Below are 121,896 nucleotides of genomic sequence, written 5' to 3' on the forward strand. Positions count from 1 at the left end.
CAATCTTTCAACAACACAACCCAATGTCTCTGACGAAGTTGATCTAACGGCAAGCACAGAAGAATATAAGGAAAAATATGACATTACAGAGAAACACATTATTTCACTGGAAAGAGGAATTTCAGAAGAGGAAACAGTCTACATGCTCCCAGCTGTAAATGTACAGCCAGATGATCTGAGCAGGGCAGAGGAAGAGCAAGACCCAACAATAACTACATTTGATCAAGTTGACAGGGCAACTAATGGAAAAGATAGCAGCTCGGCTTCAGACCAAGTCATTCCTCAGTCTGAGCTAGAGCCCACGGACTTGTTATCATTCAGAGCGGTTGAAAATGTAGATGTGTGTGCTCAGGAGTTAGGAACGGCAGAAGATGAGGGAGGCGATCAACAAGAGACTGCAACAGTAGATGAGGAGATTGTAGACTCAGAAGGAGTCAAACAAACTGACAATGAAGAACAAGTGGAGGCCTTTCCATATTCTGGGCTATCTGATGTGGATGTGTCTGCTGCAGAGCTTGGAGCAACAGAAAAAACAAATGAAGGAGCCACTGCTGAAGATGACGATGACAGCTCAAACCCACAACCGGAGGAAACTGTTGTACAATCAACATTGTCTCAATCTGAAACTCCTGAGTGCAATCAGCATAAAGCAAAAGATGAGGTGGAAAAAGCAAAGGAGGAGGAAGCAACAGAGACTGAGGCTTCTCCTGAAGGAATAAAGGAAAGTTTATCTCATATTAGGGGTGGTTTAGACAGCAATACCATATCAAAGAAGGATTCATTGGTTGAGATCAGCTTTGAAGATGTTCCAGAGGAACAGCAGATTAAAAAGATTGATGAGAACCAGCCAGAGGAAGAGGGCTCAGTAGAGGTCTTACAGAGCAAGATACTAGAAATGCAACAACAGGAAAAGTCCAAAAAGGTTACTGTAGTGGCAACAGACCAAAATGTCTTGAGCACAGACGACCAAGATGAATCTGAAATGATGGGAGTTGAAAAAGCAGTTCATTCTGAAGGGAGGGAAATGGAAAGTCAGGACGAGGCATTTCATATAATGAAAGAGAAGGTGGACACAAATGATTATAATTTAAATAATAGTGATGATGATGATGAGAAGCGCAAAGGTGTTAAAACCAGCTCATCACATCAGCCCACCACCAAGGCAGACAAAGAGAACCCAGAGGATGAAGCTGATCAGGATGAACGTAATGAGAAGATAAGGGAAGACACATTTCACCAGGAGGAGGATTCGGAAGAAGAGGCAAAGTCAAACAACCCTGACTACAAAGAAGATGAGACAACAGACACGGTTGGAGGAGACAAAGAGGACATACATGCAGAAGGTTATAGTGAGGTGGAGGATCATTCAGCACCAGTCACCTGGTCAAATGTATCAACTGCTGCAACAGAGAGTGAAACTTTAGAGGCAAGTGCACACCATCTACAAGAGGAGAACGAGGAGGGTCAGAGAACACCTGTCGAGTCTCAGCCGGAGGACGAAGTGGTAGAAAAAGAGGTCACATCAAAGAAAAGGAGTTCAGAAGCAGAGGACCTTGGAGAAGAAGGAAAGATTGATTCTGAAATACAAAAGAAGAGTGATGCAATGTGTGAAGAGGGCAGCATCATCCCCACTGGAAGCACAGATTGGCCGGCTGCAAGTCACCGAGGAGAGGAAAGGCCACTCGAAAAGGATTCCACCGAGCCTGAAGGAAAGAGTGGCGAAAAGGTAAAGTCTGATGCTTCTTCTCAATACAGAAAATTTGCACCAGTGATGCATCATATTTCACACATTTGTATATGCCTTAACGTTACAGATGAACATTTTTGTAGTGAGAACATAGCCCCGATAGTTTACCATTCATGGCCGCAGCTTGTATGATTTTAATTTAATGGAGGCTGTTGAACTCACCACATCTCCTCCACTTGTATCAGTAGGCTGGGAATAAATGTTCATTCAGTTTCAGACTGCTCTCATTCCTGTCTCCGGTAGCCTGTACAACCCTTCAAGGATGAGTCTGATCAACAGTGGCCCTCAGTTTATTCCCTTGGACTCTCCAGGGGTAGGTGATTGAAAATATCCCAAAAATAGTTCATATTTTGCTCTGATAAACTTTGAATGTCATAGAGAGGGTCACAATCCAAATCTTTAAAAATGACATGCAGTGCAGAAAATGTAATTTCAGTGTCTAAATTCACCAAAAGCTGTGTCTGTGTTCACTTACGAGCGTGTTAGAGATGCTGTTTGAGGCCTTTGCTCTGCCGCATGCTCATAAAACTGTAATACTGTGGCTTTGTTAGTGCCAGATCCGCTCTCCTCTCGGGAGGCACTACAGCCTCCGCAGATTGAAACTGGATTCAGTAATCTATCATCATAAAAGACAGACTGGTCCATTTGTCTTGTGAATTAGGACCTTTAACAGTTTTACTGCTGTCACAGTTAGCCCTGTCTGATTTGTCTAGTCCAACTAGGCTCCAAACACACAGGGGGGGAGGGAGTGTAGGAAGGGGTACTGAGGATGTTCCCATGGTAACCCCTCACCATCCTGCTCTCTCTTAGTGTCGTCATGGAATTAATAGGATATGGTGATGCTGATAGTTGCTAGGCACCATCTGTGTCAGTAATCTACCTTTAATAGCAGTCGTTTAAATGAGTGATTAAGTACCACAGCACTTTCTGTATTTTTGCACACAGTACAGTGATATTTTGTATACTCTTTCTTCGTGGCAGAAGTTACTTCTACTGGAACAAAGCTACCACAAAACTGTACAATATATATATACAGTATATAGGCCATCTATCAGTGACCTAGCTGCAGTATGTCAGATATCTTGTCTTTTATTTTAATTGATATGCCTGGGTATAGGATGTTCCTATACTCTCAGCATAGGAGAATAAATAGTGTGTTAGATATATTAATTATTATATCCTGCCATGATTGATGACAGTAAATTGAATTACACAGTAGTTATCGTTCCCTCAAATTCACAGTGAATTGATCTATACAGCACAGCAGCTTTGGGAAATTAGGTGTGAGGATAATTTAACATATTGTATGACTGCTTAGTAAACCAGCAGGAGAGCGTTGTGTGTCCGATACATAACTCTCTCTCTCTCTCTCTCTCTCTCTCTCTCTCTCTCTTTCTCTCTCTCGCTCTCCGTCTTGTCTCTGAGGCTGGCAGAAGAGTGTGGGCGGCCATGCCAGCTGGGATCAGAGGGATGGAGAGGGTTGTTAACTCATTCTGCCTCTAATACATGTATAACACCTACTAGTGTAAAACAGCCCAAGATGCTTACACGGTTTTATTTTCACGCTATTAGTAGAATTTATAAGTCAGCAATCATTGTTTTGTGACCATCTGGCTTTTACATAGTATTTTTATGTTGGTCATCCGTTTTTATTTGTGGAGTTTGTTGTTGTAACACTGAAACTTGTGAATTTGTATGACGCTCAGTGCATGGTAGTCACCTAGTGGTTTCCCAATTTACATTTCACAGATTCATCATTTTCACTTCAAAACTTGAAATCATAAAACAGTCTTCATATTTAGCCTTCAGTGACTTTTCCTGCAGTCTTTCGGCTGTGCTCGGTGAATGTTTCCTCAGACACGGCAGGTCAGCAGCCTTAATGGGACAGAAAAGATGGAACACACACTGTCATGTTTGTAGGAGGTTTCTCTTTCCCTCCCTCCCTCTTTCTCTCTTCCTCTCTCTCTGACTGTATGTCTCTCTCTCACTCTGTGCATGAGCGGTTGTTACTGAACATACTGTGATTGTTAGTAAGAGCCAGTGAGGCATCTGTATTATACCGGAGACTCATTTAAAGAGAGCTTTGCTTGGTCCACATAGAAGCATACAAGTCGTACTAGGTCCGCTCACCTGAAGACTGAAATCATCTCTGAGAGTAAGACATGGACTGTCACAATGTAAGTAGAAGCTTCAGATTCACTTTTTGATGATTATTTTAATTTACATGTTTTAACCACTTATCAGTTTGGTTAATTGGGTATTGCAGTTTGTTAGTTATTGATCATATTTACAAGCGTTTGTTTGCCCTCAAATGGCAGACTGCCATGTGTGTTTTTTTTTCCTTACTTGAAATTATTTTTACCGTTTGAATAATTATGGCTTACACATGATAGGTTTTTCACAGATTAGACCACATAAAGTCTTTACACAGTTTTCAAACTTTTATTTGTTGAATATTCAAAATCAATTTGTGTCAGGACCCTAAGGACCCTGAGGAAATGAAAAATGATAAGACCCCTGACAAGGTGTGTAGCAAGCAAAATCCAGTGCAGTCTGCTGCTGCACAAAAACTGGATTCTGGCTGCTCAGTGAGCAGTCAGACAGCGAGGCTAATGAATGCTGGCTGAACAGGTGGGTGGTCACACTCCTACACTGAAGGGGTTTCACTGGAGATGTGATGCACTGCATAACCAAGGCAGTGGGATGACGGTAGGCTCGTTCAGTGGGTTGCCTTTGTGTGAGATGCCAATCTGTTTCTATAAGCAAAATATGGTGTGTAGCTGAAATGTGTTCACCATAAAATTCTAATTGATGTTTACATAATTTGTCGACAGCCATGGCGCTATTCTACTGACACTTTATGACAAGCCAGAATGTATCTTCCGCCCACCACACGTTTCCTTTGGGGCAGTAGATGCTGTAATTTCAGTGAATGAGCTGCTGCTGTTGACTTCAGGAGCATTTTCGCTGGCTCATTCTTTTTTTTTTGGCCCAGGTTGCAGTGAACGGAATTAGTTTACCCTCGAAATAAATACTTTTTAACATACGTCCAGTCTCTTTGAAATAAGAAGTATTATCATTAAATGTATTGTAAAAAAATTAAGCAATCATTTCCACCAGCCTTGTTTTTTACCCCAAAAAACACAACAACAACAACAAAAAATTGCTTTAGTCAGTTAGTGTAGTCAAAAATTATCAATGATTTTATAACCATTAACTGTCACTCAGTTTGGGAATCCTGTCTGCTCTTTCCCATGGTGAAAAGAGACAAAAACACAGCAGACGATGATGATTCATTACAAAACTCAAACATCAATGTATTATATGACAAGAGGAGAAGGGGGGAGAGAAAAGGAGGCAATGTAGGTTAGTGACCTCCTGAGAGCCTTGTTGAAGTCATGTAATAGGGAAAGCCACTTGGCAACAAGCACACATGCCTCACTGTCGAAAAAACTGTGTTGTCGTATATACAGTTATCAAAATATGGTATCACAATCTGTTGCGGGATAGATTCTTCCCCCAATGTTCCAGGAAAAAACAACAACCTCATCTGATCATGTAATATGCCACCCTCCTGTGACCGACTACTACTTTCTGGTCTTCTCGGCAGGAGGAGTGCAGCCGGCCCCAGGAGGAGGAGGACATCATGGACATTCCCCTGGATGACCCCGAGGCCAACAGGGCTGCTGCCAAGATACAGGCCGGTTTCCGTGGGCACATGACCCGTAAGAAGATGAAGCCGGAGGACAAAGCGGAAGGGGAGGAGGTGAGCAGCTCTGGGGATGTGCTCAACGGCAGCAGAGGGGACACAGGTCAGTGGTGTAGAACCAGGGGATCAGACTACCGGTAGGTCACATGAGGCCGTGGAAGAGACCATTATGGCTAGTCACTGTTAGGGTGATAACAGAGGCTCGCATCAAGAGCTGCAACTACAGTAGGTAAAGAAAGGTAAGTGAAGGAGAGCATAAGTTAAACAGACGTATAGGTAAAATAATTTAAGATCATATATAAGCAAAATAGGATTGCATAGTATGTTCTGCATGTTGTTGGTTGAGCGTTAGACCTCTTGAGGTGTCCCATTTTAAGATGTTAAGAGAAAGATGTTGTGACTAAAAGCTTTTCTCAGAGCCAAACGCATCATGCAAGAACATAAACTAATTAATCATCATACACACTGGAGAAGAAACCATTTAAAAGCCATACGTAATTAAACACAGCTATTAGAGCCCCTTATGGATTATCCCACGTGTGATTAATGCAATAGATTTCTGCGTGACTCATTTACTTACCACATAGGGTCGCCAACAGATGATTAAATCATTTAATTAATTATCCTGTTAGGGTTATTAATGGGTCCGCTTCTGCGTGTTCTGTTAAATCGCAAGAGAGAAAAGACGCTTGTCAGAGTTCAGTTGACCTGGAAAGTTCTCTCGATGGTAAAAATGTTTTCCTAGTTTGTATTTTATACAACTATGAACATGGTTTCAGATTTTTAGTTCCAAAAAATTATTTACTGTTTAACACAAGCAAAAGTTGCACTTCGATTAGCTTTTATATATATTTATTTTATTTTCTCATAGTATTAAACAGTATAACATTTTACTCAGAACTCCACATATTTACATCAGATATCCACTCAAATCAAATTTTTTTTTTTTTTTCTGAAACAAGTTCTCCAGGTAGAGAGAACTTTAGTTTCCCAGCCCTCAAAATTTCACCTTTTCCTCCAAGACAAAGCAGCATTTTCTTTGGAGATGTGGCTGACACAAGGGATGCTGTCAGTGAATCTCCCTAACCCCGTTTTTGGCTGCCTTGCATCCTTTGCAGGAGATGTATTTATAGCGCCAGGTGCATTAGGTACAGTATATGCTTCAGGGAGCCAAGCAAAATTAATGGACCTGTCGGACTGAAACCTTGCATTCCCTCCCATTGGAGGAGACCCCCTTTTCACAACAGAATTGTTTTTTGAGTCAAGTTCTGAGCGTTGCAAAATACGCATAAAACGTCAGTTTTATCTCCTTTGAGAATGAATTTTCCTGAAGTAGCAACTCGATATAAAGTTCTCTTCAAGTGTGTTTTTATAATAGATCCACCCACAACCTTACAGTTTGCGGTCGTGCACTAGAGTCTCTGAGCTTGACGACAAGAGCGTTTACAGAAACTGCTCTTTCCAAGCTACGCAGTGTTTGATTACGTCTTGCCTGTTTCTGTTTTTAGAGGCAGGAGGATCGGGGACAGTAGAGAGAGAAGACACAAATGTGCCAGAGCAATGACGCTGTCCTGACCTGGATGAAGAGAAAGAGGCGAAACAAGGGAGCGAGGGATGGCTGGCATAAGCTGGTTGAGCTGATGGCTTTTAGGCACACCTTTCTACCCCGGAAGTCATTTTCTTTTTCAAAACACATTAGCAGTAAAAAATGAACCCAACAGTTTTGAGGGTATGTGATGTGAATTTTGTGAACTTTAACACTCCCTCTCTGCTTCTTCAGCAGTCTCATCAGTACGGATGTCTTTGACCCAGAATTTGCAACTCACTGCATGTACTTGTGAAACTTCTGGTAGTGTGCTAGTTTTTAGATGATGATCTGTGAATGTGAAAATGAATGTCCTCTAAATGCTAAACAGGGCTTTTTCTTTTTTGATGGATCAGTTCATACCATATGTGTATAAACCTTGAATGCATCAGCATTAGACTTTGCATATTTAGCGGCTTAAGTTATTTGTTATTTTGCATTGTTTACGATGTGCTTGTATCGTGACTATCATTTACCTATTTGACTTGCTTACAAAAATTATTAAAACATCAAAAGAGAAAAGCTATGTATGTTCTATTTACTCTAAATTACGTAATTCAGGTTGCATTTGCCTCGGTTATCTTTTTCAAAATTTAAGATGGTTCTCTTTTCAACTTTTCAATCATTTTCTATAAATCTGATCTTCCAGAACAGTAAGCATGCAGTAATTACACTTTTTTTTTTTTTTCAGATGCATTTGGTACAGCTTTACCTTATGATACATTGCTTCATATGCTCTGTTGTTGTGTTGGTGGGTTTAAGTAGTTTGACATATGTTGAATCAGGTGTGTGAATTATATTATCAAAGTCTGCAGAGCCGTTGTTCTTTAAAACTAATTGAATCGTACCTTGCTGAACTTTGCTGTGGAGTCATGTCATTACACAAATAAATCCACCTTAATTATACAGTGAAATGTCTGTTTTTAACTTCATTAATTCAGGTCAATTCAGGTTTGTTATTGAACTATACCTTTTATGTAAAATGTCACCTCCATCTCTATTCTTCAACAGTAAAGTTGAGATTTGTGTATAGTGCAGCCACCAAAGCGTCTCACTGTTTTTTTTGTCACTGCAACATAAGCAGGGCTGCTAATTGGAGAGGGCAGTTTCCATGAAGCAGAAGCAATGTTTTGTCTCGTGTTTGGCTCTCTTGCACAAGGAATCTTGTGAAAAATTCACAACATAAAACTGTGTACTTCTCATTTTACTGCTGTTAATTACATAATACAAATGAATTGGGGTTTTACTCATAATAATACACAGGGTATTTAAATAATTAGATTGTTGTTGCAGAGTTTGGATGCAGAGTTGGGATGCTTTAAGATATCATCCTATCAACAAGTGCACTGTTCAAAACAGCCACACCACTGGAGTGATGTGTATTTGTGCAATACTTTTTGGTCTACCTTTATTGCAATAAGGGTGGTACAAATTGTTTCCTTCATTTGGTCAGGCAATCTTGTTCACTTGATGAAAAACAGACTAGAGCATCTTCAGTCTCCCAGTGCTCCCACTCAAACCACCTACACACATCTAAGCCACGTAGCACTCAGCAGAAACTCAAACTGCACATGTATTCTCACACAGGAATACACACAGCCCATGCCTTAGTGTGCAGATCCCACTCAAGTCACTCATTGGCTCTTTAGTGCGCACACACACACACACACACACACACACACACACACACACACACACAGGCGTTGTTGATTGTGTCAACGACAACTAGCATCTCTCAGTGGTTTTGCAAAGCCACTTCCTTCTCAGCCTGACATTCCTCCTCCGCCATGCTCTCATAAACATCCTCTAAGGGTTTTACACAGACTGGTTCTCTCTTTTCTCCTGCTCAGTCCCAGAGGTACCATGGCCACCATGTTCTCCTGTCTCTTCAAGGACTGGGGGTGAACAATCAATATTGTGCACACCTCCAAACATAGCACAACACCCACGTTGTGCTTCAAATTTAATTCTGAGAGTGAAGGCAAAGACAGTTTTCCAGAAAGAAATACATCCTGAAAACCCTGTCGGTCAGGGTGTTAATGGATCCTCATGCGAGGCATGTGAGAGAGTGTGAGTTTGTAAAGTCGCCTTAAACTTAATAATAATAATAATAGTTCTGTCCCATTTGCAGCTTGTTAAGCTGTAGATGGGCTATTTTAGGAGGAGATCATGTGAAAGATCTGCTTGGTTGGTGTGTGTGCTTCTCAGATAGCTTGTCAGAGAGAAAATATCTTTCTGGTCTCCTGGGTGATAATTAGAGATGAATAAGCCAGGGAAAACAGCAGGGGGCGCTGCTTTCCAATGGTTACGCCACTGTCACCCCCATTTTAGGATACATGCTGTCATTAATACCAAGTAGGTTACACAACTCAGCACTAATGAGAGGACTGTAATGAACAACAACTGATATATTACTATCAATTAGGAGTCACAGTCAAAAGATGTGATTTCATACTGCTTCACATTGTACATTCATTGGTACATTTTGTCAAATCTGCACGTCTGAGTCACGCAGAATGACATCAGTCCCGTTGGACTAAACGTGATGGTGAATGGTTTTTATCATTACACTCGCAACCAAACTGCCTGAGACACACAGGCCACTTCTGTGCTCCCGCTCTCTGTATTGTATGGAAAGAGTGCTCCTTGATTTAAAGTGTGTTAGAAGATGAGAGGAAGAGGGAGGTGCTGCTTTTTATCGAGGGCAGAGGTGAAGGGGAGAGGTTCGGCTTTGATGGCCCAGTACTCTGAAGTCTGAGGCCTGGGAGAGTGGTGGTGAACAGCATCTGTTCCCACATTCCTGGAGCTTTCTATCTATCATGCTTCCTCCTCTGCATAAAACATCCCTTTGTTGTCAAACAAAATACCAAAAAAAGAGAAAAACTCTAGACAAAAGACTACTTTCCTAAAGTGGGAGAGATGATTTGTTATGCAATTGAGTCAACAATGCATGCAAGCCTTAATAAAAAAAAACAAGACTGATGTGATATGTTCTACATAACATCATGTCTGATGTAATAAGACCAATATGTCCAGTTTACAATAAATAAGAAGATGGTAGATAAATCAAACTATTGTATCTTGACTCGTACTGAGATGTTGTCTTTTATTGTCATAAAGCACCGGATGCATTCCAATCCATAACTTTTATGTAAAAACATTAAAAAACAGCGTTTTTTTCTGAAAGCGTTGCCTCCTTCAGTTCACTGGCTAAATGTAGCACTTATACCACCTAGAGGACAAAGTAGGTACAAAATGTGTTTCCTTTATTTGTTGTTTTCAGTATGATGTAGCTCTCACCTCCAGGTATTGCCCCGTGGATCATACACCTGACAGCTCTGGAGCAATAGCACCAAACAGGCTTCGAGGCTGCATGTGCGTGCGTGTGGCTCAACTGCAGGGTTGGTTGGTTGCCCAGTGACAAATTGTGAGTTTATTGTGAGGCTCCAGTCCAGACAGGAGTTTGCACAATGTGACAAAAGTGGGCCAAAGAGGGGGGAAGTGAGTTGTTTTTCAAACTCAGACATTTCACAGTTTTAAGTGGGCTCCTCTTAGAGTTGAAGTACAGTAGTCCTCCCCAATAGGAATTCTTGGAAAGTAGCTGAACTCAATATTACATTCAACCTCTTAGTTACTGTGTAATAAAAAAAATAGCAATTATTTTGTTCCATAAAGCTTTAGAAAAAGAACAAAAAGATAAATAACTGCCTAAAAAAAGCAAACACTATTCCTTTTGAGCTCCTTTCTGAAAGGGCAACTTGCAGTAGAAGAGAGGGGTTCATCTACACTATGTCTCTGTCTCACACAAACACACACACACACACACACACACTCACACGCACACACAGTTGGCTGTTGTTGGCTGTGACTGGGGTGCTGTGAGGAGAGTGGGGCTCAGTGGGACCAGGCGGAGGCTGCAGTGTTGCAGGCAGGCAGGGCAGTGGAGAAAGTGTTGAGCCGCAGAGACGTGCCCAGGGTGGGTAAACCATGCTCACTAAGTGGGAGAAAGACTCTGCCCAGGACACAAGATGAAGGTGGAGAGGAAGACCTCCTCTACAGGCAACACTTTTCCTGACATTCCTCCTCTACTGACGCTCTTTGGCCTCCTCCTCCTTCTCTTCACAGGTAAGCTCAAACATTTGTTTGGCCGTCCAGAGATTAGAGGATACAAAAAATCCCTGATCCTCTGCTGTCTTTCAGATGACAACCCATCAAATGCATTTAAATCAAATTGTTATATTCTGAAAGAAAAATCGGACTGTGCCCAGTAATGATCATATAAATTAAAGTCTTTTAGAATTGTCCTATTTTACAGTCTTTGGTTACGTTCATTGTGTCACGTAAAAAAAAGAAGATCAAAAGTGAAGTTAATCCAGGTTAAATTCATCTACATTTTTTGTCTTGTCCTTGTGTGCCACGGATTGGCGACACAATGGATTTGTTCATGGGTGGTGCTCCTCTATTGGGCCCCATCCCGAGCTCAAAGGAGCTGGAGTGTCCATTGTAGGTGTGTAAGAAGGGGATGTGTAGGTTAAGTGTGATGATAAGTTTTGTGTAGAGCCGGTTATTAGTGCTTTTGAGTGTGAAAAGCTTTAGATGAGTCCATTTGAGTAGTAAAGCAATGGCAGAAGTTTAGCATGTGGTGATTTGGGGTATTTAAATGTGGTGATTTAATTTCATGACCGTACCATGTACCCAGTGTACCCAGTTTACCAGTTTACCCAACCAGGTCAGTTTTGGTAGAATCACTTGAACCAGTGTCTATCTCCAACTTCCCCAGTGACAAAGACTCACTCTCTTTCTCTCGCTTTCTCTCCCTCTCTCTCGCGCTCTCGCACTCTTTTCAAGGGAGGAAACTAGTTCCAACAATCATGCCCTTTGTCTTATCGCCTTGGCAACCCCTGTCAGGCGGACCAAATGGTTACCACGGCAATGAGGCGATGCCCTGCTAACTGCCTCACTGCAAAGAATCGTGAACAGTGCAGACTCTCTGTGTCCTCCCTCTCTCCTAGGTTGATCTTTCCATCACTGAGGCCTAACAGTGGGATGCCCCTCGCAGGCCCGCAGCCAATGTTTAGAGCTGCATGTGTCCGGCCACAGCTGAGTTATAGGAACCTCCACTGAGAACATAATAGCTTTGCAGTGTTCGGTTTCCAAGACAGGGCTCTTTTATAAAAGATGAAATGTGGCTCCCACTGTAACACCTTATCCCTGTTTCCCTATGGGAGGTGGAGAATAATTGGGGAACACAAATCAAAATTAGAGTATTAGTTGTTCACCACGAGAGGTCCTGAGGAATTCCTAGAGGGAGTTTCTGAGAAACAGATCAGTGATTAGTGAAAAGCAACGAGTATGCATCTGAGTTCAAGTCTCTAACCAAGAAGAAAGCATCCAACAAGTATTTTTTTGCAGTTATGTGAAAATGTAAAGTATATCTATGAAACAGTTGTTTCATTCAAATAGTTTGTAATGTAATGAACATTTCAAAGTCAGTAGCATGGTTAAAAAGTGGATTTTACATAGAAAGTGATGCTTAATATCAAGTTTTCAGCAGTGGTGGAAAAGTACTTGAAAAGCAAGGTTTTAGTGGACTGCTTCTATAACTATTCTATTTGTTTTATTTCAATGCACACTTAGGTTGAATGCTGGTGTTTATTCAAAATTAGATTAAGAAATTGAATGCTTACATTGGACCTCGGGGTGCAGAGCTTGCATCTTTGCATTGTGTCGTGAATTTGATGATTTTGTTAAAAAAATGACCAGTGAAGTAAATCAGCAAATAAGATTGATAATGGATGCATTAGCATGTAAGATGTATTTTGATGATAAAGCCAACACTGGAAATGAAGTGACTACAGAAATCAAAGAAAAAAGCACATGCTTTAATACATTCTGTAATACAAAAGTGGTGGAAGCTACTCGGCCTAAACATTAGGAGTTAAGTTCCTTAATGTTGTACTTACACCGTAAATGTATCCGCTCCATCGTATCCATGCTCCTTTGCTGCTCTGATTCATTTATGGCTGTTCTTATAGTAATGGTGGTAATTAGTGTTGCAGTAATTAATGTGTCCTCTGCTGTTTAACTTGAGTGATTTGCCTCATCTTTGCTCGCTGGTGGAGCATCAAGGGCTGCAAAGTGACTGTCCCCATGCAACCCCTTTTAGTTCCTCTAAGTTCAAGACCTCACTACTTTCTTTTTCCCTTCTTTTCCAGGTGAGGTGTCAGGGGTGAATGTGACCAGCCAAACCCAGGTGGTGAGGGGCACGGTGGGCAAAGAGGCCCTTTTGTCAGTCAGCTACTCCAGCAGCAGCTTGGACAAGCCTGTGATTAAGTGGCAGCTAAAGAGGGACAAAGAGAAACCCATCACTGTTGTGCAGTCCATAGGAACAGACATCATAGGGAACCTGAGGCCAGAGTACCGCAACCGTATCCTGGTGCTTGAGAATGGGTCACTGCTGCTTCACAACCTGCAGCTGTCAGACGAAGGGGCTTACGAAGTCGAGATCTCCATCACAGATGACACCTTCACTGGAGAGCGCTACATTGGGCTCACTGTGGATGGTATGCAGAGAGAGCTTCCTTTTAAAGAGCTGAGTTCACACAGAGTTATGAGCTGAAAGAAAATATCAATGCAAGTTGAAAATACGTTATCTAGCAGAGAGTGTAACTTACAGGAGTTTAGTTGTTCCAAACATACATACAGAGTGATTCACAGTGTTACTGGTGTTCTTTTTAAGATTCAACTCATCATGTTTGTGTTTAGCTAGACGTCAACCACTCTCTCATACAGTATCTTTGAATATTCAAGCGCCCCTGTGTATATGTCCTGTCATCCTCCTCAGTCGCCGTGTCCAAACCTTACATCCAGATGATGGCCTCATCTGTCCTGGAGTACAGCGAGCACTTTAACCTCCACTGTTCCCACGATAACGGCACAAAGCCCATCTACGGTTGGCTGAAGGGAGGCAAGGTGCTGACCAATGACACACGTCTGCAGCTTTCACATGACCAAAAGGTGCTGAGCATCTCACGCGTTGTGATGTCAGACGATGACATTTACGCCTGCACAGTGGAGAACCTCATCAGCAGCATGAAGAGCATGCCTGTCAAGCTCACTGTCTACAGTAGGTGGCATGTTACACCGGTAGGATCTCAAGTTTTGCAAGTTTACGTGAGAAATGAAGAGATGATGGTAAAGTGACATCAGATGGGTTTTCTAGTACAGGTGGAAAACATTATTCCAATTCTTTACTGTAATAACAAATCCTTAAAGATTCTGCTTTAAAAAGTATACTAGTACAGACATATTAACACAATACTTAAAGAGTCAAATTAGATGCAGAGTGACCTTGTTAGTGTTTTTAACATGATATTGGATTATTGTTACTCATGCAACAATGTGTAAGCAGCCTTTTAATGATGTAGCTGGTTTTTTAGCTGCCATTTTAATACAAAGTTGAATCCATAAGAATGCATCATATTTACTGTATGATAATATGTCTACGATACAAAAGGATTGTATGAAAAAGTAACTAAAGCTTACAGATAAATGTAGTGGAGTAACATTTGCAATACTAATATCAGTGAAAAATAGAAATACTCATGTTAAGTACTCATGCTAAGCATAGGCAGCACAGTACTTAAGTAAATGTAAACTTCCATTCCAGCAGTGGTTTCTAGCTCGAATAAATACCAACCTCCAGGAAATGAAAACACTGTATGTATTTAGCTCATTGTTCAACAACCATTCATTTTCAGTTGCTGGCAGAAGCAATTATCATCTCATGCTGACCCATACACATGCATGCCGGTCTCGCTAACAATGTTGTTTACAACAAGTGCAAATCCAGGCTGAGTGCAGCAGAGTTGGCAGCAGAGCGGCTGTTACTGAGGGCCAGCATAGGGCCACATGTCAGGCTGAGGGAGAGGGAGAGGCCGGCTAATCCAATGAATGGACAGTTATTTACGAGGAGGGAGCAGAAGAAGAAGGCAGGTGGGGAAAGCGCTTTGCCTCAGTGGATCTCAGTAATCCTGACTTCATTATTACTGTACTATGTGTTGCATGAAGAGACAGCAACAGGCCCTCACACTCATTTCTATTCCCTCTTCGTGCATAGCAGCACAGCATAAAGTCTCAAAGTGACTACTACCCTAATGTGCTACTTCACTGCCTCTTATTCATGCCAGCACCCTCTAACGACTTGGCAAGCAATGTAAAAAAGAAAAGTCAAATGCTTTGAATATTGCATATCTTGACTATATTTTATGCTTAGCTTATCTAAAAGAAAACACAATGTTCCAAATTAACAAATGTGTTTCCGTGAAGACCGAACTTCATGGGATCCGGCAAACTTTACTTTTCCACTGTTAAAGAGAAAATAGCATTAGGCTGACAGAGTAAGGTTAGTGGTTCAGTGAAAGCAACACTGCATTGTCCTGCTTTTATTGACACAAAGCTCTCCATCTTTCTTGCTTTCTTTCTTTCCTTCTTTGTGTCCTTGTCTACCTCTGTGTATCACTCTGGTTTAGGACGGAGCTCGCTATACATCATCCTGTCCACCGGGGGCATATTCCTCCTGATCACCCTGGTGACAGTGTGCGCTTGTTGGAAACCATCCAAGTGAGAGCTACTTTTTCTTCTCGGCCCTCTTTCCCCTCTTTTCTCTCTCTCCCCCTCTCTTTCTTCCTCTCTCGTTGGCTTTGCTATTGAACTTGAGGGTGTGCCTAGAATCTCAAGTGTAGCTCAACAGTTTCATTATACTCTGAACATTTTGTGAAAAAGTAATAAACACAGTGGCCTGTGGCTTGTAACTACCATTTAGCAGCAAGGATTGTTTGTGTGTTTTTCCTGCTGTAGAAAGAAGCATCGACCTGTCCCCCAAAGAGCTCCCATCTATTTGGAGCAGAGTGAAAATGGCCATGATGGTGAGCAACAATCACATTTAATCACCTTTACATGTATAAAACACCTTTGGATTTGTTATTAAATTGTAACTCACCTTGACCCAAGGATTTAACACATGAGAAAGTTAACTTGTTGGCGGAATGTCAATACTAAAATAATTAATAATGTTTTGCAGTTGATGTTGTTCCCAAACCAACTACACTTGGTCGAAGGAGTCCCATGCCTCTTTATGTTCTCAACGAAGATGTAAGTCACTCTTTTATTGAAAAACAGAATATGTTAAGCCATTGGCAGCCTTACAATGAAACAAGAGTCTACAGCCATGCTAGCAGCTCTGTGAGGCTGTACTTGTCCACAGTGGTTCTTTGAGCGATATGCCAAAAATGTCAACCAAGTCAGGAGATTAATTACCAAAGTCATTATGATTCATTCTCTGGGGGTCATAAATGTCTGTCTACAAAGTTGAATGGAAATTGATCAATTCGTTGATATTTCAGTCTGCATATATCGACCGACAGACCAGCATTGCCATCCATAGAGCTTCAGTTTGATTTACAAATTATGGCTTCATTAAAATGACAATCATAGATCACACCCCAGCTGATCAACATTCATCTTCTTTCAGGAGACTCTGGAGCGTTTGGAAGAATTTACTGGCAGTGCTGCCGTCCAATCAGAAATGAGTCTTCCTGCTTTGTATGCTCCAGTCCTTCCTAGTCCTTCCTCCTCCCTTAGAACTGAGCGGCCCGTCTGGTCTGCCCCACGCAGGTACCCCCGCAGCCCCTCTCCCCTGGCTCAGCCTCTTCCACAACCCCTTCCAGGCCCTCCGCTACGCCCTGTCCGCTCACCTGCTCACTCCCCTGGCTCATCTCCACGAAGTTTCAGCCCGATAAGAAAGGTCCGTCCGCCAGTAGGCATCCCGAGCAGCCACCTGCCTGTAGAGGTCGAGTGTCCGGAGTCTTTTGATCACACTCACTGCCCATCACAGCAGTGACAGCTGCTTTGATGCATGTTTTCATTCTGTGATATGTATTAAGTATTCGTGTAGTTTATTGATCCTCTGTCGCACCATGCCACGAGGATAATGGATGTGATGCACTAGGATAAGAGATGAGTTCACTTTCAGCTAATTCTTTGACTTCATATGCCATTATTTATCATCTATTTCGCTATGGCTATGCACAGTATTTCTGTAGTCTTTTGATGACATCCTGTCACATGAAAAAAGTATATTTTGTCCACCAGCATGTAGAATATCATGTATAGAATGCTCAGACAGTAAAAAATAAATCCAGATATGGTATATATTTTTTTTCCTAATGAATTTGAATTTTCATGGGAACTTTTGATAAGTACCTGTACATATGTAAGTTAATAGTTTTGGGTTGGGTGTTTTTCGAACAATTAAACTGCAAAGTGTATTCTTATTAAGGATTAGGTCATTGTATAACCTCAGGTAATAAAAACAGTTTAAATAGTTTGTAGATTGTTGTGAATTTTTTTAAACTCTCCACCACAACTCTGCTACAATACATACATTTTAGGCTATTAGACTTTTTGATTTCTACAGTATTATTTTATTGTGTGTTCGTCAGTTTTCCAATAATATCAGAACGTAGACATGCTTTACCTTCCTTTGTCTTTGTGAGGGAGCTGAATGTGATCGGCCGTTCGAGAATATACACGTCATTCCTTTCTAGTCCATTAGGTGTCGCCCACACATTGCTTTACATGCACAATTGAGGAACTGAATTATTGGTAAATATATTTTACTTTACCATTTGTAATATACAAAATGTAGCAGGTGACATATGGTATTTTGGAGTATATTGTGCATAATTTATGTTCATGCTTCTGATATGTTACCACTATTTTGTCCTTTTGATTCACCCTAAAAGACATCATTCATGAGCAACTGGTCGACTACAATAAAGTTCCTCTCGCTCTTCCAATACTTGACATTACAAGGTCAATGTGCGATAATGTATGCAATGTGTCTTAATAGTAATAATTAACTTTAAGAAAGGCTTTGGGTTTATGACATGTCGTCAGTAATACAGTAAATCTAGCTTACAGTAAATCTCAATGCAGGTTACGCAATCATGTAGCCTCCAATTGTTTTCCTATGAACAGACTCTTTTTGATTATGGGCAAACCATTCCTGGAAATAAACAAATGGCTTTACAGTATATGGCAACTGTATCCATACACAAAAGTAATGATAACATAATATGGGGTGTATTATTTTCTTTAGTATAGTGCATGTTTTTTCTTTTTTCCATTCCACAAAAACACACAGGGAACATGGAATAAATGGACCAAAAGGATGTGCTGAATGGTTATGAGGTTACAAGCTTGTGAAAGGGTGTAGAAACGTGCACAAACACACAGACACAGACACAGACACACACACACACACACACACACACACACACACACACACACACACACACACACACACACACACCTCCATCACTATTATCAGGATAATGTGTTCCTTTCAGAGGTCCAGCTGGACATCTTTTGTTATGAAGATCTGCATGATTTTATGAATTGCTTTTATCCTGAAATGTATCTTCCGTTAGTGAAGGTGTGATGAGTCTTATGATTACATAAGCAAATCAGATCCGCCTGTTTTGATCTGTGCTTTGCCATCTTTGTTCCATTTCAAACACAATTTATTCCCTTGCACACAGACTCATGAATAAGCATCACAGACACACACAAGCACAGATGAGCAAGCACACAAATGTGCATAATCATTCATGGCTGACAGTAAGTGGAAAATGAAATGCCCTTTTATTGAGCTTGGAAATTACTTTTCCTCTCTTTTGATGTCACATATCTATTAGTTATTTCCCATCATGTCCCATCTCTCCTCCAGCATGGCAGAGGAGCTTGTAAGCCCAGGCAGTAATTCGACTGTGGGGAGCAGGATCACACCTGCGAGCATGCAGTCCATTGTGCATGTCTCCGAGCATCTGCAAGTGTGTGGGGAGTAGGTATCCTCTGAGATGAACAGAGATTATGTTGATGCTCTCCATCTCTAATTAATTGCCTCCTCCTACTGTGTGGTCGAGCCTTGCTAATGTCCTTGTTCACACCAGCCTGTTGATGTGAAATCCTCAGTATTAGAAGGTTACTATTGTTGGAAAGCGATACCCTTTTTTGTGTCTAGGTCAGGACTTGCAGTAACAACAGGTAGTCCCATTGTAGAGCACAGGCTTTGATCTGTATTCTGGTCAATGGATAAAAAAGGAAAAAGGAGAAGAGAGTCCTACCAGCGTCTTCTCCAAGTTTCTAAACACTGTCACATTTTGCGCGAAATTCATATAACACCCAATATTTACTTGATATTGTCATCCGGTTTTCCAACATTAAAATTAATTACAACTTGTTTCTACTCTGAACATACCACTCATACTGTCTGTCTGGCATGCAGTGGAGAAAACTATCACAGTATGTGCATTTACTGCAGTACTGTGCTAAGTTTGTTCTTAACTTGAGTATTTGTTATTTCTGAGGCAACTATTGCACTTTATACTCTGGTGTATTTATTTCAGAGTTATCATCTTTGCTTGTGACTTTTCAGATTATAACTTTAAAATGTTAAAACATATGATAAGTATACAAAAAGCAATGCATTGTTAAACATTGAACCAGTGGTTCCCTTTTTATCTTAATACATGCATGCCGAAAAGATTAATATATTAACTTAATAAAAAGCAGAGTTTGGGCGCCTTACGTTGCTTCGTTCCCCTTTCAGGCAAAACAAGTAATTTACTCGCAGAGTTCTATCAACAGGATGGTTAGAAATAAGTAAAGTACACACATGTCATTTAAGTATGCTAGGTATTACCTTTTACAGTGTAGCCCTACCTCAACTAAAATGCCTCTTACACACTGATGCGTGAGTATTATCAGTAATACTAATAATAATTATATAATATCTGTTATCTGGGCCATTTTACTGCATAATAAGTGTTTTCCTTCTGATACTTTAGATGATACTCATGTATCATGTTTAGTATGATTTTGAATGCAGAAATTGTCCATGAATGTACTAATACTTTACTTATCTAAATACTTCTTCGACAACTGCTGTTGAGGGATCCCTTCATCCTGAAGTGTCTTCCTTGTAGACGTTTTCCATATCTAAATTGAGTGTCTAAAGATAGTGTCATGCCATGAAATTAAATTAAATGCAATAAGACAAGTCATCGTATCCTCCACTTGACCATTTAGAAATTGTTGCTAAAAATAAAATCTTCTCAAGTGTCTGACAAAACCATCTGCTGGACCTGGAGTGGACAACACGGGAGGGGATGAGTGGTCTGGGGAGTGTAACACACACACACACACACACACACACACACACACACACACACACACACACACACACACACACACACACACACAAATAAGTATCAAACTAGAAGGGCACTCAGAGAGCGTAGACCGCCACCCAGGCTCACCTTGACTCAGGCCACACCAAGTTCATGAAAATTGAGGCCATTATATTTTCATTAACCTGCGGACAAACCAACCAATCAAAGAACTGAACCAAAAACATACCGGTAACCTTCTTGGCAGAGGCAATGAACATAAAACACATTCACACATATACAATTCCACATTCATGAAAGTCAATGACTGAGAGAAAGAGCAACGCTTCACATGAAATTAGGACCCTTTGGTTAGAAGTGGCGTCTCCCTGATGAGAAATCATTTGCCATGTAGCGTTATGTGCTGAGTGCTCTAATCATGGCTTTGTGCGTTCATTGTGTGCCACTTAGTTTAGTAACAATGTGCTGTTTTCAAAAGAGAAACTACATAATATTATTATTTTGCCAGGTCAATCAGATAGCTGTCCATAATTTGATAAAGCCATCATACGTTTGTGTTTTTTTCCCGATGAGATACAGTGAATCATTTGGATACAAAGTGTGTGACTAGTGCAGGTAAAAGCCTGCATCACTTAAGACATTATGGGCTTTTTTCTCCATAGTAACTGTACCCTGGCAACCAGTTAGAGTGCCAGTTATACTCATAGTACTTCAGACCTCTCAGGCTCCCTCACTTCCTCGCCGTCTCCATCACTCACCTCCTCTCTCTCCTCCCCATAGCTCTCCCTTTGCATGTGTCATTTGTGTGTGTGTCATATGTGACTCAGCTGCATCCTCAGCACCTATAGGACCTTCAGTCTCCACGGGGGAAGCTGCATCGCTGACACTGTGAGTGCTGTTGTTTTTGTCAATTAATCTAACTGATATTTTAAAACTGTAAACTGTTTTATTGTTTTCTGTTGGAAGAAAAAAAAGTTTCACTATTGGATTGCATTGGGAAAACTGGCTGTAAATGATAGAGAATAAGCAATGCAAATGGTCAGTTTATGTATCATGTTTTATACATTTTCCCTGGTAATATTTTGTCTTTGCATTCTTCTATATTTTTTATTTTCCTTTGTATCTATTTTAAACTGGAGATTGGCAACAGCAAAATCTTGATTATTATGTTATTTAAAATGTGTTGACAGAAACCATGCATTAGTGTACACTCAGCTGTATCTACATGAAAGTACAAAACAAGAAATGTGCGTTCTCCATTTATTTGTTTTTCTATTGGCTCATCAGGTTTGATCAGGGCTTTGAGCCAGAATCTTTGCAGGTGTGTAAGAGAGGAGAGGGAGGTCAACATGGGCTCCAGCTCCTCCTCTTATGCCCCAAAAACCATTTACCTGGATGTGGATGGGAAAGTGCAAAAGGTGGGTCCAGTTCAGGTGGAAACGCTGTACTTCTAATATCTATTTTTACCTGTTTACTATAGATATAATGTGACTATACACATTTTGGAAATGTATTTGTCTGCTGTGTGAAATAGGCTGGTTTTTGACTAAAAGGTTAGGCTTCTTTTTTAGAGAAAACACTTTTTGCCAGCAAATAGTTTCATATATTATTTGCGATTGGAAATTAATGGAAATACATCAAGATTTAATAAGACTCTAAAATGTCACTGCAGACTATAAAGATTGCTCAAAACCTTTTCTACAGTTTACACATTCAAAATAATGATTGATGGCGTCTAACTAATGTCACTTAAATCAATGAATTAAAGATAGTGGAATTAATATGGATTATTTTGGCTATACAATCCAAAATATGTTTAAATTCATGCATTTGGAACCACTACGTTAATACATTTTAACTAAGACATAATTCATTCTAAAATGAGTTTCATTACAAAGTCAACCTTAATGATGGCAATTAAAAATGAATTTCTTGACGCACGTAGCAAGTATTCCCAGCGGCTAACTCTGTTTGAGGAGGAGATTAGTCGGTGATGCAGAGCAGGTAGCCTTCCAGGTGTTACTGACAGAAGCAAACACCTGTTGTTTACGGTTTACACAGCAGAATACATTTCTGACAGCTTTCAACTCTGTTGTATGATTTAAAGTATGGATTATCAATTTCTTTCCTTATTTTAATGAAAGCAGCAATTACACTAAGGGCTAGCATAAAAGAAAAATACATGTTTAATGCAATGTTTTACTTTGTAGTCATAAAACAGCAGAGCAAGAGCTTAGTGATCATCATGAGCAATGGTTTGAGGCTTGAGATGCAGAGATACATACATGCAACACATGCTGATCTGGTGATGTAGAGTGCTTCAAGTAGAGAGCTGGCGATGACACATGTCTGTTCAAGGGCCTGAGTGTTTGTCTGCTACACCTGCTTCCTTCAAGATGTAGGATCACAGTTGTTGCACAGGCTTTATGAACCCATGCAGTCTTTGCTATCAACCCTCGATATTTTAAAATGTTCTAATCCCTGTACATGTAATGTATGTCCTGTAAACTGGGCAGGTTAAAGGACAGGAATGGTGCTATCTTCAACAGCTCCATGAACACACACTCCAGCTGTCCTTTTCTTTCTCTGGATCTCCCTGGTGACTTGACCTTATTCAACCATACAACCAACAGACCCTTACTTTACGCTGTGATTCGGTTGTCTGAAAAAAGCATGAAACTTGATAACCTTCCCACCTTGTAGGAACACTGAGGCCTTATATGAAAACCACAGCCGCAGCTTGTGTGCAGGTGTGCCTTTGAGCATAGACACACTATGTTGGGTTTGTGCATGGCTGAAGGTTAGCTCTTCTAATATAATGTGACATTATAATAAGCAATACATACTACAAAGTTCATCCAATGCAACAGCCTTCTCCCATTATTTTGATTATGTATTGAAGTAAAGAAAAATAAAAAATGAATACAGTATATATATCTATCTATATGTATATATATATATATATATATATACAGTATATATATCTATCTATATGTATATATATATATATATATATATATATATATATATATATATATATATATATATATATATATATATATATATATTTATCTATCTATCTAAAATACCAAATGTGTTTACCTCTCAGGTGGTGTTCAGCGGGCACTGCAGCCCATGTGACATCAAGGAGCTTCTGTGGTCCTCATCTAACATTCCCAGGTTTGTTGTTTTGTTTGCGAAATTATTTATTCACATGTAGAGTCCCTATCTGTATCTCTGGACATACATGAAAACCTTAGATTTAGAAATTTAGAAAAATATCCCATGAATCTGCACAATAATGTCATCCAACACAGAACGATTATTATGCAGTAAAGCAGCCACTAACATACGAGCACCTGCATGTAACAGACAGACATGAGCATGCACATCAAAGCAGACAATAATAAATTATAAAAGCAAGATCATTATCATCATCTCATTCAGTTGTATGCCTTTATTGAGGAAAATACATGTTTTAATCCATAGCTTTTGTTCTCTACTCTACTATGTATGGAGGGGATTAGGCATTGACACAGTGAATACATTTAGTTTTGTATATTTTCTAATAACTTTCATATCATGAATGTGGATAATTTATATTCATCTCTAATGTGATATTTAGCATTCCCTTAAAAAAATAGACAACATTTTTACTCACTTTTTCTCTAATCCTCTCACCACAGGAACACTGCCATCATGATGATGGACCCAGATGGAGCCTTGGTCTCCATAGATCCCACCATGCCCACCAACTCTCCAAAGTAACATACCAGCATTATCATATTGTATTTGTACAGAAATCTCAAATTGATGTCATCTTTTTCTAAATCTCTGCCACAATTCAGGGGCCAACTATATTCACACAACAGCTAACTTGATAACCGTGTGCTAAAATTGCTCCATCAACTCTAAATCTTTGTAAAAGCAAAAAAATACAAAGAAATTGTCAAACTGATTTAAGAATAATAATTTCTCCTCTGATTTCCTCGCAGCTCTCTGTACAAAGTCATCCCTCTGTCTACTGGTCAAATTGGAGGTACAGCTGCGACAACTTTATTTTACTTTCACTCTCACTAACACATACATTCATGCATCAAAAACACATCCAATGTGAAAGTAATAATGAGCTTGAAAATATCAATCTTGACAACGTAGTTGCTTTCATGATGATTTATCAGAAGTGTATTTATGTCTGCAGATAAGGAGGACATGTTTCAGAACGTGTTGTCCCAGGTGGCTGATCAGTTCAGCAGGTAACGCCTCAGTTCTTCATGTTGTGTTGTGGCCGAAGCCTTCCCTTCCCCCCCTTCACACATATCTCAAACACATTTCATTCAAGTTTTATTTTGTCGTTGTTACCACTGAACCATGGGTGCAAAAAAAAAATTCAAAACCATTTTCTCTTCTTTGCCCTCACAGAGCCTTTCGCATTAACGAGTTGAAGACTGAGGTCACCAACAGGCTAGCAATGCTGGAGAAGAGAGTGGAACGTAAGTGGTACATTTTAGATTAAATGAAATAATCCCCCAGAAAATCCCCCTCTCATGCGATATTTCCTTGTCATCTTGTTTCAGTGGAGGGCTTGAAGGTGGTGGAGATTGAGAAGTGTAAAAATGATCTGAAAAAGCTACGAGATGAGATGGCTTCAAGAGGTGGTGGCAGGTGAAGTAGTAGGAAGTTAGACATTACATTTTACAGGTCTCAACAGAAACCAAATCCATCAAATCTATCTTTTTGGATTTCTTTCCTTTTAAATTCAGAGTAAACTGTCCATGCAAATACAACTTTGACGATGGGAAGAAGGTCACTCCGAGACGAGATGTCCCCAATTACCCAAAAGTATGTCCACTGGGATTATCACTTTAAGTACTATTATAAAAAGCTTCATGAATATGTACAGCCTCTTTTGAAGTTCTGATGGACTTTTTTTTCTGGCATATACAGTACACACTGTCTCAGGAGACTGTTGAGGCGCTCAAGAAGCCAACATTCGATGTCTGGCACTGGGAACATAACGAGGTTTGTTGACTCTGCCGCTTCATTACTCAATCAAACATTTCCATTGCATGTTAACCAAGTGACTGATGCTTAAATGTCTGTTCTCTTCCTTTGTGGCTGCAGATGCTAAGTTGTTTGGAGTACATGTACCATGACTTGGGACTGGTGAAGGAATTCAACATGAACCCCATCACACTCAAACGCTGGCTGGTACAGTTAGAGCAGTAAAGGACAACCAAGCACATGGATATACTGTATACTGCCATGCACATGGGGCAGATTTCAAACAAGTGTTTACTTAGAAGGCAGATGTGCTGCTAAGAGTATTATCAGTGTACTTACATAGATAACAAAATCACTTTTAAATCATACACGGCTGGAAATACTTTTGATTTGAGATTATGCAGTCAGTGGCTGAATAATGAATTATCTTGTCTTCCAGTTGGCAATCCAGGAGAACTACCGTTGTAATCCTTTCCACAACTTTCGTCATTGCTTTTGCGTTAGTCAGATGATGTATGGCATGATTAACCTCTGCAACCTACAGGTATGGTGCATGTTTGTGTGTGTTCATGATGCATTTAAGTTCTGAACAATTGAGCACCATTTTTACAAGTCATATTTACTTTGAATGAATTTCTAAAATGGCCATTTTGCCATTTTTATGACCATTTCAAATAACTTTCATTTACACTGTTGTCCAGGATAAGATGACTCTCACAGATATGGGTATTCTAATGACAGCTGCAGTGTGCCATGACCTGGACCACCCTGGCTACAACAACACGTAAGGCTCACTATTCTGTATGTAGGTGCGTTAACAGATATAGCACTGCAGATGCCCATTGACCCCATTATGTTTTGACATCCTCTGCACTGTTGTCAATGAACTGTGAAACTAGTTCGGCATGGAGAGAGTTCAGCTATGAAAACAGGCTGATTCAGATTAGAGGGTTGTTTTTGGTCCTGGTTTTGGGCAGGCGAGGACCTCTCTTATCAGGGAAGCTTCATTGAAATATACAATCAATCTATCCATTCACCCGTGTCATCCATCCATCAGGTACCAAATCAATGCCCGCACAGAGCTGGCAGTTCGTTACAACGACATATCTCCACTGGAGAACCATCACTGTGCAGTGGCCTTCCAGGTCCTCTCCCTTCCTGAGTGCAATATTTTTGCCAATGTGGATCCTGAGGCATTCAAACAGATCCGACAGGTGAGATGTAAATTCAAGACAAGCATGCTGAGCTTTATCTTAATCATACATGGTCTTCGCTCATATTAACATATTATTCTGAAGACAATTTTGACTTTAAATGTGAGCAAGTGTCACGCAAACTGACTTTTGGTTTTATATTTCAAGGCAATTATCACCCTCATTCTGGCCACCGACATGGCCAGACACGGGGAGATACTAGAATCCTTTAAGCAAAAAGTGGACAGCTTTGACTTCGCCAATGAAGAGCATGTGACATGTGTATGTATTCAAGATCACGTTGCATCACCACTTGACATCAGCTGTTTATTGCACTGTACCTGTAAGACGTCAACATAAGCTGTTGAGCGTGTTGTGGATTGTATTAGTGTAATTGGGAAAGTAGTCACAGAAACACAGTTGATGCAGTATGTGTCTTGATGGTGTGCAGGCTTCTTTATCCTGTGTTTTGTGTTGTGTGTATGTTTGTACATGTGTGTGTGTTTTCAGCTGAAGATGGTTTTGATTAAGTGCTGCGACATTTCCAACGAAGTGAGGCCAACTGAGGTAGCTGAGCCATGGGTAGACTGCTTATTGGAGGAGTACTTCATGCAGGTGACCTCAGCCAAAGCATTCTGAAATCCATTATCGAAATCAATCACGATGAAGGAAGATTATAGTTCATTGTGAGCAATAGCTAAATGACTATATTTTCACTGCTGTGCCTTCCAGAGTGACAGGGAGAAGACTGAGGGTCTCCCCGTGGCTCCCTTCATGGACAGAGATAAAGTCACCAAACCCACCGCTCAGATCGGATTCATCAAGTTTGTCCTTATCCCAATGTTTGAGACCGTCATGAAGGTAGGACAATGTGTGTGTGTACAGATGTGTTCCTTTACCAAGACACACACTGATTATTAATGAATGCTCTTACTGCGGCATCCAACAGCTTTTTCCTCAGATTGAGGAGATCATGGTTCAACCTTTGAGAGACTCGCGTGACCACTACGAGGAGCTGAAACAGATTGATGATGCCATGACAGAGGTAGAACCTATTATATTGTATTATATCTGTCTATCTATTAGCACAATCAATCTTTGTTCAAACCCACATATATTTTTGTTTTACTCTACTATTTTCAAAGTATGTCAAACCACATCACCTGTTGATAGCCACCTGTCACTCTGTAACAAAGAGTGAGTAAGTTGAAATATTAGTGTTTTTGTTAGGAAGAGAAAAATTATTGAAAGGAACAGTTTGATCTTTTTGATCTATTGAGATTAAATTAGAAGAATGGCGCCTCTCTGACAGCTGTTAACCAGCATCTGGTTAATTTAGCTTAGCAGAAAAATGGCCCTGTGAAGTGTTAACAAAATCCGCTAACCAGAACCTCTGAAGCTAACCTATTCACACATTACAGATGTACAAAAACACAATTTTATGGTGGGCTGTGTACCAGACTATTTCTTGGCTTTGACCAGTTGCAGGCAAGTCAAATCAAGTCAATTGTCTTTAAACATGCAGGGATCACAGGCAAAAGGGACGTTTCTGCACAGCCTCAAACATGTCGTTGTGCCTGTGTGGCATACCAAATAACATTGACGAGACTAATAAGTGTGCATAACAAAGTACACAGCTCGTTTTGCCTTAACGGTACTTACAGTAAGCAGAGTGTAAGCGGTTGAAACAATGGCGGAAATACCTGTTTCCTGCTGTGAGAGGAAGATATGGAGAGAACAAAATCCAATCCAATTATCTGTTATAAAGTTTGTGTTAAATGGGTGGGGTTACACACACATACATACACACACCTACACATCAAACTACTTGCTAACATAAAGGTGTGTCTTTTGTTCAATGAGGCACAGAAGAAAAAAACTGAAAATATGTCATTAGGCGGGAAGAAGAAGTAAGCTCTGCAATGAGTGAGTGCTGTGGTATCTGTGTAAGTAAAAGCAACTGACTCCTTGGTTGTGCTTTAGTGTTTAGTGTTAGTCTCATGAGTGCACTCTGTCTCTGCCTCTCTCTGGCATCTCTGCACAGCAACTCTCCTCTCTACAAAAGCCACACCTTTAGGAATGTGTAGCACTTTCATCACTATGGATTTGCCTTTTAATTTAGCATCAAAGTTCATATCAATTTACTCACAAAAGGAAAACCAAGGGGGCGATCCAATTTAGTCGGCTCAAGCTAAATTGGCTCAGCTAAATTGGCTCAGCTTGAGAAATTCTTAGACAGTGCTAGGGTCTTGGCTATATAGAAGCCAATCGGCTTTGCAAGAAAAGAGAGAGAAAGAAAAATTCAACAGCCTACAAGAAAGAAACATAAGCATATTTTTGATTCTCTTTTATTTCGGTAATATGTCAGAATATGACACCATTCATTTTGCTGTCGTCTCGGCTGGAAACATAGTGATGAAATTGGCACTCATTTGTATTTTTTTCTTTAACACCATGCTACCTTTTATATACAATGACAAGAAACAACATTTTCTGCTTATGAAATGAAACTACAACCCTCTTTTCTGTCATTTTACATTAACATTGTCCAGTTGTTGACACTAGATTCTGAGAGTAAGTTTTGACTTTTCTCAATTCTCACTCATAGCTCTAAGGCAAGTTCAGTTCAATAGACTTTATCTGTGGTGGACGTTTATTTTGGTCAGGCATGGTATGAGCTGATCTAGGTGCAGCTAGGTGTCTTCTCAACATAGATTCAATAGCGTCCCACTGCAGAGCTACAGATATGGGCACCTCCGTTGCTGGGAACCATCTCCATCACCAGAACCCACAGTGGAAAATCCCTAAATTACATTTCGTATTGTTTTATGGTGCTTATTGTTAATAAATAAAGTAACCTACTGAACCTAATATTCAACACATTGTATCATGGCCATACGGTGATGGAATGTGACATTTAATTAAGTACAATTTTGTCTTACTTATTTCCATGTTATGCAACTTTTACAACTACTACATTTCAGAGGTAAACATATGTATGTTTTACTCTACTTCCTTTATTTGACATATAAAGTTACTGGTTACTTTTTATATATAAAAAAAAACATATGTATCAGTAAAATCAGTAGCCTAGTATAGTAGAGTACAAAGTATCTCAAATACATTGATGAACTACAACATTAAAATGTTCTTATGTGTATTTGTTAGTCATTTAAACAAATAAATAATAATCTATATTAATATAACACTGTAAGGAGCCATTCTGCAGTACTTGTAATACTTTCAGTACATTTTGCTGATACTACTTATGTACTTTACTTAAGTAACGTTTCTTTTTTTAAACTGCAGTATTTCTACTTTTACTTAAGTAAAGGATCTGAGTACTTCTTTCGTCCATTGCATCGAGCCCATACCACACAACCTAGAGCATAACACTAAGGTAAAAGTGCTAATGTCGCTAGCAAACTAACGTTAACGTTGAGACAACAACAGGAAATTAATCGTAATGTTGCCTAATCATTTCAGCGTTTAGCGTTAACAGGGTTCTCTCAAGTGTCACGCATTGAGCGTGACACTTGAGAGCCCTGTTAACGTTAACGTTGGGGGAGGGGAGGGAGGATATGTCACTCTTACCTGCAGGGCTCTCAAGTTTTTAAGACAGGTAAGCGTGACATCTCTCTCTCTCTCTCTCCCCCCTTGAGAGCCCTGCGTTAAGGTTGTTGCAAGTTATTTGCAGCTTAATGTTGCATAACCTAACTGTACAGTTATTGCAACATAATAAATCTAGGGTTGCTAATCTTGAGAAACTAGCAAGAGTAAGCTGTATTTTTTAAATTATCCAACCGAAAAACCCTGCCCAGTGTTGCCAACTCGTCTCCAATGAAAGTAGCTAGCAGCACTAGCTCAAAAGTTGCGTAATCTAGTGAGAAAGTTACCAAGTCAGCAATACTGCCGCCCTCCAAATCCACTCTCCAAAAAGTATAATAATAGTATAAACAACTAGCATCGCTATTGTTAGTACTCACAGCTGTCAAGCTAGCTGCTTGTGGAAGATTTGAGACGTGCAATGAGTGCACAGGCAGAGTGCACGCAGGCAGGTGGTTAGAGAGGCAGGCAGAGAGGCAGGTGGAATGACAGACAGGCAGGTAGCCCGTCCAATCGTGTTTTTGAAGAAGAATACCAACCCTTGTATTAAGCTTGTATTGTTTACCTTGGTGTTATCGCTCAAAATTGTGTGGGTTATTCAAACTAATGAATGCATGCTGTCGCGTCTTGATGATCATCTCTGGCTGCACAATTTCAAACATCCTCCAAGCTCAGAACAGGAAGTGGTCTGACGGGGAGGTGGGCCCAAGCCTGGAGCTCTGCAGCTAGACCCTTTCTCCCTATAGTTTTAGTTTCATCTTAACATCCTGCTGTGTTTTTTTTTACCTCCTTATCTAAGTTCTCATTTCATTGCAGGGGTCTTCTTTTGTGATCAAACCCAGGAAAGACTTGTAAACTTGTAAAACATGGGATTGAGGCCTCGGAGAAGACATTCTGGTCTGCGTTGTGAAGATGACAGATGGATCAGGATCAGAATGGAGAGAAAAGAGATGGCTTGGCTACATACTGAACTAAATGTTGGCGTTGAGGTTGCATATCTTGAACTTTGACTTAGACTTTAGCACTGGATGTAACAGAGAGGGACCTCTCTGTATATGTATGGTTGTTATGTTCTCTCTACTCTTTTATATTTCATAATGTCAAAGAGTTTGATGGACCAATTTCTCCAAAAACAAACCTATTTAAATATTCATGACCACGCATTTTACAAATACAGACTTGACTGCAGAATTGGACTCATGGAGAATATTTTCCACAAGCAGTAATCGATCATTATTTCTTTTTCCAGTAGAAGAATAAAATGCACCACAGTAGGATGTTTTCACCTCAATGTAGCAATATATTTTTGATTGATATGGTGCACTGAGTGTTTTCCAAAGAAAGATGCAGCTTTACTTTTATGTCCACTCCCAATGAGCAATTCACCATCAAGTCGTTGTGTTCTCTTACCTTAATCAATGCTGTTATCAACACTGTTCAAGAAAATAAAGCCACACAAGGTCCAAGGTTTTACACACATGTCCTGTAAAAAAGTGTATGATATCTTGCAATAGATGTAAGACTGTGTTGTGCATGTCTGTATATCTGTCACACTCTGAGTCTTCAAAGATAACGGTTAGACAACACCCAAGTCAGAGGGTCTTCAAAGTGTCTCTATAGTAAATCAGTCACTTCATTTCATTCATAAGATAAAATATTTTACCATATATTTTACCAATATCAAACCAAGGTTTGTTCGAGAAAAACTTAAAAAAACAACCAATGAGCCTGATATGAACCTTACAATGATCACATAGAATGAAGCGAGGCATTGGTAAAAGTGACCTGCTGACTGCGTCCTTGTATCCACATGACTTGTTACATATTACGAGATAAACGGGAAAGCTCCTTCCTGCCCTTGGAAATAGTATGACAAAACTATCTCAACTAACTATCTCTGGCAGCCATATTACACTTGTCAACATCTCCATTACAAGTCCATTATGAAGACCATGTTATACACAGATCCAATCAGTCTTGAGTTGGGATTGTTTTTCATTTCACTGCAGATTGCTGACACATGCTGTTAATTCCATAACAAACCACAGCAAGTGCCTATTTAGATAATTGTGGTCACATTTCACTTGCGATTATTGGATTAATTTAATTATCATCTTCACCTAAAAACAATACTTATTTTGTTGTGTCGCATTACAATCAGACTATTTCTCCCTTTTGACCCCCACATGTAAGACTGCATGATCTTAACATAATTAATTGCTCGGCAGAGATTTCCGTTTCACACAGCTTCTCTGCTCATCATCCTGACTGAAATACAGTTTATTGCTGCTGCTGTTAGACTTGAAGGCTAGAAATGTGTTGAAATATGAGCAGTTATCCAATGTGTACCACCTAAAGGTGCCACTTACCTCAGCCCGAACCACGCCCCTCCCTCTCTCCACAGCTTCCCTTCGAGCAATATCGGATCTGGGTGGTTTTCCTCCAGCTACTCCACAGGGTTTTTATTACCGTGCATTTTTAGCAATTCATTGGCAATAGCTAAAGAGTGATTATTTCTTCACCTGTTGGCTTCACCCCACACACACTGAATACCACCTACATAGCTCTAATGACATCATTAATAATACAGAGTAAGGAATGAAACACCAAAGACTTTATTTGTGCTGCATATTTTTTTTTTAGGTTTGTTTGTGCATTCCAAAATCAAGTAGGAGTATTGATAAACTTCAATTTCACTCCTCTAGTCTGTGGTTTAGATTGATTAAACTCACTATTTATTTACATGTTGATGGTCCGATGGTTCTTTTGATTGAACATGACCTTTCGTGTGCATACTGCTGCAATCCCACTTGTAAGTTGATGATCTCAAAGCAATAAAAAAGAAAGAAAACAGTGGACCATATGTTTGTGTTGCTGTTGTAATGAGAGAAAACAAGTAAACATATTTGAGTGTGAGTATTGTTTGAATGAGTGTAATTGCGCATCACCTTCTCTACATAGCGTGACAGAGTGTATTGACATTTCCCTGCAGAAATGCTCTGATCAAACAACTTACTGTCTTATCACACAAGGGTACTGCACAGCACTCTGCTGCATGGGCAATGATTAAAGGACAAATTTAACAACGTTTCTTTGGGACAAGTTGAGACAATGTGCACTACTTTCATTATATTTGAGTGCAGAAAGCTTTTTTTTAACGCTTAATTTGATCTTCTTTCAAAGAGTGTGAAAAAAGGGTTCTCAGCATGCAGATTCTTTTTGCGAGTGCCCCCAACGCTCTTGATCTCTTCACATTTCAGTTCACCAAAAGATGAATGACTCAACTTGAGCATACACCCATCCTGCTAACTTGTCATCCAGTAGACTGTTAGATGTTTTCATCAGAGCACCGCTAATTAAAGCGACTGATATCTAAAACCCTTTTGTCATTCTTTTAGCCTAAAGGCTGGGTGTGACACCATGTTTAACTGCCACAATACTTCAATGGGCCCGTTTGTTGATGGAAAAGTGGGTACGGTGTCTATTACAAATGCACCTTGATGGTGGTTAAATGGGTGTTTAATTTTTCTTTCAGTGTGCTTGCACGATAGTGGACCATAGCATTCAAAGGAAGGCGAGGCAGATATTTTATCCGGGATTTGTGACATTATGAGCAGCAGATTTATCTACATGTTACAGTGACAGTAATTAAAACATTTAGACTTTTTATCACACACCAAAGTTTTAGCAAAACTAAAATGTATCATAATTCATATTTAAATCTTGTTACTAGCCTCAGGTCTAGTACTTCCTTAATCAGGATTTTGTTTTTACTAACTTTGAGCCTGGTCGTGTATTTTGATGCATGGTGAGGTTTGGTGCAGTCTGGGTGTTACTTTCCTCCCATTCATCTTAGCATTTAGGGTCTTTTTTGACCGTACCACTTGGGGGCAACAATGTTAGAAATGTTCAAATCCTACACATGGTGTCTTTAATTGTCAGTATTTGGTACATGTCCTTTATTCTCTTCTGGTGTCCCTGAGAGCATTGTTTATTTATTAATTTAGTTATTTAGCTCTTTATTTTCTACAATTTGCCTACGATTTAATTCAAAGTGGCATTAAGTGTGTTTGATTTAATGAATTATTAATACTGAAAATCTTTTACAAATCCTTCCACCCTTATGAAGTTATGAGCATTGTACAGCAAGGTGCCACCCGCAGCTTTAACTGACTACAATCCAGGATCACATGTCTAACAAATGCTGATTCTCAGGCAGGAGAACGTTTAAAATACTTTAAGAAGCTAACAGGTCATTTAAACCAATGTAAGTCCTTCCATATAGTTGTATTGCAGTTGATCAGGTGAGAAAAGGCAGGTGATAAAGAGGTATACAGGAATGTAAACCAAAATTGATAAAGCTTTCAGCTGGGAAAGCAACAGAGAGAAGAGAGAAACACATGTATGTTGTGTCTGCAGTGTTATTGCCTTGTAAATATGTTTTGGCCTGGCCACCGTAGTTATGTGTACAGTTCAGTAATAAGAATGGAAATGGATAGTGCTGATGAAATGCAATCCCTTTCTCTCATTTGTACCATTCAAAAGGAACATTGGAACCATGTCTGTAAAGCAACTGTACCTTCATGTGTGTTCTGCATTTTCTCATCAGAGTAAATAGATTTTCAAGTAAAGACTTTGAAACAAAACTAGGAAAATAACATTCTCTATTTATTTTGTTCTTCTTTTCTTTCCCAAGACTTTCCCAGGTCAGAGATGCTCTGTGGAGAATTCCTCCCAGCATGCTGTTTTAGGGGTTACGTTAACATGACGTGTGTGTGTGGCTTTTTAAAAATTTGCAGCTGGAAGCCGTGGATGATCTATGGCCTAGTTTCATGTGAAACTGGTTAAAATGCGGCACACATGCCGATGACTCAAGTCTGACTGTACCACCACCTAGCTGTTTTACTACCTCAATGTGCATTAATCTGTTCTTCATTATGGAGCTCCAGTTTTTCACAGGATTCTGAATGAACCGGATGTGTAAGCTGTAGGATTCTCATCCAAGTCTATGTAAACACATGCGACTCTTCGTTTATCGTTGGTCGGGCCACAGATTAGACAGTGGCGTTGGTCAGGGGAATGAGTCAGCCCCACCGGCTTTTCTTTGCTGAGCAGACAACAGCGAAGCCCAGACCTGTTTCATGTAAGCAAACACGCACACAGACAAAGCATGCTTGTGGGAGAAAGGCAGTTAAAATCATCAGGGATGTCACATCCGCCTGACTCCCACATTCACAAGAATGTCCAGCTCCTTGTTTGGCCTGTGAGGACTCAAGCTAGGTTTACTGAAGACAGTTACATCCCGAACAAGAATGACAAGAAGTCAAAGGTCAAAAGTGAGAGTTAACCCTAAATTCTTGTCCTGCATTTTGTGTCAGAGACTGCTTAGTGGCAGAGAAAAACAAAGAGCAGTGTCAGAAAATCACAGCACCAAAACAAAATAGTTGTTCTTATCATTCTCAAATAGAAAATACATCCACTTTAGTGACCGTCCCTTTAAGTGAGAAATACAAGGCTTCATACACTTTAAAGTAGTGTTTGTTTACAATTAGCATTTCTTACCTGAACAAACTGTGTGTATCCAGGTGCTGAAACGTCAATATGTTGAATGCATTTCTTACTTTTAGGTGACTGTTAGGTTTTACTATAAAACGAGTAAACATTGAAAGATCTGATTTCCAAGGAGCTGTACACACAAGCTAAGTATTCATTTCCTGCATATCGCTATTGATAGCTATTGTTTATCTGCTCTGGCGATACATGTCAGAGAATTGCTAAACCTGAGCCTGGATGCTCTATTTGTCTGTGAATTTCCGTAAATGTGTTGTTTTTGGTCAGTATTAATGCAAGAAGCTGAACTTTATACAGATTCTGTATTGGTTGCAACAAAGATCATTCATGGTTCATCAACAAAATAGACGTAAAATATCCGCTAAATTATATTTATTTTTCCGGAACGAAATCGGAACAAATGGTCAGGCACTGGTTTGAGAAGTATATATTAAAAGCATGCAAACAACACAGACGTGGCTGTTGGGAAATTTTCTTCCACTTTAACTTTGGACAAGTAAATATTGCACATACAATCCCTGTGGTTATTTCTTCATGCTTTAACATTTTGTATGTGTTGAAACAGTAACAATGATCTTATATTTACCATCTACAGTGTTTTTTTTGTTTTGTTTAATTACTCTCTGCACATGAAAGACACAACCTTAATTTCCCCCCTAATTTCCAATTTACAACCTTCCAAAAACAGACATTTTACTGGTTTGCTGTTTTCCAGAGGTGAGGCAGTTAAATTAGGAGTTCCCTGAGTCAAATACAGCACCAGCCAACCAGCAATGAATGATGTGGATTCAACAATATAATCAGATCAAGAAGCTTATAGTATGATAAATAATTACAACTTTGTTGAACAAATAATACAGTTATGTAGCTTTGTTTGGCAATGATTTGTATATTTGTTTATCAGATTTGTTTTGTTCCAGAAACATTTACTCAGTATGTCAAGTTACTCAGTGAGTCCAGTCCTGCAGCCGACAGTTGAAAATGCTAATCCCAGCAGATGACCGAGGTCTGCAGTTTGCTGAAGGAGAGGCCCGCACCAGTTTGTTTACAGCGTGATAATCAGAGGCAGGCATCTTGATTGTGTGCTGGCAGAACATCAGCGTCCGTGCCGTGACTGCCGGGCTACATGGCAATTACACTGGCCTCTTATCTGTATGGCTAGCAGGATAATGACAGATGGACATGTGGAGTACGAGAATTTTTTTTAAAGCCACAAGCAGAAAGTTACTTCCCTAAAGTCTTCCTTAAGTGAGCTCAGTCTGGGTAATAGCATGGGGCTGGAGTGGGACTCGTTTACGCTTTGCTTTAAGTGACAGTTTTAAATCCAATATTTATTTAACATTTTTTGGAGCTTTTTTTTTGCTGGGAAACATGTCTGCTGTGGCCAAAAGCATCTAAGGGGAACATTCTTACTTACACTCAGCAGCCTAATGCTCCTGTTCCTGGCATTACATTTTTCTCTCAGTTTATGTTCGATAGTTTCAAGCCCATGTTGTTATGTGATGGCAGTCAGAGTTGCCCTTTGCGCTTTGTTCACAACAGACTCAGAGTCACTCACAGTCCAGTATAGTTCAGTTCAGTCCTGCTGGTTAGCAGTGTTGGCTCAAACTGGCTCAAACTGGCTGCCTCACTCTTTTCCTCTTCCTGATTGGGATGAACCAATTCCCCTGAAATGTGGTCCTTTTTGCTACTCACCTCTCCACTGATATTTGTATTGAAGGAGATTGCCATGTGTCTCCTTTAATACACATGAAGCTACTTCTTCTCACCTGAGAGCATGGAGCTTCACCGGGGAATATGCAATGACGTAATGCATGCCCGGATAATATTCCAATGATGATATTATTTTTGTGGAAAAGGCCTTGAGCATGTAAGGGATACTGGCTTATTTAGGTGATATTGGTATGATAATTGTGTTGGATGTCGCCCTTCACTTATAGACAATCGTGGGAAAAGCCAACATGAAGTTTTTCCCACAAGAAATATGAACACATATTGTGTTGAATTGCTAAGGAAACTTTTTTTAGTGAGTCACGTTTGAATAACTCCCAGCCAACATTATTAAATGCCCCCCAAAGAGAATTAACAGTCATTTTTATAACTCCAGCAGGCCAAGAGTTGATTCATTAAATACTGAGGAGACCTGCCCTGTATTCTGAACAGATGTTTTCTGAGTCACATGCTTCCTCAAAACCAGTGGCGGGCTGTCAGGGGCTGCTAAACCTTCTCTGCTGGCCTAAACAGAATCACAAAGTTGTAGATAGCTATTTTATAATATTTTTTGGGGGTGCGCCCAGCTGTTAAACAGCTGATGAGACTATGACTCAGACTGCAGTGAAAGCGCAGTAGAAAATCCACGGCCCGCCACTGCTCAAAACCAAGAAATGAATCAACGCCATTTGATGAGGGAGAGTCGTACGGTATTCTTGGCCAAGTATCATCTACATTGAAACTCCACATTTGATCAATATTATGATTTATTCTTATTTCCAGTAACGGCTCCTGAAAATGGATGTATTCATGTTTGTAAAGGACACAAAGGGTAGCCACACACACACACACACACACACACACACACACACACACACACACACACACACACAGCTTGTGTTCTATAGTAACCGCAAATGTGCATACAATAGATGCTCAAAATGTTGTATATGAATTCTCACTGAAGAAAGCGTGAGATAGCTGCACCTCAGCTATTAGATCACAGCTTTGACCTCCCATTATGTGGAAAGATAAATGATATGTTCCAACGCCTATGTTTAAAGTGGGATTGTCTTTCATCTCGTGCTGGGACTCTGCCAGGAAAGACTCTCACTGTGGGGTTTAATGCTCCGAGGTATAAGCCCAAACGTGTTTATTTATTTTTACAATTCAAAAGAACCTTTTTTCCCCCCTTCTGTATCTCCCACTCATTCTCTCTCTCTCCCCCCCTACCCCTCTCTCTCTCTCTCTCTCTCTCTCTCTCTCTCTCTCTCTCTCTCCTTCTCTCTCTCTCTCTCTCTCTGTCATTAACTTAACAGGAATTCCCATAGAATTCTATCATAGTATAAATGATTGTGTGCGATGCGATGCTTTTTCTTGGAGAAGCATGGGTTAAAAGATCCCTGCTCTGTTGTTTCACCCTGTTTTTCCTTTGAACTGTTCCCCCGCTAGTGTTGACACAGGAACATATGGATGCTACTCTGGCAGTGAGTAATTGATGTACAATCAATGGACAGCATTCATATCTTTGTGTACCTGAGATTATGCCAAAAATAAAACAAAACAGATTCTTATCCATTACTTGAGTAAAAGTAGCAATGTGTAGTGTAAGTAAAAGCCTATTAGTATTATTAGCAAATTGTAATGTAACTGCAATGCAGAAAAATGCGAGTTGTACTACTATATATTATATAGGCTTTTTTACTGTTGAGGAGATTTATCTTTAACAGTGGATTATGTTTTATAAACGCATCACAAGTTACATGTATCATCTCAATCTGTCAAGCAGTAACTATCAATGTGGGGGAGTCAATGTGCTGTTGTGAATGACTCATTATTATTGTTATATATAGTATTATCTCTATCTATTTGTGTTATGCTTAGTGTAACTGGTGGACACTAAGCTGGTATGCACCGTGCTAGATGTTGTATATAAATCTCTCCTTGCCTCTAATCTCCCCACCATCATATCTAACTGTACTCTCTTTTCCTCCATGCGAGCCTGCGCTCCAAAAGGGTTCCTGTGGCCCCAGAGCCCCACATGTGAAAGGGGATACCTCCTGCTGTAATCAGCCGACAGCAGGGAGCTCAGAAAGCAACTGGCTGCTGCCCCAGCACACTGGAGGCCAAGCCGTGAGAGGGAGGAAAAGAAGATGTGTAAATATCATCAGAGAACGGGAAAGCAGCTTGATTTCAGCTCCCGCAGTCCTTATGTAAATACTGTACACATTTTTAAAGAGTGCACGCACACACACGCACACACACACACACACACACGCACACACACACACACACACACACACACACACACACACACACACACACACACACACACACACACAAACAAACACTTCTGGCATCTGGAGGTGAGATCAGTGAGATCAACAGAGCTTGGCTCTCCCCCACTGGCTGCCCTGTGCAGAGGTGAAACATCATCAGCTTGTTGGTTTTGGAAGCTTTCTGATTAACTCTGAATACTTTCATCAACCAAAATATTATGGAGGAAAAATATTGCGCATTTTCAGCGAGTATTAAGGGTATTACTGCTCCGCTGCATGTGATGGCGATCAACCCACAATGTAAATATTCTCTTTCTTTATCTGGTGTTTTTCGATCCCTGAAAGCAAATTGGTCCAGTTTGGGAATATGCTGCTAATCGATGCTACTTCGTTTATTCAAAATATGAGATGATGCAGAGTAGTCACGGCTTTTTGTTCAGACATTTCTGTTTTGGTGACTAGCTCTGTCTGGGTGGTTCACGCACACGATTTTAATAAATCTTCTAATTTGAATTTGCTTTCCAATTGTAAATGTTATATTCTTTAAATATTATATAATCCGACCATATTCTTATAGTATTAACTGATTAATTTGTGAATTTTACAAAGGCTACTGTTTTAAAGTAAATGGAGCCATATTACTCTTTAAGAAAATCTAAATGCATATTAAAATGTTTAAAAAAAAACATAAAATACTCTTTATCTACACTTGAAATGAAATCAATGCATTTCTTATAACAACACCTTTTTGCTTCCCAACTTTAAGAGAGGATGTCAAGATTACACATATTCAGATAACGACAGTTGTGCAGCTGTGTTGTTAGAATGAAAAAGCAAAAAAACATCAGAGAGTCTGCAGGAGACTCACCAAGCAAGACTGTAGTGTCTATTTCACAGGTTTTGCCTTAAGGAATGCAAACAGCTTCTTTTCAGCTCGAACACTTAAGAGAATATTCTAGACGAGCACTGCAAAACTGTGATAAAGAAGGAAGTCGCGTTAAAAGTGAAAGCAATATGATGACATTTAAATGATATTCTATTATCGCATAATGATACACATACATACAAATATAATCCCAAGAGTGTTTGTGTGATTTCCCCTTTTGCTTCTTCTTAACAAAAAGAAGCAGATACATCTCACTTTGGCCAACTGCTTTAAACAAGTCCAGTGAGGTAAAGGCCCTGACGTGGTTACTTCTCATTGTGTCCATAATTACTGTGGGACAACGCAATTGCTAGTTAATCATAAACACCCTCTGTACACTGTAGCTTGTGAGTGTCTCTGCTACCTGCGTGTGTCACTGCATGCAAACAGCCTCACAGAGCTACTGCACTTTGGACCCCTCTGTGTGGGAGGATACAGGAAGTCCACGGTGAAGCAACTGCAACAAGCAAGCACATGATTTTTAATGAAGCCCCAAAATTGTTGGATGGCGCAACATTTACATGTTGGCTAACAACAACTGGTCGTGATGTTCGATCCAATCAAACTGTTCTTGGCCCAAACTTCTTCTTCTTTTTAAGCGCTCTAACTGAGATGTAGCCTGAGACCCCGTCACAATGGGGTGTGTTTGCCTGACCTGCACTCCTCCAGTCTATCAGGGTCCAGGGCCCCAGTTTGGTTTGCCAGGCCCGGCTAACAATGTTTGCTCTGCTTTACAGCCTCTCTGTTTGCTTTCCCCTTCACTGGAGCATCCACCTCTCAGTCTCAGCAGCACTCAAGTCCTGCCACATTCAGGGGTCTCCAGCACGGGGCTCAGCCCACCCAGAATGCAGTGCGTCAAGCCGACAGAGATAACACAATTGTTCAGGAGGTTTAGCGCAGGGATGTCACCCTTTTTGCAAAACACACACAAACACAGTAGTCGTCTATCATTTGATGTTACGCCGAGATCTCCCCTCATATAGGCAGCTTTTGTCTGTTTGGCAGCTCTCACCTCTGCTTGACAAGCTTGACGTGCAGGATTTCACTTGAGGATATCATAAAATATAATAACATGCCAGGAGAATGAAGGCGTGACTATACTTTTCAGTTCGCTGGAACCTGTGAATCAACCATATAAAAAAGCTGTCAGGGAGAGTAGATGCATTGGAAAAACAACTGAAAAACAAAAACGTGAGTTCACAAAGAAAATTGTTCTTTATCTTCATTTTCGACTTTTGTTCTTAAAACTGGTTATTATTCTATGGAAGTTACAGATTATTATTAGACCCCCCCACCCCCTTATTAGCCTTTAGGCAGTACACTGTAGTCCTGATTTTACCAGTAAAAGTTTTAATTTCACACATCTGCCACAAAATAATGCTCGATGTGCAACAAAGATATGTTAGAATAATTTCAAAATGTTCCTTCATAAAATGACATAGTGAAACAAATGTATGGCATGCATTGCTTGAATTAATCATATTTATCTTCACGTCAACCGGCCTGTTAACTTGAGAAAATCTACTATATCTTTAACAACTATTTTTGTGTTTGTATTATTTGATTTGTGATGACCAGCTGCAGGTTATAGTTTTCCCAGTCTTTTATGTATCCTTACAGGACAAGATCAGTAGCCCCAAGCTATGATTTACAAATCCTCACAACACCTTTGTTGTAACTGTTGGGGGTATTATTAGTTCAGCCTGCTTGCTGCTGCGTGCAGGAGGATCACATGAGGCCTTTAGGGGGATGGGCAGAGTTTCCAGAGGGTGGTATATGGCTTTAAGAGTTTACTACCACCACTGCACTCACTCACTCACTTACTCACACAACACAAAGTTGGGAAGCCAGGCGAGCAGTGGGATACCGACGGAGAGGAAGTGACGGGACTGCATGAGTTGCAGAGTGAGAGAAAAAGGGAGACGGGGAATATCAACACAAAGCGGAATTGGGAGCAACGTGCGATCATCAGACTGTTGGCTGTGGAGCAGCAGCAGCAGCAGGGGGTGGCTGAAATGCGCATGATCTTAACAACGCCGGAGCGACAGACTTTCTTTCAGTGGAAGTGAACTCACGTTGAAGTGAAAAGCAGAGATTTAGAGTCCAGCTTGTTCTGTCTGATTTCCATGGCCGTGCGTGTGATTGTGGAAAGTGCTGGCACACCGGAGAGTGGACCATATGGAGGAGCGACCTGTGAACTAGAACCCCCACTTTGAATATGAAGGAAAAGACTTTACGACCAAATCCAAGATCACAGTAAGGGGGGATATGAACGCAGACCTTTTGGATTTCGCCTCGATTTTTTTCCCCTCTGTCGGCTTACATTTCGCGTCTTTTGGGCATGTTTGCGAGTTGCGTCTCTGCGGCTTCAGCTCGGATACTGACCCGTCTCTGCGCCCTGGTGCTGGTGGTCGCGCTGGGACTGGGCTCAGAGCTGCGGGTCCGGGTCCGGCTCGCGGACGGACTGGTGACCGAGGAGGTGTTGGAGGCGGACAATGAGAGAGACTCGATATCGCTCGAATTCAAGCAGGGAGACGGGACACTCATCACGTTTCTGGCGGACTTCAAACAGGTGAGAGGTGGTCCTGTTTACCTTCCATGCTCGCCGGTGTTGTCCCTTCGGAGGGCGTTTATCCGCTCATACTGACTCTCTGGTGATGTGAGATGTGATGCTGTTAGAACGTCTGTGAAGTATGAAAGTATGACGACACATTCAGCCTGAATTAAAACTGGTTTCCACTGGCGTGCCGACATGATATCTGGGGTCCATCAGTGCTCCTCGAGAGGTCCCCAGTGTTGGGTGTTCAATTATCTGACGGTAATGGCACATTTCAACAGTATAGACATGGTTAATCTAATGTTAAAAGTAATTCTTGCTCGTCCTTGAAATTAGGCAAAATCGAAACCTATTCGACCCTATTCCTTGTTTTGGGGGACTTTGGGACCTGGAGATCTCTCGGGGACTGTTATGGGTACCCATCCTTTACTTTTTGAACCAATGATTCAATTTAAATCATACAACAGTTTCACTTTATTGCGGCTTCAGAATCTGAAGGGGGTGTGTTTCACATGAACAGAAACCTGTGGTCTAGCATATCCAAGTCATGTCCCTCGGGGTGAGGGCTATAGTCCAAAAACAAAGTGTGATAGGCAGGCGTAGGCTACATAAAAGGTCACTTGATGACTTTCATCTTTTCTTTTTTGATTGTCTCATGAGATCCATATCCTATAAAGACTGAAATAAAGTAACCTAATGGTGGTCAAGTTAAAATGTTGTCTCCATCACAGGGTTAAAACAAGCTGAAGCTTAAATGAAAGCATCCCAAAAGCCTAACACCCCGTGTGGCAGACTTTGTACCTGGCACAAAAACCAAAGTGGAACTTAGCAGTAGTTTCATTCATCTTTTTCCATCTTAGCTTGAGTTTCACAGAGGTCAAGACAGCTGCTGCTCCTTAGATGTGGATGTTCACACACCCCGATGGCCTTTAAACCCCTGCTGCTGACGGCTCCAGCCCAGAGCTGATCATCAGTGGACATATTTAGGATTCTTCTCAAAGTAGACGAGCAGATCATGTGTCCCTCCCTGACCAGTTGTGATTTCTTTTTTTTTAAAGATGAAACTGTTTCACTTTGGACAATGACTACACAGGGACAGATACATGTCAGTCCCGGAAGAAAAACTACAACTGCATGAGTGCATGAAGTGGGTGGGGGAGCGCACGGAGCAAAGGCATGTGTCTGTGATGGTTGCTGTCACACAGAAGCTGACAGGCTGGCGAGATGTGAAGGGGGAGATTTACCAGGATTAAGTGGGCATGTCTGACCTTTTTGATCTGCACGTCTGGTTCACTAACCAAAACAGCTAATTTAGAGTTGAAAGAGAAGACACTCCAATATAAAGAGACATACCCTTATCTGTGGGCATGGAGCCTTCGCTCGTTTGTGAAGCTGCCCCGTGTTGCTGCGTCCCTTTGCGCATGCACACGTCCATGCATACGCACATATGTATGCACATATGGTTTTTGTTTATTTGAATAAAGTCAACAGAACCTCTAGAATACCCTTTTTTTTTCTCTCTCTCTGTTGTAAATTAGCCTCCTTCACCCCCCCTCTCCCTCTGTGTCTATGTCTCCCCGGCCCCCTCTGTCTCACTTCTTCCTGCTCTCTCCTCAAGTTCTCCTGCATGTGGTTTTCATTCAGCTCTTGTGCAGTATCTCCAAGATTTATGGAAAGTTGGAAGAGCTGTCACTTCCAGCTGCCATGAATATACAGTCCAGATTCAAGCATGTGGGACGAAGAGTGTTTTAACAGGGATGTGAAACACTGGAGATTTCTAATGAACACAGCAGCCAATGGTGGATGGGTACATCACAGGTTAAAGTATTATTCCAGTTACTCATTATTGAGGACGCTTTTCCCTCTTCTTTTTTTTTTACCATCCAATTATACATGATCGATTCATGCAGGGTAGAGGGGCATGTGATCTTTGCTCTCACCAGGAGTATTAAAAGGCCTCTATAAATGATCATCAGCCGTTGTGCTCTTTTCTGCTGGGTGAATACGTGGCAAAGATGTGACCGTAAATGCTCTAGCCATTAGACACTGGTGGAGTGGTCTGCTGGATGTGAGAAGGAAGTTTAGTCAACCTTATCCAAGCAATAAATCACTGTGAGAATCAGCTGTGCTGTGATTTCAGGAGGGTTACGTTTGCTCTGAAGGCATGAAGGCATGTAGACATATGGACAAGATAATGTGGTTTAACTCGCTCATGACACCTCTGTGTCATGCTAGTATATCTCTTCATGTAGATCATTTATGGTGTCTGGTACTTTTCTTTTTCTTTCTTTCTTTGCCCTGGAACTGAGCTCCCATGCTGTTCCAAATGATTATCACCAACTCTGTTGAGGGGCAAAAATGAAGTATCTTGTTTTACCAGTGTCAATTTCAATTGAAACACTGAAGAACTATGATTTTATATTATCATGTTTGTGAAAGAAAGGTGTCATGGTAGGGAATTGGTCATCCACTGTGTCATCTGTAATTGTAAAGGGTTGCTTAATGTTCTGGTTTTTTTTTAATTTTAATGCCATCTGGTATCACAGGAAAGTATTTACAGCCGAATCTACTCTAACAGTTTAGAATTGCAGCAATGTGTGTGTGCAGTTCAGTAATATCCTGATGACCTGCTCAAAGTTTGTGTAAAAATGTTTTTTTTAAACAAGACAAATCAGATTTGCTGTTGTAGCCTAAAATAGACTATTCCTTTTCCAGTCATTTGCAGATTTAGTACATCAATTTTCCTTCAACAATCACTGCAACAATTTATGGTCTTATGCAGTCTTAAGACCTTGAGCTGAACATAAACTATGTCTTGGAGTTAAATCCAAGGGAAATGTAGCACATATTTAGGTCTTTCCAGATGTAGAAAGTTTGTCAGAGAGGATAATCAGTTTGTACTCTGTCTCGCTTTCATGTCCAGCTAGCGGGTTTGATCAATGCAGGAATGTGAGTGACTCCACAGGCCTCTCGGCTGAGTTAACACTTGAAGAAGGTTTCATTTTGGTGATGCAGTGGTGCAAAGCCACGTGCATCTGTAGTTATATGCACCATGGCTCTATAATATAACATCTGTGACAACAGTTTGAACATTTATTTTTCTGTTTTGATTCATTTAGAGATTGAAGAAACATTTGGTCACACTAATGCAGAATAATGAGAAAAAGGCAGTTTTTTTAATTTGGAAAGCTTTCCACCCACACAAGTGTTTTCCAGATTGTGTTTTAACTGTCTGCTGTCCTCACAAAAAGGCCAAACTAGTGAGACGGTGTTTAAATATTGCCCTTTGGGGATGCATAAGCCACTTAAGCCAACTAAAGACTGAACATTTTTAAAAAGCGTCACTATCCATAACACAACAGAAAAGCATTTTTTAAGTAATCAACTTTTGAGAGTATTTTTCTGTGCTGGAAAGTCTTAAATGTATCAACATCAGTGTTCACGTGGCATGAGAGTGACCCATTGCTATGCTGATGGGTCACGGGAGCAGCAGATGTTGGAGGCCACTTGACACTATCTCACACTATGATGTTAAATGGGTCTGGATTTAGTAAACAATGGCGCTGTGGTGAGAATGAGCTTGCTAGCTGTTTTATTGATTCTCATTTCATTTCAGCCTTATAAACAGGATTGTGTTTCAGCCGGGGGCTTATTTACCCCACCAGTCAATTCACTCTAGTGTATATTGTGGTTGTCTTCAAAGCACAGAGGCTTTATGGATACGCCCAGCGTGCTTTAAGAATGAATTGGAGATTCTTCACACACCCTCATGTGCTATGTCAAACACGGGATTAAAAGAGTTGGGGGTGGGGAGGCAGGTTGGTTGGCCTTTCTTTGTGCCCTTCCTTTGGGATCTACAGTAGAGTATCCATGATGCATTTTGGCAGACGTCTGTTCTCTCACAGCCATATCACATACTGCATCACATGGTCAAATTGTTCTAATGGCTTTGGGCCGGGGCCTTTATTTTATTTGCTATTAGGCAAACTCTCCTGCGTGGGTGGCTTCCTGGCAATTCATGTAGCTCTTTCTTGTTCTTGGGGAAATACCGGTGTTTGCCAAATGAAGCAACTGACTGTTGTTTTCCCCTGATCCCTGTTCAGGTGCAAGTCGGTGCAGTGCAGTCACCCCATTTTATGACTGGCTTTCTTTTTCTTTTGGCTGCCACACCTTGCCTCTCGCTCAAACCCTGAAACACCATCCCACTTTGTCACTTGCACAAACTTGCAACGTCTGTTTTCACAGGCAAGTGTCACCTGTTCCGGAAAATGTTGTTGTTTCAGACGCTGCCGAGGACTCATCATAGGGGCACATGAGTTTTCCTCTGTAGTAATGTGAAAGGTCACAGAGTCAACTGAGTCCCAAACGCTCAGTGAAATCATCCACGTGAGAAATCGTCTCGCAATAGATGCTCAGATATTCCAGCTTTTGTTTACGTTGCACATTACCTTTTAGAAGAACTCTACTCCTCATTTTCACTTGTTATGCTATGGCTCCTTTCAGTGTGGGAAAGAGAAACTCCACAAACGAGTTACTGCCTCACCACTTCATCAGAGGTACTGTACCGCTCTTACATGTGTAGAAAGTGACTTCACTTTCGTGATATGTGCCTTGGAATTTGAGTACATGAAGATCCTGTTGGGTTACTCTGCGGGGAGAAACAAATGCACAGATTACATTGTATACCTGGAGGTGGGTTGGTTTTTATTGTACTCCGTTTCAGTTTCAGTTTGTTCCATTGTAAAGGGATTAAGTGTATGAACCCATACACTTAATCTTTCTCCTGGCCACCCTTTGTTCCCTCCAGGAAAAAAATCTTCCATCGCCTTGTTGTGGCCCTTCAAGGCACCATAAAGGCCCCTTTGGCCTCTCGTGGCCCCTCAGCCCCGGTTGATGTCTTTATCCTTTATCCTACTCCTGCCAGCAGGCCAGATGTTGGGCTGTATTGCTGCTGATAAAGAAAAGGCTTCCCGTTCCCACAGTCATGCAGGGAGAGAGGATACAGCAGAGCGAGTTGGACAGCCATGATCCAACTTTTCTATTTTAATCATTTCCAGAAATCAGGGATTATGGACTTCAGGGTGCTTTGATGGACCAAAAGACAGTAGTTGGGACTTGTATTGTGCATAGTTGTGATCATTTCAATATACCCCAAAGGTTTTAAGATTGTAGTTGGAAACAAAACCGGCAACAAAGGGTTGGGTTTACTCCACCTAAGCTTCTATTCTATCCCGAAATGTCCTTTTGTCAAATTCATGGCTGTGTCCTTTTGACTAGCTCAACCGGGTAAGTTTCAAACTAAATGTTTGACTTAACTTTCCAACCCTTGTGACAGTTCAGTCAGTTCCGGTGCTTAAGTTATATGGGTCCACACCTGGGGAGGTATTACATCATCCTTTCTCTTGTCAAATAAACTGCTCTGGTGTTACTTTTCCAGTCATAAAACACAGCTTGTGTTGTCAAAGTTCTGAGAAAGAGCCAGGGATGTCTAGAAAAGAAAGCGATGCTCGGTTTCCTGTTTTAAAGAAATCTTTGCAAGTCACATCTTCCAACTAGATCTGTAAAAATGATCTTTCCTGTGTTTTCTTTTACTCGGGTGCCAGGTCACACATTAAGTTGAAACTTTTTTGATGACAATTTTTGGTTTGTTTAGGGATAATTGTATATAAGGCTTTGAGGAAGACGATTATGAAAATATATGGCTTTAGAAAATGAGATATAGTTGAAATTATCCCATCATTTTTAGATGCCTCCTCATTAAATAGCTGTTTGTTTATCCTTTGCAACAGGATATGAAAGCTGTGGGACAACACTTCAAGGCCCGAATGGGGCTGTAGCCATCTTTATTGTGTATGCCTTATCTATCTGCCTCATTTCCTTCCCTGTTAGCACCCACTGTTTGTGCTCCTCATTTCCTGAGTGCAAAGTCTCCATGAACAGTTTGGGTGTCCGGATAATTGTATCCAGATTCTGTGTGAATGAATAGTTCCCTCATCGTGGTCTGCACATACTTTTCACTGGTTTGAAGACTTTTAAAGTCTGTATTGGAGACGGTTGGTGGAGTGTTTGTGTTTGCTTTTCTGAGTTCATGTGTTAACACTCAAAGTAAGTTACCATCCAATAGCCAAGGTGTTTTTATCGTCCATTCAGTTCCACTGTTTACTAATTGGTTCACTCTTGGGACAACCAGGTGTGACCGGCTCAAATGTGACTCCACATTCCTGCCTTTGGAGCCTGTGTAATTAGCTTCAACTGAAGCATTTCTTCGCGCACAGGCTTTTCTCCCGCTTCTTTTGTCTGTGTGAGTCTGTCTCCCCCTCCGTCTCCCACCATGATCTTTAATCCCTGCCTACACCTGTGCTTTTGGACTGGGCTGCCCTCATGAGCCAAGGCAAATATCGTCCCCATCACCAAACACAGTAAATCCGTGTGTTGTTTTTAAAAGGTAGTCTGGGCCATTTGGGCAGGTTAGGGGTCCTAAAAGTAAATGCAACCTCTCATCACCTATGGATCTACAAATAAAGGCCAAATGGATACAGTGTTGGTAGGAGAAGAAAACATTTTAGTGGTTCGTTTTGTGTGTGTTCCTGCTCCAACAGTTCGCTTGATAAAAAGCCTGTCTCAAATACCCACTCAAACCCAGTGCTCCCAAATGACTCATCAGAGCGTGGCTGACCAACAGCCCTCCACAGCCAGCCATCAGCCTTATCAACAGACAGGGTCTTAGAGGGGATTGAAATACAGGAAGGACCTCCTGCACAGGGGATAGCTACTGGCACACTGTTTGTTTTCGTGTGAGTGCTCATGTGTTTGTGTGTGTGTGTGTTGGAATGTCTATTCATGCATGCAAGTGGGAGTTGGCACCGTTACTATTAGTCCCAAAGTGAGATGTACATGTCTTGCAGTTGTTCTTTCAGTAGGACATTTGTTCTTAGCGCTTAATAGAAAATACCCTGATAATTCTTTCAGTTTAGGGCTTCACATCGTTCTCATTTTCACAGCCAGTAAACCAGGTGTGCCCTCTGTGAATGTGTAGCTGGGTTACGACCACGCTGATGGAGAATGCTCACTGTAAATGGCAGCCTTTGAGTGTTTGAATAGGCTTTTGTGCACCTCTTAAATAACCTGGCCCACCAAAGGTAACCACCAATGAAACAGCCCCCCACCTCTCTCCTGTTTAACAGGTCTCCGTGTTACCCACTAGTCAGCTTGCATGAATACAGACTTGTGTTTGGCTGTTGGCCAGTGGTAGTTTGTCTGCAAGTGGACTAAGTCCTGGGTGTCAAGGAGCAATGCTTAGGAATCTGTACTTGTGTGGATTATTTATAGCCGTGCTGACATTTACTCTGCTCTGGTAGGGGAAAAACTCAAGGCCTCGCTGTCCTTTTGATTATGGTATTACCCACCTTTTTCAAGGCAGGCAAAGGTCACTCTTTTAATTCTTAATGCTTGTACCTGGTGATTTTCTCTAAATGTTGGTCTGCAAGCCTTTAATTTCATGTAGGTCTGTGGAAATGCACTTTTATGGGGTGACGCATCTTCCTGATATAGGCTTCACTTCTTTAAGGAGTAGTTGGGAAGTCAAATGGCCTTACTCTTCATTTTCAAGCTCTAGCAGGCCCACTTGACTATAATGTTCTAAAGTTGAATTAGGGGTTTCCTCTTCAAATATATAACTAGCATTAACTTTATTTACAGTTTGGTAACCAGGGATTTTTTAACAGAAGTTGACACAATTGTTATATACACTACCGTTCAAAAGTTTGGGGTCACTTAGAAATGTCCTTATTTTTCAAAGAAAAGCACTGTTTTTTTTCAATGAAGATAACATTAAATTAATCAGAAATACACTATACATTGTTAATGTGGTTAATGACTATTCTAGGTGGAAATGTGGTTTTTAATGAAATATCCACATAGGTGTATAGAGGCCCATATCCAGCAACTATCACTCCAGTGTTCTAATGGGACATTGTGTTTGCTCATCGCCTTAGAAGGCTAATGGATGATTATTTGTGGGTTTGATTATATGCTCAAAATGGCCAGAAAAAGAGAACTTTCATGTGAAACTCGCCAGTCTATTCTTGTTCTTAGAAATGAAGGCTATTCTATGCGAGAAATTGCGAAGAAACTGAAAATTTGGGCTGCAGCAGGATATGTATATTTATAATTCATTAAATAAATATGATACAGGCAAGCTTTACGCTTGCCTGTATCATATTTGTCTCTGTCAAAGTTATTCCACACCAGTATCTTCCCCCATCAGTTTGAATAATTCCTTGGCTTACAAAAACAGCATCAACCCACAAGCTTGCAGCTTTTGATCACTTTGTTTTAGACTCACTCTGTGTTGGGATACGTAAAACCTCCTTTAATCACATCACTGGACATATCACTCTTTGTGCAGTATTTTTTTTTTAATTATCAAACTTTTGACTGTCTGTACAAACGAGTCCGTGTGTGCATGCGACGGTGCTGGTTTCAGGCAGGCACAAGTGAGGCTCGTCTTATCCAAACAAACAGTTGAATCCAGCAGCTTCTGTCTGCATGGAAATGTGGAGATGATGTCATTGTTATTACTCTATTTGCTTTTAGAAGACATGCTGATTATTATCTTAATGCCACATAAACCACCAGGATATCAACACCGGTTTGTTATTGCCATTTAAAGGCAACAATTACACTTAATCTCCCTTCACTGTTGGCTGGAGATTCATTTCATTGTGTCTTTTATTTTGTAATACATGTATATTAAAATGAATAGTGCGAGGGTTAGATGGGAAGATCCAAACCACAAATTGTTGTTTTTACAACACAGTTTTGTGAAGACTAAACAAGCAAGATGTTACGCCTCAATTAGTGAACTTTAGAGATGCAGGTAGGCGGATGTTGTTATCTTCAGAAAGAGCCAGGCCAGCTAAACTAAGCTAGGCTAATCTTTGCTGGCCGTAGCTACATATTTACCCAAGATGTCAAACAATATCATTAAGATGTTCTATTGTGTGCAGATGTCTTGACACAAAGTTGCATCAGAAAAATAAACCACAGTAAGCTGCTCTCCCCTCGCCCTTTCTGGCCTCAATCCAACTGCCGGGTCGGAGAAGTAGACAATCATTAATCTGGACACATAATGACACAAGAGGAGGAGGAGAGCTCAGCTTCTGCACTTTGCCCATGAGTAGGAAGGATCCAAAGAAGCAGAGTTTGTGGAACTACTCTGTAATTACCTACAGAGCCCTTGGGCAAATTTATGTGGCTGACACAAATGCCTTCCCTTCGTCTCCACACACACACACACACACACGCACACACACACACTGTCCCAGTGTAGCGCCATGCGTCTGCAATATGGGAGGTCCTGAAGTCGTGGCTTCTGCGTCTCCCTACACTTGAGGGGAAATGGCACTCTTGGTCGTCTCTCTGTCGGCTTTGTACTACCTCTTCCTTACATCTACTCTGTTCTTTTTGTTATAAGTCTGAGTACTGTATTATCATAGTATGACATTATCTGATATATTTAACGTCAACTTTCTGTGTTTAGTCCCTCGATACACTGATCAGCCCACGATTATTGTCGTATAAAGTCTGTGACTCAATATTTGCTCAGTAATTTGCTTTCCAAAGATCAAATAGTATCGCATGATTGTCTTGTGCAATACCCATGCTTGTATAGTAAGCCTGCCAGAAACTCTTTTCCCAGACAAAAGTGGCTGAGGAACCAGTGATCATGCAAAGTAGGCTATAATGAACTCCAGAGCATAAACGCTTTTATGGCAGGTTGTGTCGCTTTCTTGCCAGTGTGTACACTTCTGCGTACAGGAAGTGAAACAGAGGAGCCTTAAGGAGAATGCAATGGGGTTATCTCTGGGCTGTTTATCTATCGCAGAGTGCCTCATGATCAGGGAGTGAAAGCCTTCAGACTGCGATCCTCTGCAGCCTGTTTGCTTCAGACGGGAGTGTGAAAAGTGGAGGAGGGGTGTGTGGGACTGTATCTGTCTTGAAGCCGAAGCCAGCAAGGGGGTGGGGGGTGTCTGATGAATAGGAGGACAGGTCTGCTGCTCTGCTCTCTTCTCTGTTGGAGCTTCCCATCATGCTTTGCATGCCCTCTCCAAGAACTTTTAATGGCCTTGGGTTTGGCGCCAGATCTCTCACACACTTGCCAACAGCAACAAGTGTTCTTGTGCGTTCTCCACTATCACTGTTTTCCTACCTCCACAGTTCCATATAAAACAGTGCAGAAAAATGTTTCTGACTTTTACGGCATGTGAGGAAACTTTGATAAGTTTGTCAAGAAACAGGCCCAGCGCCTTTAATTTGACAGTACAAATAACCAGAGCATGACTGGAGCTACGTTGCACAGGCCGACAGACAAAAAGTATCAACAAGCTGTCAGATGAGGCTCTATGAGCAGAGTGAACACAAACCCCTCTTTACTCTTAGCAGACATTTGTTTGAACCGCTTTGATCTCCACATATTGAATTACTCTCAGTGTCTGGAAAAGTGCTACATTAAGTATCGGAATGGAAAGAATATTTGTTGTAGTCCGTATGAGTCTGCACATATAAACTGTAAGTTATTATAGCCTTGCTTCATTCACCACTTAAATGTGTTCTGGGAACTGTCTGTTTATCCGTTCAGCCAGTCATCTCTCATCCCTTATGTCTCGCAGGATGTGAAGATATTCCGAGCGCTGATCCTGGGCGAGCTTGAAAGAGGACAGAACCAGTACCAGGCCCTGTGCTTCATCTCTCGCCTCAGCCGCAATGAGATCATCCCGAGCGAGTCCATGGCCCGTCTCAGACAGGTATGATGTCATGGCGTCGAGCTGAATTTATGCGTTATGTGTACTATCAACATTTTCAGCTCTTGGAAAAATTCAATGAAGTGTATTGCTCGGAGCATCTGAGGGTGTGCACGCTGAACATTTGTGTGGTCTTCCTCAGAAAAACCCTCAGGCCATTCGCTTGGCGGAGGAGCGGCGAGGACTGGAGCAGCTGGAGATGAGCGCCGCGGTCAATATAAGTCAGGCCTCTCAACTCAGCTCCCACATCCACAACATGTGCAGCGAGGCCCAGGAGGCCATCTATACCAGGGAGTCCGATGTCAGACACTGGCTGGACAAAGGTCAGGGGTCATCTAATGTTTGTTTATCATTGAAACCAGCATAAATTATATAGTGGCATAGTGTCTCTTTTGTTCTCTTATCTCTCTCCCGTGCCGCCATATTGACTATCCACTCTATCTCTCTCCTAACACGCTTTATCTGCCAGATGCTCTCTATCTTTGCTGTTTCTATCAGCCAAACGCCTCTTTCCTCTTCATTTTAGTGCTCTTTGTGCTATCTATGGCTTTTTGTAGATACGGCTCTATTACTGTTTATGCTATCTATGTTTACCTTCCTCTGTGTCTCTTTACATTCCTAATCAATCTTCCACTTAAAAAAAAAATACAATCCTCACACTTACCGAGATTGAGACTATTTCTATGAACAATTTGTTTTTAAGGCCTATTTGCAGTCGTATCCAGTATTTTACTAGCAATGAAGTCCAAATTATTCAGGCTGGGGAAAATCCGTATGACAGCACTATTGTCCACTGACAGCACTGTTACAGAGGAAACAATGTTGATGGTCATGGTTCACCAAGCACTCCGCACCATTATCAGCGGAGGGAATCGCACTCGCATCTCCTTTGCATCACAAAGCTCCCCTTTTACTGCTCCGCCTCTCCTCTTTTTCGCCACTTTGTCCGCCCTCCTCGGTTCAATACAGTATTGAATAGAGTGTAATCAGAAAGAGAATGATTCACACAACTCAATGATGGCTTGCTTTTGTTTTTAATACCACAAGCGCTGATAATCATGTCTCTCTCACGTCTGTGTTATAGGAGTGGATGGCTCCATGTTCGAGGTCCTGCCCCAGACAACAACAGAGGCGCCCAGCTTTCAGGCCTGTCACTCTACTAAAGACTTGTGGCAGCCCTGTCTCTGCACATACAGCGTGCGTCTGGAGTGGTACCCATGTCAGCTGAAGTACTGCCGCAGCCGGGACACCACAGGCAAAGGTTCAACCTACAAGTGTGGCATAAAGAGCTGCAGCAAGGGCTACCATTTTACTTACTACGTTCCCCAAAAACAGCTGTGTCTATGGGACGAAGAGACCTAGCATTTAGTTCTGGATGGTTATGGAAAGAGAAATACTGTGTTTTCTCCCAGCCAAACCGATGCGTCCCCACCCAAGTTATTCAAAGTAAACACAGTAACACTGGACCGCGGTTTACGTGACGTGAAGTTAAACTTGCTCAGGTGGGGAGTGGGGAGATCCAGATGTTCAAGCTAAACGGAAACAAATTCAGGTTCCAATTGAGACCAAAACCTTTGAGGAGAGCTGCAGCACGTTGTTCTAAGAGGACCCACTGACTTCCAGCCTTTTCTGGGAAAATGACATATTGTTATCAACTATAATGTGACTTTACAAAAGAAGCTGTCACTTTTGTGCCTTTTTTGGAGAAGTTATTGTAGCAGATTACAGATGCCAACAACAATAACCTCCCAAACAACCTATGGTATGCACAAAGCTGGATAGTACATTTCTGGTCAATTAAAAACCAGCAAATGAAGAACAGAGCCCCACTCTGATCACAAGAGACATACTGGACAAACACAATCTGCCATCCTGAAGGAGGGAAATTTGGATGGTGGAGTTTTCTTTCCTATAAAGCTCTGTGAAAAACTGTTTTGTAGCCAGCTTTGTTTATAACAATGCAAGCTGGAAGACAACATAAATGCTTCTTCAATGCTGGCTTTATTTATTTCGGTTGCAAAGTGAAATTATTGGGGACTATTTTTGTGTCTTTTTGCATTAAATAAGCTCTTAGAGTCAAAACCACAGGTCCTCAGTAACAATAAGTATTCACACACATTTCAGAGCATGTAGAACTTTTGGAGTTTGGATGTTGTTTATAGACTCATTCATGGGTCATGCTACTTTGTTGCCAAGTTTTCCTGGTTTGCAGAGAGTTTGAATAAACAGATTTATTATATTCTTATTAGGATGGCAGTAGTTCTGCTTTGCCCCATCAACATGCCCACCATTCACATTCTGTCTTTAAAAGTGCCAAATAAACCAAAGTCAAAGAAATTGCTGTCAAAAGAAGGGAGTAATGTTTCGGTGTATAGAACCTCACTCGTATCTGTGGTGTTTTTCCATGTCAGGATTCACAAAACTGTGGCCTTTTTTAGTAATATATATATATATATATATATATATATATATATATATATATATATATATATATATATATATATATATATATATATACCGCCATCTTCTGGTTAAACAATGTTTCAGTTTATTATGTTTTCTGTCACATCCCAATGGAAAAATGTGTTATATTGTTTTCAGTTTTGTCTGTTCATCTCAGCAGTTAAATGTCTAGAATTTATGCAACTCAAATCCCTGATAATATTTCATGCGTAATTCAAGGAGCATTTCTCCAACTTGCTGGACCAAATTTCATTTTGTCTGTCTGTTCTTAAGAGAAGTAGGATAAAGTATGACCTCCATCTTCATTTCAGTCTTTACTGCCATATCAAAAGATAATTGTGTGTGTTGTGTGTCATGCTAACTAAAGAACCAAATGAGTGGAACATTTCTATTTGTGACCTTTACTGGTGATGAAGTGCCTTAACATTTCCACTGCTATATTTGCTATGTAATTGTAGATTAAGTTTGTAAACATATTTTTTCTATGAAAGAGTTTTAAATATGTTGTAAAAAGTTGGAGGAAATTAAGCAGTTTAGGTAATGTACCATATAAGAGTTTTACATGAATTTCAATAAAGTCTTTTTTGCACTGCATATAGTATTTGTTAATTTTTTTGGGGGGACATTTCACATCGTTATTAGACAATTTACAGTAGAGAGCTGACAGGAAATAAGTTGGGAAACGAAAAGGCATCATTAAAAGGCTCGAGGCTAGACTCCATAGGGAATGTTGGGGCCACGATGTGCCCTGATGTTAAATGTTATTGATAACTTGATACTTCATTGTGTTCTTGTGGAAAATATCTGTTCACTAACCCACTCATGGGAGGTCAAGCACAAATAAGCTTTAGCTGCAGCAAGGGGTGGGAGTGGGGATACAGATAGGATGGTATCTAACACTATAACACCACTGTTCAGACCCTCATTACACATGCAGCACTATTACTAGTAATATGAATAATGAATAATTAATAAACAATGCCGTTCTTCCATGTTGTCCCCCTGCTGGAGAAGAACATATTTGTAATTCCCACTCTTGACCACACGATGTCGCCACTGCTCAAAAAGAAGAAGCCACTTCCCATCGCTTTGGGAAGACAGCAGGAAGGATGGAAACGTACTTTGTTTTCCTATTAAACATTAAATAAGCCTGGCATGACCTCTTGAGGCATATTTTGGGGCAATACAAGGAAGGGTCACACTGTCGCTAATTCTACTGGTCGCTCCGTTTGCATGTGCAGCGACTAATAAAATGGATGAGCAATAAGGATGCTGAAGTAGGCTGCGCTCACGTGAACGACAACAAAAAGCAGGCACGGTGCCTGCTAACAAACCTCTTACATTCTCCTGCAGAAGCCTTCACAGAAAGACACCTTCGCAGGAGGCAAACGAAGAGACAGCTGAATGTCCACAGTGAAGGTAATGGTGCTTTACTGCGTGTGTGGACGCGTGATAATCCCACAGACGGACGCGTCGTTAGCTCCTTTGAACGATAGCTTGCTCCCGGTTAGTTTGCTAGCATGCAGCTAACTGGGTAACTTAGTCCGCCGCTGTGGGAGCATCCAGGGAGCTCCTTCTCTTTCGGTCCGCCAGCATCAGCTGCACACGGGCACGCGGATACATGGTTGTAGCCAAGCCTAAAAAACTGCCACGTATCTCATTCAAAAAGTATTTAACAGTCCTGGTGTCTCAGGAAAGGTCGGCAGCCCCACAGGATACGACACAATACCGGTTTATAGTGAATGGCATAGAATCTACAATCTATATTTTCTCATATTGCTATGTAAAGACAACAGCTGTTAGAATGTGAGCTGTATCATCCGGGGTTTCACTTGAATTGTATTTGTAACACTTACTTTGTTTTGTATGATTTTACTAGTTTGCAGCGCTTTTTAATTTGATTTATGTTTTCTCCTTGTGTGTCAAGATCCCAAGTTGGATTATTATCTGTCTTTTGTTGTTGTGTTGTTGGTGGTGAGTGTGTGTGCGCGCGTACTGTTTGAACAAGTGTGCCACCTGTAGACAGAATAACAGAATAAAACCTCTATATTCTCGCGTTAAAAAACGTCAAACTCGACCCATTGCAGCTGTTCTACCTCGCAGGTGAAATGATAAATAGGTTAGTTGATCTTTTGATTTTAATTTTCAAGCAAAACAAAAATCGAAACATTTAAAACATTACCTGACTCCAATGTGAAAATGCCATGTTTCCTTGTATATAAGTGTTAACAGAGTATCTTTGGGTTTGGGATTGTTGGTCAACAAGCCATTTAATACATCACATTGGGTTATAATGGACACTTATCACTATTATTTGACATGTTAAAACCCTTAATCGAGAAAATAATTTGTAGTTGCCACCCTATTTTGCCTCCAAGTCACTAAAACTGCTGGGTTATAAACCAACAGAGTTGCCCTACTGCATTTAGTATTCCGGCTTCACCTCCCACTGCCACCCTGACATCCATGCATCCACACAGACAGAGTCAACAGCAATACAGTTTGTTATTTTTACATGTGTCATTTAATTAGAGCTGAAATAATCTTCCTCTCATGAGAACTGTCTGAGGCCTCGCACCTAGTAACCTCTCATCTCCTTTTGAAACTTGCTTGACGCCTTTGAGACTCAAGTGAACATCTTGTTCCAGTGGGCTTGACCGTCTGCATGGCCTCACCTCCTAGCACAAACGTCACAGCCGATGAAGAGACGGCCCCCTCACCCCACCAGACCCTGGGCCGGCCAACTGTAGTGCTATTATAGTTCTAGCAAAGGCTAATTGTTGGTCCCTTACAAAGGATTGCACAGTCCAAGACTCTGGACGGTAATGCAGTCTCTTTCTACTGTAAGCGATATTACAATGCTGGATGTGCCTCGATTCATCTTTTCTCTTTCTGTGTGATGAAAAGTTGGCTTGATGGCTGCTGCCAGACACGTTTGTGAGAGAAACTGTAAGTGGTTTTAGTGGTTTTCCTCTTTGTTTTGTCTTCAGAAGAGACGATGGCGCTGGTTGTGGTCGGTGCTCTCCTGTGCATCTCTTGTTGGGTCTTTCTCTACTTCATCCTGTGTAACCTCAACGGCTCCAGGAGCTGCGAGTGGAACTGTCGCCTCGTCACCCTGGTACACGGCATCCTGGCAGTGTGCATCACAGGATACATCGGCTATGTGGATGGACCCTGGCCTTTCACTTATCCAGGTAGGACACTTAACCCTCTGTGGACTCAAATGATCAACACTATTGCTTGAAAGATGACTTGAATGACAAATCGATTAACAAAGTTGCAGGTACATTTATTGTCAGTATCGATTAGTTGTTTCAGTTCTACATTGTTTCGCATGTGTTTGAACATGTATGTGACTTGAAACCGCTATTAGTGTGCACATTTTGACTCGGACCGCTAATTGGAACAATTTTCAAAGTGGTGAGCAAATCATTTTACTTTTTCTGTTTTATTCTGTATGGCACAAAGTTCTTCATCAGAAGTTTGTTTTGATGTGTTGATATTTATAATGATATGCTCCTATCCTATGTTTTATCTTTGTGATTACATGATTGTTTTATTGCGTAAATATACACACTAAAAACGCTTTTTTTCTGATGCCAGGTACGAAGAACACTCCTCTGCAGATAAGTGCCATGCTGGTGAGCCTGGGCTACTTTATTTTTGATATGGCCTGGTGTGTGTACTTCCGCACAGAGGGACCCGTTATGCTGGCCCACCACACCATGAGCATCCTGGGAATCCTGTTGACCCTGTGGTTGGGGGAGTCTGGCATTGAGTCCTGCGCTGTGCTCTTTGGCAGTGAAATCACCAACCCCCTCCTGCAGGCACGCTGGTTCCTCAAACAGACAGGACGGTACAGGACGCTGACGGGGGACGTTGTGGACGTCCTGTTTGTGCTGCTGTTCGTGGTGATGCGAGTCTTTGTGGGAGGCACAATGCTGTACTGTGAGCTGATCTCCCCAAGACCCAGATTCTTTATCAAGTGTGGGGGAGTGGCTATGTACGCTCTATCCTGGGTGTTTATGGTGGACATTGTTCGATTTGCCATTCGGAAGAAAAAGAGCTGGCACAAACAGAAGACAGACCAACAAGAGACAGTGGCAGCTAATGGTCATGAAGGGAAGAAGGACTGATGGCTTGTGCTTCTCCAAAGGAAAATTGTTTTTGTGTTTTTCACTCTGGACGCTCAAGGGAACATACAAAGAAAATCCTCTTTTTGTATGGTGAACTGATATTAAAAAAGGGATATTTCAAAGTCAAAGTTTTCTATGTCGGGAAATGTCGTGTGACATCTGTCTGTGAGGTCCGACACCTGTGCATTTTTTAAACCACTCATTTTTATACGGCTATTGCAGCTGAACACAGTTTGATTATTGTGTAAAATGTGCAGTTAAAAAACAACACGGATATGTCACTGAAAACCCAAGCACTTTCTACAAACACAAGAACAGATGTTGCTTTCATTTGCAGTGAACTGTGGCCTAGTGGCGCTCCGAAGGAACGCTGAACGTTAGGAAAGAGACAGTTTACATTTACTATCCTCCATGTGAGACATTTTCAGTCATTTCAAAATGTTAGGATCGGTTCCTTCTAATCCTGTGTTTGTTTGTTTTTCGTGCAAGGTAAACTTTGAGCAGATGTGAAAGGTGTACTCAGGGAGATGAAGTTATATCAGACAGTTGGGATGGACTCCAGAGAAAGTGTGTGATGTGTTTGCTTGCTGTCTGAAAAACATTTCCTTAATTTTACTTCCCTCGTGTAAAAGGAGACATAGAGAGGAACATCTCAATAGCTCTACAATGGTAATTATTTTGCAGTCCTTTCAGATATTTATGTTAACTATAACTACCTTGATATGTTTTGGTGAAATGGTGTCAGAATTTGTACTTTATATAGTATATAGTATATTAAGTTATGTGTGGTATAGGATTTCAAAAGATTGGCACTGTACTAACGGCTCCCACTTCCTTTGATGGAGTCGTGTTTAAGTCTCACAAAGAGCTTGTCAGGCAAGATAATTAAATACTATTTATTGTGAGCTGTCTGTACAGTGTCCTGATCTTTTATCTGACTTCTTCAGTTACATTTATTTTGTCCAGCACCTTAAAATGTTTTTTGAAATGTACATGCTCTACACTGTTTGTCTTAATTCTTGAGACAAACATCCCTTCAGGACCAAATCTGTGCAATCATGTATCCATCTTGTGTTTTTAGGCCCTAAAATGATCAATTATTATAGAATTCTGTTACACTCATTCCAAACATACTAACATACAAAATAGTTTTATTCAATTTTTGGATTTACGTGTGTGAAGAGTTTAGTCTGAGTTGTAATATTTAATGTGTGATTTTGCCTACATTTGCCATAATGTGACATTAATTATCAGAAAAATATTCATCTCAATATTGTGAAATAGATTTCCACTATATTGTCCAGACAGAACACACAAGTGCATTTAGGGATGACAGCAGGTGGATTGAGAATATAACGATTTAGTCCACTCCATGTCGGAATTTGTCAAGAAAGTTACCTAACTACAAGGTTTTAACTTAGTGCTCAAACTGTATATTGTGTTCCTATTATTTTGACCTTATCTTGTTTGTTATCATAATATTATTGGATATCTGCAGTAACATATTAAATCGCCTGCCATCCCTTTGTTTTCCTGTATTTATATTTGATTTGTAGCGCTCACACAAGGTCTCTTTATCTTGTTGCCACTGTTAAGAATCTTCTGAGCATCACCGTTATATCGAAGAAAGCAAAAAATCTAACTGGTGTGTGCCTTAGTTATCTGAATGTACTTGCATTATGTTGTGGTTGTTTTTTTGTCTTGTGCTGTACTGTAAACCTTCCACCATAAGCATAGGAGTAATGAAGAACTATTTTTCAGTTTGGGATTTCATCATTTGCCTTTGTAATCCCTGAGTGAAGTCAAATAAAGATGTGATGGATTGTTTGTATGTTTTCAAATACATTTTAAACTACAGAGTTGAAATAAAAACTAAAGAATCCGCTGCTGTTGCATCATTAATTCCACGGATACTTCGATGTATTATCAGACTGAGACTGAAGTTACCTAAACTGTCCACACGATGGTGGCATAGCAATTACATATGAATGATCAGTGAGGAAAAAGAAGGACAGTGGTTTGGCAATGCTAAAATAAATTCATCTAAAAGAGGAAAAACATTTTTGCAGCATTGTCAGCTGAACATGTGTCATATTTTACTTTTATCAAAATGTGTCGTTTTCGGTGTCCTCTGCATGAATTCAACAGTTTATATTATGTGTACATTAAATACATGATTTAATGTGTGTTGATCTTGAAATATTGTGCACACTCACACTGCAGTAGTTTGCAGATTCATTTGAAACTAAATAAATACACAGACATGAATACAAGCCTCCAGCTAAACTTAATGGATTTCTGTTGCATTTTCTGTCTATTACACTCTTTCTCACTCACTCATACAGCCACCTGAGTGTGTTTTCTTTCTGTTCCTTTATCTTTCAAGCTTTCTCTGTGGATGAGTTAGGACAGTTTCATCAGGATGTCTTCTTGTTGATGATGGACTAGGAGTGAACTGTACGCTGTAAATAATGAACATAATTACTATTCTCCCAGTCCCAGACCAACCACAGACCGACAGAAAGCCATAAAAAACATAAAATAGTCATACAACAACCCACATAATCAACAAGTTAATCAACCACCTAAAGGAAAGTCCGTTCTTACTGGAAAAGGATGAAGGCTGGTTTCCCTTCCATGGAAATGCAATCAATCATGCTATATCCATCCAACAACTATAGGCTTTCTTGACCAATTAATCTATTGATTGTACAATCAATATGATTGTTTAGTCTGTAACACACAGAACATATTTTTTCATCGATTGATAGTTTTGTTTAGAAAATAATCAACAAATGGTAAACTATCTGTATATATAGTATTGCTAATGTGGATTCTTTACTGTGTTTATTATCGTTTTACTGTTTATTTATATTACTTGTTTTTTACTTTACTATGTGTCTCTTGTGTGCACTTCACCCATCTGCTGCTGTAATGTTCCCAATGCGGGACTAATAAAGGAATATCTTAAACCATCTCCATTACTATTTCCCAGTGTCTGAGGTCCAAGTAATAAGAAAAACCCAATATCCACATTTGAGAAGCTGAAACTAGTGATTTATTTATTAGCTTCTGCCATTCTTCTGAAAAAAAAAAAAAAAAAGCTCATTCAATTATTTTATTCAAATGTATAAATCCTGAGTGGACTAATTGGTGATCTATTTTTAAATTCAGAACCTAGTATTCAGGAACTTATATACACTATATAAAAATGGCATACTATATACAGTAATACTGCTATCCTCCACTATTACTACCAGTAGTATAAGCAGTGGCATCATACTGGTGTCATTATTTTTCGTGTTATTCTGCTGCCGTGTTCCCAACATGCTGAAACAAAATGAGTTTTCCCATCTCCCGGCGGAAGTGGTTAGTGGAAGCGCTACTGGACTCCAACAGCTAGCTGGCTAGGGCGTTGCTAGCGGCAGAAAGTGGGATTTTCGGTACCGCTTTTTGCAAGTTTATTTCCTCGTACAAATAACGTCTTGCGTTGGAGAAAACAGCGTTTGATGTTAGCTAAAAGCGTAACGCTTCTCGGTGGGCCTTCGTGTCGTTGTTTGCGGAGGACTGGTGTTACTTTCTGTCCCGTTAGCCGCGCAGCTAGCCCGCTCCCATCCACGGGAATTCTGCCGACAAACGACTGGATTCTGGAAACATGGAGTCAAGGAGCGCCGCGCGCTGCTAACCGACTTCACTGGGGTGTCTTTCCCCGAGGAGACTTTTTAAAGGACGTATCACGGAGACGTATCGCAAGCCAGTCGACATCCATGCCGTGTTGAGTGTATTTCTTCGCTCGTTGGCCAGCTCATTGTTGTGAACGGGACTTTGCGTAGTTTCCACTCGAAACAAGAGCATACGGAGCAAAGTTTTTTTTTTTTTTTTCGCTGAAAGAGCTCGTCTGTTTTGTTAGCTGTTAAGTTAGCTGGCGAGATTCAATGCCAGACAGCTTTTTTTTTTTTAAACAAAAAAACAAACATTTTAACAGATTTAGTTTTCCCCTATCCACCGTCTTCCACCGGTATAACATTAGCAGTTGTTGCTAATTTGTAACACGGGTCGTTTGCACTCGGTATTGAGCAGTTCTCATGGTCACGGGAGACTCGTCTCCACGGCCACAGGCAGCAGCGGACTCTTCTGGGAACGAGGAAGACCAAACCGGACTGGTGGGATTTCCAGCATCTCCAAAGACCGTTTAGGAACCGAGGACCACTCAGCCGAACCGGGGGTGGTGGCGGCGGCAGGACGGACTGCATCGCAGGGCCACGGCGTCTGTTTCCATCGGATATTGTGTGTATTCGTTTCATATCAGGCGGAGGACTGCGATGTGAACGCGGAGGATTCATACGAGGAGTTCGTGCATGCAAAGACAACTTGCGCCAGCAGTGGGTTTTCTCGCGTTGCCAATATATTGTTTATAGTCGGGATATCATCTGACTGCTCATAAGACAGAGGCCCCGATTCATGTATGAGGTATGCACTGTCGATTTTGGCGTGGAGTAACGTTATTGACTCAGATAGCGTAGTGTTTAAAATAAAATAAAAAATCTCATCCAGTGGACGTGTTTTGCAACAACCCAACAGTGTCCTCCTACAAGTCATACATATCTTCAACACCATTGTCAAAATCCCTGCCAGATTTATGCCCGAGAAGGACGCTCCAGGAAATCGCATCATCACACTCTGGAAAATGTTAATCGGATATAATTTGCTGCAAATCTAGAACCGGAAGCCCAATGAGTGACACACAGTCCAGCTTCACTGACAGGTACAGTATGCAAAGGCCTTTCTATCCGTCTGCACTCCACATGCACAACTTGATTCTTCAGTGATACAGACATTTTGTTGAAGTTTCTTGAAACTCATCCCACATTCTGATGAAAACATGTTTTACATGGTCCAAGTAAAGCACTCATTTGTGGTGCTGTGCTCAGTAATAACTATGTTATACAATCTAATTACTAAGGAAGGACATCAGATCTTGATGGAAACTCTGCTGATCTCAGCATGGGTAATGGGAGTTATCTGCAGACAGTAAAGTAGTACTTGTCCAAGGATTGAGAAGGCCTGCCACTGTTTGTGTGCCAGGGAGCAGTCGCCTGGTATCCATGTGCACCTTTCAACATCCCTATTACATCTAAGCCTTTTAAAGCTAACCTTCTCCTACACCTATTAAAACAGTCTCTGGATTTAGAGAAGACCGTAACTCTGCCAATGTATCACCTTATATAAGGTATCTATCAACTTAAACTCAAAGATTTGACACTGTTGCTAAAACCAGTGGGCTAAATGATGTGTCAATACCCAAAGAAAACAATAAATGGCGGAGAAGCATCAGTCTGAAAAGTCCTAATCCTTTGGGATTTAAATTGTCAATTTGTTGTTATTGCATCATTACAAGAATGAATCCCCCTATGTTTTCCTACCTGGCGAATAAAGAGGTTTCTATAGTCAATATGATGTACTCTGGCATTGAAAATGAGAAGTGAAGCTGATGCATTACATCAAGCCTTTGCACCTGAATCCCACATACCTGCAAGGAGAGCAGCCCAATACTGTGGAATGTGGTCAGTGGATTCATAGCAGAAAGAAACTTTATTGCACAGGTTGGGATCTGAAATATCCTCCTGGCTAGTGCATGAGCTAGAGGCTAAAGCCCAACCCCATTTTACATGACCCCCCTCCCCCACTGCAATGATGGCAACAGTAGCTGGCACCAACTGCTATTGTGGTGCTGTTTATTGTGTGTGTGTGTGTGTTTTTGATTTTTTTTTTTTTAAATAGTATTACCACAGTGCTGTCGATGGCACTATTAACTAAGCTGGCGTAGACACCATCATGTGTCTAGTTTTTTTAATGAGTAAAATGAACAAATCTTTGCTGTCCAATCACATATATTCTGGAAGCAACCAATGTTATGTTTCTTTTAGACAGTGTAGTATATCATACAGTATATTTGTCATCTCAGATTTGCTGGGGCATTTGTGAAGCCTTGAGAATGTGCTACGCTAATTTGTGGTCTATTCATCTTCCCTTTAGTCAGAGTATGTTGGTTGACATCTTTAATGTGAGCCTGTTTGTTTGGGTTTCACAAGCTTGGTGTCCTTAAAGTCACAATTGTTCATCTACCAGTAGACCATGATGCAAGCCATTATGCTAATGTGAAAAAATATACAGTGTGACAGCAGTAGACTGTGCAAGCAACTAGCTCTGTGCCTTTGTTGCACTCAAATATTGTTTAGACTGCTGATATCAAGGATGTTTTCCACAATGGTTGACTTTATTGATTAATGGTGTTGTCAGTCTCTCCTCTCCTTAGGTCTGTTTGTATTTCCCTGTCCTTGCTTTCTCTACCTCCAATGTGTGGTGTTGTTAATTTTGTTTTCGCTCTGCTGGCTATGGTGGGAGTATGCATCTAACATCTATTGGGGTTGGGCTGCCAGCCGATGGGTCAGTTTAGTGTGCTGTTAGCTCTTTGTCATAGAGTTCTGCTGATCCCCAGGTTTTTCCCACCCCCCCTCCGCCCCCCTGAGGCCCTCCCGGGAAGTGGTGCTGGTGACATCACTAATAGTAAACAATAGCTTTTAGTGGGAGCAATCTGTCTGTCTGCTGAATGCTCCTCCACCAGAGTAGGCCAGGTACATTCAGGGAGGCTGATTGGAGTATGTGTTCATTGCTGCCCTGTTTGAGGGACAATGTATGTGGCTTATTAATGCAATGCAGTTTCAACTACCACATTTGTTATAAATTGATTATTATCATTAATTCTAATATAACTGTTCTGTACTGATCGTTTATTTTGTCAGTCCGACAGGCCAAAAACCTAAAAAAAAGAGCTTTTGAGATTCTGCAATCAGCAAATGCTCGGATAAATATATTATCAAAATAGTTATATATTGATATTTTGTCAGTTGATTAATACATAATTATGTCAACACCAAAGGATAATAGCGTGGCTCTGGAGTTGATTTCTTGCTGTTCTGTAGGAGAATCCTCATAATGAATGTTTTCTTTAGTAGTTCTGACAGGTCGGTCTGCTTGTATGCGTCTCCTGTATTTGGCATCCCTCCCTTTAATGCAGTATGCTTCTACTCCATCTAGTCAGCACTGCTACTAGGAAAGCTGCGTCAGCTGCTCTGAACTGTGCATTAAAATGAGTATCCAGGAGTCATGTTAAACTCTGATCAGAAGTGCAAAGGCCCAAGCACAGCATGCAGTGGAGAGTGTTGTTATATACGCGTAACTTGTTGGCTGCAACTGAAAGATACGATTTATCTTTTGCATGTTGGCAAAATAATTATATTTCTATTTGAAAAAATGTTGGGGTTTTGACTTTGACAAAATACGTTTTCGCCCTTACTTTACTTTACTCTTGCCGAACTGAATGTTACCACGTCGTTCCCAGCTGATGCATTTAGATTATTTCTTGGCTCGAAATGTGACAAAGGTGGTGTCTTAACCATCTACATGCTCCAGGATGTGAGCAGGTGGGTAAGCCCCCATCTTCCTGCCCTGCCTTTTAGGGAGCCCTTCTTATGGAATATAGAATATGGATTATACTCACATTTTATTCGCTGTTCAATATGTTTGAATTTATATTAAAATCAAGGGTCTCTTTTTTACAAGGTAGAGGAATACCTTTAGACAATCTTTAGACATCTTCTGAAAAACAAATGCCACCTAAAGCAGTACCTAATCTTTATTTATTTTTTACAGTGCAGTGCTATGATGCAGTATAGTGGTCGTGTATACAGAAATATCCATCCGTCAGGAACATCTCGGTAGTCTTAGGGCCTTGATACATGTCGCATTTCTTGCGCCCTCCAATCCATTGTTGTTGATGTAGAGACGCACAGATGGCGTGCTCAAGTGAGCTCAAAGCAAGAGCGATGCAGTTTCTGCACCTACTTTTTGGGGGCCCGATGGCTGCTCCCTGATATAAACACAGTTAAACTTTTGGAACACAGCAACGAGCATCACATGTCATGTGACGAGGAACAACCAATCACAGCCGACCAATATTTTTCCTTTATTCCGTAAACACCAGTCAATGCTAAATATGTATCTGTTGATTATTTTAGTGCAGGTCTACGCAGAGCGTATAATACTTTAATATATTCTAATACTTTGTCTTCCGTGAGTACTGTATTAGAAAAGTAAGTTTGAAAGCTCGAAGATGCACCAAATTGATCTGTTACAAGTGCATAGTGACCTGTTCTCACAATTTGATCTTGCTGTGTTATTTATGGACAACTTCTGCAAAAGGAGAAGCAGTTTGATTGCAAACTTGATCATTGATTTCTTACCTGTGTCTTGGTCTCAGATCTTGTATAGAGTCTGAGTGTTTGTTACATTCAATATGAATGTTAGTTACATTCAATATGAATGTTAATAATTGTTGTTGTAATGGTGTGTCTATGACTTAGATTTCAAGAAAGAAGGAATTACTTAGGCATGTATTTACAAGCACAGCTACTCAAGATGTTTTCAACATCTGCCATCATTACAACCACCCACATGCATACAAAAACTAGTTGATCCATAACAGTTGTACTCGGACTACTCTATTTCCACAATCAGTCCTTTTTGACTGCAACAGTTGTTCTGTATTCTGACTCATGTCAGTACTTTAGTAATGTGAATTATTATCTTAAAAGCTAGTACTTAAGTGGTGCATCATCTTACTATATTGTGCTACCCTGGAGTTATTCTGCTGTTGCAATTACAGTTGCAGTGATGTCTTTAAAGCGGTGCTCTAGAAATTAGTTTTGTTGTTGACAACATGGTCACATTTTGGTTCAGATGAGTGGCTGTGTATTCTCTTTGCAGCATTTATCTGAAATATCATCATATTTTTCCATATGAATGTGAGAAAAGTTGCATTCGGAGCGCTATCTTTTGATTATTACTTGAATTGTTTGTATTGCAAATTTTGAACCACTGAAAGTCGCCACAGAATGGCAAACTCAATTCTTTGTTTTGTTTATTTATAGAATGTAAATGAGGGCCTGAGGAAGACTCTGCTCACACCTGGATGTCACTTTGGCAGGCACACACCAACTCTCGCCATACTCAGTCCATTCTTGCCAGATCCCATTTCACTTTTTTTCACACACACTCTCAATCGCACCCATCACTTTTTCCTCTCTTTGCTTCACTAGTCTGTTTCTCCCATCATCACCACATTTTCATCGCGCATGGGGGAAGGGAGTTTTACCGTCTCATCAAATGTGCCTTAATAAATTAACCACGTATAAATGAAAAGTGGACGGGTGAAAATGATTAGCCCATTCTGTGTTGTAGCATGGGTCTTTTTGTGTGCTTTTTCTTTAGTTATCTTAGTCAAGACAAGCCTGCCTAAAAGGAAATAAATGGACACTGGGATCGCAAAAGAGAGGGAGCTAGCAAAGAGGAAAAGAAACGGGCGATGCCTCTGGGGTAGTGGTGCTGGAGTGTGGGTAAAGTCTAGGCATTAGCTGGGGCTTTGAGTGCTGGGGGAGTTGGGGTCTATCACCCAGCTCTATGATGCTGATGTTTGTGGACACCCTCTTCAATCCTGCCCTGTTAGCCAATAGAGCTTCAGGGCCCAAACATTACTTTCACTTCACAAAAGACAGGATCACTGCAATAGAGAAAAGGGAGACAAGGGTAGAGAGCTGTCTTCCCCAAGTGTCATCTCTTCACATGTCCATTTAAGGGTTTTATAGCCATGAACTAGGCTTTTGCCTTCAAGCTAACTGTGACACTTGTGAAGGCACGATATTCTACAGACTGCACAGTGGTCCAAGAGATGTGACGCTTGGGATTTATCTTACATTTTATTATGTTATATTCATTATTTCACACTAAATTGATTATGTAAATTGATATACATACAATACAGATCTGTTGTCTTGTGTAAGTGCACAAATGTGTCGGGGCAATCTTTGTAGGGGGAAATGGATGTTTGTCATTAAAACGGAGCAGAAGCTGATTGGGTGTCAAATCCTTTGCCTGATTTTTGCCCCCCACCCTGGCTCTGAGTGGGGATGCTCTAATTGAATGTGGTCTCTGTGTGTAAAGAGAGACTGTATTGTAGAGCCTGCTGCAGCACTGTGATTAATCGTACACTGTCCGTTTCTGCTGATTCAAGGGTGACTAGACAGACTCTTCCCTACTCTTTCGTGACAAGAACCAGTATCAGATCACAGGTTCTCAACCAGCAGTCAGGTTGAGTTGAAGAGGCTGCTTTTTCAATGACTTCCAATTATTTTGATAGCAGGAAGCTAGTATAGTAAAAAAAGGAGGGCAAGCAAGGACAAGGGTAGAGATGTACATGCTACACCTTTTGCTTAAAAGACTTAGGTTTAAATATTGTTGTTGTCCCATAAATGTCCTGATGTTTTCTCTTTGCGATTAAGCTCTATAATAAGTATCATCTTGCATTCACCAAGCTTGATTTCTGGGAGGGCAATGTAATATATCTAACATTGTATTGCTTTGGAAAGATGTATTACTACTGCGCTTTTACTACAGGTTGCACCCACTTAAATGTCATCATAGGCCTGCTTTTGACAGCCATCATACATTTTTTAGATCAGTGCAGATTAACGGATCATACAAGTCTGGTGCAAGTGTCCCTTGCAGACTCTTACACATACCCTGCACCGTAGTGCATAAATTAATAAATAAATAAACAGCTAAATTGAAGATGTTCAGTTCAAAGAAGTTTCTTGTGGATTAGAACAGTTAGCTATTTGTGACATGTCTCGTGACCAGCAGCAGTGTGGACAGTGTAGCATGTTGAACCACCTATCTTCCTCTCCCGGTGTTGTAGGACAGCGGACAGCATAGCGTGAAGAAATGTCTATCCCCCGGCCCTCATGTCAGGAATCCTGATGAGGTTTATTGGGGCAGAAAGGGCACTGTTTTCCCCCTGAGGCTGTAGCTTGAGCTCCAGAGCTATTGCTCTTGTCTCTCCAACACCCACCATACACCCCCCTCTCCTGTTTCTCTCTGTCTGTCTGTCTCATATGCTCACTTCATGTTTTCTTTCTTAAAATCCAATATACACAGAAGTAAACTGTAAGATTTAAACTGCTAAGGCCACAGGTTGAGAGTGTTTTGATATTAACCTGTCTGTAATACAGAGTGTGGCTTAAAGGAGTATCACTGCATGGGTGTAGACGACTTCTCACTCAGTAGCAAGGAGTGGAAAGCAGTGATGTAATGCTGGCTGTGTATTTGTGTGTGCACCCACATTGTGTGACTCAGGTATATAGATTGGATAATGACGTGTGTGTGTGTGTGTGTGTGTGTGTGTGTGTGTGTGTGTGTGTGTGTGTGTGTGTGTGTGTGTGTGTGTGTGTGTGTGTGCTCTCCTATTCTCCTGCGACTGTTCAAGAGATTGTATCATTACAGCATTGAAATAGAATCGCAGACCAGTTTTAAAAGGGTGACTGAAAAGAAGATATTGCCAGTTCCATAGATTATGTGTCATGACTCAGCTCAAAACCCAGCTGAGGACATTGTGCCGTCACCACAGTATTTACACTCCAGTTCTGCCAAGTTTTCCACTGTACTCCAACATCTGAGGATGTTTTGCAGGGTGCAAGGTTATGGTGTATTTCACCGCCTGGAATGAAGCACACCTCAGTCTGATCTCTGTAGCCTGCAGGCAACTCCCAAAACTATCCAATCCTCTCCCAGTTTCAAACACGCCCAACTTCTCCCAGCCCCAACAACACCTATGTTGTGAGCTGTGTCGTTCTGCTTTTAAGTGAAACTTCTCTCTCTATCTCTCTATCTCTATCTCTATATATATATATATATATATATATATATATATATATATATATATATATATATATATATATATATATATATATTTATATATCTATCTATATCTGCCTTTATCCGCTTAGACTGAATCTAAGAGGAACTGAGAATAACCTGAAGTGCTTCCCCTGAATCTTGCATGAGTTGGTCTAGTTTCTTTTGGTTCACTTTTTTCCTTCCTCTTCAGTTTGGGAGACCCGTGCACAGAAATGGCCGTGTGTGAGAGTCCTGCTACCTCAGGGCCGTCCCTCCCTCCCTCCCTCACTACTTTTCCTCTCTCATGGTCTGGTCTGGTCTCGGCCGCTCTTGCTGCCACTGTTGCTGCAGTTGGCCCAGCTCTGCCACAGTTTTCCATCAAAACACCAAACCTCAATGGAGCATTCAAGCCCAGGCCCGCTCTAGTGCTGCCCCTCCCTCCCATCCCACCCTGTTCTGACTCTGCCTTCTTTCTCCTTTTCTCACTCCGTACGCACATTTAATGGACCCGTCAAGAAAGAGGTCCTAGCTCAAACTTGGAGACTTTTATAGCTGGATCTGAAGAATTGAACGAGCTGAGTAAAACGGTTTTCAGGGGAAAACATTTTCTGGTTTTAGCATGTTCTTGTCAGAGTCCTATATCTATGTATAATCTCTCGACAAAAAGTCCAAACTTCAAGACTCACATTTAGCTCAGTTATCAGTTTTATTTAGATCTTATAGAAAGGCTTCCAATGTCCAAAAAGACATTTGCAGCAGAGCAAAGCATCTAAAGGCTGTTTATTGATCTAAATTGACTCGCAATTATTGAGGCCAATACATTATATGCAATGAGGGATATTGATTAATTCATTCCCATGCTTGCAGAGGGTTGATTGCAATGTCACTACTGTTCATATTGCATCTCACAATCTGTGTGTTGTTGTAGAGCTGCAACTAATGCTTTGTTTTTGAGTTAGAAGTTAATCTTTCAATTCATCATTTAGTCTAATATGTGTTAGAAATGTGTGTAAAAAAACAAAACAAAGCATCCAAACTGCCTGTTGTTATCATTGAAGAGTAAGAAAATATACACATTTGAACTAGGGCTGCAACAACGAATCAATAAAATCGGTTATCAAAAGTGTTGGCAACGAATTTCATTACCGATTCGTTGTGTCGCGCGATTATTACGCCGGGCAATTAGTCGCGGAGAAGAAAAAAAAGAGCGGAGCAGAGCAACTGGCCGGCCAGCGTTTCTGAGATTGGAGTGAGACAGGAGAAAAGCTGAGGTTGTGATGTTCTCAAAAATAGAAGATCTTTGACAAGTCGAGTCTCGGCCAATCAGCGTCTTCATGTTCCTCTAACTTGTTTTTAATGGAAGCTAGTCAGCTTGCTATCGCGTTAGCTAACGTGTTTGTGTTGTGTATTGTCGTTAAAGTTACGTTATGTTCCGTTACAGTTCAGTCTTGCTTGTAAAAAAACGTAACGTGATGAAACATGCCGTCACCCCCCGGTCTGGTTCAGTTCACGCTGTCACTCGTTAACGTTAAACCGGCACACCGGCGGATCTGGCTGCAGGTTTTTTTTTTTTTTTACTCAATGTAGAATGAAGCAAATCACGTCGTTGGGCTTAGCCAACAACGTGACGTCGTGGTCATAAGAGACCCAGATTGAAAGAGTTTAAGGAAGAGGACGCTCTATATGGAGCAGTACAGCTTCCCTCTGTCCCAGTATTTCATTCATATTGATAAAGCAGGGTATGCTAAATGCAGCCTCTGGAGGGATCAATTACAGTAAAAAGGGTTCACATTTGGCAGATGTAAAGCATAGATGTGTATGTTTTTAGTGTTAGTCCATTTTGTTGTTTTAATTAACAGCTCAGGGATGTTCAAGGAGCAACCTGTTTGTGCACTTTCTGAAGATGTTTTGCACTGTCACTTCTGTTTTTGAATAAAGGGTTGGAAATGAACGCTTTTTTGATGAAAACATTTTTTTATCCGATTAATCGAAAAAATAATCAACCGATTAATCGATTATTAAAATAATCGTTAGTTGCAGCCCTAATTTGAACGGTTGCTTATTAATCAATTGACTATTGTTTAAGCTCTGGTTTACGTTGTTTATTGTTCTTAACACAGTAGTAGAGTTTTTAAGAGTATCATCAGGACACCGAACAATACACCGTTGTTGTCTACTGGACAGAGACTAATGTGGAGCCATTATGAGGGTTTACTAGAGATGTACTGGGATGTTATGTGAGCTCTGACTGTGTGTCAGCGATTCCTTTTTAGTGAAAACTCAAGAGAGAACCTTTTAATATGACCAGTCAGCTTTGCAGTGACTGGAGTCTCTTTGTGACAAACATTTCCTCTCAACATTTTCATCGTCATAACTAGACTGTCATTTTTCCAGTTGCATATTACAGTATTTTTCTATGGAGGCGCATATTAGTTATTACAAACCTCAGCCGACGTGCTGTAGTTATAATTCCTTTTATATTGAAAGCACCCATTAAAAAGTGCAGCCCAAACCAAATACTTTTAGTTGTTGGACATGTAATTTGTGTACCAATAGTTCTGCTTCTCTGGAGTTAAGTGTAATGTCATATGCTGCATTTAACAACATGCAACAACACAGCTGATTGACAGGCAACTGTTCCTTTCAACAATTGTATATTTAAAAGTACAGTTTCTATTGTTGGTTGTAAGTAGTGCTCTCTTCTCTCTTCTGATGTTTTTGTTTCCTACCAAGTTGTGATGAGGTTTCTGCATCTTTTTCATAAAGGTTCAACGGTCTTACAGTCAAGACAGTTGTCTTGAGTAGTTTGCGCTGTCATGTGTGTCTTTGGTATTATTATATTTTTTTGGGGGGCTCTTGTTCAATTTTCTTTCTTTCCTACACTCAATTTTGCTGTTTTAAAGTGAAACTCATTGTGACAGCAGCACTCTCATCCACCCAGGCGGAAAATTGTTGTTAGAATATATTTTTTTTTATTTTACCTTATTTTAGCCTTCTTTATTTAATATTAACATCGGAAAGGTGGTTGTCAGCCTTGAACATGGTTTACATGCATCCCGATCTGGTGGCACGGGGCAGCTTGAGACTTTTTCCTGTCACTCCCTTGAGTTTTCCTCCTGGCAGAGGCCTGTCAGTTTCAGGATTCTGTGCAGCAGGATATTTTTGAATTGACCATTAAATTTAATTAAATGCTCCCAACATTTTTAGGAAAATGTTGTATTTAACAACAAACCCCATCACTTTAAAGATGCTACATTTGAAATTGTCTTTTGATCTGAGCTTCTCTGTGCTTAAACATAGCCGATTTGGCTGCATGTGCAGGATAGTGCATGACAGTACATGAGACTTCCGGTGTGTGTGCCCTACTGGATATCTTGTTGCTGTCATACAGTGGTTACCACTGATAACGCAGTTGAAGCTTTACGCTCCACTCACTCTGTTGTTGTTTGCACTGTTAGTGCTGTTAGCACCGTTAGCTGCAAGCTGCCGACTCACCCCAGATATGCTTTGAATTTCAAAATTAGCCCCTTTGAGTACTTGTATCTGATCGCAAAATAATGTATTCATCCCGAACATGCAAACTTCTGTTTCATCATTACTGCTTTTTGGCTTAACTTTCATAAATGTTCTTGAACATAAACGTCCAATTCTCCCATTGCCTACAACCTTCAGTATCCGTAGTGTTCTTTCTTAATATGCTTTCTATCGGGTGCCTTGTGTTTCAGTTTCTTGCTGCCTCTTTAACATCTTATTCCCTCTGCCCTTTTGTTTCTGTCCATTGCTGCCATCTTTCTTCATGACCTCCTGTGTCCCTCTCCTTAGACCGTAAATGGGTCTTCGGCAGGGGACTCCATAGTCATATGAAATATAGATACTACGTGATATTATATAAAACTAAATTCCTCCTCAGTTCTCTTTAAACTGTTTTAATATGAATAAAACCTTATTAAAACATTTGTAGTGGTACAAGATTATTTCTGAAAGCATGACTCGCAAGTCTAGTGCAGCTTAAACATTAGAGGCAGCCTGAAGCATCGCCCAGCCTCTTAGAACTGTGTTTGCCTGTCACGTTTTTATTTGTTCCTGTACGATGAACCAAGAACAACATCTGCCTACTCAGTTTTGCCATCCACGAGTGTGTGTGTGTGTGTGTGTGTGTGTGTGTGTGTGTGTGTGTGTGTGTGTGTGTGTGTGTGTGTGTGTGTGTGTGTACGCATGTCCCAGTTCAGTGTGTGTGTTTATGTGCTGACTTTTCCATCTTTCCAATTCAGAGGTTTCTTAGGGAGTGGGCTACTTAAAGCTAGTTTTTTTTTTCTGCTGGAGGCTCTGGAACTTATTACAGTCTGAGGCATTTTCATAAACGGGCCATTCAGCTGCCCCTGCATGGCTCTGAATGGGACACACTGTCGCCAGGAGAAAGAGTTAAAGTGGGCTAGTTAGTCACGAGTCCTCCCTATTACGGAAGACTTGTAGTAGTGTATGATTACGTGTAGTAATCATACTACTGTTTTGTATTATAATACTTTTGTGCATTTACATTTTTAATTATACTAGTGCATTTCAGAGTTCATTGTTGTCTTTGACTAATTTACATTTCCTTCAGCATTTTCCAAATGTCAAACCTTCCTTGAAATGAACTGTTATCCCTCTGAGCAAATATTCCCTGAATAAAGATATGTGGCCTCGGCAATAAAGTACAAAAAGGTATTTGTTTTTGTGGGATTGTTTCCTGGCTGAGACATCAGTCTTTTCCATGCGTTCCACTTCATCACAATAAAAAATACAAATTAAACTGAATCTTAATGTAGGCTTTATGGTAACTGTGTAACAATACAACTTGTTGTGGTTTAACGTTGGTTGTTTTTCAAAATACATGAAGAAGAAAAGCAGAACATGTCTCCCTCTGTGCAGACAGACCCCACCAGGAATCATTTCGAGTTGAGGGACTGCACAAAGTTCAGGAGATTTTCCTTTCAGTGGAAAGTGCATTACAAATTAAATACATGATTAACATTGGCCTTTAAATAGCTTTTGGTATAGATGACTTCTAGAGAACCTAGAACCTGAAATGCATATGGCCATTTCAAAGTGCAGCATATGTCTTTGTTTATTACAGTGATACATATCATGAAATGTAGTGTAATGTAATATTACGCACAGGGTACTGGAGTTAAATAGGTTACTGTGTATGAATTGTTAGGGCCACTTGAGTCAGGATTTTTTTGTGGGAGTGTGGTTTTCGCACTCCCACAGATGCTGATATACACTATTTACAGTCCAAGGCAGTGTCAAAGTGAGGTAGAAAATCTTAAATTAATTAATTTACTCTGAACTATTTTCAGTCCATAAGGTTTTATTATCAAGATGAGATCAAACCCCCTACTACGAGAATTAGCCCTGAGTATCTCCCTAAATCCCATTTACATTTCAATTTGCATCTGGCAAAACAGAAAGTCAATACATAAATCTCTAACTTCCTGGAAAACATGGCCTTTAACAATATGGTATTGACAGCATCCCTAAATGATTTCATCTCTACCTCACTATGTGGCAGTAATCAGTCTCACGGCAGGCGGCCTCGAAGGAAACCGGCCATGGATGTGATTAGGATATGATTATTACAGTCAAGTCATGATGTCTGTTAGGAGCTAAATCACCACACACACACACACGCACGCGCACTCACAGAGCTGAGATCTAAGAGGCGGGGGACATTTGACCTGGAAAAGACTTTAATCTGCAGCTCAAGAACTCTGATGTTTGATCAGGATTATCATGTTTACCACAATGTGGGTCTCGGGAAGCTGTCAGCCTGGCATCTTGTTTTTCACTCCATGTTCGCACAAATGCTCAGCTTTTATTTACTTTTTTATCAGATCATTGCTGTGAGATACTAATGAGCCTTCTGTTTTATCTTGCAGGTTTCCCAAGAAAGCAAACAGGTAAGAATGATAATTTTGTCCTCATATGTTATTGCAAATATCTATGTTTATGGGTATTAAATCCTGTACACACACGCACGCCCCCCCCCCCCCCCCAGTGGTTTACATACAGAGTTCCAGATGAGGCAGGTCTTGCTAGGAACTGCTGCGCTGCAACAGAAGTCTTCAGAGCTCAGACCAAACATACCCTCTCTCTCCCCCGTCACACACACACACACAGTGAGGGACAAAGGGGTCCCTCTTCTGAGGGCGGTCCATCACTGCCTTTCACTGTGAACAGAACAGTGGCCTTTCACAGTTGGGGCCGGCATAGGCAGAAGCAGCCATACATAGCCTCCCGAGGTTCAAGCTGGAGTCTGGCCTTGTAGCACCTCCTGTGAGGAGCGTCCTTTCTCTGGCCTTGCTCCCTGGGCACTGAGCAGAGCGACTCCACATCCTCTCTTGCTGTCACATTATACAGTAGACACACTCAGCATGATTCATACACTAGGAGGTCAACTTGCCACATTATTCTCAATGCTACACTGAACAATTGCTGGTTCTGTGTGCTGGCGCAATTCCTCCTGAACAGTCGCTTGCCTGCATCTTGCATCTTGTGCACATGCAGGGTCGTCGTACAGCAAGACACAATGACACAGCCTGTAACAATTGCTTCTTATAAAAGTCTAGAGTGTTGCACACGACGGCACATGCTGGATAAATGCCAATGTCGTTTTCTGTTTCTCTAGAACCAGCAGCATTCTCAGTAAAGACCACCCCCCGGACAAGAAACCCAAAAGTGACAAAACCTCACTTCCCTCCAATGAGTTTGACCCTACAGGTAACTTTCCACTTTTGTTTTCAAGCTCATACTCCTGTTCTGTCTTTCTTATTCATTCTTTTTTTAAACTTTCTATCAAACACCCTGCCGTTTTTCTGTTCGCTCCCTCTATCTCTATATTCATCACTTTATCTGACTGCCTCCTATATCTCTCACCTTCTTTCTCTCTTGCTCTCTCTTGCGCTCTCTCTCTCTCTCTCTCTCTCTCTCTCTCTCTCTCTCTCTCTCTCTCTCTCTCTCTTTCGAGCACACACAAACACAGTCTCATGAAACAATTGTGGTGATGATAGTTTGCACAATGCATGCTGGGATGGTGAAAGGTGGTGTGTGTACCTTGCTATGTGCTTTGTGTTCTCTTTGAAAATAGTACATCCATTTTACTTGTGTGGTCTGATAACTTATTTCATACAGGAGTTGGAATTGTCTTTCTTTTTGTGTTGATTCCAACTAATGGACAGCACAATATGTGTTTATTGGCTCAGTCTTCATTACACTGCATTATAGCAACTGTTTGGCAGAAGCTTATGTTGCTTTTAGATGTTGCAGGTTTTAAGCCGATAAGCAAAGAAAGGTTTAATTATAGGACCCTAAAATCTGCAGCTGCATGTTTAATGTCCACATGGTTTTTGTAGTTTAACATAAATCAGTGCACTGTGGGTTTTGTATGTTAAAAGTGTTTGGGTGGTCTTGATGCATACTTGACAGGAACAAAAAGCCATTAGGCCTGTTATGCAATTCAGTTTTAAGTTTATTGCCAGGTGAGATTGTTAGGGTTCAAAATCAGACTAGTTTGATATGTGGACCTGTAGTATTTGTCAGCAATCAGGGCACTATGATTTGAGATATGACTAAAGCTTCTGTATAGCTTCAAAACAAAATAGAAAATCCTCCACACCACATGGCGGCTTATCTCTATATGATGCAACAAAACATAGATAAGATGTGCTTTGAGACATGCACTAAAACCTCTTTACATGTATTCTCTGATGGTTTGTTCCACTTTTAGAATGACACATTGTTTAAAGTGCAAAGTAACCACAGAGAGGAAACTTATTCTTTATTTAATTGAAACCTATATAGTTGGGTATTATATTATACTTGACATTATTCATGTTTGGTTTGTGTAATGATCTTTTGCATGCCTGTATGGTGGTAGTCTGTATTTCTATTTACCTCTTTAGTTATCTGAGACTTGCATGAACTTTGCATGAACTTTGACTACAATATTTTCCTCGATGTTCTCCTGGTGTCATCTTTTCTGTCATTTTATTAAGGATGGGCAGGAGTAGTCAGATACAGAGATGGATGTTAACGCTGGCAGTCGAGGTTCACATGTTTCCAAATTAATCATGTGTAATAATTAAGTTTAGTTGTGCAACGCATTATAAAACGTACAGTTCTGATCGTATCACGGCTCGGAGTCACAGATCGGATCAGCACAAAAGAAAACAGAGGCGCGAATCTAACTTTTAGAGATCCCTGATCACGTTTTTTTCACTCCCATACTGCTTGCCGATCATTGATGATCCATACAGATCCCTGTATCCGCCTGTAAATTCAACATGGATTGGTTGTTTACAATGTAACATTATTAGAGTTCAGCAAATAGAAAAGCATAAATGTCAAGCTCCTGATTGCATATTTTACTGAATATTGTCAATCTTGAGAGAGACTTGAAAGGCATTGAATATGAAGGCAATTTCATCTGCACTTAAACCATGAAAGCTCTTGAATTTAATGCAGGACATAACGTTTTGAGAAATGGGACTACTGTCATTGAAGTCATTGGTAGATCACCTTTAGGAGTAGAGCTACTTTCAACAAATATCTAGCTGGTTCATTATTAGTGACTGCACTCCTGCCTGTCCAAATCATTATGTTTTATCAAACTACTATTTGTTCATTTAATTTTCTCCTCCCATGATTATTTCTCCCTCATGATTTTCTCTTTCCTGTTTTGTGTTTCCTTTCCTTGTGTTGGTTCTCGTTGTGTTTGTGCGTGTGTGTTTGTATACTGCTGTCTGCGCTGTGGTCTGCGTGGTGGGGGCTGTGAGCAGAAGCTCTGGTGGTGCAGAAGAGTGGCAGCAGCAGTGTGCTAGCAGAGGGGAAGCCTGAGTCCTGTGGTAAGATGCTCCTGCTGGGATGGCTGGTGTGACAGCTGCATCTATATATGCTTTGTTTAGACCATGGTGTGAAATTGCCACTAGATGTTTGTTTTAAATTGAGACGACAAACTCGTTTTATTTTATTTATTCAACATACGTTTTTTATAAGTATTACATTTTCGACTGGGTGGTCAAAGGTCTGAGTTGCATGTCGTGCTGATTCATCTGGTAGACATGTTTTAATTTCCCGTACAATATACATTTTTGAAATACTGGCAGACCAGAGGACAACCAGGAAGAGTGCTACTACCATCAGGGCAAGATTTGAGTGCATTAAGAGAGGACCCCTATTGACTGCATACCCTTCTCGGTCATGGTTCAACTTTATGACGCAACAATTAATAACCCACAACTGACTCGTTTAATAGGGTAAAACACAGTGGAACAGCGTTTCTTGAATTTTGCCATTTCTACATAGCTTTTCTAACGCGATATGTCCTTACAAATATATAAATGGACATGAGGCTTGTGGCCAAAGCCTCCAGTAAACACACATTGTCATTATTATGTGTAGATGGCCTTGGGTACCTCCAATCACCACATTTTTGGTTTGTGTACTTGTTGACCAGAACACCTGGTACAGGTTGTGAGATATTTGGTTTTAAACTTTCAGAAGAAATGTATATAAAAGCATAGAAACCAATTTAAACCACTTCTTTTCGCTATCCACGTGTATGCTTAATACATTGAAGTTGTATATTTCTTCCCAAATGTATTATTTCATCTCAATCCAGGGATGTTTTATTAACCTTTTTCCCCACAAAAAAATGTCACTATTAAAATCCATTGTCGGACTTCAAAGTTAGATTTTTAAAATATCAGGATTCAGTTGTATAGTTTACTTCAAACCGTAATCCTACAATTGAATCGGGTCCTAATATTGATATATATTTTCAGCTAAGTGATCATTGAAATGGGATTAGCAATTAACTCACACAGGTAATAATAAAACATAGATTCAAGGGACTTCCTTTCTCTTGGAGTAAAGCCAAGCGCCCACTGAACAAAGTGACATGTTTTCAGAATCCTCATCGGCCCTGTGGTGCGAGAGTCCCGTCAAAACTCTGTTCTCTCTCTTACTTCTTTCAATGTCTGGGACTCTTTTTCACAACAACTGTAATACTTCTCATTTGATTTAAGATTTTCCAACAAAATGACTTTGAGCACACTAATTATTAAGGCAGCTGTCAGAAGTACCAGTTCCTGCTGATGTCTAGTCTCTGGTTCACCAGATTTGGTCAACACGCGTCTCTCACTCGTTTCCTTTTTGTTCGTTGTCTGTATTCACACTTGTAGCTCTGCTGGTGGCCGAAGTCCCTATTGCACTGGAGAGTACTTATGCTTTTGTTTGTTTACAGTTTCTGTGTGGATTTCACAATAGTTGTGCAGAACAAAATAAGCTTTAATGAGAGAAGGAACATCCTCTGTTTTGTGTCCATCGCTCTCCTGAAAGCCACAAACCGTAACTTCAGACATCTGCTGATAACGTCGACCGCTAATCGCTCCGATAACAGCTGCTTCTTCGCATGTCGGCAGTAGTAGAATTATAACGTGCAGAATCTAACTGTACAACAGCTGCTAGCATAGACAACAAAGCCAGTAACGCTTGTAATCCATGTTGAAATGAATGACTGGTGGACCTGGCTGTTTGTTTTCTTTCGGAAAAGCCTTAAGTGATGGGGGCGTGACGAATCGGGGAAGGACACGTTGTGACTGCGAAGACCCAATCAAGTAGCGAACGTGGGTGTCGATGTCATCGTTTTCAAACATATGCGGTTCCACATGTCCACACAAGGAAGTAACCCTGGAGTTTTCTAACTTACGTGGCTTTAGCGTTTCTTACACCCTTAGTATTCGATGCTTTAAAACGCCGGAGTAGTGCGGACGCTCGGGGTAAACATACCAAAAGATATGCGTTTTAAAATAGAAACGTAGTAGTGTGGATATAGATTTAAGGAAATTAGTCTGACCTTTTGAATGCGGTATTGTAATGATTTATTGTAATGGTTCCTTCTTTTTGTGATTGTGGGGCTGAAGGTACTCTGTCAGTATTAAAGGTCAGTTTATTCTCTTGAGTACATTTCCTTGTGTTTCAGCAAAAGGTGCAGATTTCAGATCAATCAAACCTCTGAATAATACATTAGTTTTTGATGGATTAACCTGATCAGTGATCCCTCCCGGTTTATAAATACCAACCAAAGATCTCTTAAAAACTGTTCCAAATGGGCAAATGACCAACATCTAGAGGCATATTCACACCAGTTATTTAACCCATATGGCTTCACCTTTCTCCTCGACACCCCTGCCCTCTCCTCCTTTCCCTTCCCCCTGCTCCCGCACTCTGCCTAACCCTCTCACAATGCCCCCCCCCAAGCCAGGGGCTTTTGCTTCCCCTAACCTCTCCCTGTGTATTAGCTCCTGTTCCTTACACTCTCCCACCCAACCCCACAACTGCTCTCATCGATCGACTCAACTCTCTGGTTGATTCTGCACAAGGAAACAGCTCTATGGTCACCTCACTCAGCTTTGGTTTACTTATAAAGCCTTTTTTTATAAAGGTGTTTTAAGAAAGCTTGCTTTGATTGAATAATCCTCTCACTTCTTCATGATAACATGAGACAATATTGTATTTTGTTGCTTTTTGAGTATTTAGCATGCTTTGCATATTGTGTTGTTCTTTTGTCTGGACTGTCCTGTAAGTCTAGTCAGTGTCGGCCAGACATTAGATAAACTCTAATCTCTTTTTGCTATGCTACACCTCATAAATAAACCTGAAAAGTAACGTTCCTCCTTCTGGCCTGTAAGACTGCAACAAAAAATGTCTGGAGTGCCTGTTTCAAACATCACCTCACACAGAAGGACCCTCATTATAAGACGGTTTATTTTTTATCTTAACCGTAGAACAAGCTTTCTTAACTCTACATGCTCAGATTATGGCATGTTGTAATGTTGTTATCCTGAAAACAGAGTTATATACTACAGGACTACAGGTTATGTGCTGATATGTTAAAGACTATTTACACCTTTTTTAAGTAAAACCGATACTAACATACCCATATGCACTGTTCATTGAAAGCAGTGGTTTCTGTTATCATTCCTCATGTGCATACTGGCTGCAAATAGATCCCATCTTTCAGTGCAAGAGATGAGTGTCAACATATCTTAATTATCAGTACAGACAGGAGGAACATAGGCTGAAATCAATGATAATTCAAAGGTTCATATGGGCATGTGAGTATTGTTTTTGGATATACTTCAGAGAATGTGAACCTATCCTTTAAATGGTGGCGGTCTATTCTCTTATCCATACGTGAAAACCATTTGCTCAGCATATTCCAGGACTCACTCAAAAATCCAGTGTAAAAACTACTCTTTATAGTGATTGTATCCATCCACAATACATTCTTCAATGTATTTAAAATATCTGCTTGGGTTTTAGTACACGGGTGAGGTAAGTACATTTTCTGTAATGACTTCCTGGTCCTTTTTGAAGACACTGGTATGTATTTCTGTCTCATTTGCAGGTCTGGTTCAACGATGTGTAATCATCCAGAAAGATGAAAATGGCTTTGGGCTCACTGTCAGTGGTGACAACCCAGTGTTTGTGCAACTTGTCAAAGAAGGTAAGGCATACTCTCAAACTTAAAAGAATGAAGAAAAAAAGATGTTGTTACATTACCTACTTCTGGTCTTGGCAATTGCAATATAGATATGGGCTCCTTTTTCATGCACTGACATCAAAACTGTCATGGTAGTTTGCTATGAACTGTAAAGTAGAGAGACAGAAACAGAAAAGGAAGGAACTGACTGAAGTTACACTGTCGTCAGTGCATGGGAGTGTTCAACTATCTCTGTGTGGCTTCCCAATTATCACTGACTCACCTCAATATGCAGATGAAACTGTTTAATTTTGTATTTAAATCCACAAAATGTATCTATAGTATCTTGCTTGTTCATCCTTCTAATTTCAGTCCAACTGATCAGACAGAATGATGTCCTTAGTTCAGTGACACCATTTAAATGTCCATACTAATACGAAATTGAAGACTCAAAATGCAAATCATAATAGTGTATCAGTAGAACTGTATTTGGTTTACAAACGGCTGAATGCTGACTTTAGAGTCAGGCGTGGATCTCATAATAACCTGTCTCATGCCTAAATCCCTTTGTTTTGGGTGGAGCTGTGAAACAGGTCCTTCTTATAATATAACTACTGTTATGGTCTTTCAAAACGGCACTCAAATAGTCACTTTGCAACATCTGCTCTGTCAAGGCTATATTATCTATTCATTGCGCAGGAATATCAACAATTACACCATGAAGCTGTATGTCTTAGTGTCTCTCCTCCACCCTTTTCATTCTTACATTTGTTCTATAGCTTTCCTCGCCGCTTCTGTTCCCTTTTATCACTTATTTTCCTCTGTTGTGTTTGCCAGATGGGGCTGCCATGCGGGCAGGTGTTCAGACAGGAGATAGGATCATTAAGGTATTGTGTACATCTTTCTCCATGTCTTTAAACTGCTATTGTCACTGTATTCTTGAGTAAGGCCAATAAAGAGGTTGAAAGCTGCCACCTTCTGGTCGGCTTGTATGTCTACTGTCTTTATCTCTCTGCATCTGGGAATGGAGTGAGATTTCAAAACGTAAAGCTGGACCGAGAATGGAAGTTTTTGGTCTCAGCATCTGTTTTTTTATATTTTAATGATGGTACCTTTGCTGTCTTTCAGGTTAACGGGACCCTTGTTACACATTCAAATCACATTGAGGTGGTGAAACTTATCAAATGTAAGTCTTAATGTCTGTGTTCTAGCAAAAGCCACATTTAAAAAAGTAAACTTTTAAGTAAAACTGACTCTTTGCTATGATTGTTCCTATCCAGCGGGCTCCTATGTGGCCCTCACAGTGTTGGGGCGTCCTCCAGGGCTCGCCCAGATCCCTTTGTCTGAAGCAGAGTCTGAAATGTTGGGGGTTAGCATTTCGTCTCCAAACTCCCCAGCAGCAGAACGGCCCTACAGTGCTCTGGACCGCCTCTCCTTCACTCAACCACCATGGGTACTAAAGACATTTACCTTCTGTTTCTTGCCTCCACAAACCTGCTTTCCTTCCCTATTCTTCCCGCTTGAGAGCTTTCATATGGGTTATCACTTCCCCTTTCGAAGTTGTGGTGTTGTGTTCAAAGTTGGAATGTTGTGCAGTGATTCCACCTTGCCATTCTGTATAAAAAGGTATGAACACGGAATTGGGCACCAGAGTTATTGCAGTTAAGCAGTCAGCGGAGGTGTTAACAAAACCAAATAGACATCTGTGTAAAAGGAACAGCCGGCATGGCGGAACACCAACATTTGTTTTGTGGCTTCTCTATATCTCATCTCTTCTCATATTTTCTGTACGCCTAAATGTTTGTTAAATGCATCATGATCATCATCTAATCTTTGCCTGATTGCCTCATCTGTTGTCTAATGCACAGTTCCTCCTGTCGTTTTTCCCAAAGGATGAGAATAGCAGTGTCTGCAACCAGAGGGTCGACATGTTGCAAAAGATGCTCTCAAAAGAGCAGCAGGAGCTACAGGTTAGCATAACAATCACTGCCACTTTCTGTCTTCTCTCTATTGTAACACTTCTTTTGTTCGTAGGTGTTTGCAATATAATCTAAACCCTCATAAGTAATTGGGTTCCTATCTGTGTAGAAAATGAAAGGATCAGTTCTCCATCTTTATATAGAATGTTGCGTTGGGTAGGAGGCAGGTACTGTGTGTACATTTCACACTTTAGCTTTTTATGCAGTAGATTTAGACTATTTTCCTCAACATCAGAACGGAATCAACACATGCCATAGGCTCAGACCTGCATTAGCATATGACTTGGGTGATCCGATCACAAGTGTCAAGCTCTAAATTCGCCAGTTCTAAGTACGTCAATTCACACCTGGCATTCACTCAGTGGTTTATGTGACATTTGAAATACTTTCAAAATACTAATGTTTAATACAACCCAAAATACACTGAGCTACCTGTCGGGCCGTTGCCTCACCTAGTGGAAAAGTCTCACTTCAGTTGCGCACAGGACAAATTTGAGTACACATCTCTAAAAGAATGTAGCCCAGACCAACTCTGAATGTGATCTGAGCGATCGGTTCTCAATGCGTCCTCGATGACTCTTCGGTGCATTGGTGAATCGAATCGCCCAAGACGCATGTCAAGGCCATGTCTGAATTGAGCCATACCATACCAGAGGCTTACGACTGGTCCTGATTGCTTATTTTGATTTTACCTCTCTTGCTGTAAAGGCCATGAAGGAGGAGTACAGCAGGAACCCCTCCCCCAAACTACTGAAAGACATCCAGGAAGCTAAGAAACACATTCCTCAGCTGCAGGGTCAGCTCTTCAAGGCCACTGGGGCAACACAGGTAAATCAAATAACCTCCCGATTGTCATGCACTTGCATATAGAATAGGGTTTCCAGGGACACTGATCTATCCAAGCAGTATGAATTTGTGTAGTGCGTTTAGGGATCGCTCCAGACAAACCTAATCCTAATCTTATCAGAGGATTAGACTTTCTCTGTGGGAAGCCTCTCTTTTGTGTCTGTGTGACAGCTTATTTTATTTACATCACTTACTAAACCTTGTGTTATGTATGTCAACATATTAATCTGCTCTCTCAAATCAAAGTCCTATTTTAATGTTTTAAGTACATGTTAAAATACTCCCAAAATTCCTATTTTTATTAATCATAACCAACGTGGCCTGTTAGCTTTGTTTGTCCTAAACCAGTTTCATTCTGTACTTTGTCCCTGTTGTTGTTGCTGTTGTTGTAGTAGTATAACAAGGTTGTTCATAATTAATAATAAATCTTGTTTTGACATAAATCTGTAGGAGGCTGTTCCAGGTGGAGATGCAGATGATGGTAGCATGTTTGAGACAGAGCACTCTAAGGGAGACTGTACCAGTACAGACCTGTCCTGGAGTAGCACTCCTGTAAGTTGTCAGCCCTACTAACGGACATAATTAAAATGCCCCTCTGAGCTTCATATTAATAAACCTCGATTCCAAGACTAGGCAAGCTTTAGGGCAATATATGCATGGCCACATGCTAAACTAAATTAGTGATATAAATCTTAAGTAGCCCTGCTTAGCTTTGGCTGCGCTAAGTATATGTATTGATTCTGCATTCAAATTTCGGGTGGTCATTATGAAAACTAATGGAATTAATTAATTGGCAACAGTTGTTGGGTTTTTTGGAGATTTGTTTTGTTAAATTCAGATTAATTGAGAATTTGATGTAAGTGCCACCCAGGTAGCTCCCCCGTCTATTTTCAGATGTACTAAACTAAAGGAAAAGGCTAAGAGTATTTAATGCTTTTTTCCATCCCACCTACAGATACCTCGCGGATTTGGGCCTGGATCCCCAGAGAGCCTTTACCCAAGAGAGTCATGCTACCCCAGCCCAAAGAGCACCCCCAGGAACAGCTTCAACTCCTGCCACTCTCCAGAGGCAGAGGACGCCACTGACCTGGTAACTGTGCTATTTGGCCTGGTGAAAATAAATGTACTTATTCACCCCCTTTCCTGGTGTAAACTCGGCAAAGAGAATTTTTGAAGTGTGGTTTATCGAAAAAGATGACATGTTGGTGCAAGTAAACGCAGATCAGATCAGTTGGGCTATAAATATCCAGTGGGAGAATTTCTAAATGTTAAACACTAATTCCACAATGTACAACTGTCTTTTCCCCAGGACTCTCTGTCCCCTACCACAGTCAGCAGTCCCGCTTCCTCCCGCCTCGTCTCTCAAATCATTGGAGCTGAGGATGACTATTTTGATTCAGACCAGGAGCAGGTATTTTTCCGCAGTGCAGTATTACCATCAATGGCAGTTGCGAAAGGTAGTTGCAGCGGGCCCCAGTGCACGCTATTATGACGGGCCCTTCTGCACGCTAGTTTCTAGTTATGATGCACACACACTGTGGGCTGCCGACTGTTGAAAGGCACGGCAGTCTACTCGGGTTGCAGATGTGCTCATCTTGTCATTTATTTTGTGAGAGATTTTGCACCAAAACTAATAACGAGGCCTTTATTGTATCGTCTCATTAAATAAGGACTTGACATTAGACAACATTGACATACATATTACAGCTATCATCATTGCAATATCTGTGTATGAAAAAAATAATCCGAAATGATACATTTAATTTAAATAGTTGTTATAGTTTAGATTGACTATTCAAATCATTTGGGATATTTTGGATAGATTGCAACTGAAAAAATAAAACCATGATTAAGATGGGTTTGTTGTTTTGCCTGCACTCCCTATGGACTCTAGTGTTAAAACACTGCAGGCACTGTCTATATTTACACCTCTGACCTGTTCAGACCAGACAGTAACAAGCGTCTAGGGTGATCCGATCACAAGTGGACAGCTCCCAAATACAGGTGTGAATGCACATCAGACAAATGACAAAAAAGGACACATTAAGATACAATTGCTCACTTTCGGAGGTGCTCTGTCCCACATTCCTCGCAGTGTGTACTGACGTGTGTGTGTTACTCGCCGAGAGGTGATCCACAACAGCTTTTAAAATGATGGAATTACTTAACTTGCGATTGAGGTAATCCTTTGCATTTTGGAGGGGGTGGTAATGGGGATATGAGAGCCATCTATTGCTTCCCCCATCTTTTCTCAAAGCTATCCACCATCTCCCACAGTTTGTTCCCTTTAGGCAAACTAATAAATTGGCACTGAATATGTCGCGACAAACCTCTCAAACGCATTCGGAAACTGTTGATTTGTTTTGCTGACTCCCGCTGGTTTAAAAACAACAACACATTTGGTCTTTACAAATTGAAATGATGTACGTGTTCAATTGTATATAGATCAGGGAAGTGAGAACGGATCACCCGAGACGCATGTGCAGTTGCATTTGAATGCTAGGTTTAAACTGAGCATTGCTTGGAGCTGTCCACTTGGGATTGAATCACCTACGATGCATGTGAATGAGAATAGGGACAAGTCAACCGTAATACGAAACTTAACTGTCATCATCAAAACATTTTAAAATGGCTCAATGCTGTTACAATAAACTTTTCTTTGCAAGAAAGGTCTAAATTATACTATTCAAATTCACGTCAGCAAAAAAGAGTGCAAACTGTTGTACCGATTTCGTTCCAGACAAATGGCCAGTGTAATAGCTTTAACAACATTGAGCAGCTCAAGTCTCGTCCCGCACACCTCGCAGCCTTCCTTCACCACGTCATCTCTCAGTTCGACCCTGCTCCTGTGGTAAGACCCTCCTCCTTCACACCGCACTATAATCTTTGATGTATTCATTTCCTGTTTTCATGCAACCTGGCAGATTCACTATTTGCTTTAATAAATCTTAATCTTATATCCTCAGCTGTGCTACCTCCATGCTGACTTCTACAAGCTGACCAACTCCAAAGAGACCAGACGGGTGTTCATGGACCTCCACACCTTTTTCATTGACCGTGGAGCAGTAAGTACAGTTTTGTGAAATATGGGCAACAATACACGTCAGACTTAAACAAATGTTCATCCGTCTGTCTGTCACACAAGATGCACACAGTACATCAGAGGAAATGTTGCATGTCACCAAATTGACAACATTCCTCTAATTCCACCAAGGACAGCCCCAACATCTTTAGGTTGTTGTCTTTAAATCCAAAGCTCAAACTGGAAAATAGAATGAAAACTCAGTTAACACCAAATTGTCCATTTACAGTTTAGAATAAAGTGATACATCTGTCACTAATTGACTATTTCATTATTCATAGGTCGTAACGTGATTATGAGTGCCTTGAGTTATGATCTGTACTCACATTGCCATTTAATGTTATTTGAAAGGGTTTTGCTGGACTTGAGCATATTTAACTATTTATTTTTATTGTTTTCTTTTTCCAGAATTTGAAAGTTGCTGTCCCTGAATCCATCTCTACTGATCTCGGTAAGTGTTTTATGCTGCTTTTGCTTCATTTAGTTATCTGCCTGGTGCCATTTCGAGTTGGCAATTTCTTTTATTACGGCAAGTTTTTGTACTTCTGTTGGCTCACTTCGGCCATCCTCATTATACAGTCCCTGTAAGCCATGCACACCCCCGACCAAAGTGTTAAAAAATAAAATGCTCTGATGGGTTGGAAAGTACTGCTTAACAGGAAATATTTAGTGTGCACTTGACTTAATCCTGTTAGAGACTTGCCGTACTGTATATGTGAGTGTGTGTGCATGTGTTTGCAGACCGCCGGCGGACAGAACTGATCCCTGAGGAAATAAACAGACAACATGTTCAAACACTGCAGGACTCTCTGCTCCCTGACATACAGAAGAACCTTGAGGATTTCAGGTAAACTTGTCAACTCAGAATTTTTACTTTCCATGGTTTAGTAAGTTCTGATGAATTGCAGAACTTGAGGATTTTGTTCCCACATCAAGGAAAATGAAAAAAGGCATGATCCACCGATTAACAGAATATGACTTGATTTGTTGGCACATGTAGGCAGAAGCGCAGTATGGGCCTAACGGTGGCTGAAGTAGAGCTGGCCAGGCTGGACCAAGAGCGAGTCAGAGACCGTGTTGCCCTGGAGAGAGAGCGGTCATATGCTGAAAACATCATCACCAAGATAGAGGACATCTTGTAAGTAGCACCTGCAGACAGTTACCTGACACCCATGGCATGCAGACGGAGATATGCTGCTGGGATGCCCAAATACTTAAACAAATGCTTATGTTTCTAACCAGTATCAGCTACTCAGACTTTTTTTTCTTTGTATTGTTTATAGGTTAACTACTCAGACCACAGAGGAAGAGAAATGGTAAGCAATATTGTATTGTGGAGCATTTGGTTAATTGATATGAAAAGTATTTCTCAAAGCATATGATGGGGATCATTTAGGACTTTAGGGACTCTAACGACCCTTCAAACCAGCTGTGGGTTCATTGCATTTTCAATCTGCAATGTGTCCCTCAATAATCCTAATATCTCTCAGTATTTATTACTTTATTAGAGTGCTTATCTCCTTTAAATTAATTATAATAATACAAAATATTGTGCTAAATGAATAATATTTGTCAGTGGTAGTCATTTTTTCAACCTTTTTAAAGTATAGTTTTAGATTTTTCAGCCAAGAACACGTAACATATTGGTGCCATCCAAGCGCTATTCTACATCCCCCACAGTTTACAAATTAAACACGCGGGCAGTCCCTTAAAGAGAACATGTAATTTATGCAGTGTGTTTATATTAAATAATTCAAATGTGTGACTGATTGAAACAGTCTTGTTTGAAATGCCATATGTTCGCAGCATACCACAGATGGTTTGTGTAGAAACTGTAGAAAAGGACTGGTATGACATATGGTGCAAGTCACAATATGGACACTTCAAGCCTTAGCATCCTGTGGTTTTGTCAGTTATGATTAAAATGGAGCAACTAAACTAAAGCGTTATCCCTTTTGTTTTTACTTAGCACTACAATGCAGTATGTCATCTATACATACATGAAGCACCTTGGGGTGAGGGTCAAGGAACCTCGAAGTCTGGAGTCCAAACGTGTCAGGATCAACTTCCTTCCCAAAATCAAGGTATTTAACATTGCCCTCTGCCCTTCGCTCGCTCCCTTTATTATTTACCTGACACGTCCCTTGTTGTTAATAAATTACAGAAAAGCATCAAGACAGAAAAGGAAGGAGAAGAGGTGAAGGTGAAGAAACCCAGATTTCCCAGTATCCTTGGACCTCAGCGTCGGCCCAGCCGCATTGAAGCAGCATCTGGTGAGTTAGTACTTATGATTAAGCCAAAATTATGACACTGCTTTTAATGTTTTTTCTAATTTTGAAACCATTTTTCTCCACATTCAGTAGGTAAAGCCTTGGATGGTCGCCCCCGGCCGCAGAAACAGTTGTCTCAGCCGACACTAGGGGCAAGTGATCACATGGAAGCTGGTCGTCTCAGAGGCAGCCAATCGAGCGAGGGCCCGGAACTCATGCACTCCATGTCGGTCAACGCTTCAATCCCAAACAGCGCCACCTATAGCTCAGACACTAGCCGAGACACTGATATGGGTGAGCGACTGAACTAAACGCATAAGTAGAATACAAACACAGAGGAGGAAATGTTTTTTAACTTGTTACTTGTTTCTCAGGCGGGACTCCGACCTCAGGCCCGTCCAGGCTGAGTGACGGCCTTCAGGCCGACCCCCTTGATGGGTTGCCATACCCTGCTTCGCACTTTGACCTTTACAGCCTGGACCAACTGCAAGAGGATGACCGAGAAAGCGATAGGTGCGTTTACTGTCACATTTTCAGTTTAATTTGCATTAATAGTTTTGCTCCCTTAAGAAGAGATTTATTTGTAACATTGATTATACTGTTAATATTTTTGCAGAGCCCACGAGGGAACACCAAAGGTCTTAAGAAGGTGAGAATACCTGATCATTTTCACACCGCTCACATCCAAGTTGTTAGTTAGTTGCCAGATGAAGAGCTCCCATTCTGTCTTGCCTTGTAGGTTTGAGGGCCTGGGTGCAGCCGACGTCCAGAGTGAGGACGACCAGGGAACCGACTCTGAGCATGACCCTCCAAACTGGCAGCAGCTGGTGGGGCGAGAGATCCTAGCGGGCCTCAGGCCTCAGGAAATCAAGAGACAGGAAGTCATCAATGGTGAGGACACGGCTTACCACTTCACATTATATTGCAATTCCTTTTAACCGGATCTATTTTTAAAGAATATAAGAGGTTTCTCTTCAATGTACTTAAAATACTGTTTTATAGAATATGAGTAGAAGGGAGAAGAGAGATATGCAGCAGCAGTGCATCTGCTGGGGTCCAACCCAAGTTGCTGTCTAATGTACATCATGTTGAGCTGTGCAAATGATCTGCCATCTTCAATTAACATCTTGCATTGTGTCTGCAGAGCTGTTTTATACCGAGCGTGCACATGTAAGGATGCTGAGAGTTTTGGACTGCGTTTTCTACCAGAAGCTCTCCAAAGAGGCCATCCTGCCTCCTGCTGATATCAAGAACATCTTCACCAACCTGGACGAGATTCTACAGCTGCATGGTACACATCCTCCAATCGTATCTAGGCATGGCTGCTCTTGAACCATTAAGATTCAGTAAAAGAAAACACACAAAAAGTAAAAAGTAAGAATCAAAATAAAGTTTAAAAGTAAAGCTAACTACAACAGCAGCACACACAGCCCCCTCACATTTCGTGTTGTATTTTTCATCTTTTTCATTGTATGTACACGAACGCACACTGACTGTCGTTGGTGCCTCTCTTTTGACTTTCAGTTTCGATACTGGAGCAAATGGCTGCTGTTCGGAAGAGAAATGAGTCTTCAGTAATTGATCAGATAGGAGACGACTTGCTCTCCTGGGTAAGTCCAATTCTCAGGCTGGAATTGTATTTCCCCTTTCAAACATTTTCTGATATTGAATAAATTTCAAGATGAATGATGTGGTAGAAGAAAAACGTATTGTTCACAAAGATATTGAACTGTTGCCCGAAATTGCTTTATAGCGAGAGAGAAAAGATGTTGACGTTGGCATGAGATTGCTTTCTTCAGCCTCAATTCTTATAATTTTCAAATGTCATGTGTACGGGAAAATGGTTATGTACAGTTCAAATAGGATAGAGAAGGGGTTAACACTACATCCTTGAATCCTACACCAAAATCCTGAAAGTCAAAACCTGAGACGAGACACAAAAGAATAACTCAGCCAAGAAATGTAATCACAGTGGAAGCAAGCGAGTGAAGTGGAAGCCTGTTTCTCAGTAAATGGTTGTCAGTCAGTGCCCTAGATTTGGCTGACATCTCGATATCATGTGTCATACACTTGATGTGCGGTAGCTGCATTGCAGCTGGCAGCCTTGTCTAAAATGCCTCTGTGGGGTATAAGTAGGGTAAATGGTCCCCTGAGGGTCCGAGCATTGATCTTGTCTACATTTAAACTTGTCTTTGCTACGAGGTCTTAAGCCTGGCCCCCTTCTGGGAGTTGCTGCTTATTGTAGTGGTTCAATACTAGACATTTCCATAGCAACTACCACTGACCCAGATCGACCGAGTGACTGATCCCCGTCTGTGCCCTGTCCTGTCTTGGGTTTGGTCGTTACAGTTCATCGATGGAGAGGAGGAGAAGATCAAGAAGGCGGTGGGGACGTTCTGCAGCAATCAGCCATTTGCTCTTGAGATCATCAAGACCAAGCAGAAGAAAGACTCGCGGTTTACTTCATTCGTCCAGGTACTAACATTATGCTTTCCAAATTGGTTTAATCTTTGAAATGTGTAGTTGGCTACTGTTCTGAATGAATGCTCAGAATGTGTCACAAACGAGAAATGCAGCTGAAATGTCAATTCTCTGAGCAAACACCTAAGCTATGTATAGTATTGCTCAGTCACGATTTATACTTGTTTAAAGATGTATTTGGGCTTTTTGGCGACAGCTTAAGTTCACCCATCCTCACTGTTTTTTTATTGCTTTGCAGGAGGCAGAAAGTAACAGACAGTGTCGCCGACTGCAGCTTAAGGACATCATTCCTGTCGAGATGCAGCGGCTCACCAAATACCCTCTGCTACTCGACAACATCGCCAAGTACACAGGTGCTGTAGTGTTTTCTTACCATGCAGTTCCTCTCACAACGGTTTGCAGGGATTTGTGCACATGAATATTTTACTGCACAAATTACTCCACATACTAACTGTGTACATGGTCTTGGATGAAAGATTTTGATTATCGATTAGTTCACAGATGATTTTCTTGATTAATTGTTGGTTTCAGAAAATGTTACATTTGAGAAGTTGAAACTAGTAAAAAAATGTGGGTGCATTTCTAAGTCAAAATAATTAAATTAACTTTCTGGGACTGAGCTTATTGCTGCAGCTTAATAAAACAGTGTAGGTAGTAAAGACAGTGGGTATTTGGACATGCATGAAGCCATAAGGAAGTCAACATGCCTGAAGGACCACTTACAGTTTATTTAAGACAAAAAACTGATCCCTCTCCTCCCGTCTTATTTACACACGTCAAAGTTAGTTTCACTCAGTCACAAATAGTCATGTACATGTTAGCTTGTGCATAAAGTTTGCAACACTGCCACTGCACATCGTCATCATCACTTAGGTCATTCCTGATGATGTGACTCAAATATCTGACTTTGTCCACCACATTTAGCTCCTGGTCTCCCATTAAAAAAAGAAGGAAAATGTAGCTTCTGATCCCCCTTGGTTTTAGCTATCATTATGACACTATTTTTAGAGTGGAATTTTATATCATAGTGCACAGCATACCGTGAGCAGACTCTGAGCAATTGCTGTAAACCAGCACTATATGGAGACTGTACTTACTAACAATTTCCTTCAGTGCATAAATACATAGATCTGTGCTATGTTTACTTCTAAAACCGAATTGATAATCAGCTGTTATGATGTACTCTTGAAGCCTATCTAAGAGAATTTGTTTTTGTTCTAGTACTTTAGAAAGTACACTGGCCAGAGCAATTGGTCGGCAGTTTTCAATGCTGGAGGTGTGTGTGTGTGTGTGTGTGTGTGTGTGTGTGTGTGTGTGTGTGTGTGTGTGTGTGTGTGTGTGTGTGTGTGTGTGTGTGTGTGTGTGTGTGTGTGTGTGTGTGTGTGTGTGTGTGTGTGTGTGTGTGTGTGATTAACTATGTTAGTCATAGTTAATTATAACTTAACTAGAAATCATTTTGTGCTCCAAGTTTTTCTGTACCGCTACAACACCCCTGCATGAACTCCATGAGAAGAGTTCAATTATTTATACCTCTCTCTTTAAACCTAAAATCAATTAAATTCTACGAGTCAATGAATTCAATATGAAAGCTAATTGACTTATGTTGTATTTAACCAATACAGGACTAATACATATAGTTAGCAATTTATATTCTGGATGTAATAGAATACAGTAGATAAAGATGTAACTCTATAGATAGAACCTTTATTTCATAGTTTATTTGTATCCACTTTTATTCTGTGTGGCAGCATGTTACCAATAAGTGAATTACAGAGACAAATGGAGAAATTAGCATTTTAATGGATACAGAGCGGCTGTGCACATTTTGGGAATTGTCTCACCCATTATTTGGTCCATCCTTTTAGTCTTGGCTGGGGTTTGTGCATCACGCAGAGAGAATGCACTGACGATAAAGTATAACCAGCTATTACAGGATCATAATGCCCCCCTGCTTTATCTTAATTCTTGAACGATAGTGTGCTAATGGACGGAGGAACTATCAGTTTCCTGGACAGAACTGTGGAGGCCTTATTTTTAATTTGATGTCATAATGTCTTTCAGACAACACCGTAGAGAAGGACAAAGTGAAGCAGGCCGCAGACGGCTGTCGAAAGATTCTCAATCACGTCAACCAGGCTGTGAAGGAATCTGAGGACAAGCAGGTAGGATGTTTTTTAAAGTCTTGCATTCCATACTATGCCATCCCCTTGACTTTTCTCTTCTTCCCCTTCAGTCTCATCCTAAGTCCTTTTTGTTTCACTACCTTCTTTGCTCCCCGGGCAGTGGCTTCCTTTTTAAAGAGCGCTCACTTATCCTGTTTCCTCTGCCTCCATTTCTTTTCGTCCTTTCTCTAGAGGTTGGAGGACTATCAGAGAAGATTGGACCTCTCTTCTTTAAAGCAGACGGACAACCCCATGATCCTGGAGCTGAAAGTGAGTTATCTACATGACCCTTTTAGATTCATTCAAAGCACACTCACCTGTTGTACACTATCTGAATTAACTGCTCGGTAGAAAGGTAGTGCTGGTGGAGAAGGCTCCATGGACCACGAGCAAGCATTTATAAGCTTTACATTTATTTTCCCATTCTACCTAATTCAGAATTTGGATTTAACCAAGAGAACGATGGTGCACGAGGGGCCTCTGTCATGGAAAGTGAACAAGGACAAGACTATTGGTTTGTAATCAGCACATTATATGAGTTTGATTGTTATTAAACTCTTCTATTACTGCCAAAAACTGGAAATAAGTAATAACCCTGTCTCCTTTCAGAGTTGTACACCCTCCTGCTGCAGGACATCTTGGTTCTGCTCCAGAAACAAGATGAACGTCTGATCCTGAAGTGTCACAGTAAAAACCTGGCAGGCACCGCAGATACCAAACATATCTTCAGCCCTATCATCAAACTCAACACTGTGCTGGTGCGCTCTGTGGCCACAGGTCAGTTAACACCAAATCTCTCTCTGTTTTGCATTTTTTTAAATACGCAGTACAGTAACTTATTATTCCCTAAATATGGTATCCAGAAGTCTATGGCTTCAAGCATGTTGTGATGCATCTCACCCTGAACCTACTGCCCACACTCTCCTGCCAGACAACAAGTCCTTCTTCGTCCTGTCTATGTCGGAAAACGGAGCCCAGATCTATGAGCTGATGGCGCCCACAGTCTCAGATCAGAGAACGTTAGTACACATTTTGATTGATTTTAATTTAATTGGTATTGCTCCAGTTGTTAAATAGGCTAATGACTGTTTTTTTTTTCTTGCACAAGGTGGCAGAGTCTAATCACCCAGAGAGCTGATGCCATGAAAGTCAAACCTCACAGCGTCATACCATTACCTCAGACTGAGTAAGTTGTTTTATCATCTTTCCAATATGATCCAATCAGATCGTTCTCAGCCTTTGAGCTAGCTATTTACATAAGATGTTGCTTGTGTGCCAGTGGGGAAAGAGACGGTGTGGAGATCATTACAGCAGGTGTTTCCAGGCTGAGTCGAGACCCAGACCGCACATCCACCGGCAGCACCCAGTCCACAGGTAGCTGGAGAAACATGTTTTCATTTGTACTGCCTTAAATATTCTATCCTAGTCGACTGTGCAGATAATCCTTATCTAATTGCAATGCCCTCAGATAAAGAGAGCAGTCCAGCCCCTAGAAGTGTGACGCAGAGTTCTCTACCAAGTAATAATCCATTTGAGGGAATAAAGGCAGAGGAGGAGGAGGAGGAAGGTTTTGTGGACCCAGAGCTTCCTTCTCAAGCGGCTGAAGATGGCAAAGAAGGAGACTCGTTTAACATGTTTCCCTCCAAAGCAGACGAAGCACTGAAAACATGTAAGCACACAGAGCAGATGACTCGAAATGAAATCGGCTCAATCAGTCGACTGCACAAAGATTATCGTATGTAGATTTCATAACCCCTTTTTCCTCATCGTTCCCTCAGTGGCAGCATTGAAGCAGGTGTTGGTGACCCAGCTGATGTCCCAGGAGGCTTTAGAGCAAACAAAACGCTCCACCGGGGTACGTCTTCTCAGGACCACCTCTCTGCGGACACCCGTAGACAGCCGCGCTCGGGGGATGGTCCACAATGGCTCAGAGAAGAACAGCTCCCAGACAGAGGACCCGACTCAGGACCTGGGCTCTGGGGACACGGGCTTCTTTGATTCTCCTGAAGATTATGGTGAGCCTGGATAGTTTGAAAATGTAGCTGTTATTATTCATACAGCTTTAAATAGGTTGAACCCGGAGATAAATGTTTCTTACAGTTGGCATTGTACATTGCAGCATTCTCCGGGCTCTTTGTCTCCCCTTGATCCAGCAGTAGTCGTACTAAATCGCATCATTTGATTTTATCAGCAGGGTATTTAGTTCTGGAGGGTTATGGTGGCCCAGGGGAGAGCAGCACAGATGATGACATCTTGGCATCGGCTACAGGAAAGCAGCTGAGATCCTCACAGGGCTGCGCTGCCGACTCTGGAATCAACCTGCGTTTTTCTTCAACGTCACAGGCCGGCAGCCTCTCCTCTTTTAGCAGACAGGTCTTGTCTCACCTTAGAAACCTTCAGGCCAACCTCAACTATCTGAAGGTATCAAACAGTCGTCCAGCTCAACAACACAAATTCTTTTAATCATTGTGGTCATTTATATTGCCTGATCTGACCGTGGACTCTTTGTTTCTCTCAGGAGGTTGAGGCCAAGTACAATAATCTAATATGCCAAAGGCCAGAGAGGTCAGCAGCAGACACAGATGGAAACAAAGGTATCTCAATTCATGCTCAGTGTCAACATGGGAATTACTAGACTTTAATATTTGAATTGCAACCTTTCTCTGTCCTTTTTCTGATCCTGCACCTCCATTTTTTTTTTTCCAGATAAGAGATAGTGGGAAAACAGTACCGCAGCTTTTAGCTCTGGTCCCAAAGAGGAAGTACTGTCTTGTGGTCTGTTCCTACTTCTTGTGTCCTGGACATTCTGGACATCCTATAAGCTTGTCCTCTCACTGCTGAGCCCTTTGTTTTTCATCACCCTCGCCCGTGGTTGCCACAGAGAATGAGAGACTGAGTGTGAGCAGAAACGTTTGAAGGGTGGAGTCGTCTTTGTGATGCCGCGTCCCCCTATATCAGCACAAGGCAATCAGGGAAGTGGGATTGCTCCAACAACCTCACCCCTCTACCATATAACACCCATTTCCCCCGGATCTCCCTGCAAGAAAGAGAACTTATACCAAAATGTACAAAGATGTGTGTTTAGAATATGTATATATAGATATATACATATATATATCTATATATAATCTATATATATATATATATATATATATATATATATATATATATATATATATATATATATATATATATCCATATGAAACACAAAACAAGAAAAGGAACATTTTAAGATAATGTATTAAGATTTTTTTTATCCCAAGATGTATTTATTTTCTTTCTTTTCATTTAAAAAAAAAAAAAAAAAAAGTGTTTCCAACATTGCTTGCATGCTTTTGGCCATGGTGTTACCGTTTTGGATGCTTTTCCTGTTTCAGTACATCGGGGTTAGTGTGAGTGTTGGGTGCACGCTAGCATACAAGCACGCTAGTCTAGCGTACCCTGATGACATGGCAGGATATATTCAGACTGATAGAGGCCAGACTTGCACTGATGATGGCTAGATCCCATTGTGTTACAAACTCTTGAAATGTGTTTTAAGTCTAGAATTTCAGATAAATTCTAGTGTGGTGTTCACTAGAATGAAGAGTCTGAAGGCTCTGATCTGGTCCTGTTACATTTTCGTGCTGCCTATTTCTTCCTCCTCCTCACTGTGAGGGGTGTTTTGCCTCTCGGCTGCTCCTCTTCTCCTATGCGTGTGACCCCCCCCCCTCCCCTTCTTTTTCCTGTGAACACTTACGGGTGTCAGCCTTCTCCTCTTCCTCACAGCCCAGTGTCTTTCATGCTTATTTATCTTATCCCCTCCCACACTCTATATGTCATGCTTCTTCATTTGCATTTGGGTATCTTGCCCCGTTCCCCCTCTACAAGGAGCGCTCATGCTCTTTCTGTATCAGCTCCTGACAGAAATGCTGCTTCTTTCTGCTTTCACAGCGATGCTGATCTGACTGCCTGATATTCTAATAATGTCATGAAGTTCAACATATGTACAATGATCAAGTTGGAAGGTTATGCATAACTTTAATAAATAAATGGTGCCATGACACATTCAAAGGAAAACCTTGCTTTATTTTCCCATTTATGCTTTTATATGCACCTGATCTTTTATGAATTTCATATAAAGGTGGTCAGTATCACATTTTACTTGTACAGCACTTATTGAATGACAGTTTAAGAAATGGAGAGATGATTAAATGCTATTTTATCACTTTAAACATGAGAAAGATCAAGGACACCTTAGCATTAGTCATGATGGATCAGCAAGTGTAAAACAAAAGCCTATCCTTGAATTTGGCTGTGAGATATGTCGGTATATGTAAACCTAACTATGTCAGCTGGTCATATATCTGTCCTGCATGTACTGACCTCGTGTCCTTACCTGTATCAGATGGTATAAATTTCTCAGATGTCAGTATCATCATATGCTCGTTATATTCCCCGCTGATAAGATGTCACCTCCATACATCCTCATGTAAGATTTATTGTTAACAATCTCTCCTGATAAAATCCCTTTTTAAAGGGTGTCATAGGTCCCAATTCATTACTTTTGCTAAATGTAACTACGCAATAACTTAATGTGAGCAAGTGCTTTTTATTTAAACCTAAAATAAGGGATTTTATATTCACCTTGTGGTGACAATGTTTAGCCAAAAGTTGCCTTTATTAACATCCTACAGTTTACACAGAGCAACCTCATTCATTGAGTCGTGTTTCTGTCCACCTGGTGAATGCAAGTCCCATATTCACCACTAACCATTAACCATGAGGAAAACATCTGGCTGCTCAACTATGTTTACCATCTAGCTGTTAGTTGCTCAATTTTTCTCTAGTTTTGATGCTCGGCGGTTATCATGCCTTTTTCAATGACAACAGCTGCCTACTGTGGCTGAAAACAATGCTTTGGTTAAGGCTGTTCATCTTTTTTTACAAGTTTCCCTTGTGTCTTTTAATGTGGTTTTAGAACGTCCCCTGTCAAATCTTCTGGTGTGTACAATGCTACAGATAAGGTGTCCTTAGTCCTTTTTTTGTTTCTTGTTCTACAAAGATAATTTGACTGAACTAAAAAGTCAAATAAAAAAATGAAATTGGCTCTAATTCCAATTTGAGCAGACAGCGTGGAGGTGTGCTATACAATACTTTGCAAGTGAATACTAGGTATAATGTGCCGGTGCATTTAGACAGACAGTAATGTAACGAGCATGTGTATTGTTAATGGATACAGGGCTCTGAAAGATGATGTGTTGTTAGTAACCAAAACTGAATGATGACTAAGGCCATTTCAAAATTGAAAACGGGTCGTAAATCGGACATTTTGGAGCATTTTAATGTGATCCTCTTGGTCGGATGTCTAGAATTTCCTTTTGACCTTAACAGAATGAAATGCTTTTTGTGGACTTTTGGCAGGCCTAAATGTCAGGATGGTGAGTATTTTTAAAGGAATCATAAAAGAGGTTTGATCAAGGACACTGGAAAATGATCATAACCAGCAGGTGGCAAACTTCCACCATTAAACATCTAGTCAAGAAGACCCACCCTGAAACCTGCAGTGACATCAGTGTTTTAAATAACCCAGGGTACCTATTGAGCTTCCAGATGACTAGTGTCTGACAAATAAATGGAGGAACGTATCCAGTTTTCCACCATAATGCGACAAAGCTGTGGTCAAGAGGATACCACAGAGGACCGTTCAGCATTCATTGTGACTCTGTCAGGACCTTCTGCCACCTGCGTTAGTGGAGTCACATCAGTGTTACACCTGGCAGTGATTCTGCTTGTTGTGACTGAGTGGAAAGCAGGAGGACGCCTCGCAGTCTGCGTGACATGCTCCTTCTTTTTCTCTTGTCTCTCCCGTTACCCCGACTGTATGCATGCTGCAGTGAAACAGAGCGAGGGGAGAGGGGTAAGGAGAGAGAGAGAGAGAGAGAGAGAGAGAGAGAGAGAGAGAGAGAGAGAGAGAGAGAGAGAATATGTTTTGAGCAGACAATGAGAAGCCAGACATGGCATGAATGGGAAAATTGTGTGTCTAAGGGGGAGGGATGAAAAACTATAAAGGAAGAGAAGGAGGACAGGGTGGGATAAAGTCAAAAGGAAGATGGACAGAGGACAGAGGGAGAAGAGATGGTAATTAAGTGTCTCATTTCTCCACATGCACCTGTCACCGAGCTAATTGGAGTGGCAAAGAGGAGAGAGGTGTCAGTCACATTGGAGCCTTTAAGGAGGACAGTTTGTGAGACAAGCTTTCCTCCTCTTCCTCCCTCCGTGCTATGCAACAGTGCTACAGTATGAGTCAGGCAGGGAAATGAAGCCTCATCCTTCAGCAAAAAGCAAAGATTTGCATTGTTGATTTCTTACTTTTACCCAAACGGTTGTGTCATTTAAATATAGTATGAAAACATTTACTCACATACTAATTTGCACACATTTCGGATGGGCCTGAAAATCAAGTTGAGGATTTGATGTGTTTACCTGATGCTGTGTAGCACATAGAACTGTTGCGGGTGATTATGGTGGAGCGCATCATTATGGTTGATGCCATGGGGCTTAATTCCAAGATAAGGATGCTTGACTAAATAACTCACCTGTGACAGGAAACAAACAAGAATTTTCTGGAGAATGTGGGCTTTTTCATCCACATCTTCCAAAACGGCTTTGCAATCATCAAATTCTGAACAACATTCACATGTGTGCATGTAACTGTCCCAAAAGAGTTTCTCATCAATATGCTAATGCATTTACAAGTGCATCTATTACCATTCTGATGTTTCAGGTCTTATATATTTACACAGTAGTATGCAGCCGCATAGCATTTAAACAAACCATGTTTCTGCATGACTGCTTGTTCCTGCATGGTGTTGTCCACATAGAGGTACTCAGTATCATTACCCATGTCAAAACTTCATGTTGTCACTCCGTAAATCATGACCAGGATGGGCCTCATTCTCTATTCTGCGTGCCTCATTTTAGTGTGGAGTGTGCTGTTCATCAATATTCATCAGTGTGTGCAGCCGCCTGCACATCCTGAGCTGCTGCTCTTACCAACACGTGGTCAATCACCAGTGGGATAGGCCAGATTGTGTGAGGTCAATCTTAAGATCAGTCAACAAAATAATTAGTTATATCTTCCATTACTTCTGCATAGCTTTTCTAGCAAGAGGGTTGTTTTACGGTGCAATAAATCACCTTGTTCAGCTTGTCCAAAAATATGATATTTCAAACTGTGGAGGAAATCAACAAAGAAGAAAACAAAATGGACTGCTCCTTAAAAGTTAAAGATGGATTCAAATAAATAAACTATTCAGATGATGATTTATGGCTGAGGCTGTAATCTTTTTTGGGGAGAGAAGGAAAAGGCTTTGTAACTACATTTGTTTTTCTCTCCTGACATTAGTGCACACACACACACACACACACACACACACACACACACACACACACACACACACACACACACACACACACACAATAAATGGTATTAAACACGTCAGATAGTTACACTTTTTTCCCCTCCAAAATCTCTTTTTTAAAAGCCTGTTTATAATCAGGTTGAACCGTCAAATCCATGTCATTCTAAATCACGGACGTTTTATGATCATATGTAACACAGTCACCTCAATTATAACCCGTTTTCCAAAGTGGAACCCATGACCTTATAGGATTGACTTTCATGCTGCACTTCTCCCCCTTCATCGAGCAGCAGCCAATATCTGATGGATTGGACTAAAGATCAATGCGCTCTCCACACTCTGATTAATCCACGGCCTCTCTGGAGTAATCACTGTCCCAAGCACAACAATGAGATGTGGAGAGGATGTGTTTGCCAGGCTGAGAGATGAATGAATCGACTCCTTCAAATGGGAGGAATATGCTAACATGGGCTGCTGAAAGGGCTCAGAGTCATTATGCCGCACAACAAGGAAGGATACCTGAGCCTACTCTGTGGACCCTTGATAATCAACCTAATAGGCACCTGTGCCGTGGCTTGGTGTTAACCCTGTCTAATTACCACACCGCACTTTGATGGAGTATCTGGGTGAAAAGCTCCGGGCCGGCCAGCTGGCATTGGGCTGCTGTGAAAGAGAAACCAAAGAGAGGTGTTGAGCTGTGAGCTGTGACCGAGCTTAACATCGCTCAGAGTCGCAGCACAAATTGATGCCACTTTTTGGCACGCAAGCATTTTGCTGATTTTGGTGACCAGCGCCGGCGAGGTACACAGCTGGTGCTTCTGCCTTGCGAGGTTACCAACAAAATCAGAAATAAAAACAAAGTGAATATTTAAAGTGAGGGTTAATAGACACATGGCTGGAGTCAGCTGCTCTGTGTTGTCCTCTGGGCACGTGATGGGTCCTCATTTATACGTGCCAGCGGTGAATGGAGATGGCCTCGCTCCTCCAGCTGGATTTGGTCGAGAGAAGAAATTGATTAGTTATTGATCCTCCTTAATATGTGACAGCCACAATCTTCACACACAATACGAGTTAATCAAAAAAAGAACACAACACAGTAGAATGCATCTGTCTTTTAACCATCAGAGGAATAGTTCAACATGTATTTGCTTTCCTTGAATTCAATTGAATTCAATTTATTTTGTATTTCCCAAAATCACAAATGTGTGGCTTTACATTAGGAAAAAGTGGGAATGGATCCATTTTAGCTTCTAAAGAGATAAATATAGAGCAACATATATCGCGAAGAGCTACATTTTGTTAGTCGCCAATGGCACCTTATACTGCAGATACCCTTACACAGCACATACTGCCGCATGCAGTGTGCGTCCAATTGGATACTACGTCTTCACATTGCACCTCTTGCTCACATATCTGCAGTGCAGAGGATTGTGGGTCAAAATAGCCAGAAAAGCATGCTGGTGCGACAAGGAAAGATAAATGAGGAGATGGCAGGAGTCACATCACCGGGCTAGCCTACATGCAGTAAAATCTGGTCTGCACTTGCCGAAAGGCGCTAGCTGGCACACGATCATAGAGCATGAGGGTGATGGATTTGTTTCACCGAGGTGTCCACTGGGAGGGTGTCATGAAAACATACATGTGTGAGACCTGCAATTCTGCAATTATTGAAAAGATCCTTGATAAAATAACTTTCTATTTGAAAACGTTCTACTGTATATTGGCCGCCATCCTTTCGATCTTACCCAAAAACGTTTGTCCCCCGTAGCTGAGGAACGTGTCCCAGGCTGTATCCTTGAAATACAGCCAGATGCGGTCCATCCTTAGCCTTTGGCATACTGCATTTGACATAGCAATGGGGCACAGTAACTACGTTTCTGGCATCCTAAGTCGTAGTATGGATATTGGAATGCACCGTATTCTCCACCTAGGTTAATTGGTTTGCAGGCATTTGGTACGTCAGGCTGTGCACCAAGGGTCTCTTGTCTCTTTCATGGTTTGTGTCCCTGACCTGCGCTACGTCTCCACTGTGTGTTTTGTCACTATTCGTTTGGTCGCTACTCTAAAAGTAATTGTGCGGCATTGCCCGGGTACACTATCGAGCTAACTAAGCCTGCCATGCCAGTGTGCCACACATCCAACCACTCCAATACAGTTTCAAGCAGCTGCTGGTGTATACGGGCTCACACTGGATTTAACACATACCTGACGAGGACTCATGGCTGAAAAATTACATAATTGTTGAAAACCTCCCCCCCATTCCTCCTTGTACAACCATATTCATGGATCGTCTAGGAATCACAAGTCTTCCTTTCTTATATGAAGTATACAGAGCTTCCTTAATTGTGTCATCATTCTTGGGGAGCATGTGCAGTATAAACTGGCTTTTTGCAGTATTCTTTAAAGCCCACGTCCATCATTATAACATGCTGTCCTCTTATGAGTCACACTAATGCCCCACCGCTGGCACGGTTTATGTTTTAAGCATGAGCATGAATTTTACATGAGCTTTGAAGCTGAAAAGGCTTGTTTTACATCGACAGTATTTGTAAACAGCGAATTTAAAAGAAGGGGGAAAAGCGTAAATCTGGAGATGCAATGGAGCAAAATGTACTCTTTTCCCTGCTAAGTATCAGCATCTTATTTCTGAGAGTTAGAGAATTAGAGCTCTTGCTCTGATTTCATTTGAGCTTTCAAAATGAATAAAAACATTACATTGCTCACCGTTTTTAGAAAATAAACCTGTTATAAAAATGGGAAAAATCTTTAAAATTAAAAAAAGAGTGGATTTGAGCGGTTGCAGCTGTGTGTCTGGTGTCCATTGAGGTGTTGGGAGGGAGGGCTAGCGTCGCCTCTCTCAGCTTTCATAGCGCCACCTGCATCTCAATATTAGATAATGATCAGTAACGCACGGCTGTCGGGAAAGTCCTGAATAGATGCTTAGAGACCAAGGTGGGGTCAGGTGATTTTTAATCTACCTGACTTGCTCCTGCAGAGTGCTGATCAATAATGCTCCAATGCTAATGTCAACAGGAAGGAATGAATCCACTTGAAAAAGAAAGAAGCCGAGAGTGAGCAAAGAAAGAGAATAACAATCAAACCTGACTGGAATTGAAGATGACCCATCCTTTTGGTCGTCTGTTGCTATTCTCTCCACAAGCCGGAGGCCTTGAGTATCTCCTGCCGTCCACTTTAACTCATCTGATGGCATCCTGCTGGCTTTTGAAAAGGGCACAAATTCAGTGGACACTATTAATCCCTGGTAAGGCCTGAAGGTCAGCTGTCTCTCAAGACCTACTAGAGCAGAAGTTCACCCAAGGGTTCTTCAGAGAATGACTCCAGTCAAGGGGCCTGCTAATCTCGCTAAACTGGTTCAGAAGGCCACTATTTGGCAGAGGGAGGACGTCAGGGAAGGACACCTATTAAGGGGTGGCCCAGAGAGAGGCTTTTACAGTCCTGCATTAATATCGTCATCTTGAAAACTCGATAAAAGAGGCTCATGCCTCTCAAAACTGCTTTTACAGCATATGGGCTTTTGGGCTTTTATTTTGACCTATCAAAAATAATACCAGCGCTTGTTCTTGAGCTTATTTAGGTAAAAGCTGATCTTTCATTTCCCCCTGTTTGTAGAGGTCAGTCACTGACAGCCCCAGTGTGCCAGTGGCTATGATGTAGTTGTCTGATTACAAAGATGTACCCTGCCAATGTGTAGTCAATTCTAGAGGGAGGGCAAATTGTGATCTGAGCTATTTAACCCCTAATAAAGTCAGGGCTGGTGATTGACACCTGGAACAGATTGCGCCTGAACGGAGGGGAAATGAAGATAAGAGAATATGTTGTGTGTGTGTGTGTGTGTGTGTGTGTGTGTGTGTGTGTGTGTGTGTGTGTGTGTGTGTGTGTGTGTGCGTGTGTGCGTGTGTGTGTGTTAGCCTGCAGGTGAATTTAACCAAATTCAAACTGACTGTCTTAATTATGGGTCAAAGATTCACCTTGGTGAGTCATCACCTGACAGATGATGTATTCCTGAAGGTGCGGCTAAGGCGATGTGTGCTACGTCTCAGTGATTGGAAAAGAGTGCAGCTTTTGAAGCATGCCCATTCCTGAGATCAGTATTTGATTGTGATCATTCACAAGAACAGTTCTGAGAGTTTTTATGTTTATGTACCAATTCAAGTATAGCCTCCTACTTGCCAGCCAGATACCTCGCAAGCAGTGATTTGAGTCAAACTATTACTGTCACTTAAATGCTCCCACCTGTCCCCATTGCTCATTTCTCCTGCGTTGGAATGGGTAAGGAAGACGCTTAACTGTCCATTCTCCTTGGCTGAGTGTAATATTGCTCTTCCGTTGCCTGTGTAATGGTTTGCACGTTACCCCGGGTTTCCCCATCAGGCACTCATCATGCTCAACAGCAGCTTTTCCACAAAGAGACATATCCACTGTCTCGCATCCAATTCATAACCAGGCGGCACCTAATTGTATGATTGCTTTCAAAACGGTTGCATACAATTATTGTCTTAGCTGTGACACAAACATGGAAAACGAGTACTCACTTCTCCAGATTCATGTCAATCTACTCTTCACTGCTTTATTCCTTCTTCCCCACTCTTTTTCTCTCATCCATCATGTTATGTCTTCCCATCTCTCTCTACACTGGAAGAAAGCCAGAGCCATTAGCTTGCTGTCAGTGTGAGGGAGGACGGGGATCTGTCCCGTTAGCTGATGCAAAATAAACAGCGCCGGTTGGTCACAATGCACAATACTGGGGGACCTTTGGGGGTTTAAGGTGATGTGGTAGAAGTGTGTGTTTTGTGTGCGTGCACAGACACAGTGCCACACAACCTGACACATCGACATAGCAGTGCTGCAGCAGTGGTCTGATTCATAGCTAATGAATATTTACCAGCCGGACTTGCAGTGTCTGAAACTGCAGCAGCTCACAGGGTGTTGAACCACTCGTGGCGGAAAGTTGTACATCAATCCCGAATACAAAGTTGTACATCAATCCTAAATACAAGCTGCTGTCAAGGTGAAGAGGTTTACTCTCCATGCATGTGTGGACATGCACCAGTGCGTATTGAGGGCTTTACATATATGTACATATCATTGTTTCCATGCCATTGGATACATGCTCTGTCTGTTATCCCCCATGACAAGGTGCATTGTCATTGAAAGCTGTTCTGCCAAATGTGCTGCATACCGTTGCTTGGCTTCATTGTACATTATCGTCTCATGTACACGTAGAGTAATAGATACATAACAATCCCTTAGAAGTCGATGCTTGATGTATGAATATAATTTGCAAAAAGGGCAACGGTATAGCAGCTGAAGACTTTTACAGCCTCTGAAAATATAGTTTAAAATCTGAAGTATTTCTCTCTTGATAATTAAATATTTATTACGAAATGTATAACTGTTAAAGTTTGAGAAACAAAACCAAAAACATTGTTTGCTATTAAGGAGGATAATGCAATCAGGTGCGTCGAGTATGCACCTCTGTGTCTGTCCACGGCTAATCTTGCGTTACACTGAACACTATTTTGGATCGTCAGCCGCTACTCTCTGCCCAAAGTGTTTTGGCCGGTGTGTTTGGAAATCAGCAAACAGAACTACTTCTGCCGCTGCTATCCAAGCACACCGCTTGATGAGTTTAATTTTGTTTTTGGCAAGACTATATGAAATCTGTCTTTCGACAAATTCGAGCAGAATGCCTGCATACAGCGGCGCTTGTTTTTGAGCAGTGGTCATTTATTTTTAGTTTGGGAATCAAAAACTCAGCTCATCTGCTTCATCAGGACTGTGTCGGTGTGGTTTGATCACATTTGATTGATAAGGACCTGGCACCATGAACATGATCACATTTTTATTCAAATATGTCTAAATCCTGATTGGTGCATTTAATTGTTTGTCACTGTTTTCCACACCCACTTCGGGAGTGAGAGGAGCGTAGATGAAATCCAGAACATCTTTTATGTGACATATTTGAAACGGTTATGCATTAATGTTTGACACTATCGCCGATAGTTAAAGAAAATTGAAGAAAAAGTATTCAGGGCCTTAAACTCTCACCGTCAGACTGACTTATTGGAGATCAGATTTACTCACAATGATGAGTGATCTTTAATTCTGGTTTGCAAAGTTCACACCAGTCCACTCATAGAAAAAGAACCTCAGGTTGACAAGTGAATAAGGGAATCAATGCCAAAACAGCTGTCAATAGAATAATACGTTGAATGCTGATGAGGGAAATTGCTGACTATCCCTGTACTGATTTGTCAGTGCATTTTATTCCCTGTTACTGCACCCTGCCAGCTTGCTTCAATCAATAAGCTAGTAGGGAGGCACCCACTCTGACTTGAGGATAAATGTGTCATCCATTGTAAGTTGCACCACGCACCCTTGTTCGCATCATAGTGAGGTGACTGTACCGTTGTCCTGCCATTACAGCATCAGCAGCCTTATTCACATCCATCTCACCCACACATTGCTGCAGGGGATTTAAGGCTTTGTCAATAACGCCTATTGCAGTGTCAATGTGCTGCCTAATTATGAAATGACTAAATGACTAGCTCAAATATGGTTTGTTTAAAGTATGTATGCCTTGGTTTGTTTGCATGGCCAGTTCCCCCTCACCATTGATGGACGGCTGAGAGACAGTGGCAGACTCTTGGATGACATGGCTTGAAAGCAGCATATTTATGAACATGTCTATTTTTATATGGCTGCTTTTCCATCTTGCTTCAGTGACTTGTTCCACAGTTCAACTACAACCCAATACTCGATGGCACTCAGTAAAGCATATACTTGTCTGTACTCTTGGCAAATGCTATGCAGCTGTCAATGGGGCCAGTTCCACGAATCAGATTTTCAGCCACAGTTAAGAGCTTTTCCCATGGACCATTAACAACCTATTTCACATCAGGAGATGCACACATCTGTGACTGGGCCTGAAATGGGATATCACCAGATATGCACATTCATATCCTAGGAACTCTTAAGCTGCAATATTGTTCAGCAAACCAGTCCTGTTCGGTGGCTATTTGGACCGCAATGCATAGGCCTTTCTACCACTGCAGTGCATTTAATTACTTCACTATTTAAGTTCGTCAATAATGTAGGAATTGTTTCTTTTTATATCTGCTCATGGGAAAGTGTGATGGTGTATAGATTCTATTGAGAAACCAGAACCGCTGCCATGCACAAAAAAGGTAACTATGTTCCAGTATCTAAACATTTGTTTTGGTATATTTATACTTTTAAATCGACTGAATCAACAATTAGACTTGTATGTTCTGTTCTTAATTCAAAGTTGTACTTTGTTACAATTTCATCAGCACTGAATTTGAAACCATACAACTGCTATTAATGTAACACTAATACATTTGATTTACAAAGCTTTTTTTAAAACATGTTTTTTTGTAATTAAAAGAGATGTGGCAAGAGATGAGACGTAATACAAAAACGATGCAAAAGTAAATGGCAATCCTCAGTGTTACCTGAGGAAATTCATCCCAAAGGCTGCCTCAAATAAGATTCAAATGTATCATAACCAGCCCAAGATATAATTTAGATATATTCAATAAACTAATATAATCAGCTCGGAAAGCATGTCTATGATCTGAGTGGGGTTTTCTCAGGTGGTAAACTGTGTAAAAAAAACAGTCACTGGTCCGTAATGTATTACAGTAATGACAGACAGGCTAAAGACCAAATCTAACAATGTAAGTAAAATAGTTATTTGATTATTTTAGATATAATAACGTTCTTCTCAAGAACACATGAAACCACTGTATTGTATTAAAGGGACAGTATAGGATCAGGTTGCATGCAGTGGTGTAGTTGCAGAGTGCAACTAACTACAAACCACTCCGCTCACTCTTCCCTTTCCAAGACCGCGGTGCCGTGAGCTGCCGAGTGCAAAACTGTGGTAACCCCTGTTCACCTCGCTATGAAGCCATCCTTCCCATAATAACTCTACTATGGAAGAAACGAGAGTCACAAGTCACTTCCACAAGCATGCCAGAGGACTTCTGGAAACGTCAACGCTGGAGATGTCTCTCTAGAGACCGTGTTTGGTTGGTCCGTGCTGGGTTACTGTAGAAGCATGGTGGTGCAACATGGTGGACTCTCTGAAGATATAACGATCTCCTTCTAAACTAATGAAAACATGATTCTTAGTTTCAGGTGATTATCCACCAGCGAAAACGGTTATGAATAATATATTGCATTTATGCAATTAGATCCCCTAAAATCCTACACACTGGCCCTTTAATTCATTCTTTGTTTTAATGTGCATATTTTATCATTAGATTCTCTCTGTCTCTAGCGTCTGATTATTTTTGTCATTACATGAGAAAAATTATGTAACCATTTGTTCTGTAAAACACACTTTAATTTAGTACTAAAAAACTTGGTTTTCAGCTTTTGTTGTTACATTTACTTTTACTTAGGGACTGCATGCAAATGATCAGGGGGCGGGAATGAGAAAAGGAGTTGACCATAAACAGAGAACTGGTGGTTATTTTGTAATGCTAGGGAAGGCTGCTTTTAGTGAAACATAGGGTGTAGTTGTTAGAAACTTCAAGGCAAAATCCACCTATTTACCATTTAGCCAATACGTTTGGAGAATAGCAAATAGCCAAATATATATTCGACATAGCCTCATTTTTGTCCTAGAGGGCTTATGGTATCATAATTAGTATCACTCTGGCCCTGCATTACCAAACACAAATATCCCAATATGTTTTTGTTCTGAACACAATGGAATGTTGATTATGAGTATACACTTTATTGAGTCTCACTTGAAGCATGCTGATTTCATATTTTATCAATAATTGGTCATACATTACTCAACACATAGCTGTTGTATGCAAATTGCATCAGTGATAATTCACAACGGGATATGGAAAATCAAATCCGTGTTTGTGCATACAACAGTGAAATTAATCAATTCACTATTATTCCTTAGGGCACATCTCAACATTCTTGTGAATAACTTGCTGCTGCAGGTGATTTCTAAAGAATAAAGCCCTGTGATCCAAGAGCAATGCAACATACAACAACAAAAAACACCTAGTTTTCCATCATGGGAAAATAATCCCTCAATTTATTTTCCTCCCAACCTGCATGTACGTGACGCGATGCTTCAATTTTCAGAGGAATTCTCTTTTGAGCAATATGGCTGCATGTGGATGGGCTGCTTTTCAGTATCTCTGAGCCTCTCCCCTGAAAAGACACACATGAGACTGGAGTGGTGGGGAAAACATTATTCTCAAATGTCCAGTTACATCAGCCTTCCCCTTTTACTCGATGTGATTCATCCACTTGTTACAAAGTGGACATCCATCTCTATTGTTGCAATTTACCTTCTCACTGCTCAATGAACTGGTGGTCGCTCTGGAGTCCTTAAGAATGCAGGAAATACTTAAGCAACAACCAGTCATAGGGCGACACTGAGCAGCTGTGTGACCTTACAGATGACCCATTGGCTCCCCACTGGTGTTGACAGATGTAGAAGTGCAAGCCAAGGCTGTAGGCTGCTTGTTGACTGGTGATAAGGTCAGTGGTTGTGTTGTACGTTACACCTGTTCAGAAGGAAGAACACCTTGCTGCGGCCCTGTCCGGGCCTGCTGCATTCCCAGTGGACTGAGTTGGACAAGATTTACAACATTTTTTTTTTTACATTTTCACCTTTGGTGCAGTAAACGGGTAGGATGCTCTATGTGCTGTGCAATTACACTGATCGTAGTGATTGTGTTGCATCATAATAAATAAAAAGTCTTGATCTCACTGCTGGACCCTCCAGTATGCAGCCATTATCGTGAAGATCTCCGTTTTCTTTTTTAGATCCGATTCGCTGTTCCGATGCTGGCTGCTTTCACGTGTTGAGGGAACGCAGCTCTGACAAGCTCTGGAGTGTTTGACGCTCCTATAAATGCACCAAGAGTCCGGAGCGTCTCATTTTTCACGTCTGGTCAGCCGCGTTGTGAGGAAGGCACCAACCAAAAAAAAATAAAAAAATCCCTCCCGACTGTGTGAATGCGCGCAAGAAAGAGGGGACGAGACTTCGCCTGCACCTCACTCACTGTGCTCCGCATCTCTCCACCCGGACCGCAGTGGATACAGCCGCTTGTACAGGACTACACCTCCAACACAACGATGTAAAAGCTTTTTCTTCTTCTTCTTCTTCTTCTTCTTCTTCTTCTTCTTCTTTTTGTACAGAGCGTGTTTCACACGTCGGGTTGTTTCGTAGGAGCACGCACAGCATTACGCGAAATCACTGCCTGGCTTTTTCTTTGCACTCTTCTCTTCTTCTGGTTAGTGAGATGCAGGATTCGCAGCATCACCGGTACCCTTAAAACAAGCCGAACACTATATATAGACCTCCCAGTTTAGCGGGCCTATCAGATTTTTAGGCAAGACTAAGAAGGAAACAATAAAACTCTTCGCCGGTGTGACAAGGACTGATTTTCTTCGTGGGGGTAAAGTGTCCATTTTCCAAATGTTTGGGATGTGGGTGCTTCTTTTATTCACCGGGCGCTCCATCGCCCCATAGAACAGGGCATGATTTGGTCATCTAAAGATCAAATTGAAGTGGACTGCTGCTGATGTTATCGGCAACACGCTTTTTCTGCCCAAATGAGTCTCGGTGTGTGGAGGAAGGCGCGGAGCAACATCCAGAGAACTATACGGGGGGAGCATTGAGTTACGTTGCAATAACGCGTTTTTGGCAAAGCGACGTGTTTCTGCGGACACCCGCAACAAAACCAGAGCCGAACGGAGCATTTTAATTCCAGAACTGGACACGATTGGCTGATCAGGTAAGACAAGTTTTTAAAGTCAAAATACGCAATACATTGACGAGCCTATTGGATTATTTATGGGTTTTATATGTTGGTAAAGAGAGGCTGCGCTGCTTCAATGACTGCCTACACCTCCGCTGTGTTTGGCCAATGCTTCACTGTGCAGCAGAAGTTGAGACCCTGATGATGTGCTCGCTAATAAAAGGGCTTTACTGTCTCACTCTGACTGCAAACACTCGCTCACACGGATGCACCGGCGTGGCTGTGTTCGCCAGTTGCGTTGGAAAACTCCGTCTGCAGCCTAATTGTTGCATGTTGGGCTGAACGGAGGAGACTGGAAACCAGTGGGCTCGGATAGCAGCTCCCAGTGAGGGCTCCCACATTGTTAATTGGTAGGAGGCATGAGGCCGAGGACGTTTCAGTCATGACGGATGATGGGACTACTTAAAGGGTTTAATTTAAGTGAGTGATACAGATAAAGTGTAAATTCATTAAGGGAATTATCGATTGCCATTGTGGCTAAGTGTTGATTTAACACCGTACAGATGTTCAGTTTGGATTTTTACTAATTGGTTTCTATTTATTTATTAGGCCATCATTAAAAGGAAAACAAGGACGGGATAACTAAACGTGCGGTTTTGTAATGAGATTTAGTGAGAGGATGGTTTGGGGAACATGTGAGCACATTTTTCGCACCACCTTGTGGTTCAGTTTAGTGTCTGTTTTTGGCTCCACTCGGAGCATCCACAGGTTTTTGCTGTGGATGCCATACCAAACCAAACTTCTTTGTGTTAATCGTGTCAATGAATTAATGTTATTTGAGGTGTAGTGGTAAATCAGCGTTTGACCTCCAGGCAGTAAATGAACCAAATAAAACATTATAGTTTTTGATTTACAAATATCAATGTGATATTATGTGGGTTTGGCTTCCTCTACATGCCTGGACTAGTTAAAGATTGTTTCTCGTGAATAAAATGTGAATTGTACTTTGCTTAATCTCTATTTTTCAGCAAAATAATTGCAGTGAACTTCATTGGCAATGGCATAGTAACCACCTGTTAGTGCAACATTGGTGCCAGCTGACGCATTTCTGCAAGCTCAAGTACTTTGTGTTGGTCCCAAAATGAATAAATGCTGAATCCATAAACACAAACTGCTTTGCTGGCTGTCTTGTTATAAGTCTGATATCTGCTCTACAGAATCAATTTCATGTTCATTAGTTTATCTGCAGCGTGGCAGTTCAGAAATGCTACATCTGATGCCCCAAAGGAACACTTATAATCTTACATTGGCTATATGCAATTATCGATTGGGTACATATCAAAAATCTATTGTCCTGCAAATGTTCTGAAGTTTTTGTTCCAAAATCGAGTCGTGAAAGCCAGCATGTAGGGAATAGTCATTTGAATGTCCAAATTAAGAATCATTTGGGTGTTACTAATCAATCATTTACACAAATTACAGATGCGGCCAGATGGTTCAATAATAAAAAAGAAGAAGCTATGAAACTACTTTTGTGAAATGACAACTGAAAGTGCAACCTGATGACAAACGACCAAACTCATTCCACAGAAGGTAAAAAACAAAGTGAATACATTAACCTCCAGTTAAGATAATTGTATCAAGCTGCTGTTTCCTAAATGAACTTTTGCACTCTACGTGTGGAAATCAATTTGATCTATTCATGTAAGGTACGGCTATTAGCTAACATGGAGCACATTCAGTATTTAACCATTCTGAAATGAACGAAGATCACTTCAGTCATCATATTATTGAATTGCTCAGGCTGATAATTAATATGATATGAACAATCACTGAGGCTTGTGATCTAGGTTGATAAGATGCACATCAGGTTCATACTTAGGACATGATTAGGATTAAGGTCCAGACTGGAAGGATAGTATTTTGTCCAGTTTTATTCAAGGTTGTCTGAACTCACCATGCAAGTGTGTCTTCACTGATACAAGTAAAAAAAAGAAAACGACCGACAGGTGGTCAATGCATTATTAAGGCATGTGAGCTTTAATTTAGTTTCCTGCGGGTTGAAGAATAATCTATTGCATACCTACTTTCCTCTTAATTTTAGGACACTAATGTACAAGTTATATGTAGCATAGTCCTGACTGCCCGTGTTACATCCAAGCCTGTTCCGCTTGTAGTGCTGTTTATTTCACTTCGTCACCTGCAGGCTAAAGTTCCTCAGTCACATATTGTAACTCCAGAGTCCACACGTATAAGCGTAGCCAAGAGCTGTTGCTTTTGGGTTCATCCCTGCGCGCATGTGCAGACGTGAAGACTTATTTTGCGCCCTTGGCGGGCCTATCTTACGTTCACACTTGAGGCATATAAAAGCTGTGCAACCACACTTCTCCTTTTTATTTAGTCCAGCATCTTCAGCCTGAGGGCATTTGGGTTGGGCTGAATTTAAACATTTAAAAAAGGTAAAAGCAAGATGTATTATTTATCAGCATTCACTGTGAAATATAAAAGTGTTTACGTGTCATAAGCCACTAACTACATCAACTTTGTTCGATATATTGAAATAAACAAACTTACTTGTAATGAATATGTATTATTATTATTATTATTAATCGGAGTATCACTGTATTATTATTCAGCATAAGTCACCTGGCTGCCTTTTCTGAAGTAGGAGAGAGAGAGAGAGACCAACTTTTCTGAAGTATATTAATTGTATTCATGATTACACTGATTTGAATGCAATGAACTGTTTCACTGTTGTGCATTACTTCAATAGCACATTTTCAACTACAAATACTTATAATCATTCATTTGAACAACACATTTATAAGATTATTACATTATTCAATTGTACTATTATGATACAATTCAAGCAAAAAGGAAATGCACATATTGAGTTATTGCGAGTATACAAAGTATTCATATTGCTTTCTATTGAGAGCTCTTTGAGGTGAGTTGAATACATACAATTTGACTTGCGCTTACATGCAGTGCCTTCAATTATCTTGAAATTCATTCTTTTAACACCATCATCCATTCACAAAAGATTTTAGAAAATGTTTAATTAGATTTTAATAGAGTACAGAGTGGGTGGAGCAGCAACCACTGGGAACAGCACAGACGGAGCGAGTCCAAGTCCCAGGCCAGACCTGTTTTAAAGCAAGGAAGGGGCTCGGTAAAAGTCTCTGTCACAGATGTTCAGGCTTTCCCTCTTCTGGATTTTCACGTAATATGCCAGATTTCAATTTTTGGTGGCACAAGTAAGGCTTTATTGCTCAGTTTTTGTGCTGAAGTTGCACATCTTGGGAGATTATAACCAATGCCATTTGGTGCAAATTCAATTTTGTTGTTGTCCTGTGCCTGTTTGTCTGTCATTGTTCCGTTTCTGAGGTGGGTGGAGCGGTGCTGCTCACTTTGCTCACTGGCTGCTGTTTATTTGCCTGTGCGCTCCAGAGTTCACTTGTTTTGCATGAAAATGTTTCAGTTATGAAACGGTTAATAAAGCACAATGGGGCATTGTTGACAGCTGGCGTACCTAAGCAGTAGTTGGCAGAAAAGGTTCAACCAAGGGCCAGTGTTCCAGCACATTTGGGGCCAATGCTGGTTTATTGTTGCAGCAGAGACAAAGCTCTTTATGATTTTCATTCTTTGGTTTAATGGATATTGGTCATTTTAATTCACTTGTAAATAGCCCGTACATTATACTGCCTGGATGTATAGATCCTGTTGTATGCATAGATTTACAGCTTGATCCGTAGCCAGAATTGGCACACAGGCGGCTTTTTGCTGACATCTGGACTACAATAAACAAATATATATATATATATACCAATCATTAAAAAGATTCCTTGATTACCCCCATTTCTGATGTTGCAGGTTGGTTCGTATAGAAAATAGTACACAGATTTTTATAATGATGAATATTTATGATTATGGACATTCTGTTGCTTTCTACTGATTTCTACTGATTGTTATTTAACATGATTGCTAGCAAGTGACACAGTAAGTGAACACGTCATTTTCAGAAACTGGAGCCTGCTATTATCCATCCACATTTCTGAACCACAGTTCTGTGAGTGCTGTGATTTGTTGAATGAAAGTCCAGACAGATGAGGCAATTAGGACATCTGATATTTGAAGATATTTGTAATTCTCATAAATATTTAATTTGCAGCATATGTTGTCTCGTGGTATCTTCCGGGATCACACTCTGGTCTGAAAGTCAATATTAACGGTGTTTAAATCCAGTAGATTGCTGTCTTTAGTATCGCAATACTAGCTGTTTAAAATGTTCCATTTTCTTTGTACTGTGTGTGTGTGTGTGTGTGTGTGTGTGTGTGTGTGTGTGTGTGTGTGTGTGTAGCAGGAGCAGCAGCAGCGCTTTGCTTCCACTTTCTGCAAGCATAGTGAGAATGTTTTTTCTCTCATATGCACACTGCAAGTGCTCTTGCCGACCGTCCACGGCTCGTCGACAAAGCAGACTCACGGAGCGAAGTATGACACTCAAGTACTGGAGCCAAGGGTTATGAGTTGCGACTGTACTTATGGCCAAGGGCAAAATGACAATAGCACAGAAACTCCGCCATCTGAACCAAGATGGAAAACTCTTTTATTACTCGCACCTTGTCAACGTCAGTGATGGCGCATTACAGCTTCTCTATCTGTCCTTACCTTTTGATAAGGGACGTTTCATGTCACCAAGAGAACAAAGCTGTCTCCAGTTGTCTGGGCTGGATGCACTAAACTGTCTATGATGCTCCCTTGGGGACTTCACATGAGAGAAATCCACAGGTGGTTTGTCGGCCTCTGCCTTGATCCTGTTCAACACAAAAGGCGAATGCTGACCACCTGCATTCGGACTCGGTATTCTGGAGAAAAAAACCCTGTGTTCTGTCATGGGGGTTCCCCTCGGAAGAGTTACGTCACACATATGGGTGTAACCAGACATTTCCCTCTCTGAAGAGGGTGGAAAGGGCCGGTCAAAAGTGGTAGGTGGGAAATGGAAGAATCCCCCATTCCTCCACATATAGTGTCTGGAGCTGTCTCCTGAAAGTGCTGAAACACTTTGCTTAAAAAACAGACATGGCATGGTGACAACAGACAACATGATGCCGTCACCCTCGGCTCCTAGAAATAGACAGGAGCCTTCTGCTGTGTTTTCAGAGGCACCTTTACACATGTTCCTCCTTTCCTCTGATTCCTCGCCCTGTAGCGAACACTCAGGAAGAGAATCTAATTATGGGGTCACAAGGACAAGTGTGTCATGATTCCCGACCTTGGTGTGGCTTTGAAACTGTGGCAGCTCCCATGACGTTAGAGATGCACTGTCGCAGCCAGACGGTGCGATCCGCAACCCAGCGGCTGTGGGCCGGCTGCTGAACGGAAAGGTTAGGGCTGAATGCCCCCTGCAGTGGTGTGAACAATCTTATTATCACAAATTAGTGGGGTGCATTGTTTTAAACGGGGCACAGTCAGATCCTCTCTCGGTGTGTACACATGTTGTCTGCTTGTGGACCTTGGTGTCACAGCGGGGTATTGACTACATCAGCCTCGCCCTTAAGAGTTTAAACACTTTGCCTTTACCACACCAACATTGGTTTCATTTGAGTGTTGTGCTTTTTGATTGACATGAGTACCAGAGAAATGTGGGTGTTATATTTGCATTTTACAGGTGTGTTACATGAGTGAATATGCTGCCAGACTCTTAGGGTTTGTTTGACATTTCCTTCTGAGATCATGGCTGATTGTGTCGAAGGTTCATTATCATGAGATGCTCTATTCTTCACAGGAAGGTACAGTGACAATCACTAGTCCTTTACAAAGTCTATTGTCAGTCTCCTCTGAATAGACATGCTGTAAAGCTCTGCATCACATTGTCTTGTAGCCAGCTGCCAATGCCGCATGCTGCACATTGTGTACATTAAATATGGCATAAAAATAAATAAATGGAACCCAGTAGGCTCCCGGCTTTCTTCCATACCTCCATAGGTCATGTTTAACATATTCATTGTGCTAATATAGCTGGTGGAGTTGTTT

At 41.0% G+C, this 121,896-nt stretch overlaps 6 protein-coding genes across 7 annotated transcripts; all 6 read left to right on the plus strand.

Moving 5' to 3' along the window:
- Positions 1–3,909: 3,909 nt before the first annotated feature.
- On the plus strand, positions 3,910–7,646 carry nrgnb (neurogranin (protein kinase C substrate, RC3) b; the record flags this gene model as incomplete). The annotated part of the gene is made up of 3 exons (XM_079224655.1): positions 3,910–3,924; positions 5,358–5,559; positions 6,965–7,646. The coding sequence occupies 3 exons, from the start codon at positions 3,910–3,912 to the stop codon at positions 7,018–7,020; spliced, it is 273 nt and encodes a 90-aa protein (XP_079080781.1). The 3' UTR covers positions 7,021–7,646.
- A 3,423-nt stretch (positions 7,647–11,069) lies between these two features.
- hepacama (hepatic and glial cell adhesion molecule a) lies at positions 11,070–17,398 on the plus strand (the record flags this gene model as incomplete). The annotated part of the gene is made up of 7 exons (XM_079224784.1): positions 11,070–11,166; positions 13,257–13,604; positions 13,886–14,167; positions 15,573–15,663; positions 15,901–15,968; positions 16,124–16,194; positions 16,574–17,398. The coding sequence occupies 7 exons, from the start codon at positions 11,070–11,072 to the stop codon at positions 16,940–16,942; spliced, it is 1,326 nt and encodes a 441-aa protein (XP_079080910.1). The 3' UTR covers positions 16,943–17,398.
- Positions 17,399–21,622: 4,224 nt separating this feature from the next.
- pde9ac (phosphodiesterase 9ac) lies at positions 21,623–28,405 on the plus strand (the record flags this gene model as incomplete). 2 transcript variants are annotated; one of them, XM_079225470.1, is made up of 18 exons in its annotated part: positions 21,623–21,712; positions 23,404–23,474; positions 23,981–24,058; positions 24,290–24,333; positions 24,496–24,550; positions 24,717–24,787; positions 24,872–24,959; positions 25,058–25,136; positions 25,242–25,316; positions 25,419–25,505; positions 25,738–25,842; positions 26,000–26,082; positions 26,356–26,512; positions 26,660–26,773; positions 27,002–27,106; positions 27,224–27,352; positions 27,441–27,536; positions 28,352–28,405. In XM_079225470.1, exons 1-18 carry the CDS (start codon positions 21,644–21,646, stop codon positions 28,403–28,405), a joined length of 1,560 nt encoding a protein of 519 aa, XP_079081596.1. In that variant the 5' UTR covers positions 21,623–21,643. The 2 variants fall into 2 exon arrangements, with proteins under 2 accessions (XP_079081596.1, XP_079081597.1); XM_079225471.1 differs by having other exon boundaries at positions 28,355–28,405.
- A 14,445-nt stretch (positions 28,406–42,850) lies between these two features.
- On the plus strand, positions 42,851–55,303 carry oafa (OAF homolog a; the record flags this gene model as incomplete). Its single annotated transcript, XM_079225052.1, is given in 5 exon segments — positions 42,851–42,916; positions 42,918–43,154; positions 53,810–53,944; positions 54,084–54,264; positions 55,026–55,303. Coding segments are annotated over 5 exon segments (897 nt in total).
- A 4,099-nt stretch (positions 55,304–59,402) lies between these two features.
- On the plus strand, positions 59,403–60,540 carry tlcd5a (TLC domain containing 5a; the record flags this gene model as incomplete). The annotated part of the gene is made up of 2 exons (XM_079225035.1): positions 59,403–59,598; positions 60,008–60,540. 2 exons carry the CDS (start codon positions 59,403–59,405, stop codon positions 60,538–60,540), a joined length of 729 nt encoding a protein of 242 aa, XP_079081161.1.
- Positions 60,541–65,166: 4,626 nt separating this feature from the next.
- Positions 65,167–100,743, plus strand: arhgef12a (Rho guanine nucleotide exchange factor (GEF) 12a). Its single transcript, XM_079225304.1, has 41 exons — positions 65,167–65,305; positions 78,252–78,272; positions 79,001–79,092; positions 81,150–81,215; positions 84,782–84,880; positions 85,694–85,743; positions 85,985–86,042; positions 86,137–86,309; positions 86,749–86,826; positions 87,544–87,663; positions 88,132–88,233; positions 88,637–88,771; positions 88,991–89,092; positions 90,422–90,532; positions 90,648–90,746; positions 91,172–91,214; positions 91,505–91,610; positions 91,764–91,901; positions 92,047–92,079; positions 92,733–92,847; positions 92,928–93,036; positions 93,124–93,327; positions 93,408–93,546; positions 93,650–93,682; positions 93,773–93,924; positions 94,178–94,324; positions 94,558–94,643; positions 95,383–95,508; positions 95,753–95,867; positions 97,576–97,676; positions 97,869–97,946; positions 98,115–98,190; positions 98,286–98,453; positions 98,608–98,695; positions 98,785–98,862; positions 98,956–99,050; positions 99,145–99,345; positions 99,455–99,691; positions 99,871–100,097; positions 100,195–100,270; positions 100,383–100,743. Exons 1-41 carry the CDS (start codon positions 65,274–65,276, stop codon positions 100,391–100,393), a joined length of 4,320 nt encoding a protein of 1,439 aa, XP_079081430.1. The 5' UTR covers positions 65,167–65,273; the 3' UTR covers positions 100,394–100,743.
- Positions 100,744–121,896: the final 21,153 nt, after the last annotated feature.

Source organism: Taurulus bubalis (genome assembly GCF_910589615.1).
Source record: "Taurulus bubalis genome assembly, chromosome: 10".
In the NCBI taxonomy this organism is placed as follows: Eukaryota; Metazoa; Chordata; class Actinopteri; order Perciformes; family Cottidae; genus Taurulus; species Taurulus bubalis.

Excerpts from the sequence above, each read along its gene's own strand:
- arhgef12a (XM_079225304.1), top strand. The coding sequence starts at position 65,274 with ATGAGTGACACACAGTCCAGCTTCACTGACAG. Across the intron at positions 95,509-95,752 it reads GGTTTACTTCATTCGTCCAG|GAGGCAGAAAGTAACAGACA; the intron begins GTACTAACATTA and ends ATTGCTTTGCAG. Across the intron at positions 97,677-97,868 it reads AGGAATCTGAGGACAAGCAG|AGGTTGGAGGACTATCAGAG; the intron begins GTAGGATGTTTT and ends TCCTTTCTCTAG.